Source organism: Myodes glareolus, chromosome 15 (assembly GCF_982192425.1).
Source record: "Myodes glareolus chromosome 15, mMyoGla1.1, whole genome shotgun sequence".
Classification (NCBI taxonomy): domain Eukaryota; kingdom Metazoa; phylum Chordata; class Mammalia; order Rodentia; family Cricetidae; genus Myodes; species Myodes glareolus.
Genome location: NC_142040.1, coordinates 51,199,519 through 51,343,697, shown reverse-complemented (window position 1 = coordinate 51,343,697; position 144,179 = coordinate 51,199,519). Strand labels below are relative to the sequence as shown.

Sequence of the window (144,179 nt, the reverse complement as noted above, 5' to 3'; positions counted from 1 at the left end):
GTTCATCTTACTATAAAGTTGTAATTATCAAGACTATGATAATGGCATAAAGATTGGGCACTAGCAGTAGAAAACGTGTCAGAAGCATACTTGTACAATTAATTAATCTCCAACGTATGTGTCAAAGCTTCAACATAAGACCAAAAAAGAAAACAACTTTTCTGCAAATGTACTGAAACAACCAACAATACGCACAAAAGAGAAAATGATCTTCAATTTCTAACTCATCATTCACAAAAAGCAATTTGACAGATTATAGACTTATCAATAAAAGTTAAACCCATAGAGCTACAAGGATCCTCTTGATCTGAATATGAAGTTCTAGAGTTGGTGATGCTAAAATAAAGTGGTTTAGAGGTCCCCAGATTCTTCCCTGGGCAGCAGAGGAAAGGGTGCCTGAACTGGCCTTGGCCCATAACCACACTGATGAATATTTTGCATATCACCATAGAACCTTCATCTGGCGATGGATGGAGATAGAGACAGAGACACATATTGGAACACTGGACTTAACTCCCTAGATCCAAATGAGAAGCAGAAGGAGGGAAAACGTGAGCAAGATAGGCAGGACCAGAGGGAACCTTCATCCGGCGACGGATGGCGATACAGACGGAGACCCACATTGGAGCACCGGACTGCGCCCCCCAAGGTACAAATAAGGAGCAGAAGGAGGGAGAACATGAAAAAGGAAATCAGGACTGCGAGGGGTGCGTTCACCCACTGATACAAGGGGACTGATCGAATGAGAGCTCACCAAGGCCAGCTGGACTGGGACTGAACGAGCATGTGATCAAACCGGATTCTCTGAATGTGGCTGACATGGGGGCTGACTGAGAAGCCATTGACAATGGCACTGGGTCTTGTTTGGGACCCTAGTCTGTTTGGACGCTCACCTTCCTAGGTCTGGAGGGAGGGGGGAGGAACTTGAACTTCCCACAGGGCAGGAAACCCTGACTGCTCTTAGGGATGGAGAGGGAGGAGGAGAGGGAGTGGGGGGGGAGGGAGTGGGGGGAATGGGAGGGTATGGGGAGGAGGGGAGGAAGTGGAAATTTTTATAAACAAACAAATAAAAAAAAGGGAAGAAAAGAAAAAATAAAAACATTATCCTTCTCAAAAAAAATAAAACAATCATAAAAGTGGCTGCCTTTGAGTTCGTAACTAGGAAAGAAATCTCCACAAGAGGTAGCAAGGAAACTTTCTATTTTCTCAAATATTTCTCACTAAAGAGTTTCACTATTGAAACCCCACCCAGCAGGGATTGCATGACACTATTATCCACCTGAGGACAACAAGCTTTAGACTTAAGGTCCAGATGAATCCGTTAACACAATAAATTCAAAGCTTGACTTTCACAGTGATAGAGCCAAGCAACGCCGAGGCTGTTTTCTATGTATTTAAGCATGGGCAGATTCGTGATTGAGAATGGAAGCCAGGTTTGTCCCTACAGGAGAAATAAGTTATGGGAATGGAAAGAGAAGACTAGGACTTGGAAGCCTAGGCAGGCATAAATTTATGTTGCAAGCATAGGCATAAATTTGAGTTTGTGTGTGTATATACATATATTTACATTCATATACAGAGAGAATTTGTGCATGCTCTAAGCATAGGCATAAATTTGAGTTTGTGTGTGTGTATACATATATTTATACACATATACATAGAGTGATTTTGCACGTGCTGTAAGCTTAGGCATAAACTTAAGTTTGTGTGTGTATACATATATTTACATACATACACATGGAGAGAGAATTTGCACATGTCCATGTTTGTGCACACATGTGTACACATTAGCACTACTACTGAGAGGGTCTATAAGCAGTGATGCATTTAAGAAAGCACATCTGTACCTAAATGTGGAGCTTTTTAATTTATTTTTATTTTTAAAATTTTTGTCAGGTTTATACATGCATAAGGTACAACGTGTTTATATCCATCCCCTGTGGTCCCTTAGCCCTCTCACTCCTGAGCACCTCCTGTTCTTGCCGTATAGTCTCTCTCCTACTTTCAAGTCTGTGTGTGTGTGTGTGTGTGTGTGTGTGTGTGTGTGTGTACACATGGAGGAAATCTAGATTTGTAAACACTGTTCTTCACTAAAAAGCCAAAGCTTCATGGGGAAAAGGCGAAAAGCTAATTCTTGAGTTGGAACAGGAAGAGTACATGCTCCTACATCAAAGAACTGCAGGAGAGACAATCAAAAGGATGAAGGGATGACACGAAGGAGATCATGATCTCACTGATCAAACTGATCGAGAGCGATTGAGAAGTCAGCTGATGTAAAATAGAAGTTTAATCGGTAGAAGTGCAATCTGTATTCATACGACTGTCAAGTAATCCTAATAAAATGTACCTTCTCCCGACAGGGGAAAGTCTAGGGGGTGCCACCGTCTCCCAGTGATCTACGTTAGTAACCCTGGAACCAGCTGCCATCCTGTGAGATGCATCTGGAAGGACAGATTCCTTGACTATAGCCAAGTTAAGAACCAGGTCACTAAACAAGGTTGTTCTCTCTTAAAATGCCAAGGTTAAGTAAGACAAAGAAAATCTGGGAAACAGCCTCAATTCAAAGAGACCAAACAATCCTCGACACATGCTAAGGGATCAGATCCTGAGCTATGGAAAAATGCATATTATTGGGGCTAGAAATGAAATTCAAATAGAGACTGTCAGCTATTTGAACTTACAAACTCAGAAAAAAACTGGTAAAATATTTTAAAACATAAAATGTGGGGGACTGAGGAGGTGACTCAGCAGATAAAGCAGTTCTGTGCAAGGCTGGAACTGGAGTTGAGATCCCAGTACCCATGTAAACTCTGAGTGAGCATGGTGGTTCCCTTGTAGGAGGGCACAGACAGAGGATCCCTGAAGCAAGTTGGCTAGTTAGTCTAGCCCACATCAACAAGTTCTGGGTTCAAATGAGGAAATCTACCTTAATGAATAAGGCGGGGAGTGACCAAGGAAAACCCCTAATATCAACCCTGGTCCTAGACACACACATACACACACACACACACACACAAACACACACACACACACACACACACGCACGCACACACACACACATGCCACACACCTGCACCTGCGCACACCTGCACCTGCACCCAAACACATGCAAACCCATGCCCAAGCATCACACACACACACATTATTTAAAAATAAAATAACTTAGTGTAGGAGGTCCTTCTGTATTTGCGTTGATTTCACTGGTTGAATAAAGAAGCTGCCTTTTGATAGGGCAGCCCTTAGGTGGGCAGAGTAGACAGAACAGAATGCTGGAAGAAGGAAAGTGTGACAGACGCCATGATTCTCCTGCCTGAGACAGAAGATGGTTAGACTCATGCCGGTAAGCCACAGTCAAGTGGCAATACACATTAATAGAAATGGATTAATTAAGATGTGAGAGTTAGCCAGTGAGAGGCTAGATATAATGGGCCAGGCAATGTTTAAATGAATACAGTTTCTGTGTAATGATTTTGGGGCTAAGCTAGCCAGGCGGTGGGACACGGCCCGCTCTCCTCTCATACAACAATAACTTTTCCAAGCAAATATTGAAGTATCGGACTATCTCATAATCATGTCAATTTTTTAAATTTTTAAATGATTTCTTTACAATTAAAATAATGTGTAGATATATTAGTACAATTTTTGTTTGTTTGTTTTGTTTTTGGAGACAGGATTTCTCTTCATAGCCATGGCTATCCTGGTACTGCTTTGTAGACCAGGCTGGCCTCAAACTCATGGAGATCCACTTTCCTCTGCCTCCCAAGTGCTGGGACTAAAGACATGCACCACCACTGCCTAGCATATTGGTATAACTTTTAAACTTACATTATTTATATAAATTTAAATATATAAATATCATAAAATATAAATTATCCCTGATATATGTGTGTGCTGAATCACTTCCTTAGCTATATCAATTTGTAATATCACATCACTTGCACTTTTTACTTTTTAATATAAAATCTTAAATTGCCCATAAAATTTGCTGTAGCTTTCTTTATGCTTGAATTTCTGATTAATAAGTTGAAATCCCTGACAGTTTTACTTGAACTGTATTTAATTTTGATCATATAAAAGTACTGAAGAAACTACTCTAGTTATAGGTGCTGAGTACTCTATTGGTCGGCCTAATAGACACCGTCTTTAAGTTTTAACTTTTTAAATTGAGATCTGTAATATTTGAGACTGATATGTAAAATTTTTCATATGTGATGTTTTGTCCTCATTCAGAGTACATTCTCCAACAGTCGTTTTGTTTTGTATTCAGGGTCTTACTACTTACTCCCAGCAGGCCTAGAACTCACCATGTCAATGACCTCAAACTTGGGACAATTCTCTACTTCTGGGAGCACCAGAATTGTACCCTGACTGGCCTGGTGTCTGTTCACTGGTTGGTGCTAGGGATCAGACCCAGGGCCTTGAACATGCCAGACAAGGGCAACAGTATTTTTTTTTATGAAATGGGACTCCTTTTAAAAGGTGTTCTTGAACTAGACGGTGGTGGTGCACACAATTAATTCCAGCACCCGGTAGGCAGAGACACATGGATCTCTGTGAACTGAAGGCCAGCCTAGTCTATAGAGCAAGTTCCAAGGCAGGCTCCAAAGCTACACAGAGAAACACTGTCTTGAAAATGCAAAACAACAAAACAAAACAAAAGGTGTTCTTGCTATGATCCTTCTAAGTATTTAATCAAATATAAACTTTGCAAAGTGATAGACCTTCTCAATTTCAGCCTATTCCACATAGAGTATATACTTTTCAAATTAAAAGTAAACTTTTTATCAAAAGTAAATGTTTTTTCCTACATGATGAGTTAATCTGAGCTTCCATCAATAAAAGGATGTGTTTCCTTCCTTGCTTTGATAAGGATAAATATTATTTTCCTTGTGTTTACGGGCTTTGCTTTTAATTATTGCAACCTGCAAGCCTTAAAAGTAAGAAAGTTGGTGAGTTTGGCTGTTCCTTTCATTGTCTAATTTGACTAAATGCTTTCAATTGATTTTAAACAAATTGCAACCAAAACAAAAGAGACTTCTTGAAAACAGTTGACATTTAGTGGATTGCCAAGTAATTTAAAAAGTTCAAACATTTACAAGCTATAATTAATGATGCATAGCAAAAAAAAAATGGACCCTGTCAGGCTGAAATTTTTGTTTGTGGTTTAACGTCAACTTTATTACCAAAAAACATCCGGTTACTCAGATACATACAAAAATATTTGTAACCAAAAGGCCTGAATTCAATCTCCACAACCACAAAGGAAGTTACTCAGTGTGTGTGTGTGTGTGTGTGTATACGCGCGCGCGCGTGCGCACACATGTGTGCGCATGTATGTGTGTATGTGTGTGATTTAATCACTAAAACACTCTTATTTTAATAAGAAGGCATGGCAGCAACTTAGAGACAATTGTGTGTGGGCCACAGTTAGTACCAGTACATGTCTAGTCCACAGATGCCATGATAGAACATAATTCTTTGTGTGCATGTGTATGTGATTCATCTGTATGTGTGAGTGCACCCGTATGCATGCATGCACATGCCTGTGAAAGCCAGAGCAAAAATCTCAGATGTCTTTCCTTCCTACCATTCACCCTTTCTTCTCATTGGTCCAGACCTGGTTAAGTAGGCAATGCTGATTGGCCAGAGTGCACCAGAGATCACCTGACTGTAGAATTGCGCATTTGCCATCACACCTGGCTTTTTCCAGAGGAGTTCTGAAGATCAAAGCCAGCTCACCATGCTTCTAAGATAAACACTTTCTCAACTGAGTTATCTCCCCAGCCATGGAACACGGTGCTATGTTCTATCAGAGTTTCTCTTCATAATGTTAGCAGACATGTTCATGATTTCATTCCCATATTGAGCTTTTAATTAAATTTACTGTGGTATTTACAGTTATATCAGATGTCTCTCCTTCAGCAAATAAACTTTGGAAGCTTAACTTCAGCTTTCATAAAGTGTCAGGTGGAACAAAGTTAAGCCATGAACTAGAATGAACTGGATTGACTTCCTAACTAAGGAATCAGACGCCCTTAATGTAAAACTGGAATTAGTTAACTGTTCACAGAATTCTTCAATGGCTCATGGAAGATTATTTTTACTATGAGTACTAAAAATGATTGAAACTGATGTAGGAAAATGGACATCTCCATGAAGTCACTTCAAAGTGTGATGTGTAAACAAACTTGTACAGCTGCACATGTCAAATTGTTTTCTTTGAGACAAATCCTCTTAAAAATAGTCTCTGGCTTTGAAGTAGGTGCTGGCGATCCTCTGGCATATGGATCTCTTCTGCTTTTTATGTTAGTGACATCACTAAAATCCCCAGACGGACGGCAAATGTCAACAAACACTTGGTGCAAATCCTTAATTTGCCTTTGTCTTCGCCGCTTTCCCTTGCGGTAACAAATAACGGTGATAAACAAATTCGCAAAGATGGAAAGGTTGACTTTGGCTCACTTGGCAGCTTCCACCCTGTGATTGATGGGTCCAATTGCCTCAGGCCGAGGGCAAGGCAGCACATCTTGGCTGGGAGCCTGGGGTAGAGAGAAGCAATCAGTAGGCAAAGCTGATTGGCCAGAATGCACCAGAGCTTAACCTATCCCGCAGTAGGATTGCAAGGGTCTGCCATCACAGTTGGCTTTTTCCACGGGAATTCTGAGGATCAAACCCAGCTCACCATGCTTGTGAGGCAAACACTTTACCATAACTTGTAGCAAGTAAATAAATTAGAGGAGAGATTAAGTATTGGGGTCCCACTGCTCCCTTTTAGGGAAGACTTCCAGTGACCTGAAGACCCCACTCTGTTGGGTCCTAAAGATTCGAAGACCCTCTCCTAGTGGCAAACTGATTATCAAACCTCAGGGCATCAGCCTTTGGGGAAACAGTCTAGATCCAAAATAGAATAATTACCTGCTATTTTGAGAAACCATATTTTACACCTAATTTTTCACTTTTAGGTTGTGGTTTGTTTTATTGTCATTATTTTTGGTTTGATTTTTGTTCTTTATATGGCTTATTGCTACTGAAATTATTACAAAACTTATGAGTTACCAAGTAAAAATAATTATAGCAAGAAAATGTGCAGCCCTTTCTAAGTACATCTCTTTTCCTACAGTTAGGTTCTTGGGTCCAGTAGTTACTTCACAGTCTAACACCTACCACGTTTCTCACTGGTGGATAATCTGAATCTTGAGGCTGGTATGCCTACCACACTCCATACGTGACATAAAAGTGGTATAAGTGACCAGAAAGAGAAAAGCTCACTTAAAGAAAAAAGTGAGCTGCAGGCGGCACATGTCTTTAATCCTAGCACATGGGAGGCAGAGACAGGCGGATCTCTGCGAGTTTGAGGTCAGCCTGGTCTACAGAGCGAGTTCCAGGACAGCCAGGGCAATCAATGCAGAGAAACGCTGTCTTGAAAGGAGAGAGAGGAAGAAGGAGTGAGGTGCAGTTATTTACTCAAGATGCAGGTCCTTCAAACAGCTAACTTCCTGCATGCTCTTCTTAAAAATGGAGAGTTACGTATACCACACTTAGAAAGAACTGGAAAGAGATTTGCATATATTATTTTTTTAAATAATACAGCCTCTTATAAACATGAATAGCTAGCATGTGTAGATATTTGATGATAAATGATTAATGATATGATTAATGATGATTAATGATAAAATGGAAAGGGATATTACCATTGGTCCTTTCCCATACTTAACTACATCAGAGTAGAAGTCCCGTCTGCGCTGCATGTGCACTTTACATGTGACAACAACAGACCCGAAAGAAAAGAACACAGGACTGCTAGATTAGTTCTCTGTGTATGAAACACACTTCCTTCATCTATAAAGAAAGGAATGATAACCTTAAATCTGCTCGGGATTTACAAGGACCGAAAGAGTCGATGCCTACAAACATGGCTGAGTCAAGGGAACTGTACCAGGATTACATATTTTACTAAACATCACTACTTGGGGTGGGGGGAGGCTGGCTACTGTAATATTTTCAACATGTTATCATTATTGAAATTGCCAGAAACCAGCATACCCCCCAACCCTCCACTGTGATCAGTATTCTCAAAATGTCCCATTTGCCACTGCCTGTGCCTCCACAGCTATGTTTCTGAAGGTAATAATTATATTGCTACACCTCCAGCAACTTACTCTTTGGGCAGCCTACTTAAATCCAAAAGAAAAAGAGAAGAAAATCTTGATGTGTTTTCTGTGAACTGTTTCTTAGTCCACATCGCATTCCCAAGTCAGTTGCGTTTCTAAAGGCACAGCCAGCCTTTCCCATCAACCCCTTTTCACCTGATCATATTAGCTTGAGCCCGTAACTCTATTTTTAAGACATTTTATTAATCATTCAAATTATTAGCTTTGGACAACATAAATCTAATTTCATTTCATCTGTCAGATCTGTCAGATGGAAATCATAATAAATATTTCACACCATAGGGTCTTGAGATGGTCAAATGTTGTAGCTGGTATCTTTTCGAACCCATCATTATATAAATAAAATATTACTGTAAAATGTTTATTTAGGCATAATATTTACTATACACAACATAGCACTCAATATTAACACAACATGTCAAATATTGCTGTTTATAATAATTGAAAATGTTATGGTCTTTATTTGTCATGATGAAAATGATCTCTTGGAACTTCAATAAAAATCTCTTTTGCTTTGATAGGGTTATAGCTCAACTGGACAGAGTGTGTATAACATGAATGAAAAAAGAAAAAAAAATGAGAGGGAAAGGTCTCTTTCTAGGTAGGCATGTGACAGCCTCAACAGCCATAAACCTATATGTAATTGATTTAAAACTCCACCTGCGTGAATGAAATTCCCTCATTAAAAGTCAGCACAATCTTACTTGACTCCTAACACCCAGATCTTTTTGGTGTGCGTTACTTTTGTGCCTTAATCCCATGTTATTCTTCAACCTCTTGTGTCTGCCTACATCAATGCGTCCACCTCAAAATTCAAACTCCTGAGCAGAAAGCATCCAGCCAACTGAGCACACTGAATAAACCCAAGGCACAGGACATAAGCCCATGGGGGTCAGGGAGCGTTTCCCGAAGACAGTCCTGGGAGAAACACCTTCTAAGTGTGGGTGTTTAATGACTACAGCCAACCTCCACTGAAGTTCGTACTGTGCCTGGCACTTCATGGTGTCAGCGGTCTTCTCAAGGTGTACGCCTATTTAACTCTATACCGATCCGTAGCTGACACTACTTTCATACTTACGAAGAGGAAACAGCCCAGGAATGGTATATATTAATAACCTGAGTGTCAGAGCTGGGTTATAAGCCCAGAGAGGGCAGCATTGTCATGTTTTCAGCTCTAGCCCTGCCTCTCAGCAAGCAGAAGAGCCTCGGGGCCATACATTTCTTCTGGCCAAGGCGCTACCCAAAGGGGCTCTCTGGGACAGAACTCGCTGCTGGGTACCTATTCCAAGATAGCAAACCCCAAGGGTTGTATGAATCCTGCTCCCTTTAAGAATGCCACCTGTTTCAGAACGACAGGCCAAGCAGCTTCCCACATGACTCCCACTGTCTGTCACAGCCCTGCTCTTGGGTCTCACTTCTCTTGGGTATCCCCGTGTGTAAGTATGTGATGGCCTCTATTTTCTCTCTCAAAACCAAATTTCTCCTTCTCTGCATTGTTATCAAAGCACACACACACACACACACACACACACACACACACACACACACACAAAGTGGATTCCCCCTCCTCTGCCTGGGAGGACTTTGGAAGCCTCAGGATGCCGGCGGTGTGGCGGACTAAGCTGCCCTACACTTTATGATTGGATACTGGACAAAAGGCAGCACTTAAGCCATTTCTCCCTCACCCCGCAAGCCAAGGCACCCACCCGAGATGTCCCATTCACAATTGTTCCGGAAAGCCGGCCTGGTTCATCTTTCCCTTTCTCTACTCGGTTTGTTTTTAAAGCTCTTTCATTGCAACTTTTCCCTCTGGAGCCTAAGGCAGAGGGACAAAGGTGAAGGAGTGAGAGCCTTGTCATTACGACGTTCTCCACAGTGCTAGATGGTCCGCCCATCTCGGATTGCCGCGCTGCTCCAGCCCTCTTCCCGCTGCCCCCGGGACCAGGTGTAACTGTTGAGTGGTTAGCTAACACTGCCCCCTCTACGCCTTTGTTCCAGTTCCCTTTGATCCAGTTCCCTTTCCTAAGCATTTTCACCGCAATCAGGTACTGTTCCAGAAACCGCTGCTGGACAGTACCCCTCGGCTGAGAGTCACAATCCATCATGGCTGCCAGGCTCTTCCTTTAAAAGCCTGCTGGGTGGTCAGTTCTTTAAGGGGCCAGCTCACATCTTTCCTCGTCCAGAACAACAACCACACTCTGGTGGTCACTAGACAACTCCATACACATTGCTTCATCTATAATCACTCAGGGAGAAATAATACATCATTGTTTCTTACAGTCTATAAGGCTGAAAGATGACTAGCTGGAGAAAAGACAACTTCCGTGTGGAGCGCTGGATACTCTGCAGGTCTGTAGGCATCACCTCAAAGTAAATCCTCCGGGACTGCTTATGGGTGCCATGAGTAGCAAGCACCTACCCTAGGACCTCAGACTCCAAAACTGTTACCTTTTCTGCCGCAGGACTCAGAACGTGAATTCCTAGATCCTTCGAGAGATACCATTGCTTCCTCCTTTGACCATCCACAGGATCTGATGTCCAGGATTTCTAGCCCTTTGAGAATTTAAGATAAAAAGGGAAGATTTTTTAAAAGTCTTTCAAAATGTCCCTCATTGTCCATTAACCCGGGACCATCGGAAAAGGATCCTCAAACCATTGCCCTCTACCTGATTCCTTATGGGAATTAGGAAAACTTTGAACTGAGATGGATGAGAACACTTAAATTGCACCAACGTTTCTTTCTCTCCTCTCAGGAGTTACTTCCACTTGGAGTGTACCTTCACCCAATAGATGTACAGTTTTCTTATGAAGGACTTTCACTGCTAGGTTCTTCAATGATGAAATATTTACCCAATATCAATTTCTAAACTCAGGAAGTCATTTAAGTAAATCATAGCATGACTGCCCAATGACATAGATTGCACAGAACAGCTATTCAACAGCTTATTGAAATTATATTTTGATAATAAAATAATGAAATCAAAAGTATTAACTAGGATGTAATGAATATTTACCACACCAACCACTATTTGGGGGCTTTTCTCGTCCTGATGGACATAGAAAAGGACATATACTACCATGGTCTCTATTACACAGGACTGCAGTGAGACCAAGAGAAACTGAGAAAGTCACCCCAGATAATATAATAAAGAGGGAATAAGAATTCTGGAGGAAATGTTTATATTACAAAGTTAGGTTTTAAAATAATTTATTAAGCAGCGTGTGATGATGCACACCTTTAATCCTAGTACTCAGAAAGTAGAGACAGACAGAGCTCTGTGAGTTTGAGGTCAACCTGGTCTACAAAGTGAGTTCCAACTCACAGAGAAACCCTGCCTCAAAAAAGCCAATTACTGTCCCAATTATCTGTCCTACCAAAAGGCAATACCAACTTAAGATATGTGTTCACAGATACTAGAAATAAGCATAGCTTTTGTTTCCTAAGAATACTCAATATTTTTCAAAATTCTATGACGGATACATATTTCTCTTATCTTACTTACTTGCCACACCTCCTAATGTCACCACTCTGTGGAACTCATAGAAGTGGCTCCTCTTCATCTTGACTTAGGGCTAGAGAGTTCAAGCTTGTTTTTTCTCCTTCAAGGTCAAACAACAAGGTGTTTGTTGACTCCCATGGGAAGCCTGCCCCTTTCTGAATGAAGATGAAAGAGGAGTGGATGGGAGGGGGGGGTAGAAGGGAGGTGGGAAGAGAGAACGGTAGGAGGGGAGGGAGGAGAAACTGTGTTTGGTATGTAAAATAAATGAAAAAAATTAATAATAATTTTTAAAAAGAATGAATCCCTTAAACTGTAAGTCAGAATGAATCTTCCTTAAATTTCTTCTTGTCTGGTGCTTCATTACAGCAATGAGAAAATAACTAAGACCAGGGAATATCTTAGGAAACTACACCGGAAAGTGAAGGAAACTGAACCATGAGCTTCCTATACTCTGTGCCCCCCCCCCAAACCCGGCCTAAGCCACCTCTCCAAGGCTTAGCAGGGGTTCCGCCTTTACCAGTAAGGAATTTCGTACTTTTTGACCCAAAGTAAAAGGGCCAGAACTGCTTGACTCACAGTACCACTGAGGAAAGTGCTAATCTCGACACCTCTCCAAGAATCTCCCCCAGAAAGCCTTGAGTGGGAATTCTAAACCCTCTGTGCAAAGCTGTAAATTCCCTCCGAAATGAAGAAACTTCCACCCAATCTCAGACCTCCAGACTCTGTGCTGGGGATTTCACATGATTGCACAGAGTTCTGTGGAAACGGCCAAGAAGGCCAGAGGTGAACGCAAGAGTTCCTTGCTCATTTCCTTCTTCTGGTCCACTCCATCTGGGGTTTTCCCGGAATGATCTGTAGTAGGAGAAGGAGTAGAAAATCAACGCTTTGAAGAGAATCCGGCTTCTACTTCACCCAGTTTGACGTCATCCACCATTCCATTCACTTGCTCGTTGCTTACTTTCTTTAGAAATAGCCCCTACTTCCCACGGTCATTTCCTCACAGGCGCATGCGCACATAGGCTCACAGGCACCTGCGCATCCTCAGTCTACTTCCCATAGCCATTTCCTCACAGGAGCATGTGCACATAGGCTCACAGTCCCCTACACACATTCACAGTGCAGGACATACCTAGACAAAATACTTGCATAAGAAGAAAGGGAGTTGGCAGGCAAGCTTCTACAAGACTACTTTCTTCCCCTGCTTCCCCGAACCCCGTATAGAAATGCCCAGGAACTCAGTCCTGTGCCTTATTTTTCCTCCAGCTACTCCCCTGCCCATGATGTCAGCCAGATAATAAACTCAGGGTCCCCAAATGTGCATTTCTAGCTCAGATTCTCCAACTAACTGTTACAAATCATCAATGTTTACAGGTAGCCCCTCCGTGGGACGCAAGATGAAGGCTATAAGTCACACAGGGAATTCAACACCCTCTTTATCTGGGGAAGCAAAGCTCTTGCCATCAAATCTTTTTAAACGAAAGATATTTTTTTAAAGGGGGAAGAAATGAAAATGTGCTTTGAAACACTTTACAAAGAAGTTTAAGGAAGCTTAAATTTGCTTAGCAGAAATGAGGGATTTTTTATTGTGAATAAGTATAATAAAAATAAAATATGTTTTGGTACTCTTCCAAATTTTTTTACATTGAGAATGGGGAGCACATTCAATGTGTGGAGGGCAGAAGGCAACTCGCATGACTTTGTTAGCTCTTTCTACCTTGTGGGTACCAGGGCTTGAACTCAGGTTGTCAGGTTTGGACATCCTGCTGACAAGTTTACTATTTTTTTTTGAGTAAATTCAAATTTGCTTCCCCTCCCAATATTCCTAACAACCTCATATAGCAAGCAAAGGAAACATCTTTATTTCTTTATCCAGGTTTATCCTGTAAAGAAACTGAAGTCCATGAAAAGGCTCAGCAAAATATCTTGCAAGTGTGTGTTGTAAGATATTTGATTACACTGTGTAAAGACATGTCACTGTGTTTGGTTTAATAAGAAGCTAAATGGCCAATAGCTAGACAGGGGGTACAGCTGGGACTTAAGGACAGAAAGAGTTCTGGGAGGAAGAAAGGTTGAATCCACCAGTCAGAAGCAGAGGGAGCAAGATATGCAGGAGGAGGTACAGAAAGGTTGTAAGTGACAAATGTTGGGGAGGGCTGTGGCAAAGCAGTGTCTCCTGGGTACAACAGGGCCACAGCACTCATAACCTCAGAGCAGTTGCATTTGTCTGCACAAGACTAGCGTAAGATCAAGCCATCAACACTCTAACATGGAGTGGTGCTGTATCTCACATCTGGGCGACAACATCAGCTGGGTCCCACCCAGATGAAGGCTTATTTGTTTGTGCTTAGAGAGAAGTGTGAAGATTAAGAAATGGAAAGTAGAAAAGATAGAGATGCAGGATGGAGTCAGAAGGGCAACCCAGTGAATATTGTTTCTTGTAGGCTTTATATACCCCAATTCAAAGAGGAAGGGTAAGACAAAAGACTTCTTTACCACCACACAAGGATCAAAGTAATCACTTTCTTGATGCCCAAAGTATCAAGTAACCACATCCCAGGTCAAAACAGTCAACTAGTAGCCACACCCTGGGTCAAACTTCTTGTCATAACATTGAGGAGCAAGAATAGGCCTGAACTTTCCAACTGTTGGTCAAGGTGAAACAAATTCATGGCCATGGGCTTCCACAGTATGATGATTCCCCAGCCCAAACTGAAGAGGTATTGACAGTTGATGATTTCTAGCAGGAGAGTCGTTTTCTTTAAGGATGCGGGCCCAGTAGATTTGCCATGTTCCAGTAGGTAGCCCTACATCTTTAAGTTTATGAGTAACATACATTAGTGTATTATTTTCTTTAAAAAGTGGGGAATTGATGAAGATGTGGAGGTGCAACTAGGAAGAATTGAGGGAGAAGAGGAAGGCGTGAAGATGATCATTATGCTTGGATATAACTTTCAAATAATTAATGAAATAAAATATTTTTAAACCTCATTGTATAACCAAACCAAGTTGCAAAGAAAGTTGAAAACATGGTCTTTGTTCTAACTGGCCAATCCCCTCCTAGGTTGTGCATTAATTATTTAGAAAGGATGAACAGTTATACAAGAAGGCATTTGTGTGTATGCCAAAGAACAACCACTGTATCATTCCTCAAAATTTCTCCATCATCTATATCTGTTTGTCTGTCTGTCTATCTATCTAATATTTTTCAGACCAAGTTTCTCACTGACCTCAATCCTGCCAAGTAGACTGGTCTAGCTAGCCTGCAAATCCTGAGGCACTGCCTGTCTCTGCTTCACCAGAAACAGGGTTACAATTACCTGTAACCATATCTGGCTTTTAAAATGTAGATTTTGAGGATCAAACACAGATCTTCAGATCTATAAGGTAAGCACTTAACCAACTGAGTTATGTCCCTATTTCCCCAGTGCATACATCTGAATATACCTTCTCCTTAATGACTCCAAGTTCTTTGTCCCTCTACCTAATGCTTTCCCTTTGTCCTTGTATCTAGGGGGTTTATTTCTATGACCTTCCAAACATGCATAGCAGTGACTGCCATCCTATAACATGCTGGCAACAATAACTAAGGCTGAGTTGACTATGACCCACCCTCCCACACAACAGAAATTAAGCATTTTAGCTAAGTACCTGGCCAGCTAAAGATAAGACCCACCCTTCTAATGTAGCTTTAACCCCATTGTGTCTCAGTTCTAGCAAATAGGTTATAACCAGAACTGGTATATGTTACTTTTAAGTCCATTAAGAGAACCAAGCATGTCCTCCTCTGGTTGATTCCTTTTCTTGGTATCTCAGGTGTGGTAAGGGCGGAAGAATGACCTTGGTTTGAGAGGTGAAAGCCACAGACTGCATATGAAAGTCTGTGTGGCTCCAAACCTCTTACATCTCCAAACACCATGGTACTTTCTACTGGTCTTTGAACACTCTTTAATACAGCAGCTTAGTTATACCTTAACTGAAAATAGTAGCCTTTATATTGAGGGTAACTATTGAACAGACACTGCACATCATATCATTCAGTAATATTAGACAGGAAGAAACAGACACAGATGGGCTTTGCAACTTGACCAAGGCCACAGAGCCAGTAAGTAAAGGAGTTACATTTTTTTTTGACTATGTCAAATGATTTAGAGATTTAAACTCTTTTTTCTTAAAGATTTACTTATTTATTTTGTTTACAATGTTCTGTCTGCATGTATGCCTGCAGGTCAGAAGAGGGCATCAGATTTCATTACGGATGGTTGTGAGCCACCATGCGGTTGCTGGGAATTGAACTCAGGACCTCTGGAAGAACAATCAATGCTCTTAGCCTCTGAGCCATCTCTCCAGCTCGAGATTTAAACTCTTAATGACTTCCCGTGTCACTGTTTCCACAGCCAAAATAGCCATATCATATTTAAGCTTGCAAAAAGTCTTCACAGACTCTGTGAGTTGTAGAACGCTTAATAACCACTTATAGAACGAGTGCTAGGTTGGTTTTGCATTAGAAAGATTGTTTTGTGGGGTTCAAGTTCTTAACTACAACGTGATGCAATTGCTTTCCTTGACCAGCAGCACTGTTTCACACAGAACACTCCCCTAGTTGCCTAATAACTGACAAGCTTCTCATCCAAGAACGCTATAGATGCAAGCTCTTACTGTCTATGTGTCCACCCGTCCTAAAACACCCGGCAGAGTCTACTTGCAGCAATTGGGGAACTATGTAACCTGTTGTAGCCATCTGTATTTATTTACACAGCTGCACTTTCCCTTGTTCAAGCAGAAGACTGGCCCAGAAACCAGAGATGGAAATAAAATTAGGGGGCTTTTTGATGACTGCTGTGTGGGATCCTGTAGCCTGGCTCTCAGCAGGGATGTGGGGTCCAGGGACTTTCAAAGTCTTCCTTTGTGTTAAGGGTACTGGTACAAAATGAATAGGGCTAAGGGCTTGGGTCCGCTGGAGAGGTTATTATAAAGTACCGATGTCCTGCGGTGAGGGTTGAATGTGTTCTCGCCCTTGGGGCTCTTATCTGGAGCCCTAAGATAGAATGGGGAGAGAGCAGTCTGCCCGAACTGTTTTAGGGTTGCCTTTAGCCTTCCTCTGGGAAAACCTAGCTACAAACACAAATCAAGAGGAAGCTGAAGAATTATTTTGTTCAGGGTCGCCAAACAGCCAGGCTTTCTTTTTTCAGTGGAGCCAACTTTCTTTCCAATTAAGTTCCACGGACCTCCCCAAATACAACACAGACGCGATGGTGAGCACTAGCAGGCTCTTCAGTGGGGAGCGCTTGGACTCAGCGGCCGTTGGAGAACGATTTTGGAAACTGAAAATTTTAAAACAAAACACACAGAGAAAGACCATAAAAAATGTGATGTAATTCTCCAAAAAGTTATGCAATAAAGCGTGACTCTTTTCTCATCCATAAAATCAAAATGAACCCATTCTTCTCATTCAACCCCATGCAAATACACAGTTAAGATCAATTCAAAAGTAAGTATTGTTTTGCCTCAGAACATATGAAGGGACAATGTCTAAGTTTCAGGACTCCACTGTGGCTCAGAATAAGGTACAGAGAGAGGATTGACCACCCAGACGGATGAGCGAGTGAGGAGGAACTACAGAGGAACTGGTCAGTTTGAGTGCAGCCAAATTCCACATGAGGAGTGCGGCCGGTGGACATCTTCCTGTTTCTTCCCCCTCAGATCTCAGGTTACAGGTGTTTGTGGGAAAGCTCCCCTTATGTTGGTTCTGGAATCTAAATTGTAATCTTCAAGATTGCAAATCAAATGCTCTTCATCACTGAGCCATATGTATACATTTAAAAAGTCTCTCCAGTCCATATGTATACATTAAAAAAAAAAGTAAGAATAGAAAAGACAGTTGTGAAGAACTCTAATAAAGCTATAATGATTAAAACTGTATTAGTATTCACACAGTGATTATGCAAACAGACCAGTGGGTTAGATTAGAATGTCCAAAAATATTTTGTCCATATATTGTAGAAATGTGTATCCAAACTACTGGAGAGATTTAAATTTAAATACAGGAATGGCAGACAGAAATCAGACCTACTACATTCTATAGATGTTCTGGGCTTAGGAAGCATGTGAGACTCTGTGGCATTTTAAGTTCTTTTATGGTCAAGATAATTGGCATTTAGACACCTCTTAGCTCCTTTCTTCATGACTTCACAGTCCTCTTCCTCTGCCCTCAAATCTTCTTTGTAGACCCAGGTGAGGACTCAACCCCTGATTATTTCTTCTCTGACTACAGTCTGTCACATCCCATTCAAGCACTGTGGATACTCTGATAAAAACCAAATCTAATCTCTAACCATGCCTCTCCCCTGAATTCTTTCTTCTGTATCTACAGTCTGCCCAACTTCCCTGTTTGATTGCCTTGTTTGTGTTTCCTGACCATGCTCTGCCTATTCCCCCAAATCAGTAAATTACAACTACATTCCTCTAGTTGCTCAGGCCAAACCTCCCTGATGTCATCCTTTTAGAGCCAATAAATGCTTAAGACAATTTGGCAACAATATGAAGCGGAATAACAGAGCCTGACAATTTATTACACCAGCTTTTGTAGTTTTCTAGTAAATTTGAAAGCACGGTGTTAAAATAGCTCCATTTCACTTCCCTTTTTTCCATCCCATTTATTTATGAATTGTCTCAAATGCCAGACATTCTCATGCTTTCTTGGCACATCTACTCGGAGCTTCAAATTCCTTGTGAGTGACAAGTCCCAAACGTGGAGTGCCAAGCCTCATCTCTCTAGAATGTCATGGCACCTGGACATCACCATCTGGAGATTGGAGAGGGCCCACAACATGGCCTAAGCCTTCTGATTCTGTTCACGTCACTTAAACCCAGGCCTAAAACCTCAGCTTTACCCTTCAAGAGTCCCCTTTATATCCACTGTTCACCACAGAGGCAATGAATTCTGTACCAGAATGCCAGGCCCTGAAGACTTAAGGATTTGTGACAGATTTTGTTTTGTTTTCTGTTCCTACAGACTAAACGAAATGCTTACGGCAGCCCCAGAACAGCAGGGTTAACTGGAAAAGCCCTCCTTTTGTAATTGTTTGTTTGGGGGTTTGTATACTTGTGGTTTTTGTTGTTGGTCTTGCCTTTTGCAGACCCCGTTGTCCTGAAACTTGTTAACACACCAGGCTAGCCTTGAACTTGTGGTGATCCCCTTGTCTCTGCCTTTCAAGGCCTGGCATCTTTGTGTTCCTCAGTAAATGGCTTCTTGGTTGAGCCAGTTCCAGAAGAACTGGAATTTGCCTGGAAAAAGACAAGTCACAGGAAGTTACCTTCTGCAAGCCTTTTTTTCATACACCATCCTGAATAAGTCAGCAAGAGCAAGCCCCAGGCTAGGATCTCACTGATACTGCATTTAATCTTTAAACTTCTCTAAAGAAGCAGGAGAAAGAGCCCTGGAGGAATCTGAAACCAGATAAAAGGAATAGCTCTAACTCCAGATTTTGGGAAAGATAGAAATCCCAGCAGCCTTCTATCTAAAGGGCAGATGGTGCTCACTGTATCTAGTTGTGAGGGGTAAGTTCATTTTAAATCAAATATCACAACTAAAACCATTGCAGATAGCAAAAACACTTCTCTAGGTAGCAAAGGCTCTTCACACAGTCTTTTCTGCCAGAGTGAAATGTTAGTGGTTATTATTCCTTAGCAAGTCTATCATTCTCATGAAGGGCTTCTTCTAAAGGAACAGAAGAAAAACCAAGGGTCTGACCAAAACCTGGCTAGAAAAGGGTGGTAGAAGGGAAGAGAGTCTGGTGGGAGTGGCTGAACAATTCCCATTTGCTGCCCTTCACTGGTCTCTGCTCACTTGTGCCTGATGGAGGCTGGACAGCTCTTGGACCATTGCTGCATGTTATGGTAAATGCTGGGGAAAACCCAAGCTTTCTACAGTGTGCAGCGATACAAACCTGCCCTCGGTCTTCTAAACGTTGTAATCATCTACTGGGGTATATTTGATATATTTGTTTCTTTCTTGTTACTTTCCATGTGTGCGCTCATAAATAGTATAGTGTTCTCCCCACCCCACCCCCATATATCACACACACCTTTTCTCTCTTCTTTTGATATGCAAACAGAGCACATTCTAGACCTTCTGCTGGGCCCTTCTCAACTCTATCTTTGCTCCTGACATTTCTCTGCTCCTCCCCCATCAGAAATGCCTTTCCTTAGCGTTCCTAACTCTGAGAACTGGGGGAAAAAACCTTCCACCTTTTGAGTTCCATCTGAAATGCTGTCTTTTCTACGAAACCTTTATTTCCCCCTCCATGACCCTTCTCCTACTTGCCTGGGGAATTTTAATGTAATAAACCACTTTATTAGTTACTTTATTAACTCATTTATGAAAATACAAATGTTGAATTGCTCAATAGGAGCCGTGCGATGTTTTTATAAAGTGAATGATGTTTAAATGGGTTAGATTATTTATTCCTCAGACATGGATTTGAAAGTGAAAACTTTCAAAACTCCTCTCTTCTGGGCTTGTGAAATGGGCAGTCCTATTGTCACCTGCGATGGCCCTCCTGTGAATGCGCCCCGGAGGGAATTTATCAGTCAATCTCTCCAATCAGGGCTTCCTCGGTCTTTATCTCCTCATCTGTTTTGCTGCTCTGTGCTAAGACCTTTGAGGACTGCAAATACATTGGCCCCCTCTACATCCCATCTTCCCTCCACTGCTTTGGAGAGCCAGGGGAGTTTTCGGACCCCTGAGGGTGGTATTTCCACTGAGAATTTTATCTCAATGAAGTAAAATTGTAGGGCACCATAGGCGCCTAAGCCTTGAGAGGCATGGGGTGGGTCCCGGCGCCACCGACGCTCCAGCAGCTTCTGGCCTAGGCAGTTGCTAATTCTAGGAATCCCCGGTCCTTCATTGATAAAGTGGGAAAAATGGAATTTCACTAACAATAAGATTGTTGTGACAAGCAAACGAGGCGAATATAAAGGACTGGGCACAGTGCCCCGCACAGAAGAAACTTAATGAGTGGTCGATATTTTTACGGTTATTACAGTGTTCTTAACATTAAACGTCTGTACAGAAACCAAAATATTCTTAGCACATGTTACTCTCTTTAAGTAAATTGGTCTGGAGAGGAAATTTTCGCTGGTCCTGCCAATTCCAACTTCTAACCCTGCTCTGAGGAGCAATCATTCGTCGGCGTGCTGCTGACCAGAAGGAGAACGTGGGTTGGGTGTGTAGCTTCAAATTTCTACTGGTTCGTTTAACAGGAGCAAAGGAAACAGGTGCGATTAACTTCAGCATGCACCCGTTTTCAATGAGAGTCGTGTTCAAGATCATCCTATCCCTGCATCACCTCAAGGATCTTTTCCTTTCCTGTTGGGCAAGTTCGGTTCTCCATGGCTTTTTCCTACCATTGTCCAGTTTTACCTGGTGACCGACACCTTGTCAGGTTGGATGTCCGCATGGACAGTTGGACCGGTTCCCTTTCCTGCTGTCATTTTTCTTTCTGTAAACCTGGCCTGCGTGGCTAGTCTGCTGACCTTTACCGTCCGCACGCAACCAGAGCTACGTTTTTTTCGACGGGTGTAGGTCGGACATTGTACTTTCATCCCAAGTCTTTGCAAAGAGAACAAGACATCAGCTTCCAGTTATTAATGGGGTGCTGGAATGCCTTGCAGGGCTCTTGCTTCAGCCAGGGGTTACCAGGGGATTGACTGACGTTTCTCTTCTGCAGTCAGTCCAGAACATCCTTTCTTCACCTTGGCAGCTGCTGCTCCAGTAATGGATGTAAAATGGAATGGTGACATGTTCTGTTTAACTTATTTTTTCTTTTTTTTTTTAGTTTTAAAATTTAAATAAAAATAACAGGTGTACACCACACCTGACTTTTTTTGAATATTTATTTATTTATTATGTATACAATATTCTTTATGCATGTATGCCTGCAGGCCAGAAGAGGGCACCAGACCTCATTACAGATGGTTGTGAGCCACCATATGGTTGCTGGGAATTGAACTCAGGACCTTTGGAAGAGCAGGCAATGCTCTTAACCACTGAGCCATCTCTCCAGCCCCATGTTCTGTTTAATCCACAAAATAAAATAGCATCATTATACTATAAAATCAACACAAATGGTTGTTAATGAGACATGGTGCATTTGGGTAGGACCGTGTTCTTTACATACAAAGGGAGTGTCTTAGTTACCAACTGAATTCAAATCCCAAGTGATGGCCTGTTATTGTACTGAGCACCATAACTTCATAGCATTACATGCAAATCTCCTGCCTCATAAAGGAATCCTGTGGTCCCAGTCATCTATACAAAGCAACTAGCATCACAGTATAATGTTTTTCTGGAAATGCTTAGCACTCAGCCATCAAACTTAGATTCTGTTCTTGGTGCTGCCATTCACCTAGTTGACTTCGGGCAAACTAATTTTTCTGTTACATTTCTCACCTTCATCCTGGGATTTAATGGGGTCCCAAGGCTATAAAGCATGTGATCACCCTCTCAAACTGCTCTGTTTTAATACAACCCTTTTTTCCTATTGTCCAAGCGACTGGTCACCCGCCTTAATTTGACTTCTGCAATTTATGATCTTCCTTTGGTGGGGAGGCAGCGGGATGGGGCTCGCCTGTGAATCCTCAATAACCCGGAAGTGAATTATCTCATGAAGGTCACATTTCCCTAATGCAGTCAGCCCAGAATATGCTTTCTTCCCTAATCTTTAGTTTATCGTCCATCTAGACTTGGTGGAAAGATGGGACTTTTGCTCAGGAACACAACATGAATCTTAAATGTAAGTTTTAACCCATGAACTAACTAACTTTTTTCCAACCTTCCCCGCCCCACCCCCGTCCCCATTGCTATAACAGCATCCGATGACCAAAACTCGGTTCAGCCACTGAGGTTGATTGGTGATTAAGACCCAGACAGTTTCTCCCATCCCCCCTGCTTTCTCAGCTCAAAGCTGTATTTTCTGTTGCTGAAAAATTTGCATATTTTCTCAGTGCCTGTTTCTGATTCACAATAAACAATGCTCAGACCTCCTGCCAAAAAAATGTCCAAATGCAAAATAGTTGCTATAATAGTCGTTTTTGTGATGGCAACTTTGAGCTGCGTGCTTTTAAATTATAATTACTTTTTTTTCCTTACAAAAGATGTGTATCTGCCTTGATTGCTGTAATTATGATTCTATACCCGCAGTTATAAAAGACTCATGTCATCGCCCTGCCTCCTGAAACCCTGGCCTTACAACAAGCTTTCGCTGCTGACTGTATTATGTTGTGTTCAATTTGCAGCCGAGCAACCTAATAAAAAGCTATTAATTATCGAGCATATACAAAAATGAATGTCCTTAACTGGGTAGTGGTAGCGCATGCCTTTAATCCCAGCACTCAGGAGGCAGAGGCAGACAGATCTTTGTGAGTTCAAGACCAGCCTGGTCTACAGAGTGAGTTCCAGGACAGACTTCAAAGCTACACAAAGAAACCCTGTCGTGAAAAACAAAAACTAAAACAACCAACCAAACCAAAAAAAAAAAACCAGAAAAGTAACTAAACAGACGAAAGAAAGGATGGCAAGCCCATTGTTAGCATAATGCGATTTAAAATTGTGAAAGGAACTTGAGACAAAGAATCTAGTTGTATCTAACTTTATAGATGGCACTCAAAATTAAAAGAGGGGACATGCAACTTTGTGATTAAAAACATAGCGGGACCAAGAGTCAAGGGACCTGTATTCTAAACCTCAACTTGACACAAGAATTATGGCAAAACTTGGCTTGACCTCCTTGTTCATCTGTTCCTAAACTGTGATGCGCAGAATCAACCCAGAGACTCGGGGAAAAAAAGAGAAGGAGCTAACAGAGGGAGGCTTGAAGGGAATACATCACTCTTCAGTTAGAGCAGCCTGCCTGTGTGTATTTTCTTCGGCAATGATCAAGAGAGGACCACTTGGCCTTTTTTCCCCACTTGAAGTTTGATGTTTACAGTTATGCTCTCCTCGGGGGTTAGAATCACGGGTGGACAGAGTGGGAATGAGTGGAAATGACTTTAGAAACGTATGTCCAAGGGTGGGGGGGGGGGAACAGCAACTCTGTTGGATTTGGGGAAAAGGTGGGGAAGGGAGGGGCTTAGAGTTGACTTTCTGGAATAAAAGACAGATGAAGAACCTTCATTTTTCTTTACTTCCTTTCCTACCTGTCCTTAATAAAAGCTACTAAAGACTTCTTTTGAAAGAAGAAGGAAATTGAAGTTCCAAGAACTTTTTAAGCAGAACCCCTCTTTCACTATAATAATCCTGGGGAAATTGCTTAATCTCTACAAATCTCTATTTCAACATCTGGGCCCACAGGACCAGTATTAACAGAATCTCAAAAGTATTATCATGAAGATCAAATTAGATGGTGTCTTAGTTAGGGTTATATTGCTGTGAAGAGACACCATGACCACAGCATCTCTCATAAAGGAAACTATTTAACTGGGACTGACTTACAGGTTCAGAGGTCTAGTTCATTATCATCATGGTGGGATATGTGGCAGCACCCAGGCAGGCATGGTGCCGGAGAAGTAGCTGAGAGTTCTATAACTCAATCAGCGCGCATCAGAAAGAGAGAGAAACTAGGCCTGACTTGAGCATCTGAAACCTCAAAGCCTACTCACAGTGACACATTTCTTTCAACAAGGACACACCTACTCCAACAAGGCCAATCCTCCTAATAGTGCCACTCTCTATGAGCCTATGGGGCCATTTTCTTTTTTTTCTTTTTTTATATGTTTATTTATTTATTATGTATAGAATATTCTGTCTGTGTGTAAGTCTGCAGGCCAGAGGAGGGCACCAGATCTCATTACAGATGGTTGTGAGCCACCATGTGGTTGCCGGGAATTGAACTTAGGACCTTTGGAAGAGCAGGCAATGCTCTTAACCACTGAGCCATCTCTCCAGCCCCCTATGGGGCCATTTTCATACACACAGAGATGGTGTGTATAAAATACTAATAAAAGGACAGAAGGAATGACTCAGTGGTTAAGAGCACTTGCTGTTCTGTAACATGAGGGGGCTGGCTTGTTGGGGTTTCTGTCCCACCCGGTACCCCACAACCAGCATACCCCAAGGAAAATCACACACAAGACTCCATAAGGTTATAAACTGATTGGCCCATTAGCTCAGGTTTCTTGTTAACTCTTATAGCTTATATTAACCCATTATTCTCATCTATGTTAGCCATATGGCTTGGTACCATTTTCAGCTGTCAGTTTACATCTTTCCTCTCTGGTGGTCTGGGCAGAACTGGCAGAGGGAGTTTCCTAGAATATTTCCAGTCTCTTTGCTCCACCTCTACTTCCTGTCTGGCTTTCCTGCCTATACTGCCTGCCTGGCCAATCAGTGTTTTATTAAGATAGGATTGACAGAATACAGACAATTCTCCCACACCATTTCCCTCTTTTTTTTTTTTAAACAAAGGAAAATACCCATAGTCCATTTGTTGGGAATGTGGGCGTAGTATTTCAGGCTACTTCCTGCTGGTTGGGGGTGCTGATGATCTTATGGGGACCTAAAGAAAATTTAGAGTTATAATCAAGTCCTGACTGGAGTATCCTGTGAGTCTTGATCATCTCAGGCAGCAGTCTTGAATCTGTTCTGGATGTAGAACTCTGTCATCTGGCATCTGGACCATCTGTTCCTATCGGAGATTTCTCAAGTGGTCTTCCTTTCTCGAACCTGATTTTTCTTAACTCAGAATGAATCCATAGCCTCTCATTTTCTGTGGAAACAAAAGCAAAATCTCTTCTCCAAAGTAACATACCTTTTGACTTCAGTTTTGAAGCCAAGGTATTTTCAAAATACCTATCTTGGGTTAGTTCAGCAGCATTTATAAACAAAAGTCTTTTAGCAGCTGTTGCTCCTTCCTCAGCATTCAAACAATTCAAAGAGAGCATAATAACATACAGTATCAAGATTCTCTGTGTATTTTCCATCTTTATTTTAACCTCTACTTCTTTTATTTTTACTTTTACTTTTTGAGACAGGTTCTCTGTATATCTTTCTCCTGGAATAACTCTGTAGACAGGCTGTCCTTGAACTCACAGAGAGTTCCTCTGTCTCTGCCTCCCCAGTGCTGGGCTCAAAGGTGTATGCAACCACACCTTGAACTCAGAGACCTGTCTGTCTCTGCTTCCCAAGTATTGGGTTTAAAGGTGTGTGCCACCACACCTTAAAGTCACATAGGTCAATCTACCTCTGCCCCTTGAAGTCACAGAGGTCAACATACCTCTGCCTCCCAGGCATTGGGATTAAAGGTGTGTACCACCACACCCAATTACTTTCTTTCTTCCCTTTTTACCAGAAGGACTTTAGCCTTTAGTCTGCATATATTTTTAACACATAGTAAACCATTTAGAGGTTTTCTTCAGTTTTGAATCTCTCTTTACTGTATATCTCTCTTTTTCTGACCACAGTTCTGCCCAGACCACCAGAGAGGAAAGATGTAAGCTGACGGCTGAAAAAGGTACCAAGCCATATGGCTAACATAGATGAGAATAATGGGTTAATATAAGCTATAAGAGTTAACAAGAAGCCTGAGCTAATGGGCCAATCAGTTTACAACCTTATGGAGTCTTGTGTGTGATTTTCCTTGGGGTATGCTGGTTGTGGGGTACCGGGTGGGACAGAAACCCCAACAAGCCAGCTCCCTCATGTTACACTGTACCTTCAGAGGACCGAAGTTGGTTTCCCAGTACTCACGTTAGGTGACACACAGCGGCCTGTAACTCTAATTCAAGGGGATCCGATGACCTCTGACCCTCATGGCACCCACATATGCATAAAACAAAATTAAAGAAACTCATTTTTCTTTCTAAACTACTAACAAAGCTGGAAAGCCCTACGGTTATCATTTGCTGCTTTATTCTTTCCCAGTAACTTTTTTAGTACCATCAACGTTTAGCTTGTGTTAAAGAACTGGAGAAAATATACTTTACAATATAAGTAATATTAATATCAATAGTGGAATCTGTACTACAAAGTAGACCCCTTTCAGCTTTCCTATGAAGTAAATCCATTGAGATTTCTTAAAGTCATGATTCTGTCCAACTCTTAACTATTTTTAATAAAAATGATTGACCTAACTTCTCACTATTAGGGTATCTATCTGTTTAAGGGGCACATCTTTTTAATTTCCTCCCTTATATAGGGGTCCTCTGGGCCTATACTTGGAACTCACCAAGTATACAGTCTGATCCTAAACTCTGGGCTATCACCCTGCCTCAGTCTCCCTAGTACCAGGACTACAGGCAGGGCACCTGGCTCAGTTTAAGGTCTTTAATGTGATGCTTTGAGCCATCCTTGCCTCTTCTCCAAAAGGAATCCCCATCCTACCCACAATGCTACACTTTATCTGCCCCTGCAGGAGTCCACATAACTTCCACACTCATCTCATTCTCAGTCTTATTAGCAAACTAACTGGCTCCCTGTGGAATTTCCATAATGCTCTCTGGTCTGCTGCATAATGTTTATGTATGTGTGGTTATGAAAGAAGCCAACATTTGGAGCACAGTGCTTGCTCCATATTGGCTGAATGAATACACAAATGTATGCATGACAAACTAACCTCTGCAGTTAGAATAGTGGCATTTTTCAGTCTTCATATGGTTTTTAAAACGGAATTTAGTCAGTTAAAACTAACAGCCTGGAGTTCACCACAGAGACTTCTGGGATATGTGTATATGTATGTGACAAAAATGGAAATCTACCTCCAGCCATGCATCTACTCCTGCTTGCTCAAGTTGATCTACAGTTAACGTTCTGGGGGCCGGTCAGGTTCTTCTCATTGTCTTAACAGTCCTGATTTCCAAACTGTGAGAACAGACACTGCGTAGGAGACAAAAATCCCTCCTGAAACTAAGTGATCGAGGAAGGAGATACTCAACAAAGCTTAAGTTTTCTTAATTAACTTCCTTCGGGGGGCGGGAGACAAAAACTGCAAACCACTTCACAGAGTTAGATGATGGACTCCCACAGCCCCGAAGGTGTCAAGAACAGCACTTCCGGTCACCTGCGAGCCAGGTAACAGGGTGCTTCCTCACAGACGCTCTGCCGTCACATTATCCTGTTTCCCGGGAGGAAGAATTCTCCTGAACCACAGGCTGCCGTCGCATGCTCACAAGAAAAAAAATGACCAATTTTCTCAAAGGAACAGGATTCGCTACCGTGTATGTTCGTCTAGGGGTTTTATTTGCCTTAGTCTGGAACTCCGGTGCTGATGCTTCCTGGGCTCTGTGTCCAGTCTCTAAGTAGCTTTAAATGTAATACAATGGGCAGACGTTTGTCCATAATGTCTTGATCTTTCATCTATCTGATGTGTCTATGAAAGGAGGAAACCATTTTAAAGTTCAACAGTCCTGCTTATAAAACGGAGGGTGCAGTGGAGAAATACGCAGACCAAAGCCAGGGACATTATTGTTACAGTTTTCCAAAAAAGTAGTGCCCAGAAGAAGTAATTTCCAATATTTGGCCTGAATCCAAACCTTGCAGTTCATATGAACTCTGGGTTGAGGCTCTTTGCATCTCATTTTCTCATTAGCTTTTATTACAACCAACAAAACTTTCAAGGGTGAATTAATTCCTTTCTCTATGGATGCCAGACTCCTATGCTGCTTGCACAAATCAGAATAATAAAATTGTTTTAGCCAAGCTTTAGGGATTTGGAAAGGATGAAAAAAGAAAAAAAGAAAAGAAAGAGAGAAAGAGAAGCTGGCCTTGGGAGGTGGGCAGTGTGAGCAGAAATGTTAGGGGTTTGAAACTCCACCTAAAATTGTCCCATTTCTCTTTAAAGTTCCCTTAAAATGCAAATCATGTACAGTTGTTTTTTTTTTTTAAAAAAAAGTTTAAAATAAAATAGTAGTTCCAAACGCACGACTCGGGAGAAAATGATAGTCTCTGTTCTTCTGGCCTACATTATGCATCCAAGCTACCAAGAGAAAAACAACTAGCTTTGGTTTACCACAGAAAGTGGTAAATCAGCGACATCATCTCTTAGATGATATCAACCATTCATAAGACTTGCTTAATGTTCCCTGTTCATCAGGCACAAGACAGGTTCTGACCCTCAAAGAACTTATCACTTGGTTGAGAAGCCCAGACTTGACATGATCTGAAAACCAAGGACACAGAGCAAGGCAAGGTCTAATTAAGTGTTAAGCAACAGGTGGGGATGTTAAGGCATCTGAGGGTTCAGAGGAGAGGAAAGATCACCAAGGGCTAAGACTGACAAGAGACTGTCTTTTCATTAAATTATTGAAGTGGTGTCAAATTAGGAAGTTGTTTAAACCGCTGCTAATTTGTCATATCGGGCACTCAGACTGTTCGCCATGGCTTCCAACCGGGAGCCGTTCCAAAGCACATACATGAACGACTAAAGGCTAGCAGAGAACATTTCTTCCCTAGCTCCCTGAATTTGCTAATGAGGAACAAAAATACATATTTTGGTGTTAGATGGCATACACAAAAACTGAGCAGACTTCGCTTGATGAACTTAGCAAACAAGTCAACAGAACGCGGCGGTGATTTGGGGTGTGTGTTTAGGTTTCTAATGAGCCTTTTTCTTCCACCAAAACCAGTTTTTAAGTTTAGGGGGGGAGGGGTAAGTCACTCTCAACGATTCATTTTTAATTAATAGGTTGTTTCTTTGTGCAGTCCACTTTTCATTTTGAGAAAAGTGGCCAAGCGAGGTGTAGTGACTCATGCTTTTAATTATAGTACCTGGGAGGCAGAGGCAGGTGGAGCTCTTAAATTTGAGGCCAGCCTGGTCTACTGAACAAGTTCCAGGACAGCCAGGGCTATACAGAGAAACTCAAAAAACAAACAAACAGAAAAACAAACAAACAAAAAAAGAAGGAGGAGGAGCAGAAGGAGAAGAGAGAGAAACAGAGACAAATGGCCAGGAATGCAGCAGCTGTAGTCTCAAAACCAGGAAAGATTGCTATCTCCTAAAAATGGGGAAGTGGACATTCAGCATCCTTTAGAAGGAAGCAGCTGAATAGCAACTTTATCTTTGGAAATCGTGAGTGCATTTGCATTCTTGCTCCTAAAACACCGTTTACTTTATAGTTTGGCAGTGATCCTGGTACTTCTGTGTTTCTTACCTTTCTGTCTGCAGAGCAGGCAGCCAGAGCTCAATTAGATTTGTCATATAGGAGCTTTAAACTACTAAAGCAGGGGCATGTCTCACCTTGTGTTTTGAGTAATTTTATACAAGTTGAGAGGGCGGCCGTAAGCATTCTCCTCTCTATACTTAATTGTATTCAGGATCCTTCCAAGAAACGTCAATTATGTCCCCAATGCTAAAGGTGGCAGGGGAGCACACAACAGTTGTATGAGCAGGCAAAAGAACACCCTCTGACGTCTCCCGAAGGGGAGGAAACCTGAAATAAAGTGAGGTAATTAAATACGGCCCTGGAGAAGTCTTCCTAACGTTCTAATCGGGACTTCCACTGTCCAAGTGTGTGTGCGCTTTAGTTTTCGATTCTTCCAGGTTCTGATTTTGCATTTCTAGTAGAAGTGAACTGACAGAGCGTGAAAGAGTTCTAAGGAGCAAAACAAAGCGAGCGAGCGAGCACGCTTCTGGTGTGCCAAGATTAATCAATATTCCGGAGAGCTCGGGCTCCCCCTCCTCCCCCTGCTGTTTTCATTTCCCCACTCCCCCTTTCCCCAGCCCAGGCTCCGCCCCTTTTCTTAAGTTGCCTGATAGTAAGTGGCGGTTTCCGAGCACATGCATGTTGTCAGGGCTAGCCTGCCCCGCCGCTCGCTCGCTCAGCTGTTACTCGGAGCTACCTGCTGGGAAATTCACCTTGACACTGCCTGGGTGTCTTCCACCCGTCGCAGAATCGGAAAAGGTAAGCGCAGCCTCCTATGTTCTGCGGGACTCAATTTCGGGTCCCATTTTTCTGTTCGCCGAGCGGCGGAGTAAAGCTAGCCATGTTGGTAGGTAAGGTCCTGTTAGGACTGAGTGCCGCCAGCGTGTGCTAATTAGCCGAGCCTAGTCCGCTCTTGATCTGAAATTCAGTCGTTCAAAGTGGACTCGGGGTAAAGTAGGTCCGAGATCTAGAAATGAAATCAAGATCGAGCTGGTGTGTTTTAAGGGGAACTGACGGGTTAAGGACATCAGAACTCATAGTTTAAAAAAAAAAAATCTGGACTCTCCTCTCTCCATTTCTTCCCCACTCTCTAAGCTTTTAATCTAGTGTAAAGTCTTAAACACATTGCAGGCCATACTATCAATGACCTCAACCTGCAATTTTATTTAAAAGTCAAACTGTTAAGCCTTTTTTTGCACCCTTGGATTTACCGAAAGCCTGCGAGCGCCTGGGTTGCAGCTGCCTCCCCCACAGGCGCACACGCTGGCTCTGGCTTTGCCAGATACACACGTCCACAGGCAAAACTGATCATCGCCAAAGACTAGGGATTAAGAATCTTGCACAGCATCGGGAGGAAGCAAGGAAAATGGTTTAGCCGTTTGTATTTGAATAACCTAAGAGCACTTTAAAGAAACCAGAAACCGCACGCTGTAATGTTTGGAATGAAAACTGGATTCTCTCATCTGCTGCAGAAATTCTAAATTTCAAAATATGGAGACAGCAGTGATGGTCTCCTCGGAAGACTCGTGTGACTTGTGGGTTTGCCATAAACACAGATGCGGCATTATGCTCTTATTTCTAATAATATGAAAATAGATTATGATTTCTGATAATATATATGTGTATATATATATATATGTATGTATGTATGTTTAGGGCAGTGTACTTATTTCATGGAAAAAGTTACCCTGTAAAAGCCTCAAAAGCATTTCTACTGTCCCCTGGGCACTTGTGTTCCTTTCATGACCGTATTTACAAGTTAATGTGTTCATATTTCTTTCTTAGTGAAATTAATAAGTAAAACCAAAGAGTCACTATGGATGTCAGTGACCACACGTCAATATCTCAAACATCTCAATTCTTCCTATTGACATAGTTATGTCTTCACCCACATACAAGACGGGAGTTATCAAGTGGAATTTTCTGTGTTCGGTTCAACTGGGCATTTATTGAGTGCGTGGATTGTGCAACACGCTTGGCTGGGCTCTGAGGAACACAGTGGAAATGTGGGTGCTTGGTCACATCCAACTCTGAAGAACCCCTTACTCATCGAGGGGAAAGAGCAAACTGGAAATCGGAATACAACTTTTTGTTCATCTATTCTAATTGTATGTCCATCTTGTACCTATAGTCTAATAAAATAAACACAGTCTAGCCTGATAGTGTAGCTCTAGCCTTCAATTTCTAGTTCCATTTACCCAGTGCCCATTTCAGCACGAGCCAACATTGATTTCTCAGCCTAGCAGGCTGTAACTCTTGTCTCCTTCTGTTCCGTTCTAGTTGTGTCCTCTAACACCGAAGAGGAGATTTCACTTTCTGGGGACAATTTCAGGACACTGCAGTACAAGGTCACGGTATTCCTAGAAAGATAAAACATGACCAAAAGCAATGGAGAAGAGCCCAGGACCGGGGGCAGGATGGAGAGATTCCAGCAAGGAGTCCGCAAACGCACACTTTTGGCCAAGAAGAAAGTGCAGAACATCACGAAGGAGGATGTGAAAAGTTACCTGTTCAGGAATGCTTTTGTGTTGCTCACTGTCACGGCCGTCATTGTGGGTGAGTCCTCCGACCAAAACCAAAATTACAAAAGCCTGTATCCTGTTTCTGCGGGACCTCTGACTGCCCGGGGGTATTATCAGATAGACTGATTTTAGGTATTCAAATCCATAGTTCAGGATCTCCTCTGCATTTGAAGAGGTTTCCTGCCCTCCTTTCCCCCCCACAAGAAAAAAAAACAGCAGTTGGTTGAGAGTCATATATGCTAATCAGAAAGAATTGTTGATAAGCGTTAAGTTCATCCATTGATTGTGTAAATAAGATAAATAAACGCTTTCCCAAGTCATGTGAGGATAAAAGCATGATTATTCAATCATTAGGCACAAGTAGTTAAATACTAACAAAAACAAACCTAAGCAAGATAGACGTGGTCAAAGAAATATAATTCTCATACAATGTCATTTTTTATACAATTTATACAATTAGTGTACCCAAGACAAATTGTGAACCTCAGGTAGTAATTATATCCTAGCTAGTGCCGACCTGAGGCTGAGTATCAGTGCTTAAAATTGGAAGTCAGGTCTGCCCTGTATTTGCATGCTCTCGTTCAGTGACTTGGGAAGGTAAATTGGGAAAGTGTTAACACAGGTCTCATTCATTCATTGCCTCATGGAGCCTGCCATAGCTGGCTACATCATTTTTTAAATATTTCAGTCCCTTACTAATTTAGCATTGGTTGACAGCAATCTGTATTAATAAAACTTCGGTTTACTTGGTTTAAAGCTATTTGAAGTTCTCGTTTATTGCTTATAGACAGCACAGTTCTTACCTTAAAATACAGACGAAAATAATAACTATCTGAAATTTTTAACGAAACCAGTTTAGGCATCCTTAGGCTGGAAACATAAACCAATTACTAAGTCCTCAAATAAATTTCTACCAATTTGCCACCAAAAGGCATTCATGTAAAATTTTAATTGCTGCTTGGTAATCGGCCAAGAAATCCTTAAATTTTAAAGAATGAATGACTTCATAAAAGTTAAGAAACTTGTATAACATATGGATATAACCTTGTCAAGAGAGTTGACTTTATGAGTGACAAAGAGAAATACTGCCGGCGAGAAAAGTTTGTCATAAACTTTAGATTTTGCCCATTTTAGCACCTTTGGCTCTTTTCAGTGATTGCTAATTAGTGAGTTTCCGGTTCATTATAGAAATACTCCAGGTGGCATGAGCTGGTTGAGCCAGAGAAATAATGGCTTTCCTCAGTAGGTTCCCGGCTCTGATTCCGGTCCAGGAAGAAGAGTTTTAACACGCACTGTGCCCTGGTCCTGGGAGTCAAGGCAAACTGCAATGTTCTTGCCTCTCTCAGTTTATGCTCTGAATCACAGTTGTTGTCAAGCCAAGAGACAGCCTAATACCCAGAGTGTTTACAGGAACTAGTCCGGCTACCTTCTGGCACGGTTCCATGTGCTCTCTCGGCTCTCGCTTGTGATGGCAGGTATGATACTACAGACATTCCTGGTTTAAGGATGCAAACTTGTCAGAGACCAGGCAGTTGTCCAAAGTCACGACACTAGAGAAGAGAAATGAAGTCAGCCTAGTGCCAGACACCGTCCTCAGGAGTAAAGACCCATCTTACCTTTGCTCTGCTGGCTAGGACTTGTATGAGAAATGCTGAGGGAAATGTCACGTGAAGTGGAGGCCCATGAGGTGATACTGTTGCTAATGCTAATGCAGCATTAGCACTCTACCATTCGATTGGTTCAGTTGAACTCAAGGGGAAAATGATCATTCTACAGTTAAGACTCACCCATCACACCCATTTCATAGATAATCACTTGCGTTGCATGCTGTAATATGGATGAAGCTCGGTGTGTTTGGAAAAAAGACAAAATGAGCTATTCAAAATGGCGTTCTCAACAACCAGAGTTCAGTCAGTGTGACGAAAACATTTCCATTAAAGAACAGAGGAATGGAAAGGAGTAGAGCGTGAGCATGGAAGTCGAAATAATAGAGAAGGAAGTTGCTAAACACAGAGAAATAGCCTCGCTCCTAACAAGAAAATGCCAGGAATTAAGGGTCTATTCTCTCTAGGGCTCTCGCTTCCTAGCCCAGTGGGGCCTTTCCTCAGCTTTGTGAGAACTGCAGTCCGACTTGGCGGAGCTGGAGTAGATGAGTTGGCTGGATGCCCTCATGGTTGGCTTTACTAGTGGAAACTGAGGGGTTAGAAGCAGTAAGGAGGCACTAACAAAGAAACACAAAAAGAGCTCATTGATAGTCAGAGGGACCACCAAGTTCACACCAAAGGTCCTGAATAGCAAACAGACAACTTATAAGCAAACAGAATTAGGAAAAAAGGAAGAAGCCGTTGGTTATTTTTTTGGTAGGTCTTCCTCGAGGGGCCCAGTTGAAACAAGGCCTCCACTTGTCATGGGAGCCCATGTCTATATTAACCTTAAGTAAGACAATGGGGAAGGAATATGTCTGGACATCAGTTCTTGTGGGGGAAGGAGTCAAGACAGATGCTAGCAAGTGAAAAGGAAGAAGTCATTTCCCCAACATCTGACTGAGAATCATGGGGTTTAGTTTCCAAATTCTTAGGCCTTGTCAGCTTCCAGGAATAGATGTTTAAAAGTTTATCAATTTTGTTTTATCTTTTTTTTCTAATAAGTTGAATATGCATTTAATCTGAAATTGAAAACTAGACAAAAATATTGTGTACTATGGATAGAGTCGTGTGAATCCATGACTTCGGGATAAAGCAGAGAGTTGTAGATACTTTATCATCATGTCCCCTGCAAGTATGAGCATGTGCAGTTGGGTGCCATTTCTAGGCAGGGGCAAGGTGTGAACCTGTTGTGCCATGACAGAGCCTCATAAAACCGGAGGAAATTGGCAGTGGGGAAGAAGACAGCAGCAAGCGCTGAGTCCCTTTGAAAGGGTTTGTGTGGAAAGCCTTAGACAGCATGTATTTTCCTGGGCCACTGCAGACGTTTGTTTGACAGTAAAGAACACACTAAAAAGGGTGGCTGTTTCCCTTCTAGAAAGCACTTTGTCCTTCCCAACTGCGGTTAATTATGTTAGAGCGACCTCGTATCTTTCTAGAAGAAAGGGAAAGTTCTTTGTCTTACGGAAGACACCGAATGTTACCATGTCAAGGGAATGGGCTTTCACAATAAAATAACCATGAGATCAACTCATTGCTGGTCTTGCTGTGGACATGCACACACACACAAAGTAAGCTGGCATCAGCACAGCCTTTACCTGAGTTTGAAAGAAAAGAAAATATATTGACTACATTTTTATAAGTCGTTTCCTTCCATTCTCTAACTTCTTTTGGCAATAAACTTAAGTAGACAAAAATTCAGTGTAATCCAATAACATCTCAAAACAATGGCCATTGTGGGTGCCTCTTGGGACAGGTGCCTTTTGGAATGGGTGTCTGGAGAGTTAGATGAAAGGTATATTACTTTTCTCTGACTAAGTGTATAGTTTGAATTTTGTATCTCTCTCTCTCTCTCTCTCTCTCTCTCACACACACACACACATATATATATATGCTATAGAAATACATATACTACCGACTACTGCCGTCTCTCTATTAAAACAATAAATTAAATTACTTATATAAAAATGCAATGCTATTCACCAATTTAACAGTCACTGAAGGTTGCATATTTGGTCCTGTGCCTTGCAGTGGGTTTCCCAGATCTTGGGTAGTTTTCGGAGAGAGATGGATGAAAAGCAAGATGAAAAACAAATACACAAGAGCCAAAGGCTGCAATACAGAAGTTTGTACTCTGAACCTTTAAAACAAGAGAGCATGCACATTTTGTTACAGTAGACGGCCTCTTTGTCTGCTGGCACCCTGGAGGCTCCGTTTTTCTCATCACACCGCCCTTGGGAACCCTAAAGGTACCATATTAGTAGTAACAGAGTTTGAGCTTTTGATAAGAAATGTATCTGGATTTCTACAGTAGTTGTTTAGTCTATACCGGTGTGATCCTAAACAAAGCATGCTGGTTGCCACACCTTCTTCTGGATTAATTTTGCTTAAACGTCACACCGGGGAGGGAAGCACCTTTACCCTCTTGTTTTATAGATGAAGAAACTAAAGCACAGATACTCTGAGGATTCTAGGCAGACAGTGACACGCACCTGTGGTCACAGCATTGGGGATGCTGGAGCCAAAGGATCATTGAATCCAATAATCGGAGAGCCCATCACATTCGTGTGCATACACGTACATTCTCTCTCTCTCTCTCTCTCTCTCTCTCTCTCTGTCCCCACTCTGGCTCCAGCTTCATCCTGGTACTCACACTGTTTTGTATGTCTGTGTGCTGGCCCCAGCTCTCAGGGATGGTTCTTCCTTGTTCTGGTGTCGGTTAGCTTAAGACCTGCGCTAAATTCTCCTCCGTGTGAGAAATGAGAAAGAGAAGCTGAGATCTCTAGAAAGGTCGTTCATGAGACTTGATGACTAATGAAAGAGGATGGTGGTGGCCTGGATGGTGGTGGCATTATTCCTCTATGACCAAGTGATAGAATACAAGGGTTAGAAAACAAGAGAAAGGTCCAAGAATCAGAGTGTGTTGCAATAACAAATTGGGCTCCCATTGAGTTGAAGGCTGGGACTAGGTCGTGGAAGGGGTTCACTTTTGGAGGACATTCCTATCACGTTGTGGAGGATAGAGATGGCTTTGGATGACAAACTAGTAATGAGTAGTGAGTGCATCGGGCCATCATCCCGCATAAGCGTGGTCCTTCGTGCCGGAAAAGCAGTCACCTTGCAGAAAGGCTGCTATGTATTCTGCTCCTCAGACACCTGCACTGTTCAAGTTGGCTGTGTGAGCCAAATAGATGAAGCCACATGAATACATTATGATTTACTACCAGCTAGAAGACTGGGGAAACTGCTGGTGAGACCACACTGGTGACCTGCTTGGAGTCATGGAATGGGCACAGCTTGATACTCGTGCTGATGTCACTCTGCTTCTTGAAGCCCCTGACAGTAGGCATCTCCACACAGGTCGAACAAGAATCCAAAGAATAGTAATCAGGTTTTAGGCTCCATGGTTTCTTCAACACTTCTGGAGAAAGCTGGGCGGGATGATAACCCTGGCAAGCCCTCCCTTGGAATTACCAGAGACACCTACGCTACCGTTTATCAGGGGCTGTTGAGGCTGAGGACTGGGGGGAAGGAAGCCATGGATTTACTATAGTCCTTGCTCTAGAGAAGTAACACAGAGATTGGGAGAAAGGACTGTGTCTGCACACACACACACACACACACACACACACACACACACTCAGAAGCAGAACTACAGAAAGATTATTGGGGTTAACAAGGTAGCGATCTGGCACGCGTGCCAAATGCACCCAGAACCTGTCGCTGTCTCCCACATTCTCCCAAAGCACTCTAGGACACCAGTTTTGCACTGATGGTCCTATGCAGAATAATGGCGGTCAGAGCTCTGACTTCTGGTGTCACACAACCTAGGTCTGTAGCCCAGTTTCTGGACCTGAGCCTCCATTTCTTCACATATCCAAACTCTCTGCCTAGTTCTATATCCGAGTTCAGCCTCGTGGAAGCCATGAAACTGTAGATAATTTTGCTATATGCTTGACCTAAGTGAATCCATAGGAAACACAAAACTTGTGTTCTGCTTGCTTGATGCCATGGCAGGGATCCATTTTATCCACTGGTCTGGTGCTTCTTGTGGGCTAGCAAAGCCAGACCCTAGGATTTAGGAGAACGAACATGGGGATGAGAAGAGACACTTAACCTGGTTTAGGCTGAAGGGATATGGTTCAGATTTCCTGGCTGGAGAAGAGAGACCAGAGAGCAGAAAGAGACTTGATATATGTAAAGGGCTTTGAGAGGCAGAAATGAAAGCCAGTGAGTGACACAGTCGTGATCTGAACCTTCCCACCATGCCTCTTGAGCAGATCCCAGAGAATTCCTGTGTAGCCATTATCAGAGCACAGATTACCCAATGGCGGGAGTACCTGACTGGAGGTGACTCTCAGGAGAGCCGATCATTGCTGGGTTTTTAATTGAGCGGCGTTTTTAATAAATGTGTCATACACAAGAGTTTTATTCATGTCATCTGAGGCCTGCGGGAGGACGAGCTCACACACTCCCCGCTCTTTCTTTTCTCCAGTATTTTCGTCTCTACTGCTCATCAGAGTTGGGGCTGGCAGGAGGAGCAGAGCTGGCCAGAGAAATGTTGCTGCTTCCCAAGAGAGTTGGTCAGGTTATTTTGAAGTGGAGGACGAAGACTTGATGTTCTTAGATTATCTCGGGGTTTTACTCTGCTATGTTTTTCTTGTTGTTAATTCAGATATAGAGAAAACGGAGCAAGCAATTTCTAATTTTCCTTCTGAGTGGGGGTGATCCGATTGTTCAGGACAATTACCTACAATAATAATGCCCTCCATTTTCAGCTGGTTACAATTTGTAAAGGGCGATTCTCTGTAGTAGTGTAAGCCACAGACAGCCCACCCACCATCTGGTTCCTTTCGGCAGATCTCTAGGAGACAGCTGAGAAGCCCTGAGAACCTTGAGGCCCTGGTTACAATCTGTGCTCTCCACACACATGCCTGATGATTGAATACCAAATCTCTTGGCCTCTTTTCTCCTCAACACTTAAATCTGAACCAACGCCTGCTTCCAACACTTATGTTACAATATTTGAAGCATGCTTTACCTTTCTCTAAATTATTAGGATGTATGGAAAAGTACTTATTTTCATGCCAGCATTGACCATGGCAGAACCCTTTTCCGAGACCTGATGATCTATTCCCTTGAGCTGGTTTTTCCAATGAAACAAGCCTTATCTCCTCTTGACTCCTGGATGGCCATCATGTGTCTGGCCACATGTCCAGCAATAGATGCTTCCTATCCAGGGTGTAAGGATGTAGGGGAAGCATATTGCAAAAGCCACTAGTGCTCATCCATCAGGGATCAGCGACGGAACACAGGGAGTCTTTGTTTGGGGACTCATGTAAACAAGATTGTAAAGAGGTCACGTTGTGTAGGGGAGGCAACCAGAGTTTAAACACCATCTTTTCCAAGTTGTGCATTCCAGGTGTGAGAGCACACTGTATTTATAGGGCTCAGGGATGCTATCATCCTTCAGGTATTCCTGGCAACGGCAATGCTGTATTATTGCCAGGAGATGAGGAAACGCACGAAGCATTTCAGGGCACCAAGTTTAGCCATTACACTCATTAAGTATAAGAACTATGAGTTTTACACCTAGGTTTAGGGCTATCAAAATTGTCCAGAACTTGTTTTCTAGGCCAGGAGTAGTCATATGTCTATGACCAATCAAAAGGCATGCTCTTCAAACTGAATAGCACAAGTCAAGGAAGTATATGGAGTCACTGAGGGGATTTATGCAGCAAAACTGCCTTCCTGTCCTATATGTAAACCATTTCAGACCAGAAAGCCACATATGGTAAAAACTGAATTTAGTTCTTGCAGTTCTGAAAAAGTTAAATATCCTAAAGAACTATTCGCGTACTAAGGAATAAAAGAGAGATACTGAAGTTGTGAAATAAACAATAAAAGGAGGATAAGAGCACCAAATAGGGAGGCTTAGATGAGAAAGAAAAACCAGAGATAGGTAGGGCAGAGAGGGGAAGGCACTCCCGTTTTCCATTGTTTCCCATATCAAAGACCCAAAAGGAAAATTAGAAGCAGCAGACTGAGGGAGAAGCACAATAAAGTTTTGAATTTCAAGGCTGAGTTCTTGTCTCCAGAGAAGCCATTACTTTCTTTCGCTCCCCAAGAGACTTCTTGGGTTCTCTGTCTAAGGCCTCCAGGACAGGGAGGGTCCAACTAAGGACAGGGCTTTGTTAGCGAGAGAACCTTGCAAGAGGAGATGCAATTACCCCTAATGAGGGTAGAGATGGGTAGCTCTCACCCTTCTCGCTCCAAAAGGGTGGCCTATGTTGTTTACATTTTGCATCCCTTAAACCCACCATTACGGCAAGAACAAACTTCAGGGATCCTGGGTTTGACAAGCTTGCTGGTGTTCCCAGCTTATTGATGAATGTGAACAGAAAAGCATCAAGACTGTCTGTTTGGAGACAGCCTGCAACCAGCACTGCCTTTGTTCTTGTTCATGAACGTGAAACTAAGGCATCAAGACAGAACATGAGTCTTTGAAGAGAGGCCTGTGGTCAAAGTTGCCATTTTTGTTTTGGTTTGTTTGTTTGTTTGTTTGTTTTTCTATTGTTGATTCGTCTTTGCTTTCTTAGATTTTCCTTTTAAGTTGAAGGAAAATGAGACAATACCAGAAAACTATGACTACCTTATTCAGTAAAGCTCCTACTGTCTTGTCAGTTCCACCCTATAGTGCTTTTCACAAGTCCGTGGGTGGTGGTAGAGCGCTCACCTTTGCTGGCTGAGGTATTGTCATGGAAGCAGGTGTGTGCGGTGCCTCTATGAGCAGGGCTAAGTGATTGAAGTAGCGCATGAGCCAACAGCAGCTAAGCTCAGAGTTGTTCTAGATTCAGTTCCTGATCTCTAGAAAAACAGAACTTGTTGGTCAGAGTGGCCCACTAACCAAGCATGAGCTAGAGGCTTCTCTCTGCTGTTCAAAGTAAGGAAAGTCTTCACTGGGAATCTAAAGCAGAACTCAGGAGAAACCAACTCAGGATGAAAGAGCGGCTTCTTAGGAGAAATAAAGAGGTAATGTAGAAACAAATTCAATAAGGGTTTTGATTTTTGGTTTTTTCATTGTTTGTTTTGTTTTTCTGTTTTGAGCCAAGGTTTCTCTGTGCAACAGTCCTAGCTGTACTGAAACTAGCTCTTGTAGACCAGGCTGGCCTTGAACTCACAGAGATCTGCCTGCCTCTGCCTCCCAGATGCTGAGATTAAAGGCGTGCGCCACCACTGCCTGACTTCACTAACTGTTTTTAAAGTTGAGAGTCTTTGTAGTTTAGCCATTTCTCATATGTCTTTAGAGTAATTTAGTAAATATAAAAATAAGGATATACCTAATCTTTTTTATAATTCTGAGGTGTTTTTTTTTCCTCTTATACAAACAATAGCATGGTATAAAATTTTGCTTTCTGCCTTTCCATTTTCCGCTGTATCTTGGATGTTATTTCTTACTGACACATAGAAGTTCCTTATTTTCTCTGAGCTACAGCTAATGTACCATAATTTCTTTAAGCACCTCTAGTTGATGGGACACTTGGATTGTTTTAACCTTTATATATCATTGTAAAAGCAATGGATAATATTGTATTGGATAATTATTGTATTATTATTTCATGGTGGTGAAATAGATCTGTGGACTGTATCCTTAGAAATAAACTTGCTGAGTCTGAAGGAGTTCTGATTAGTCTGTTGTTGCATGAGGAAGGAACGGCCCCTTGTTTGTCCCAGCCGCCTGGCTAGTTTACACCCGAAATAACCACACAGAAGCCATATTCATTAAAACACTGCTTGGCCCATTAGCTCTAATTTCTTATTGGCTAATTCTTACATCTTAATTTAATCCATTTCTATTCATCTGTGTATCACAACGTGACTGTGGCTTACCGGCAAGACTTTAACTAGTGTCCGTCTCAGGCAGGAGATTCATGGTGTCTCTCACTCTGCTCTTCTTCCCAGAATTCAGTTCTGTCTTCTCTGCCTACCTAAGTTCTGCCCTATCAGGCCCAAAGAAGTTTCTTTATTCATTTAACCAATGAAAGCAACACATGAGCAGAAGAACCTCCTACACCAGTCTGTATAATTTCTGTCCCATAAAGTTTATAGCAGTATGCTTCTTTGAACTGCAGGTTTGTTTTTATTTTGTTTTTAAGTTTCTTGCTGCTATCAAGAAAGATTTAAGAAAGGGTGAGCTTTAGATATGGGCCAGATGGCCAGACAAATTAAGGAAACTATAGAAACCTGTATAAAGACAATTTGGGTGCTACGATTAAACAAATTTAGGTATTCTCTTTCCTTTAAAACCTTGGGTTTACCTCAAACGAATTGCCCAAAACTTTTGTTTGTATGAGCCATCCAACTTCTAAAGCACTTTCTTATCCCAAACCACCTACAACCCTCACATCAAACCAAAATGCTTGAACCAAGACTTTAGTTTTTAATCTCTCTGCCTCAAATCTCTCCTTCAGTTTAGTAGAAGTTCAGTCGGTGACTTGTGTACCAACAAGGGCTTGAGAAGAGGTAGCTGGGATTCAGATGCTAAACAAACAAGAGCCTGGTTCTTAGAGGGGGCATCGGGCACGTGAACAAACTCCTAGAATCCTTGGGCCAGTCACCTGAGGATCTAGTATCAGAGAGTCTCAGTGGATGTCAGAGAAGAAGATAAAATCCAGAAATAGGAGTATGCTATAATTTCTGTTTTGCACAGAGACGTGTACACGAGTGGGTGAGGGCTCCGAAGGGAGAGAAGTGGGCAGAAAAGCTTCACTGACTATACGAGCCTAAGGCATGGATGCAAAAGGTTCAATGGGGAGCTGGACATTTTGCCTGTATCTCATTTTGAGCTTCCTTTCACTCATAATATCTTCTTCAAGGAAGGAAATCAACGGACTCTGATGATGCTGGTCGTGTTTTTTAGAGAAAAAATTAAGTTTTTGGTCTTTTAAGACAAGGCATGTAGAACACCCTTATAATTATTTGTGAATTAATTCTTTATTTCACACTGGATTTATTTGGGGGTGGGGCAGGGGTGATGATGGGACTTGAACCCAGAGTAGGCATATACTTCCATTCACAGACAGCTGCACCCCTAACGTTCTCACATAGTGACGTTAGTATGCTTTGAGGAAGAGATTTCCTGATTTTCCTCAGAACTGAAAGGTATTGTGACTTCTCTCGTTATGCCTAGATATGTGAAGTCCCCCCAAAACAACAAGGAGGCCAAGTCTCATATGTGAAAGCAAAGCCTTTATTTTATGCAAGTTGGCAAACTCTGTCTCTCTGCATGCCCATCATATTGAAATAGTCAGAGAGCCCTGAGCTCAGTTAGAGTTGGGTTTTTATAGTAATAAAGGTGGGGGTGAGGGGTTTCTAAGATTCAGGACTCCTGATTGGCTGACATTTGTCTAGGTGTATCCTGGTGAGTGTGTGCTGGCAGGCGATCCTATCTATAACGGTTGGATTGGAACGTTAGGCATTTCCTTTGGATAGGCTGTTCTTGGGTGGTGCTCAGGTAATCTCAGTTTGTGGTCCTTCCTGCAACCAGGTATTGCTTCAGGGTAAACTACTGAGACTCAGGCCTCCATTAAACTTATCGATGGTCGAGTCCTACTCTGGCAGGTGATAATGTTTGGAAGTAAAGAACTTCCTTTGGGTGGTCTGTTTCTATTTAGCTTATGATGGTTGGCTCCTACATTTCCTCCTTCCCAAGCACTAATCTTGGGTCCTGCTTGCCCATGGTTTTAAGGAGATATTATTGGGACCTAAGAACAACTTAAGTTAACAAATCTATTTATTGACAACTCTGGCCTATTTTCCTGGTATATCAACAAGCACTATAGGTAATTATCTTGTCCCCCATGCCAGGGAGTTCCCTCTTGTCTCAGCCTTTCAACCTATATTGGGCAGGGAGCATGGGACATGTTCCTTTCCTCAGCTACTCCAAGCAGACATTGGTGAATTGTTATCAGGACACAGACAGGTTGAAAGGCTAGCCAAAGGTAAGGAGGGAATTTAGGCAATGGGGCACTCATTGGACTCCATTGAAGGGACAGGGAGCGTTCATATTGGCGGGACTTCAGCTTTCAGGAAGTTTAGGGCTCGCCACCATTTAGAGCAGGTTGTAGTCAGCAACTGACGCTCAGATGTATTTGCCAGCCAAGTGGAAGCCTATTGAGATCAGTTTAAACTAGGAACAGAAGTTAAAATTTATGTACTTAAAGAAAAATAATACTTTATTGAACTCCATATTGTAGAAAAAGAGCAGATAACAGGTATCTGTAAACAGAAGGAACAGACTACCTTTTAGTCCTAGCAAAAACTACAGATTTTGCTTAGAAGCATGTATATTTTTCTGCTGTCCAGAGAACCATGTATGGTTTGGGCAGAGATGCCTTTGGCCTGATGAGAAATACCTTTTAGTTCATATTTAAATGGCAACTAAAATAAATATAAAATCTTGAGCTTGTGACCCAAATAGTAAGCAGTCATTGCTCTATCAACTTATTGGAACTACACTATAGAGGGTGGAAGAAATCATCTGTGCTTGTGAAGGAGAAAATGTAGGAGCCAACCAATTGTAGGCGCCAGCCGTGATAAGCTAAATAGAAACAGACCACCCAAAGGAAGTTCTTTACTTCCAACCATTATCACCTGCCAGAATAGTACTCAGCTATCGATAAGTTTAATGGAGGCCTGAGTCTCAGTAGTTTACCCTGAAGCAATACCTGGTTGCAGGAAGGACCACAAACTGAGATTACCTGAGCACCACCCAAAAACAGACCATCCAAAGGAAATGCCTAAAGTTCCAACCATTATAGATAGGATCACCTGCCAGCACACACTCACCAGGACACCCCAGACAAATGTCAGCCAATCAGGGGTTCTGAACCTTAGAAACCTTTCACACACACCCCCACCTTTACTACTATAAAAGCCCACTCTAGCTGAGCTTGGGGCTCTCTGACTATTCCAATACGTTGGACATGCAGAGAGACCAAGTTTGCCAACTTGCATAAAATAAAGGCTCTTTGCTTTTATATATGGGTCTTGGTCTCTTTGTTGGTTTCTGGGAAACTTTGCAGATCTGGGCATAACAGGTTCAGTTCCCAGCACTCACAAGGCAGTTCATAACTATCTGTACCTCCAGTTCCAGGAGATCTGAAGTTCTCTTCTGCCCTCCATGAGCACCCAACAGTCAAGTGGGACTTAAACACACAGGCAGGCAAAATACCTGTACATGTCAAATTAAAAAATAAAAGAAAGTGTAGTAGTAAATTGATGAAACCTATTTTTGCATGCATGCACTATAAAAGAGCTTAGAATTCACTAGAAGAAATAAACTGGGTTCAAGTAAAACATCTAACATTTATGTTTGGGTTTGCATGGTTTTTTTTTAAGCTCAGAACATTTAGCTGAGAATCTTAAAGAACAAAAGGATCTTAGGTACTACCTGTTCTAATAATCTACCCACTCCTCTCCCATTTTGCACAGTTAAAAAAAAACCCTCTGGTGAGATTGCATGATTTGAAGATTTCCAAAGAAACAGTTTGGAAACATATTTTGCAACTTTAGTTACTATAACACAAATGGAATATTCTTCCACATCCACTCTCCTCACCAGGGCAAAATGACAAACCCTGTAGATTTCATGGGGAGATTATCCTTAAAGGAAATACAGCCCTTAACCATCTGGGAACAGTGTATTGGAGAGAGAGGGTCACAGAGACTGTCAACAGCAGAAGGCACAATTTCCTCACTGTCACCAGTTGGAGCCTGTAAAGTTCACCTAATTTTGGATCACATCAACTCAGGTTAAATCTAAGATTCAGCCTTCAATAATCCTTTTGTACACTGTGAAGATGTGTCTTTGCCAAGGTACCTTCTGACTGGTTTAATAAAAGAGCTGACTGGCCAATAGCTGAGCAGGATAAGGTTGGGTGGGAATATCAGACTAAGGACACAGAGAAGAAGAAGGGCAGAGTTGGGGAGATGCCAGCAAGACATAGAGAGGAAGTTTCTAGTGAGATAGCTAGAAGACTGCAGGTTTATAACTTAGAAAGGGGAGAGCCTTAAGAAAATACAATTTAAAATGTAAGAGTTAGCTAGTAACAAGCCTGAGCAATTGGTTCAACATTTAAAATTAATATTGAGTCTCCATGTTGGTTATTTGGGAACTGGTAGGTGGGAAAGAAAAGTCTGCCTACAAGTCAGCCTGAAGCAGAGGTGGAGTTCATTTAAAATAGAAAACAAAGACAGGGTTGCCATTTCTGGAACAGGCAGTACAGAACCATTTGTAGTTAAGGTTGCAGGTGGGACATAGCCCAATCCTTGAGAAACAGAGGTTTAATCATAAAGCAGAATGAATCTAGTTTGTCTTCTCTAGAAGATGACTTTTAAGCCTAAAATGGAGGCAGGCTTGTTCGTTGCATGTTTTAGCATTAGCTATACATTTTGCTTTTGTGGCTTTCAAGTTATACCTCAAAGGATTACTAAGAACCTCTTCCTTTTCTCTGTTTGATGGGTGGGATCGTAGGGTGGCTCCAGAGGTGTCTTGGGTGGGATTATAATCTGAGAAAGCCAGGAGCCCCTAGATTTGTACAAGGGGTTCAGGATATGTCTCTGTGGAGTTTCTAGTGAGATAGCTAGAAGACTGTGGGTTTATAACCTAGGAAAGGGGAGGGCCTTAAGTAAGAAAATACAAATTATGCTGGAATTCTTGATTCTTAGCTTGATTCTTGGAAGCTTCAGCCAAACTCCAGGGTAAGGGAATCTTCACCCTTCCCACATTCCCATAATTTTCCTTCTTTCTAAACTTCTTCACAAAGAGCGTACGGTGGGATTAATCCAAAGTGATAAGAGGGCGAGGAAGGGTCAAAGGTAGGAGCAGAATCCAGGGAAGGTGGAGTAGTAGGAAGCTTCCTGGTTCTACAGAGCCATCAATCAACAGGATCTGATGACATCAGAGGGAAGTATCCACGACGACCTACGTTAGATGTTAAAGGGGTCCCTTTGGACATCAAGTAGGCTAAGTAGAAGCAGGAAAAACAGTTATGAGACTGCTTATTACTGCAATCCAGGCAAAGAGGAGTGTTCATAGTTGAAGCCTTCATTTAGATAGATGATAGGTAGATAGATAGATGATTGGATGGATATATATATATATATATATATATATATATATATATATATATGTATGTTTATATGTATGTATGCATGCATGTTTGTGAGTGCTCACACACACATACACACACACATATCATAATCAAAGAATAGGAGGCTAAGGGCATGACCAGGGTCATGGAGAAAGGTAAAGCCAGGGCTGGGCCTCATCCCAGCATCATCACTCACCATCAGTAGAGCATCATCATCTGTGAAGCATCCTCAGTGAGTGCTCCTACACACTAGAAGCAGTGCAGCGAGGAGCCTCATAGACTTCTGTAGGTTTGAGAGACCCTTACTTCCGTGTGTAACTGCCCGGGGCTTGAGACTTGTTTCTAAGCAACAGAGCACACCAAAGCAGAGTTCCTTTGTGCCTTTGAGCTCCACCTGTTCTCTCTAGCTTCTCGTCTTGGAGCATATTGCATTGTGAGGACTGAGTGACGCTAGAAGGCTTTAGTCTGCCAATGCATTCGATACAACAGTTTGTGGGCAAAAAAGACCTTTAGCAAAGTATTTCTATTCCAAACACCGACATTCACCCAAAGCTACACGGAATGATTTGACCCAAATCTCACTTCAACTGTGTCTCCTCCTCTCACTTATGTTTTTGTCATTTTCAAGTTTTCCATGATTTGGACAGCTGACCTATTAGCAAGTTCTTAACACTTTTAACATTGTTGTACATACTGAGCCTTAGAAAACAAGCCCACCTTGTCTTGGTTTAGAAAGTGAGAGGGTGTCAGGCTTCTGAAGGAAAGCTTGTGTGCCCTCTGCAGGGAAACACCAAACCCCTGCTGGAGTCTCTCCTTGAGCATTTCCTAAGTGAGAGCCCTCTTTAGACAGAAATGCACCAGTTTCCCCAGGATCCACACAGAATTTTCACCACCTTGAACATCTCAGTTAGGGCGCTGCCTAGATTCTAGGCTTCTTTTTAAATTACTTAAGCCAAGAATCCTGGAAGAGTGTGGACTAAGCGTGAGCAGCGTGGCATCCCTGTTCTTATGTCATCAAGGTACAAATTGGGCTAAGTATGTTTTGGTTCTAACAGAATTATTCTGATTTTAGGGGTCATTTGTGCAACAGAGATCTGTCTTTGTGTGTGTGTGTGTGCTGGCATTCTGGTGGCCACCTTAAGGCTTTGTGTTGGCTCTGGGCTCATCGGGCAGTGTCTAAAGTGTCCACTGATGGATCAGCTTCTCAGGGACTCAGCTGCCGGACCAAAGGGAAGCCAGCTTATTAGAGCTCATTCAAAGACCTCACCTCGCTGCCCTTCTCTGCTTGGAAGGACAGAGCAATGAGGTCTCTCAGAAGTCTGCAGCACACTGGGTTTCAGAGGAGTTTTTTGTGGGGTGGGTTTTTATTTGTTTGTTTGTTTTCATTGCTGGGGTAAAAGTAATGAGAAAATAAGAAAACAGAAAACCTTAACTGCTCAAAAAAAAGGGCAGTTTTCCCCTTCAGAGCATTTCATCTTAATTTGGCACTGGTTGCGAGCCAACCCGCCACTGGCTTAGGGCAGAAAACTGAAGGAAAATGTCTTCGCATCTGAGTGTAGCGTGAAAGCTTCCTTAGATAAATCTGACAGCACTTCCCTTCCACGTAAGCACCAGAATTAGTTAACCTAAGCAGCCTGTTTACTTGTAAGTCTTCTGCTTTGTAAGAGAACCCAAAAGGCAGGTCAAATATGATGTGATAACTTTGACTCCTTAAGTCAGCACTGTGACTTTGAGAGGCCAAGGGCAGTACAGACTGTGAGAGGGCGAAGTTGTACAGTGGACGGCCTGTGCCCCTGTGCCATGGCCCCTTCTGCTGGTCCCTGAGGACCTTTGGCAGTCTGCTCCACCCTCCCTAATCCCTCTGAAGCAGCACTGCTTACCAGCTGTGTGGTGCTGGGACTTGATCTGCCTTCTCAATGGCTCTTGTCCTTTGATATGTGTAGAATAATATAGTTTTGGCCTCAACAGGATTTGGGAAGTAACTTATTTGTGAGGCCTCCTCACCCACCATCACCCAGAGGTGATTTGCTTTTGTTAAGACTGTGAATTCTGAACAACGTCAGAGCCAGAGGGCATGGAGAACACCAGGAGAACACTGCCCTTTGGAACAACTAAGGGAGGCTCACAGGAGCTCACAGAGACTGAAGCAGCAGGCAGCAGGGTCTCTGTGCATTTACTATAGCTTTCAGCTTAGTGTTTTTATGGAGCTCCTGAGAGTCTAAATGAATGGGTCTTTGTTCTTGTATCTGCTTTTGGGGATCTTTTCCTTTTGGGTTGCTTTGTTTTATCTTATTATATTGTAGTGTTATTTTGGTTATCTCCTAGAAACCCGTTCTTTCCTTCCTTTCTTCCTTCCTTCTTTTTGGTTTTTGTTATTTTGAGACAGGGTTTCTCTGTGTAGCCCTGGCTGTCCTGGAACTCACTCTGTAGACCAGGCTGGCCTCGAACTCAGAGAGCTCCACTTGCCTCTGCCTCCCAACTGCTGGGACTAACAGTGTGCACCACCACCGCCCCTCTCCAGGGCTCCCGTGGCCTATGCTTTTCTAATGAGAGACAAAAAGGAAATGTATCTGGAGAGGAGGGGAGGTGGGGAGGAACTGAGAGGAGTGGAAAGAAGAGAAATTGTAACCAGGATATATGTATGAGAAAAAAGCCTATTTTCGACACAAGGGAGGAAATTGGAAAGAAAGAAACAAAGAAAAACACTGTAAACGCTGAAACATTTTATTCATTTAATGTCCCTCCCACCTTTGATGCTTCCCAGTGATTAAAAAGAGTACAATGGAGAGGGAAAAATAAAGACAGGCTATTGTATCTAATAAAATTATTTAGTTAACTAAACCATTCCTTAAGAGATTTGATAAGATCAACATGGTGGCACACGTCTGTGACACAGGGGGGTTGCAACTTCAGGCCAGCCTGGGCTACATAGTTCCAGACCAGCCTGAGCTACATAGCAATAATGGTCTTAAAAACAAAATGACACTAAAGCAGATGAAAAGATCTGCAGGGATTCCACAAAGGGACCAGGTGCCCCTGTGGCAACTCTGGGCAATCCAACATTACTGAAGACTGTGAGCAACTTAATACTTAGGAGCTAAGCTCACCCAGAAACTACCCTCTGGCCAAGGCGACAAAGCCCTGGCTTTCATTTGGAGACTTTCCATTCAGCTACTTACCAGCTTTTTAAAAATTATTATTATTATTATTATTATTATTATTCAAGACAGGGTTTCTCATCAGTAGCTATGGAGCCTGTCCTAGAACTCAAGTTTGTAGACCAGGCTGGCCTTGAACTCCCAGAGATCCACCTGCCTCGGGCCTCCTGAGTGCTGGGATTAAAGGCGTGCACCACTACCTCCCAGTCACTTATCAGGATTTTAAGTTTGAGCAAGCTATCTGACTTCTTAGCATCAGTGTATCAATTTTTAAAATGGACATGATAATATCACCCTAATAAAGTAATGATGAGAGCTAAACACTGCCATTGACACATAATAAGGGCTCAATAAATATCCCCTTCCCCAACATAAGCTTCTCTTTCCCAAGAGTACAAATGACTCACTTGGCAAAGACGGGATAGTAAACACACCAAAACATAATGCAGGACCAAACTGATCCCCAGTGTACCGATTATCTGCTTCAATCCTACACACCCTCGCTCTCCAGAGCTCTGGTCCTGAGCAAGCTACACCTTACAAATGAGGGTTGCTTCATCTCTGCCGTTCCCGCCACAGAGAAGCTCGTAGACACAAGGTGCAGGACTAGGGTTGCAGCCCACAGTGCATGCCTGAAGCACCATTTCAGTCTGCAACACTAGAGGAGGAGGGGTTTTTATATGAGATTTTAGAAAGACCTCACATCATAGACGTGATCGTACATCTATACTTACTGCTGAACCAGTCACAATAGCCAGGAATTGGAAACAGCCTCAGTCTCCATCAACCACAGACAAATAAAGAAAATGTAGTACAACGGGATTTTATTCATCGGCAAAGAGAAACAAAACCGTATTTTAAGGGGAAATGGAATGAGATGAAATTAAGTTAAGTGCAATAAGCCAGATTCAGAAAGACAAATTTCATGTTTTTCTTTTGCATATGAAACTTGAGGGGTGTGTGTGTGTTTCCAGTGTGGCTCTATAGGTCATGAAACTAGAGAAATGATCCGAAGAGGGAAGGAAGAGATTTCTTTGTTTGTGTTTGTCTTCAAGACAGGATTTCGCTGTTTAGATTTGGCTGTCCTAGAACTTGCTCTTGTAGGCCAGCATGGCCTCAAACTCACAGAGGTCCGCCCTGCCTCTCTCTCCCTAATGGTGAGATTGAAGAGGTGCACCATCATCACCCGACAAAGAGGTAGCTCTTAAGAGAGGGGAGGGAGGAGAAGAGGAAAATGGAATGCATACATAAGAAAGCAGGAGGTCGTGACACCTCTGGGAACCGGGAAACTGGCCAGAGCAGGGTTAGTGGTGCAGAGCAGGTAGTGAGGGAGATGATAATGTGCGTGAGAGTGCCAAACTGAACCAGTTGCTTTGTATGCTAACCCACAGAGAAACTGAGGCGCACGCTAGAGGAGCAGGTGCCCAGCAGGACCAGTGTGTTGACTGAATGGAGACTAACGGAATATTAGCACCCCCTGAGACGTTGCCTCCTTGATTGTCCTTGCTGTACACTGTTCAGTATCAATTTGGCAGTTAGAACGAAGGGATTTTGACAGTTGTACATTATCCATGTATGAAATTATATACTGGAACATTCTAGAAATAAACTCACTATGAACCACTAACTCTTTGCCAGGAGAGGAGGGAAGGGTTGGAGATGGGGGGAAAACGTGAGGTCTGAGTAGAAACAGCGTGGGCCTGAATCCTAGCTCTGCCACCAGAGTATATTTGACTTTGGACACATTTTACATTCACTGAGATCTGGTTTCCCCACCACTAAGTTGCTGAAATAGCATCTTCATCCTGGGGTTGTTGTGAGGATTAAATTGCTAACAGGAGTAAAAGTTCTGACAACAATGCTTGGCTTGTAGTAAGAACTGAGGGAGCATCAATGAGTTTCTTTTAAGTTGTCGTAAGAACTCAGGGAGTGTCAATGAGTTTCTTTTCATTTAAGTTGTAGTAAGAACTCAGGGAGCATCAATGAGTTTCTTTTTGTTTAAACTGTAGTAAGAGATCTGGGAGCATCAATGACTTCCTTCTTATTTAAGTTGTAAAGTCAATTCAAGTGCTTTTGCTCCCAGCTCTCTGCATTTCTAACTCTGTTTTTCTCCCTTGCCTGTTACTCCTACATTTCAGCAAACTGTTAAGTATTTTCCGGAAGTCCTGAGACCTGGATCAACTGGGTTTTCTAGTCCCACACATCGAGGTGCTTTTTATTTCGAGGTCACAGTCTGAAGTTGGAGAATGGGTAGTTGTGCTTGCTGAGACCCAAGAACTGAAATTGGAGTAGTGGTGGAGGTTGGAGTGAACTTTGTGTTCCATTTCACAAGGCAGAGAAGCCATTTCATAAGAAAATGGGAAAGTTTAGTTTCTGTAAAAACTTCTTACGTTCCTAGGAAAACGTTGGGTTCACCCCTCCCAATTCCTACCCCTGACCCTGGCTTCCAGTTACCTCAATATTGAGTATTTTCTTTTCTCTATAATTTACTCGATCTTTTTAAGATGTGAAATTGCAGTGCAAGGCAGATACTTGAAAAGTGTTTACAATATTGGAATGACTAAATTTTCTTGGGCAAAGAAAGTCAGTTGGAGAAAGAGAAGATGGAGTAAATGTGTTTGATAGTTGTATTAGCTTCTAAATGTTGGCAGGTGCCATGCATCATCTAGCTCATATATGCTTTTACTGTTCTGAAAGAATATTTTACAATTTTAAGACCAGAAGGAAAGCTAAGGAGGAAGCTACTGTCTTTTCTTTGTCCCCACCTCTCACTGAGTTTTCAACAGGAAATCTTAGAGAAAGTTTTTTTGTTCATTTTGAAAGTCTGCCCATGCCAGCAAATAGCAACTCTGTACAACATAGTTGCCAAGGCAATGTCAAGATGGTGTAGCGAGAGAGAGAAAATGTGGTGTGTGCAGACAGAGAGATGGGGAGACAGATTAACAGTGAGAGCGCCAGGGTTTTCTGCAGTTGGAAAGTTTAATTGTCTTGTCCAAGTGGTTATGCTTGCAGCTGCACCATCTGTCTTGGTGGAGCTGTCTCGTGAAGACTTTTCTTCCCATATCACCTTGCTTGGGACTGTTTGATTTGTCCCCCAATTATACCCTACTCTTCATCCCTACACCAAGCCGTGTCAAAAATGGGTTCCATGACAAAACGGGTTCCACCGCATTTGAGCTAGACGAAGACATTTTTCATTTGCTCAGTTCAGAAATGCTTTTTCTGCGAAAGCTACTTCAAGGCCTGGACTCAGCAAACCCTTCCCCATAATGATTGCGAAGACAGATACATCCCTTTGCTCTCAAAACTGTGTAAATATTTGCTACTTAAATAAAACAACTCTTGCCAGACGGGAGTAACTACCAGCTAGATATTTGCTTAGCGACTGTTGCCTTAGTTTTAAAAGACTCAGTTTTCCTTTCTCTCTTTCTTTCTCTTTCTCTCTCTCCAGGTACAATCCTTGGATTTGCCCTCCGGCCGTATAAAATGAGCTACAGGGAAGTCAAATACTTCTCCTTTCCTGGGGAGCTTCTGATGCGGATGTTACAGATGTTGGTCTTACCTCTCATCATCTCCAGCCTTGTCACAGGTACTTGGCAGCTACACTTTTTGCTGTGTGCCGTTTTTTTTGTTTTGTTTTGTTTTGTTTTTTTACCTGTGTTTATTGCAAAAGATCGCTTAGAAAAGCCAACGCCTTAGGTTTCTGCTGGATGCATGCTCTGTTCTAGAGAAAAAAATAAAACAATTCCCTTCAAAATGATGGAAAGGAGGGCTTTAGTAATGCATGAATGATTATGACTCTCGTATTTTTACCAATCACAAAAGGAGATGGATTTAAACAGCCAGGTAATCTGGTCTGCCTCCCTGTGAACGAGGTACCCTGCTAAACACCACACAACCCGCCTTCTCTGACCACAGTGATGTAGTTGACAAAAGCATACAACAGGTCTGTTTTCTCACCCTCTTATCCCACCCAGAGAACATCTGGTTGGACAGCCTATTAGCTATTGATGCAAGAATGCTTGTTCTCAGAGCCACCAGGACATGAGCGGGAGCCTTCTTGGAAGCCTCATCAAGAGGTAATGCCCACAACACACTCACCAACTTTGCTGCCACCAACACTTATCTTTTCCTGGTGTGCCTGCATGATTTCATTTCCTTCTTCCGTTTCCCCACCCACCCCCATTGCCTTTTATGCTGGTGGGAGAATGGGGAGGGGGTGGGAGATGTCCCCATTGGCTACGCTGTCCATGTAATTGCATGTACAGGAGCTCAGAGCGGAGGATAACCTGGCCACAAACCAGTCCTGTCACCCTTTAGGGCACCTGTTTATGAAACTGGACTGGTCAGTTGTTGACTAGGGGTAATTGTAGATATAAAAGCTATGATTCTTATCACAGAAGCCGTATTAAATATTGGCCTGGGGTACATTTTCATTTTGTTAGTCATTTTTCTCAAAAAAAAAAAAAGATCTTTGTAGAAATCACTTATAGGTCAGAGCCCATCTCCAACATTTTATTGAGTGTGGCAGTGAATCCCCCGCGTCATCCCTAGCAGCTAACTTCTAGGCTGAGAACCTGTTAGTTCCCTGGACACACGCTGATGTCTCCTGGATTCCTCTTACTGTCTCTTCTAGAGTGGAACCCATGTTTCTGCTTTCTCGCAATTAATTATGCAATTTTTATTTTGAGACACAGAAAACCCTTATACAACACAGTTAGAAAAAGCATTGCTTCCTCTTAGAAACAGTCCTCTCCCCTGAAGTGGAATTCCCTGGTGTTTGAAATACTAAATAATCAAGTTTATTACAGGAACAAGAGCTTTCGTTGAGTAAGTTTTCAGGAAAAAATAAGATTTACTCTGATCTAATCCCTTTTGGTGCTTGGAAAGAAAAGTTTGGTTAAACATTAGATAAATTAGCAACCCTTGTAATACGCTGTTAAAAAAAAACAGAACAGCAAATTGCAAACAACCAATATAAAATAAACTCATAATCTAGGTGCAAGTTGAGAATGCTGTCACATAAAGTCATTAAGAGTCTTATCTCTTATCCAGGGTTAGGCCAAGGAAAGGGGTCTGCGGCAGAGTTTAGTCAAAGATGTTTTTGTGGAGTTTAGCCAAAGATGATTTTACAGTGTTCTCTCCCAGGAGTGATCCCAAGCTACACAGTAATCTTGATACTTGTGATCAATTAAAATGAATGATTGATTCAATGAGACTTTCCTTTGTGGTTTTAAATACAAAACATTCTAAAAGCAGGGATCTAGAGGAGGAAATGTTTGCAAAGTACCAGGACTCCCTAGAGGATCCCCTGGGCTTTATTGGACGATGTTACTGGCGAAAAACGTTGCCCTGGGAGGTAACAAAGCCAGGCTCCATTATTCAAGAACGAAAAAGCAATCTCGAAAGCTCACAGCCGTCAAGTGGGTGACGTGTACATATGAAGATGCCCTTTCAGGCTGCTTCTTGTTTTCCTGCTTTGATAGTCATGGATACAGGGAAATATTTTCTCCAGCAGGAGAAAGAGCAGGGCTGAGGGAGGTGATTAAGTGTGGAGTGACCGCCCTGCAGAATAACATGGACAAAAGTAGGGCAAGGAGGTTGTTGAGACCCGAGAAATATAAGATCAATCGGCTCCAACCCGCTGCAACTATATGTCCACAAGAGCAAAATGTGACTTTCTCTTTTTCCAGGAGAATTTAGTTGCACAAGGTTTTAAGAGATCCTTCTAAGTTCTAGGGCTTGACACAGCTCACAAAACAGGACAGTACGGCCAAGCAAAGCATATCAGCTGGGTCAGTCAACCTTACTGATATCAAAACCCGCGTTTGCGTGTCGGTGCTACCGCGTGAGAAACATCCCACTATTTCCGGACCTCTATCGGGCTTTTACTGGCTTCCGAGTTACCTGACTCACCCGTGGGCAATCCTAAACTAAACAAAGCTTACCTCGTGTGGAATGAGCTGCGAAACACCACGCTCATTGCTGTGAGGAAACTGATCCGGAATGCTCTCCTCTCTGTCTTCTGAGTAGGGACGTATTGCGTCATAGCTGGTCTGCTTTGTGTCAGACGGGAACATCCTAGAAAGAAATCAGAGCTCGCACTGCCTTACAGGAAGTCTTCCTGTGAGAAAATACTTCGCTGCTTTTATGCTCTCTCAATCCAAAGCCTTGGGTCTGTGCTTGGGTCAGGAAAGGAACCTGACTAGATAAAATGATTATTGCAATAAGTTTCGGAAGGTTCTAGAGAATACACTCTAACAGTTAAAGCCACTATAGTCACATTTTATTTCTTAAAATTTTATTGTTTGTTTGTTTGTTTGTTTACGTGGTGCCAGGAAACAAAACTTGTGCCATGTCCATGCTAGGCAAGCCGTCTCCCACTCTGTTTACCACTAAGCTGCATTCCCAGATCAACTTAAAGAGCTTGCCAGCAGATTTTTGTAGTTGAAACACTACTGCTTGCGGGCTGAGGCATTAAAGCTCCGTAAGCCACAATCGTCCTGGAGTTGAAGTCCAGTCTTCCCAAACGTCCCTGGTGTGAATTCGCATTCCAGAAGCTCCAGGGAGAAGCTGGGAGGAAGCCCAATGGCTACGTGGTACTCAAGTACCTTTTTCTTCTTTTCTTTTTTTTTCTTGAACGAGAAGAATATGCCTGTGCCAACACATCACACAATAAAACAAGGATCTGGCGCCAGTTTCTATTGATTTGGTCAGGACAAGCAGCCAAACTAGCTCTTTCATGCCAGAAATATGAGTTGGTTTGGCTGGCTCAGCCTGATTTAACGCACAGGATAATAATTAAACGCCATGTCCAGTTATACCGAGTGGACGTAGCTAGCCTTACTTCTGCATCTTTTTCAAAAACTGGGGCTCTCTCGTGTTTTCATTCTCGGTGTGCACTTCTCTGCACTCACTCATCACACGGGAAAACTTTACTGTCGACCCCAGGTTTCTGGAAGGGAAAAGCGTTTGGCAGACGATCTCTTTGGAGTGGAACATGTTGTAAGAGAAAGAGGATTGAAGCCTATGTTGGGGCATACCGAACCTTAGGTCACAAAGCAGACAAAGGTCAACCATTCATTCATTCCCTTGCAGTTGTGTTCTGTGTCAGATGTTAGGTTAGGCGTTGCAGGTACCGAGATACAAAGTCCCGAAGTAGATGTGCATCGGGTAGGAAGAGAGAGGCTCTCCAAATTCCTCAACAGTCACAATATTTGTGAGTAAATTCCTGTTCCAATTTTATGACTTCTCTATATGCCCAAAAAGAAAGAGGCAGTTTGGTTGATTATTTTTAAAATTTTTTGGTAATTTCAAATATATATATACAACATAATTAGATCATATCCACCCTCACCTTCCTCTTGGCTCACTTTTTAGAACTTGATTCCAAACCTGACTTTCTACTGTTGTGGCGTCTCCTACCTGACATCAGCTACCCTGGAGTTTATCAGCATAGACATCATCCACATTCCCCCATAAACATTTCTTCAAGTTAACAGTTTTTACGCAGCTTCAAATCACTACTAATCATGGAAGCCTCCCATCCTTTGTCTTGTGAGGATGTAATGAATTATGGTGTTATGACATTCTGAACGGACACCACAACCTGATTTAAACTCCAGGGACCAAGTGCAATGGATTAAATAAAAATGCTAAGGATTGGCAGAAACGCTGCAGGTCCCCAAGCAGCGGCAGTGGGCAGCGGGTCCGAGAGCAGTCAGTCCTAGGTAGGGACTGGCGCAGTTCCCAGAGTGGCGGCAGCAGGCCACGAGGAGAGACAGACAGATGGGCATGCCATGCAGAGTGAAGTTGGATATTTATTTAGTGGGTTATGGAAGGGAAGGGGGAGAAGGAGAAGAGCAGAGAGAGGGGCACAGAGAGAGGAGGGAGAGAGAGAGAAAAAAGAGGGAGAGAGAGAGAGAGAAACAGAAGGGGGAAGGAGAGAAGTGGAGAGAGGCAGAAGCTGCCTCTTGAGACAGAAAAAGGAAGGAACTCAGGCTGGAAGCTGAAGATCAGCTTGCCTCAGTGGAGGGGAAGGGGGAGTGGGCATGGCTTGTCTCTTAAAGAGACAGGACAGACCATTACACCAAGACCCTCACTGTCATATCTTAAGAAGAAAAAGAGAATGTCAGGCTGTGGTGGTGCACACCTTTAATCCCAGCACTTGGGAGACAGAGGGAGGCAGACCTCTGTGAGTTCAAGGGCAGCCTGGTCTACAAGAGCAGGACAGCCAGAGATACACAGAGAAATCCTGTCTCAGGAAAAAAAAAAGACAAAAACAAAAACAGAAAAATAAAGGAAAAGAGAAACAATTAGCCAACATCTACAAGATATTAAGTATACTTTATCTCTGAGGGTTTTTTCTTTCCTCTAACCCAAAGAACAGAAAGGTAATAAAAAAAAAAGCACAGGTTTCTCATTTTCTGAGTGATTTCATATAAATGAAGCAATTGCTTCTCTCTCTCCAGAACTCTATATTTACCCCTGGTTGGGAAATACTGATCTTGTTCACCAGTGCCTACAGTTTCCTTTCCAAGTGACTGTCCAGCTTCTGCCCAGATATTTCCAGGAACAGAAGATCCTTGGAACTCACATATTCTTGTAAAATGAAGGGTTCTTTTTCTACCCAAAACAAAACAAACCAAAAAAAATTTTAAAGAAACAGGAGGAAAAAAAAATACCTGCTTGCCTGTAATTCCCTGTCCATGTGACAGGCTCTCTCGTGGCCAAATGTCACTTAGACATTTTCCTTTCAAATACATAGACCAGCGAATCCTTTGGGAGGTAAGACTTGATGATACACAAAGCCAAGAAACTAGAACTGCCAGCAAAGGATTCTTCTATCTGAGAAAATCATGAAAATAAAAGCAGAAAATGTGTCTCGGAGTGTGGCCCTTCGGCTACAGAAAAATGGCAGTTACAACAACAGCAAACTAAAATTTTGTCATTTAACCCAAGCGACCAAAACCAAAAACTTGAGATAGACAATTGATTGTTCGTGGGCTTTTGAAGCGTATGTTAAGTGCTTGCAAAAATGAGAGTCGGGGTCAGCTGAGGGAAATTTAATATTCTGAACTATTAGTTGCCAAGTGTCTAAAGTGTAGCTAAGGCCAGTTTGAATACTCTGGGCACTTATGGGCAAGATCTCGAGGCAGGCTTCTCATTCCTATTAGTGGGAATAAAAGGCAGCTCTCTCTAAAGAGACGAGTGTCTTTAGGCTTCTGTTGCATTTTCAGTGACAAGGTGGGACGTCTGCTCTAGGCTTGGTGTCAGGGTTCAGTGTCGCCCCTAGAATGTCCTCAAGTGCTGGTAGCCGTCGACAGGAAGCACAGCAGAGCTGCCCTCGCTTTGCACACATGAAAACTCAACAGTGAGAACAGAGAGCTTGAGTTTGTAGGCTTGCCGTTAAGACTGCTGCTTCCACAAGTCTCCTTTGTCTCTGATCCTTGTGTGACCATTTTCCTATTAAAGTAAATTAAAGAACCCATAAAGTTAATACGGAAAGAGCGTGAAGCCAAAGAGAATTCCTCCCTCACCACGAGAGGCCATTGGTTTCTGCCCTGCAGCGTGAGATCCAATTTCTTTGATCACAGCTGCCTAATTTTAAATTTTATCATTGGTTATACAACTTCCCAGACTTCCCTGAGAAACTCAGCCTGTGTAGGACACCCTGTCTTTCACTGGGAAGTGAACACCACCTCTAGAAGCAGAGTGTTGGGTCACCAGTCTTTGGGCAAACTCAGCATCTACCATAACATCCAAAGCCAACTCATGGGGACCTGGAAGGAGTTCATTTGAAGTCACAGACTGTTCCTATGTCAACTACTGGTCACAAAAATGTGGGAAAGAAGGCTGAGCAATGCCTACCTGGAAAAGGAAGACCTAGGATATAGGAAGAAAAGTCTATCCAAGGGGCAAGTCCAACTCCTGGCTTCTTGCATCCTGTATAAGAGAAATAAGGGCAATGTTTATGTCCGTGAGTTTGGGTAGAGGTAAGGTGTAGACAAAGTCATTGAAATCTGGTCATCACAGAAATGGCATTTTTTCCAGTATGACAGCTTCACTTAACGAGCAGTTATTGAGGCTTCGTATATGCCAAGTATTGTAGTACCTGGGCCTAAGGATTCTTAAATGAGGAAGACAAGGTCCCTGTCATCCAAAAAATTAGAAGTCTGGTTTGTGGAGGTTAATCCACAGTTGGGAACGGAGGGTGACGGTGACAGCAGAAGAACCCTGGTGGGGACGTTGTGAGGAGGCGTAGTGCTGCCTTCTCACTTTTCTCTCCAGCATTCAGACTTCCGTATGAGCCAATAATTCTGAGCAGGGGAAAGGTCTTGTTTGGGTGGTTATCTGAGTCATTCACTATTAAATGCAATGTGAGCCAGGGGCGGGGGCCCTGTGAGTCCTGAAAAACAAAGAATTTGGAGTCCCACCGAAAGTCACCACGGGAAATGTGACCTCACAGATAGAAAGTCAGGGAGGGAGAAGGGGTGCCTGATGAGGTTTCAGTGATAGAAACTGTCCCTTTCACAGGGGAGATAGCCGATGGGAGCCCCTGAGCGGAAAAGAAAGCAGAGGCAATGTTGTGTTATCAGAGAGGCATTTTGCCCACCCAGCGCATTGGAGGGAAGCTACACCTGGCTGTCTAATTGAAGCTATCTTTTTCTTTCTCCTTTTTTGTGTTTGTGTATGTGTGTGTGTGTGTATGTATCTGTGTGTGTGTGCGTGTGTGCGTGCATGCGTGTGTGTGTGTGTGTATGTATCTGTGTGTGTGTACGTGCGTGCATGCATGCGTGTGTGTGTATGTATGTATCTGTGTGTGTGTGCGTACGTGCGTGCGTGCGTGCATGCATGCGTGTGTGTGTATGTATCTGTGTGTGTGCATGCGTGCGTGCATGTGTGTGTGTGTGTGTGTGTGTGTGTGTGTGTGTGTGTGATTTTTCAAGACAGGGTTTCTCTGTAGCTTTGGTGCCCATCCTGGAACCAGCTCTGTAGACCAGACTGGCCTTGAACTCAGAGATGTCTGCCCATCTCTGCCTCCCAAGGGCTGGGATTAAAGGTGTGCACCGCCACCACCTGGCCCTGAAGCTTGCTTTCTTTCAGCGCTGCCTTGCTAGCCCTAATTGTGCCATGTGAAGAGCCGAGAGGATAGGGTTCACGTGGTGTCTCTTGGATACCCAAGCCCGCAAAAGGTGTCCCAGTGCTTCTGACGGGCCCGCTCCCCAAGTCCTTCACCATCCTGACCAGCTCCCACACCCAGCCATGTGACCAGGACTGACCCTGGAACTCCAGTTGCTGGGTGACAGCGATCTGGCCCAGCTATAACAGGCCAGTCAGTCCCACAGAACGGGATGTTGTGGAAAGATTTTTACGATGAAAGCGAAACGGTTCAGCATTTGAAAACCTAGAGGTCATAGGCTCACGGTTCAGGGTGGGATGCCGTGTGAGGCCAAGATTTTTATCTGTGAATTTCAGAAACTTCAAGTTAGCCTGTGCTTCAGATCATTTCTGGCTTAGAAAACATTGTTAAAAATATAAAAAGCCTCCTATTTTCCTCTAAGGAAAAGCAAATGTTTCTCACCTTAATTATCAATGGGATGGTCTCCTTGAGACCTGCAACCCACATAGGTCTCCGGGTGCCTTGGGAATGGACAACCCTGTGCACTTGATACTGCACAGTAAGATCGGGATGTTTCCTGTCATGAAGGTCTGTGCTGGGGTACTACAGGTGCCTTAAGGTGGGAGGGTGGTCCTAAAATGAGACATCATGTGTCAGTCAGGATTCTGTAGCAGAAACACCACTAGAATGAATATGCATTAAAACAGGATTTATTAGATTGGCTTATACAATAGGATCCAAGTAGTCCAAAGATGGCAATCTCATATTTGAGAGGCCAAGAAGTCAGCAGCTGGCCAGACCGTGAGGCTGGGTGTTCCAGTCATCCCAGTCTGCATATTCCTGCAGAGCCAGTGGTCTTGAGTGTATCTGAAAGCATGATGAAGCTGATTCCGATACCAAAGGAATCGGAAGTGTCGGTAATAGTGGGGTTGCACCGGGTCACAAAAATGGAGGAGAAGCAAGGAAAAAGCAAAAGGCCTTTTTTTCCATGCCTTTTTATCTGGGCAGTCACCAAGATTCCACCCACATTTAGGGTAGGTCTTCTTGTAACAATTGTGGCAGTCAAGACGATCCCTACAGATGTATCCACAAGACAACCTGTAGTACACGGTCCCTTGTTGAGGCGCTCTTACCAGATTACAACTCCAGGTTGCATCAAGTTGTTGATTTAAACTAACCATCATAACTGCCTTAGGTCCAGAGCTCACAGTCTGAGAAGAATCGCTGACCCGTTCAGACTCATCACACCATTTGGGGGCAGCACTCTAGCCCCAAATCACTCTAACCATAAGCAATCTTCAATTAACTGGTTCAAAATGGCGCCCGGAAATTGATGTCTTCTCAAGGTGGTTCTACTGTGGACTCAGGGTTGAGAGCCACCATGTTACAGTTTCTCTAGAATTGTCCTCTGGTTTCTAGTGCTAAGGTCCCCAGTGCTGCCATTTAGCCCCAGTCCTAATTAATTCAGCTGTTCCTTCTTTCAGAAAGCCATCCTGGCTTTCCCATACCTCTGCTGTAGCAGAGTTCCTAGCTCCTAGAGGCGTGGGTTTCTTTCTGTTTCGTAGTTGCTGGAACACCATCTGTTCCCTCACTGAGACCTCAAGAGAATGCTGTGTCTTTGCCTCATCTCTTCTTTGCATCGCCTGAAGCATGAGTTCTTGGCAAGGCAAGCAAGACCTTTGACAGAGTTCACGAGCCGCTGTGCCAGCTCTGTGCCCACTGCTTCCCTGACACAGTTTCCTCTTTCGATGTTTTAGTACCCTCAGCACTTCATCCTTCCTCCTGGTGTGTTTTGTCTCTTGACACAACTTCTTGCACAGCCCTCCTGAGGTTCTTTGACTCCTCCAAGAGCCAACTTAGCCATCAGACCTTGCATAAAGTTGTTCTTGTCGGCTCCAGTTGAAAGCAAGGATCTTCTTCCTGGAATAGCTACTGTGGTCACTTGCACATCACTAGCACATACTGTAGCCCTAGCCCCCCAACCGCATTAAGATCTCCCCCAGGACCGTGTCTTCTGTAATTTTGTAACTCTTTGCTCATCCTACTTGATAGCATGTTTTTTAATGGTTATCTTTAATGACAAAAGTCGTATGTGGAGAACATTAAAAATGACACCAATAAATATTGATGAGCAAAAAGGGAGGAGGGAAATGCCACTCTGTAGAAACAGACCCTGCACACAGTGCTCACAGTCGTCAGGGAAGCAGTGTGTGCTGAGGGCAGAATGAACGTAGAACCCAGAGGGAACTCTTCCCACCTCAGCGACCTTAGACACGCTACTTTGATCTCTCTGGGTGTTTGTTTCTTTAGCCACAAAATGGGGATGATGGAGACCTTCTTCACTGACTACTGTGAGGATTGAGGCTAATACCCACAAAGCTCTTGGATGTTACCTGAAAATAGTGCCTACTTTTACAGTGTTTTTGTTTTTCGAGACAGGGTTTCTCTGTAGCTTTAGAGACTATCATAGAACTAGCTCTTGTAGACCAGACTGTCCTTGAACTCACAGAGATCCACCTGCCTCTGCCTCCTGCATGCTAGGATTAAAGGTGGGTGCCTCCACCACCACCTGAGTATTCAAAAAAAAATTAGAAGGACAAAAGGGGTGAAGATAATTTTATAGTGAAAAAAAAAACTCTTAAGATTGAGACAATTTTATCTATTGCCTTTAATCTATTATTTTTCTCCTGAAGTGGGCACAGAGTATCATTGTTTTATTTTACCAGAAAGCATTTGCGTGTAGCTTAGAGACCACAGGTGTTCTGTAGGGACATGCATTGCAGTCACTATATCTGAACTTTAGGGAATGAGATCAGCCTCTTGGGAAGTGCTGTGTACATCCAGTGAGAATATTTTCCTTTGTGACAGATGTGATTGTATGGAGGTGTGTCACACCTTCTGCTTTAGCACATACTTTGTTGCCAAAGCTGTCACCTACATGGCTTCCCCCATTCCTTAAATGATAGAAACTTACTTCACAGTTGGAAAACAAGTTTATTTCTTGGTATTGGTAGGCTGAGTATTATTTTGATCACGCATATTTTTAGTAGGTTTGTTGAGAAACGAGTCACATTCAGATGCAGACAATTTATTTACACACACAGTGAACATCTACAACGTGGCGGCCTTAACTGTATTTACAAAGTTGCATACTCACAATCACAACCAATCTTAGAACAATTTCCATCACCTCAGAGAGAAATCAAATTGTTTGGCCATCATCTCCAAATCCCTCCATTCACCGCGGTGCTGGACACGCGTTAGTCAGCGTTCCTTCTTCCCACAGTTACACATCACTCGGCAGTCAAGACAGACTGAACACCCTGCAGTGCACGCTCCTGTGACTGACTGACTTCATTCTAGCATGGTTTCCAGAGCCATTTGTGTTTTTTCCACAAGCAATATTTTCTTCCTTTTTATTGCTGATTGATAACTGCATTGATGGACATATCACATTTATTTTTCAGTTCATCCATGGGACATTTCAATTGTCCTCCTTTTTGTCTTGCATGATTTTGTTTTTTAGCTGTTATAAAAATGGCTGCTATTGATACTTATAGGCCTATCTGGGTATGTACAAATAGAATTACTGGGCTTTTTGTTTTGTTTTGTTTTTTTGTTTTGTTTGTTTGTTTTGTTTTTCGAGACAGGGTTTCTCTGTAGCTTTGGAGCCTGTCCTGGAACTAGTTCTTGTAGACCAGGCTGGCCTCAAACACACAGAGATCTGACTGCTTCTGCCTCTCAAGTGCTGAGATTAAAGGCATGCGCCACCACTGCCCAGCAGAATTACTGGGCTTTATAGTAATTTTCTTTTGCCTTTAAAAATTCAGCGTATTTTTTTTTTTAATGACTGTACTATTTTATCCTCCAGCAGTAGGGCAGCTCTGCTTGTCACTTTCTTTCCAATACTTGCTGGGAACTGTCGTTTTGTTGACATGTGTGTATTTTGTCAAAGCCAGTACAAACCCCTATTTCTTCGTGACTTAATTTGGAGTTTTCAGACAGTAACACTGAGTATCTTTTCATGTGCTGTTGTCTGTTAGCTCTCCCTTGGAGGGATGGCTCTTTGGATCTTTCTTTTTAGTACTGAACTGTAATTGCTCCTTCTATATTAAAACTATTCTTTAAAACCCCTCCATACCCAAAGTAATAACAGCAATGACTATGTGTATAATTTGCCATACGATGGTCATGAGTATTCTTGAGAAGGATTCTTTAGTTAATGCTGTAGGGAAGCACTCGTAAACTCTGAATACAAAACATAATGCAAAGAAGAAAACACCAGTGAAAGTTAGTAGTTCTGGACTAATAAGCACTTCTGTAATAAAACATATCCCTTCCTTTAGAAAAGTAAGTGCTGATGCCTTTGTATAATACAGTGATATGTGATTTAAGCTATGTCTTATTTCTCTAATGCACAGGAAGACTCTTGCTTTTATGTGTATTGTGTTTTAGCTAAAACCTAGACACTCATGGGATAGCAGTCTTGGTACATGTACTCTTGACTGAATTCCTTTAAAGTATAGATTCTAAACTGGTCAACTGCATATTTTCTATGCAATAAAATAGAATGCAGTAAAGAAGTATTAACTTCTTTAGTTACAGTTAATGAAAATGAAGTTCATTAAAACATAGCAGTTTGAACACACTCACTCTGCTGAGCTAGCTCTATGCTTTAAAATGACTAAGGTGGATAATTGTGTTATATGACTTTATACAACTAAAATTTAAAAGCCCCAACCTCAGACAACTGTGGCCAATTAGAAAATGCTGAGAGAAAAAAAAATCCTTCCCCAGGGAAAAGCCCCCTAACTGGTTATTCAATATCAAGCGGTCGGCCCTGAAATCATACATATACAAGTAACATTATACAGACAGAGCAGTATGTGTTTATTTATCAAGAAGTCTCTCTCTCTCTCTCTCTCTCTCTCTCTCTCTCTCTCTCTCTTTCTGTGTGTGTGTGTGTGTGTGTGTGTGTGAACAAAGAAAAAGAGGCCATGAATTTGAGAGAAAACAAGGAGGTGCATGAGAGGGGTTAGAGAGAGGAAAGAGAAAATGGTGTGATTGTATTTTAATTTCAAAAATAAAAAATGTAAAGACTGATATAATATAAATATAAATTTCACTGGCATATATTTTTGTACATGGTGATGGGTTTCATAAGCACATTTTTATACAAATATATCATGTTCTTTGATCATACCTCCCTACCCTTCTCTTACTCCCTCCTGGCTATGTGCATTGTGTCCCAGTCTTCCTCCTACCCCCATGTCATATGTATACATATGTACATCTGTGTTGGCCTTTTTAAATCTTTATTGGAAGGATGTCTGTTCAGATTTCATATCCACTTTTAGTCATATTGTATTCCTATTATTGAACTCTAATCATTTCTATGTTAAAATTACTTTTTAAAAATGAAACACACACAACTACTAGCAATTGCTATGTTTACAGGTGTGTGTGTGTGTTGTGCAGCTATAGGCAACCTAGGATCCACAAATGAGAAAAAAAATAGTGTTTGTCTTTCTGAGTGTGGCTTGTTTCACTTAATTTGATGATCTTCATCCAGTTAATCTGTTTTTCAACAAACAGAATAAATTAATTCTTTTTCATTTCTTTTTTCCTTTCTCTTTCTTCTTTCTTAATGACAAGGTCTCACTATGTCATCCCAAGTGGCCTGGAACTCACTATGTGGATAAGGCTGGTCTCAATACTCACAGACAACAGCCTGCTTCTGCCTCCTAAATCCTGGGATTAAAGGCATGCATCATCATACTTGGCAATTTTATTTGTTTGTTTGTTTGTTTGTTTATTTCTGTGGCTGAGAAAATCTCCACAAACATTCCAAGTGTTTAATACTAGCCTATCAATATAACCTACTACAGTTAACTCTGTTACTGCTGTTTCTGTGTTCTGTTTAGTTTTCAGTTCTTCGAAAAAGCTTTCAAAGGTCAACACTTGATACTCTGTGTTAGATAGCCTTCCCCCTGTCTGGTTTTACTTTCTGAGATGAGTCATCCAAATATTGAGTTATTCAGAATAAGAAATGTTGGAGGCAGTGGTCAGCTATCTATCTCCTAGTTAAGACATTCTTCCGCTGCCCCTGTAAGTGACTTCAGGAGTTAGTTGGGGACCAGAGAAGGTGTCAGAAACTTCAGCATAAAACTTACTGGATTTTACAGGAGTTTCCACTAAGGACTGTGAATACCAAGACCAGAATGCTGATACAAATCTCATTGGTATGAAGTGGATTTTACAGGGTGCCTGATCCCCAGAACAGCTCGATTTACAGAATGGCTTTGCAGCTACAAGTTCTATTTGGGTCCATCATAAGATGGTATAGTGTTTGCATGTAACCTACATAATTCTCCCCCTTGTAGATTACTTTTAATACCTGTGATGGACTTTCTATTTAAGTACTATTAAGGCCTAAAGACTTTTTAAAAAGTTCTGCGTGTTCAGGAAATATGTGTTACTCAAGTATTTTCTGTGAGGTTGGTTGACTCCACAGGTATGACATTCATAGATATAGAAGCCTGATTGTAATGTATGTATAGAGTACAGGTCATTCCATTATATTCATTCCAGAAAACATCCCCAGAGAAATTCCTAGTATAACCAAAATGTGAGCTACTAAACAATCTTTAAGGAATCAGAGCTATGCCAGTAAGGGGAAACAAAAGATGGTTGAGTCTTTCAAAGCTGATGTGAAAGAGGACCACATTGTCACTCTTAAATACTCTGCTGGTGCAACTGTTGGAAACAGGATGGATTATTAGTCAGACCAAAGGCACACCAGAATGCTAAGCACACTGACTGTATCTTGCAAGCTGCCCTTGATGACAAGGGATGTCTGTTTTCCACTAACAATTGGTTTCCTCTGTTTATTTTGCTTCTGTAGATTATCTTTTCTGTGTTGAAATCTACACGGGGGCATAATAAAATATAAACCCTCAAAAAAAAAAGTAAACAAACTATCCCAAACTTCTCAGAAATCTGAATGTTAGGCATTGTTTCACACTGTCCGCTTGCTGCGGTTGAACAAAACCACACTCTGGTATGCTGTTTGGGCTTTAGTCTTCCGTTTGGGGCTCAGCACCAGTTGCCTCTCCAAGCGCTAGCTACATGAGGGCAGAGAAGTGGCTCCGCTCTGGGCTTTACAGGCAGCCTGGTCCTGCCACTTGCATCCCTGACTGGGCACTCTGCAAGCCTACACAAAGGTTCATGAGGGTGCGTCACCAGCCAAGTGAAAAGTGGAAACTCCTTCACAGTTTCATAATGCAGTTTCTACAGGAGGAAATTTCATGTTACCCCCTAAGTCTTTCCATTTTTTATTTCAACAGTGCCTAAAAGTAATATTGAAAGGGATATTTCTGAGGAAATGAATACCTTGCCCCCTGCCTCAATGGAGGACAGAGTGTGGTTGGTGACAAGAATTTAAAAGCACATTATACTCACTTATATTAATTGTGCTATTGGAGTATGAGGAGATAGATAGAAGGGGTTACACAGCATGTATCTGGTTGAAAAAAAAATCTTCATTCCCAAGCCCTCCTGCCTTCTATCTATATATTCTAATAAAATACAGGGGCTAGGGGATACTGTCTCTTGTGGAATATGGCTTTGTTTGTTTTTCTTTAATTACTCTATTGGAAATGTGCTCTCTCTCTCTCTCTCTCTCTCTCTCTCTCTCTCTCCTCTCATTTCAAATGAGTCAAATTTGATCATTTTCCTCTTGAAATACCCTCTGGGCCCAGCAAGTTTTCTGCAAACACTCCCTGTTGACCAGTTCCCATTTTCAGCCACATACCATTCACAATGAAACCTATTAAGATAAGTTAAATGAAATAAATTGCCTATTTTCTATTTACAAAGGGCAACATTATCTGCCATGAATTTCACTGGAACAAAGCATTCTTTATCCTTCCAAACAAATGTTTTCTCTTTTGACATTCCATCAAGATATACTCAGATTCAGATGGACTGTTCACTAAGCGGAGTATTTCCTTTGGCATTAAAGATCACCCCAAACATTGCCCAGAGGAAAGAAGGGGGCGGAGAACAAATGCATCCCTGAAAGGAAAATCTTCCTTGGCGAGCAATTTCTGCCTTTGTACCCTGGAAACTTAGGACAGAGCCTGGTGGCGTGGTGGTGGCCACGCCTATAATGCCAGTACTTGGGGGAGGAAGGCAAGAGGATCAGAAATTCAAGACCAGCTTGGAAGACACGAAGCTATCTTTAAAACAAACAAGCAAAATATAAAACAAACAAACAAACAAAATGAGAAAAAAAGTTGATCTTTCCAGTGACAGTGATTTTTGTTAGCTCCAGAAAAATGGAGATTTATATTCAACTGAAGAATGTTTCCTTTTTTTTTTTCCGAGACAGGGTTTCTCTATAGCTTTGGAGCCTGTCCTGGAACTAGATCTTGTAGACCAAACTGGCCTCGAACTCACAGAGATCCGCCTGCCTCTGCCTGTCGAGAGCTGGGATTAAAAGCCTGCGCCACCACCACCCGGTTCCTAAAATCAGTTTTTGAGAAAGGGAGCAGTTGCCACAATTATTATCATCTGAAGCAGTTTCTTTCATCTCAGTCTATCACAGTAACTCCATGGCTTTTTTTGTTTCTAGTTTTTCTTTCATCCCAACCTTGATTTAGAAAGGGCTACGGAGCCCTGTTATTTGGATCATCTATATTTCTCCACAGCCTTGGAGTTAGAATGCCCTGTGTGACCATTTAAATGTCTCATCTGGTGAAGGTGCCCACTGGCATTTATTGACCAATGAGAGCAGTACATATTTATATTGTACAAAATGTTTGTTCCACGGCACTCGCTGTCTCCTGGGGGCTGGGAAAGTAGCTCAGTGGTAGTGTGGCACTTGCATGGCGTGCCCAGAGCCCTGGATTCTATCCCCATCATAAAGCCAGGCATGTGGGATTATATGTCTATAACCCCAACACTGTGCAATAGAGGCATTTGGGATCAAAAAAAGAGGCATGTAGAGCCGGGCTGCAGCCTTTCTGTAATTTGTTAGCTGTTATAAAGAAAGGTATGTCTGTCTTCTTCAGGAGCCTCATTTCAACAGGTCTGTTCTAAAACAACTTCTAACTATGTTGAAAGAACAAGGTATAATCCACTTTAAGAAAATGCCCTAAAGAAAAGTCCAGATCAGTGCATCTCAAAAATGTGCCAGTCCCAACAGGATAGAACAAAATCACCCTCTCCCTTCTTAGTAATGGATAGTAATGTAGCCGCTTATTTTGTTTTTACTGTTGGCATGGAAGAAGCAAAGGGAAATATGCAAACTTAGGTTTGTGGAGATTTTGAAAGTTCCTCTCATATCCTGAGAACTCGCTCCCTCCCCTCGGCACTTGAGGAAATCTGCCTTGGCAATTGAAGATCTCGGTGTTAGTTCCTTGCAGATCACTGTAGTGTGCTCAGATTCAGGAGCATCCGTGTTCTAGCTCGAGGGATATATTGCTGAGCGACTGTGAAAGCTGAGCTTGGAGATGTCCGTCTGTTTTACAGTGGGAAAGTCAATGGCACCTCCTTGTATAGACCTGTGAGGAAACAGGAATCAATGAGGACATGCGCATGCTCATTGAGTCTGAGGAGGGGGCAATGCGCATGCGCATTGAGTCTGAGGAGGGGGCAATGCGCATGCGCATTGAGTCTGAGGAGGGGCAGAAGGCTTCTCTTCTGAGCATAGGTACTGCCAGAGTCTGGTGGCAAGATCACTTTCTACTGGAATTGTTTATCTGCCTCTAAAACTAGAGGATGTCTTCTTTTTTCCCCTTACAGGGTTTTACTCTGTAGTTTTTGAACCTGTCCTGGAACTAGATCTATAGACCAGGCTGGCCTCGAACTCACAGAGATCCACCCATCTCTGCCTCCTGAGTTAAATCATTTGTTTTAAGGAAGTTTTCTTTTTTTCTAAATGTAATTATAATATCCACATTGTTCTTTAAAATTACCAAGACGCCTTTATTATTGTCAGCCAGTCCACTTTCAAAAATCTTCATCACTAGGCCTGGCACACAATGAAATACACTGATAATCATCAGGAAGTGCTTGAGTTTGGGGCCAGCCTGGTCTACATTGTGAGTTTGAGGCTAGCTTGACCTATTTAGTGAAACCTGTAAAAACAAAAATATAGAAAGTAAGAACAAAATAACCCTCCATTTCCTTTTCTTTCTTTTTTTTAAAAAAAATTGTTTGATTAAACAAGCTCTCACTTTATAGTTCTGGTTGATCTGGCATTCACTATGTAGATCAGGCTGGCCTCGAACTCACAGAGGTATGCATGTCTACCTCTGCCTCCTGAGCGCCTGGATTAAAGGCGTGTGCCACCATACCCACTCATATTCATTCTCTCTCTCTCTCTCATGTGTGTGTGGGGAAGGGGGACGTAAAAGAACCTGAGTCTGGAGAAGTCACCTGTTTTAGATTTGGCAAGGAAAAGAGAGACCAGAAGTAATACAGAAGCTAAGGGTTGAGCCAGGAAGTAGGTCTATCCTTGGCTTGCTCCCCCATTCGGTCACGCTGGCTAACGGCCCCTCTTGCACCCTCTGAACAACACCATGTCAATCCTGGTCTGCGGTGAACTTACTTTGGTCTCCCTGGTTTTTCTCCCAATCCCTCTCTCCAGACTCTGACTCTTTCCTTGCTGACTGTCTCTGTATTATGAAGCCAGGACGATCTTTCCCAAGCTCAACTCTGAGCTTTTCCCACATGGCTGAATGAAGCCCCAACTTCTGAACACGTCTGATGTGGGTCCTGTCTGTCTTTCCACCTCAGTTCTCATCCCAGCCAGCCACTCCCTGCCCTGCCAATATGTCTACCTGAACTCTTTCCCCCTCTTTCTTCACGTGATATCCTGCCTCACTCTCAGGTCTTACCTGGCAAGTCGCTTGCTCCAGGAATCTCTTCCACCTTCACATTATAGTCCACTGCCTGACTTCACCTCCTTCATGACTGACCTGAATGCCATGACGGCTTTGTTCTACATTCCATCCCTAAGAACTGGCAGTTGTGGTTTTTGAGATTCCTGAGGGTCCTCAGTTATTTTATGCTGTTGCAAATGTCACCACTTTTACTTCTGTAAAACTCTATACAGAAGTTCTTTTGGGAGGAGGAGAAGGAATTAATGTTTCAAGATCTGCTTGAAACTGCATCCTTGAGCAGTGTTAGACTGGGAGGGGGGGAGGCAGAGAGAGAGAGAGAGAGAGAGAGAGAGAGAGAGAGAGAGAGATTGGCCTAAGATATTTTGTTGATCTAAGAGATATTTTGTTTCCTAATGCTAGTTTATGCTGTTGTATTTCCTTCCTTCCTTCCTTCCTCCCTCCCTTCCTCCTGCCTGCCTTCCTTCCCTTCTTTCTCCCTCCCTTCTTCCTTTCTCCCTCCCTCCCAGACAGACAGCTTGGTCATGCTTTTCCTGGAAAGATTCACTGACTCAGTCTTTTAGTTACTGTTGGTAGAATACCTGCTTAAAGCTGTGGCATGCAGTCCGCCCGAGGATGCGTGACTGTGTCAGCCTGCCGTGACAGCAGTAAGCATGACATGGGAGTTTTCTGCGTGCCAGCTAAGTCACTTCCCTGGCAGGCATTTCTGGGTGTGAAGAAAGATATGTTTTGGCATCCCAGCTCCAACTAGAGTGGGCATGTACACACACTACACACACACACACACACACACACACACACACACTCATACTCAGTACCCAGGACTACACATCATCAAAGTTCAGAAGTTGCATTTACACTACAACATAATAGCTGGCTCTCAGTAACTTTCAAGGGGAGAAAGGACATCTCTCCCTCTCCCAGAGCTCAGTACAATCGCGTAAAAATAGAACAGCGTGTGATTAGTGTGCTCTTTTCATACTCTGCATCAATAACAGGTGTACAGTTACTAACACAAAGCGCTAGATTCACGTCTTCGGCAGGCCTCCGGAGAATTCCCATTGTTACCCACAGAGCAAGAACTGGGCCAAAATGCCCTGTGAAAAATGGAAGTAACCCAACCTAGCTGCATGTTACCTACACTGCTCTATCACACGCGACTTCTTTCAGAGTCACTGTAGGATGGAGATGCAAAATGCAAGCGTTTACCAGGAACAACTCTTAGGAAATTTATACATACACAGGGTCTCTAGACCAAGAATAAAGTTACTACCTCCCAAAGTTGAACTGGGGAAATTAATAGGGTTGTCATAAATCCTGTGAAATGCTCTGGGTTAAAGTGCAGAAAACCACGATGCCACTGCTGGAGACCACAGGGGCGGCTTCAAAAAACTGTGTGAGAACTCGGATAGAAATCTCATTTGCTTCTTGATGCATTTTCTAAGATGGACTCCTGAAGGGTCCCCATACCTCCTAGAGACCTGGATCCTGACTGAACACGCATGTCCAGGAGCGGTGTCCCCTAACGCTCCCTCGCAGGTTTGCAGTAAGGAAGCAGCTTCCCCTAGCACACACTTCTCAGCAGCTGCGTTCCATTCCGCTGTGTTTCTCCCCAAGGAGATGGCTCATATTAGATGAGAACAGGTGCTGGGCATCATGAGAGATGCTAGCTCTCAAGACTTGGGGTATTTCTTGTCTCTATTTAGAATCTAAGCAGCATTTAACTTTTCCATGTGTTCCTATGTTCTCGTGTTCACAAAAACACGCAATTGTCGGTTCCATGTTTCTCCCCTCACCAGGTCTCGTAACTTCTTCATTGGTTCAGACAGATCCCTGCTAAATCCTTGGCTTCTGGTCAGATCTGGTAAACATGTATGAACAGATCCAACTGGGCAGTTAAATCACTCCTCCTCTTGAGATGAGCTTCTCTAGCCAACAGCAGGAGGTGTTGCCAGAACACCAACTTATGCATTATTAGTTCCCCATCCCCTTCTCTGGTCGTCTCTTTTCTTCTGCAGCATGCAGCCCCTTCTTTCCCAACTTCACATTCTGTGAGACAGATCTGGTCAGACACTGTGCTCCCCTGGGCGGTCAGGCTTTGAGAGCACAGGCTATGCAGCATTTCTGCCTGTTGCTCCTACAGCTAACACAGTCAGTGCTCGATGAGTGTATCCCAAATAAGATAGCCAAGGATGGTTAGACGAGAACATGGAAAATGTTAATGCCTTTTTCTTTGTCCACTTAACTTCAGAAGACTCAGAATCAGTCTTGGGGTGACTGTGAGGTCCCTCCAAGAGCTGTTGAGGAGTACACCCCAGATTTTGAAGCACCGAAAATGTAGTGTGTGTTGTCTGAGCCAGTGAAAATGTTCTTATGCTCCAAAACTTTGCTTCAAAACAAAACTTCAGGTTCATCTGCCTATCATATGTTCTGATTAACATCTGATTAATATTCTATTCATCTTTCTTTCTCTCACCTCCCAATTTAAAATAGTTTGAATGATACTCCCGAGTATCCAGGAGGTGTTTTACAAAGACAGTTGATATTCATCTCGGAGGCATCGACCACAGCATTTTCTTCATTTTCCCATCAAACCCTGTACAGCTCTGGGCTGTCACTGAGCGTGCTGGAAACAGTCCTGACAGCAAGTGCGACCATGCTGCATTCCTCTTTCCAGTCCTAGTTGCGTTTGTGCTCCGAGTTCTGTGCAGCAGCCTAGCTAAGGCTACGCATTCATCCCATACTGAACTCCTCTGGCAAAACACTGTTGAGGGAAAGCACGGAGCCGCTAACCTTGGCCTCTAGTCCGTTCATCTCTCTCCTCTGCAGCAAGATGTTTACATCTGGAAAGTTAAACTGGGGCCCAGTGAAAGGGACAGAGAATACTCAGGCTACCGCGGGCTTATTTCTGGTAATTCCTGCTTGGTTTTTAAGAAAATAAACTTAAGGGCTATCAGACTAGTTTCTATGCTACACTCAGCCCTGACTGGCTGTGAAAGCCGTCCTTATATTTGGAGTTCATCTGTGCCGTGGAAATCGTAGTAGCAGTGAGAATGACATAAAGACCCTTTGCACTGGGAGGTGGGCTCGGTGGGGACCTTGGCTGTACACCATCTAACCTGAGTCTGGGCTGGCACCAGTCATAATCACTGTTCTTAGATTCTGCTTCAGCATCATGAGCATGAACTTCAGAAGCCCTTTGGCCTTCCTTGGTGGAGAGGGTCAGGCATGAGGTCTCACATGCAGAGGCAGCCTAGAGAGCACTATTTCTTTAGCCGTGGCCCAGGTCCTCCTGGTATCCCCACTGGCCATTGCTGGCCAGTTCCAGAGAGGACAAGGAGTGTGTTTCTCACACTTTGAGCTGACACGCCTCCTGAGTCCTCCTCACTGCTGCTGTGGATGTTGCTCCCTGGAAAACTACTTGTGACACCCCTCCCCGCTCCCCCCACACCCCTCCCCCCATCCCACCCCCTCCCTCTCCACCCGCCCCCCCCCAAAGCTCCCCACCCCCCATAAGATAAGGAAAGAGAAAGAAAAAGGAGTTTGCCAAGAAAGCACGTGACTTTGCCAGCCTGGGAAGGTCTCAGGGTAGTTAGTGCACTGGTTTCACTTGAGCGACGTGTGCGAGAAAAGGCTTTGACACTGTCATTCAGTCCTGGCTGCACCCGCGGCAAACAGTGTCATTTTTGTACATCAGGGAGCCTTTTGGGGTCATTGGTACCGCTCGCCAAACCAGGAGAGCCCGGGCTCTAACTTAGCCTCAGGTTCAGATGGCTAATTTTGGCTTTCTGATGACAGACTTGGTTTCCAAGGCGGTTTGTGGATTCCCCGTGGATTTACGTTCTCTGTAACTCCATTCCCCTTGCATGGAAATGAGGGCAGGGGTGGGAATGTGGTTCTAGGGGAGGCTTGCTATGACTTGTTCTGGGCTCCGAGTTCAGCCCAGCAGCAAATAAATAAATAGATAAATGCATTTTAAGCAAGTTAAAAGCCATACTGTATGGTTTACTTAATCTGGAACCAGCCTGGACGTTGGTAGCGCTCAGTGATTCTGTGACACGCAGCTTGCAGCTGAAGCTGAAAATATTGAACCCTGCGTTATTGTCAATCTGATCACTTAACTGTCCACCTTACTCTGGTTAAACTATTTTCTGATTGATGGGTAGCATTATTGAGTCTGAATGGCATATCAGCTACCAAACGTAAATACTTAGCATATACACTGTGATACTTTTACAAAATTTATTTCCTAAAGTTACAAGCTCAGCCTTAACAGTCCCTCCCCCTGCATAAGATCTTGACTTCTTGGTTGTTAACTTTATGATAATCTTGGTGATAAGATTTGTTTCAGTTATTCTGGAAAGTGTAAACTCTCCCTAATATCCTCATCAGTAAGAGGGCTTGATAGAGGGCTTGATAGAAACAGTGAAGTGGCCAGATGTGGTGTAGGGCTTGATAGAAACAGTGAAGTGGCCAGATGTGGTGTAGGGCTTGATAGAAACAGTGAAGTGGCCAGATGTGGTGGCACACACACACACACACACACACACACACACACACACACACACGTAATCCCAGCACTCAGGATGTAGATGCAGAAAGATGGAGGCATTTTCCAAGGTCCGCCTAGGCTGCACAGTGAGTTCAGGACAGCCAGGGCTAGGCAGCGAGACCCTGTCTCCAACAACAAAGAAACAAGCAATCACAAAAGATGATGAGCAAGACTGTAATCCAGCTGGGCATTTGTATCTCGAGTATTTAAGGTTCCATGTTAGCCTGGGAAAATCCCACATAAAATACCCTGGTGTACTTTTCCCAGAAAAACCCAAACTGTTCTATATTTTATCAACAACTCAAAGGCATGGAAAGCACTTACTGGTGTTTTCAAGGCCCCTCTTGCCCCACCCCCACCCTGACCATCACCACCAAGAAGAAAAAAGAAAGAAAGAAAGAAAAACAAAAGATGGCTTTCGCTGCAAATGCCTGCACCCGCAATGAAAATGACTTCAGCAGGGCTGGACGGAACCCAACAAGATGAAGTGGAGTAAGCAAGAGATGTACACTTCTACTTTTAGATTCAAAAGGCAGTTGCGCAACGACAGGATGGGAGCGACTGAGCTTGGCAGCAGTTCCTGTGGCTAAAAGCTTAATATGAACCCACAGTAGGAAGTGATGGCTAAAAGAGAATGAATGTAGCTGTGTGCTTCCACAGTAGAAATATTAATAGTTCACTTTACTCTGCAGTGACCACACTGAGTTGGAAGTAATGCGCCGTGTTCCAAGCGCATTCAGGAGGAACTTTGACAAAGCAGAGTGGCCATTAAGAGGGTGTTGAATCCAGTCCAAGATACATTTATGAGGCTCCTGTTTCGAGCAGGCAGCGTGCAAACCGGTACCGGCAATAAAGCTAGGAAGAGGCATTGCTGGCCACTAGCGTAAAGGACTTGGCCGTGTAAATGGAGAGCCAGACAGGTAGACACATGACTGTAAAACAAAGCAGACCCGGAGAGCAAGAAGCACAAAGAATGTGCGGTGGGAATTTGGGGGTTGGGCTGGCTGTTGGATCTGTACAGGAAATGAGGAAAGCCTGAGAGCAAAGATGTAGAGACAGGAAAACTCCAGCATGGCTGAGGAATACTGAGCAGTGTAGGCTGGCTGGAAGAGCAGGGTGAGGCAGAGAGTAGGAAACCGGCCTGTAAAAAACTTGTGGATGGAGCGTGAGGACAGTGGTCAGGGTGGAAAAGACATTGCAGTTAATGAGCCTTGGGAAAAGATGACACAGGACAACCCTTGGAGTAGGGTATTGAGTAAGGGGAAGGATGACCAAATTGCCCTGGTGGTTGTGGGTCAGATTTGCTCTAGACACTTACTTCCAGAAGGAAAAAAAAAAAAAGGTGTCTCGGAGGATAACCATGTTCCTAAGCAGAGGTTTGATGCTAGTTTTATTTGTTGGTTTTGTTTTGAAATCGAAACTGCCCAGGTGATGTACCACTTCTCCTCTTGTGAGTACCACCGCCGGGTAGACTCGGGCCTCTAGCCTGAACATTGAGAAGAATCATCATCATGATTTAATCCACGAATGAATGAAAAAAAATTGTTTCAACAATAAATACCCTTTTAGGAAGAGCAGGATATTGTTAACACAACTTTGCCACTTCTCCAACCCTCTCATTGTAATGGGCCGGCCACAGCCCTGAATCATTCATTTAAAATCCATGCTTGAATCATGTTGCTCTCTACTTTACCTGTGAGCACCATATTTCTCTTTAGCAACATCCCCCGTGCATCGCCATTGGTTGCCTCCCCACTGACTATATCACCATTGGTTGCCTCCTCATTGACTGCATCGCCATTGGTTGCCTCCCCACTGACTATATCACCATTGGTTGCCTCCTCATTGACTGCATCGCTATTGGTTGTATCTCCATTGACTGCATAGCCATTGGTTGTATTCCCATTGACTGCATCGCCATTGGTTGTATCCCCATTGGCTGCATCGCCATTGGCTGCATTGGCATCCACCCTCTTCCTCAATTCTGAGTTAAATTAAATTATTCTCTACCAACCAGCCTCAGACATCATCACTATCAAGTCAACCAAAGGTCACCTCTGGGTCTTTTCTTTTCTTCATGCTTTTGGATCTTTGGACTTTGGGTAATGTAGTTTATTGAGGAGCATTTAAGGCCAGCCTTGGCTCCATACTGAGCTCAGGACAGACAGGGCTACAGAGCCATCCTAGACCACTCCTAGGATTCCTGGTCCACTGGTAATAAATGTAGTTTGATGTAAGGAACTGTCCAATTTTCTTGGGGGAATTTTTTAAAGGTTCCTAATCACCTGCTGAAAAACCTTTAAATAAGCAAAAGGTACGAATGCCTTTGAGCACTGCAGAGCTTAAACAGCAGCCAGAGATCTAACTCTTCTCTAGAAAGCCGCAAGTAGGGAAAGTGTTGCTTCTAGACCCTCTCAGGAAACATTCAATCCATTGTTGCCCCCGTGTCTGGGGCAACAACACAGCTTTTCCTGTTACGGGGGGAAACAGGTCACATACTGCGCAGAGGACAGAGATGGAAAAGGCTGACTGGCTCCAGACCTGGGGACTGTTTCACAGGGGCGCTGATATTGCTTTTATTGTTTGGCTCAGGTAGCCGCGAGAATATAATCTCTGACTCCCTGGGTGTGTCTATTCCTTTATAGATTAGATAAGAACAATCAATGAGTTTTTAAATGCTGAGAAAGCTAATCGTAGCCAAAAGGGAGTCAGGGACCACAGCCAAGAAATAGCTGCGAGATAAAGGCGCCTACTGAACTTTTCTCCTCCACGGACCTTGTTTCTCTTCTTTCCAGTTTTCCCATCTCTGTGTTTTGTCTTTTCTCTCTTCCTGTCAGTCAATCATCCCAGCCTTAATTCCATCCCCACAGACTGAATTTGGAACGCTCTAGCTGATCAGAAAGTAGACCTGAAATTGGCTTTTAAATATGTTCTTTTAAAGAGTAAATAAGACTCATATTTAATTTAGGATGTGGATGAGTAAGGTTTATTCTGATTGATTAAAAAGTTTTTTTTTAATTCCTAATTTCAGGCTTTGGCCTTGAACTTGAACCTCAATCCCATTCCAAATTAGGTTCTGGTTCCAGGATAGTGGCATGCCAAGGAATGAGGGTGGGGTGGGAGGTGAATGAATATAGGTTTGCATGGACGCTTGTGACTCTTTTGACCCCAGGAAGATGTACACTGGGCCTGAGCCATTGTCCTGCCTCAGCTGTTCTGCGAAGCTGGGCCAGATTGAATTGATTTTCAGTATCCATGCTGCTTTCAACTTCTATGGGGCTTTCATTCCAGTTCCTTCTCTTCTGTAAGGGCGCAAGCCTTGTGTGGGAAGAAAGAAAAAGCAATTATACCATCACCGCCCCTTGAAACCTGACATGTTCTGTACTCAACTACAGACATCCTCTGGTTAACTTTGTACAAGTGGTGCCCAGTTGTAGAATCCGCTATGGCCATTCAGTATTCTGGCAGCTAGGAGACAAACTGTCGCGGGCATCTTCATTTTTCAAAAGAGGTCTGCAGGAAGGTCTTCTCCACAGCGGGAAACACAGCCTAACCGTAAAAACACTTGGTTTGGAAATCCCATACGACTCCTCCAGTGGTTGGTTGCTAGTTGTGATCTGGGAGCGGGGAAAGGCAGAGGGGGTCCCTCAGCTGGGGCTCTGGCCCTCCAAAGACTTCCTTCCCCTCATTAACCCAGAGCCATTGACCGCCTCCGCAGGCTCATTCCGCTAGCGAATTCCCCCACTTTCCCACTATTAGGGCCCCTGGCCGGTGCCACTAGAGGCCGACCACGCAGAGGAAGGCACGTCTCCCCACTAGAAAACAGGGTACTCTCAAAGTCCGCCAGCTCTACAGGTACAAAGGTATGACCGAGCGCCTCTCATCACCCTGCTGTCCCCTCTACCCGGCTCACGCTTGTCTTTTTCCTGCTCCTTTCCGTGGTCCCGGGGTTTCTAAATCTTGGCAGGGAGACAGTGCTTCCTTTGTGCCGGACCTGTTACAATGAGGTAACCAAAGAAAGGGTCTTGGTCTGAGGCTGTCAGCTGTTACTAATCACTCTTCCCCTGCCTGTCGCGGGCCCGCTTGCCTCTCCCTCTTGCTCTGCTTAGCACACATAAAGAAGATGAATTACTCTCTGGTTCCTCTTCAAAAACAGCATATTGTGTGGCACATTCCAATATCGTGAGCAAAGGATGGGCTACTGTGAAGGGTAAATGGGTATCCAAACCACCTCACAGGGGGCCTCGCACCCACAGCTGGGAGCCTCTGAGACAAGAATTTCAGAGTTGCCCCCTGCGACCATTTCCGGTGACCTCGCTGAGAGTGACAGGAAGTCCCTGGGGTAGGGTCCAGAGTAAACAGCACCACCAGAATTCCAGGGCTGGATTAGGACCAGAATTGGAAGGGGGAAAGCGTGGGCACTCGGGGATCTCATTGCCTGAATGGCTAAGGGAGGGCGCGTCCAAGTTAAGGTTAAGCCAACAGATACTTCGGCTCTGATATTAGAGGCAGCCATATGGGCCTCAGTTTCCCCTCGCTGCCTTTTCTATGTAAAGCAAAAAAAAAAAAAATTACACCACAGCTATGGCCACAGAAAAAGAAAGAAGACTATCTGCTTAGTCCTTGCAATCTGAGGAGCAAAGTGGTTTATTTGGCTTTTTCTACCACTAATAATATCGTCTGCTCCACTGATTTCCCCCACACACACACACACACACTGGCCAATCTTTCAGAAACAGCGTTCCTTGTTTACCATTTTACACTTTATTTTTCTAGGGTGCACTGTAACTGAAAGATGTGTTAACCAACTTTAGAGGTCAAATTAAAAAAGCAGTTTTCCTGACAAATTATACGCCGCCCCAAGCAGCTAAGTGTTAGCGCCTGTTGCTTTCACGTGCTCACCCTTCCAAAGCTAAATGGCATTCCAGGATAACAAAACGACAGGTTCTCCGGTACGATCAGCCATCATTAGGACAGAAACTTTGGCTGCAGTGAAAAACAAAAACAAACACGTGAAAGTATTTGTAACTGAATTGGCAGAGAAAGCTGCAAAATCTCCGTCAGCCTTTGTGGAGATGATTGAACAACGCTCAGGACGGCTCATGCTTGCCATCTCAGGAGGCCGAGAGAGAAGCGTTGTCATGACTGCAGGGCTACATGGTGCTTTCTGGGTCAGCTATAGCTACATAGTGAGACCTGTCACAAAAGAAAAAAAAAGAGAAAAGAAAACTCTGGGGAAATGACTTACTAAGAAAGTTTGAGGTGCAAGTATGAGGCTAAGGACCCACGTTTGGACGCCCAGCACCCACTTCAAAAGCTGACTATGGTGTCTGTTGTGTGTTGGCCAACTATGAGCATGAGGCCTGTCCTGGACTGTGGTTGATATACCTAGTGGTAATCCACTTGACGAAACTGTTTTTCCCTGTCCCAGAGGTACCAATTGCAAATGGCTTCTTGGTTAAGCATGGGGTTGTATGTGTACTTCCTTTCTCAGTACTAAGATTTCTTCTGGGTTGAACCTATTCAGGTCTAGGGCATGCTGTCACTGTCTCTGTAAGCTCATAGGCGCAGCGGTCCTGTCCTGTCTGGAAGACATCGTTTCCTTGGGGTCATCTGTTCCCTCTGCTCTTCCGATCTTTCTGCCCTCTCTTTCACATCAGTCTCTGAGCCTTGGGAGGAAGTGCAGAGCGTTCCGAAGACTCTCCCTCCCTGCACACTGTCTAGTTATGGGTCTCTGTATGAATTACCATCCACTGCCAAAAGAAACTTCTGCTATGAGGGCTGAGAAAGGCACTGACTTATGACATATTCATTTATCCAAGTCATACAAAGGCACTGATTTATGGTTTAACAGTGTGCCATTAGAACTCATTTTATTGCTGTGCTCATCTAGCAGAATAATAGTAGTCGGGTTTCCCTTGCCCACAGCCTATCTAGCCTCAGGATCTCTGCCACTTTAATGTTGGTGGGTATGGATTCATTCTCATTGGAATGGACTTTAAATCCAATAGAAAAATGCCTAGTTGTTTTGTTGTGTTGTGTTGTATTATTGGTTTTGTGGGGTTTTTTGTTTTGTTTTGTTTTGTTTTTAGATAGTTTTGATTTGATTTTCAGGATTTTGCTTTTGCTGAGAAAGACAAAGTGAGAGACAGGAAGAATAAACATGAAGTTGGGTGGATGGAGAGGTGGTGGGAAGGATGTGGAGGAGTTGGGGAGGAGGAAGGAATAGGATCAAATATATTGTATGGAAATTAGATTTTGAATTAAAAGAACAAAGCTACTCTAGTTATATGCTCTTGTAATCTAAGTGCCATGGGGGTAAAGGACAAAGGCAAGAGGAGCTCTGGGTTTGCCGGGATCAGCCTTGTCCAGAAAACCTCACAAGCTCCGGGTTCAGTGAGAGAGCCTGTCTCCAGGGACTAAGGCAGCAAAAGAAGGCACTTGAACACCTCCTTTGCCTCCACACACTCAGACGCCCCTCACTCACACATGCATACATGCACACATACATGCACACATCACACACAGAGGAGACTACCTTCTTTGTAGACGATTCCATGAAGGGCAGTTTTTCCTTTATCGTAATGCCTGAAAGAACTGAGCAGATGAATTGAGCAGACACTGGAAATCAACACCCTGACTCCTTTGACCTGATCAAAAAAAGACGCTAGTTCTGAGGTCAGAGGAGTAGCCCAGAGTCATGGGTAACGATAGTGAAGAGAAGGGAAGACGGAGCCCCTACTGTCAGCTGAGTGGGGGTAGAGCCAGGGTTTATAAAGCTGAACTCAAAATGACAAATGCATCTTTCAGTGTGGCCTGGCACATTCATATCTGCAGGTCGGAAGCTGAAAAACATCTCCACCAAACACTGCTCATCTTTACTGTGTGTGATATCTTCTAGTATTTTCTGTACTGTTCTCTTCTGTTAACTGATTTTTAAAAAAAATACAGTCATGATCCACTAAATCACAACCTGAGAAAGCAAGCACTCACCGTTAGACCTCACCCTTTCCTGTCTGCTTTTCGTTTGCCGTCTGTTTGTTAGTTCACTCACTCTTCTGTCCAAGCATGGAAAGACAGAACAACAGCAGCTGCCCCCGTGTGCTCACCCAGAAGGATGACGTAGATCAGCCAGCAGAGAAGCTAAGACAGGAGGGTGCGAATCCTCTACCACAGAGCCGCAGCCCCGGCCCGCACCATTAGCAAGCCCAGGCTGACCCTGAACTTACAATCCTGAGCTCCCGAGTAGCTAGAGCTGACAGGTCTATACACCACCAGGCCCGATATGACACATCATTCTTTACCAACAGTTTGAAGCCTGACTTTTAAAGATTTATGCAAAGACGAATAGAATCACAGAACTTTCGTTTTCTTTACTGTTGAATCTATAAAGAGCCCAGAAGAAAATATTACAATACAAAAGATGTTTGCTAAGTTTTAGTCAGGGATTTAAGATGACTGGCTGGGTGCTCATGCCCTAACTCCACTGCCCCTTCCTCTGTGACCTTTTGACCCTCTGCTTCCAGCACCTTTGTAGGTGACTGTCCAATACTCAACAGCTGCTCAAGATACCGGGACTCATTTCTCTATCTACTATACAAGCATGAAATAAACAGTATTTTTAGAGTTTAATGTTCCTGTCTTTAAAAACCACATCACCTTGTATTCCCGTGAATACGGTACATGTTCATCCTGGAGTTCTTTGCTGTAAGTTTGCCCATCTTGAAATTCTAGGAGGACTGGAAACAGGCGGCTTTCATTAGATGCATGCTTGAGAGTGCATTGTGAAGAAGGAACGCATCTAAAAAGAACTCAAAACCGAAACAGAGCACTCTTCTTGAATCAGGAACTGCCACTGCCCTTTCTATCCCTCCTGGGCCTGGTCCAGGGGCCTTGGAAGAACAATGAAGTGTCATAAGGATACGTGGAAAGACAATTCAAAACAGAAGGCTGCTTTTGGATTTCTCGTTCCAAAACCAGAGACAGGAATCGTGAGGGAAGCAGACTGAAACATGTTCGTTTGTAAGGCATAGATTTTTTAGCAGATGGGAGAGTGGAATCCATGAAAATGACAGAACCTCGGGAGCCTGGCATTATTTATGTGCCCCTTTAAAACTTGGCTGAAGATATATTTCATTTATCCAAGTCATACAAAACATTGTATCAAAGGAAATTTAATTTACAATTCAGAGGTCCACATAGTATGCAGGAAATACGCCTCTCTTCCCCCTTCAAAATATCCCATGAATTTTTTTTGGTGCATATTTGTTGTGCTAAACTGATTACCCAAAGACTTTCTACATGGGTTAAAAAAAAAGCTATTCTATATTAACTTGCTTCTTATGGCACAAAGGTATGTGTAGCAATTTGTTAATCTTTAATAGTCTAGAAAGGACCCTGTTTAAGCTCTTTTCAGGGCTTAACTCCTTTGCAGATTGAAGGTTTTCAGGAATGGTTACTTGCACAATAATCGCTTATCGATGAGCAGATTTTTCAGAAGCAAAACCTTCTCACAATCAGAAAAATGAATGGCCCTCCTCCCTCCATTTCTACATGCCAGCCCCCCTCCTCCCTCTGTCCCCACATGCCAGCCCCCCTCTTCCCTCTGTCCCCACATGCCAGCCCCCCTCCTCCCTCCGTTCCCACATGCCAGCCCCCCCTCCTTCCCACATGCCAGCCTGCTCTGGATCACATTTCCAGGACAGGAGGGAAGGTTTGCCCTGCCAGGTCAGCTCTCCTTCCTATGACTAGGACTACTCAGCTTGGCCCTTGGGCAGATCTAAGACATGCAGAGGAATTCCATCGGAGGCTTTCCATAATTACATCCCTATAATAATAGTGTCCTCCTCAAACCAAGTAGCTTGTCTCAACTCAACACAGGAAAGCTAGGGAAAGTCAACAAGGGCAACAAGAAGTGTTATGTGGGTCACCCCTGAAAGGAGGAAAACAGCAAGGTGGTCTTTCAGCAGCGTGGTTTGGATCCGGCTCCCGCGGTTATTAGCTGTGATACCCTGGGGAGTCATTCACCTTTCTGGGCTCTTATTTCTTTACCCACAAAACAGTACCAATGACATCTGCATTTTGCCACGTCCTGGAGTTAAATGAATATACAGCATCAGGACTTTATGATCAAGCCTGCGGATGAACACAGTAGTTAATACGAAGCATAGAAACAGTAAGGCATATGGTCGTACCTGGGAGAGCCATTGTGGTACTTTAAAAGAACACAATATAGGATTTCTTTCAGAGTCCAGGATGCTGGTGGCAGTCTTTGCCCTCCTACAGATGTTGAGGGGAGCTGTCAAATGAGCAAAAAGAGACCGGTGATGCCTCACCCCGGAATGTGATCTCAGCCATGTTAGATGACTACACGGCTGTCGTAACCCACTCCCATACCCAAGTGACTTCGCATCTCCCGTCGCCTCAGTGCCCTTTCCTCCCCTATATTTTAAACTAAATGACAAGAATCTACACAAACTTTCCCTCTCTAAACATTTGGGACGTTCCTGCCAAAGTTCCCTTTTCTACGAAAGTGATTTAGTACTCTAACCTTGCCCCAGCCTCTCTCCGCGTGTGTGTGTTTAGTCTCTGCTGTAGCACTTGGTCTCTCATATTTCATCATGTGGGGGAGGAGGATGGTTACAGAGTTCAGGTGCGGGAGAGGAAGAACAATGTCCTGCTTGCTTGAGGTTTGTCTTCCAAAATTCTCCCATCATTTCCCTGGCCCCACTAGTTCCGAGGCCGTTGTGTGAGGAACAAATTGCACACATCTGCCATGCTGTTTCCCTGATAACAATATATGGCCTTGTTCTTAGTAGTGTCTTTAGTTTTAGAAGCTGAAGTATTCCAGGAGCAGGAGGGAGCAAGTTGTCCTGTGTGGGACACCAGGTTCCCTTTAGGAGAAGGACTTTCGTGGAGACTTGGTTAGTGACGGGATCCTCTTTGGCTGAAATAGCAGTTTATTTTCTCTCATAACTAAAAGGCCAATATGCAGAAGTGGGCAAGACCTCTTCTTTGACTAATCATTTCATTTCTTAGCTTTTTGCTAAGAAAATGCCTTCTGATGGTTGTCTTTATCATTTCAGAATTAGTAAGTATGAAAGATACTTGGTTGTCTTTCAAAGCATTAAAAAAAAACCTATAAACCATTTTCTAAAGGTACTGTCCCTATAGCCATGGGTACTATGTTCACGTTCCCATGCCTCTCGGCAGGGGGAGGGGGAGGGGGAGAGGTATAGAAGCCTCCTCCTCTGTCTCCGCTTTGGACGCAATGCTGTCTTGACCACCAGTGTTCTCTCTAACTAGCCTGTAGGTTGGCAGTCATGGGCAGGAGCATCAGAGAAGACGTCTGAGAAGGAGTGTAAGACAGGGGGCAGAGGAAAAGAAAGCCTCCGTTGAGAGGAAGAGAACACTGTCACCTGGTACCTCCTGGCAGAGATATCAGCCCTTGCACTCTCTGAGTAGACAGGGAAAGAGCCGGAAGGATGGGGTAGTAAAGTGGTGTCCAGTCGGGCCGTCCTGCAAGAGGGTGGCCCCTTTGTGGAAATAGCATTACAATGACAGCAAAGTACAGATATTTTGGCACGTGAATCAGTCCTGAGAATGAAAATGGGGCGGGGGGGGGGGTGAACATGTCTACTGAGAACACACTAGCCCAGTTACAATGCAGCTGAAGCACTGAGTGGTAACCATCTCAGCAAACGGACACTTAGCCCTGGGTTTCCAGGATAAGAGGTCAAGGCCGTTCACTAAAGCCACTCAGCCTCCTCGACTGTGAGAGATGAGACTGATGGTCTCAGGGGCAACACATTCACAAAAGTGAGTCACATAAGATCTAAGTTTGTCTAAGTTTGAGTTCTCAGTGCATTCTCCTTGCTATTCACTAGAACCTCAGTCTTTAGGTGTTTATTAAGTAAATGCTTATGAAAATTATAAACGATACAATACAATTCAAATATGATTGGAATTGAAATGGAAAGTTGTAACTTCTATCCCTCCTTCAGTCCCTTTGTGTCAATATTTTAAGGCAAATTTAACCAGTTACTTAACAATCATGAAAACCTTTTTTTGTTGTTTTTGTTGTTTGCTTGTTTGTTTGTTTTTGTTTTTTGAGACAGGGTTTCTCTGTATCTTTGGAACCTGCCCTGAACTAGCTCTTGTAACCAGGCTGGTCTCGAACCCACGAAGATCCGCCTGCCTCTGCCTCCCGAGTGCTGGAATTAAAGGCATGCACCACCACCACCCAGCTATGAAAACCTTTTTTAAGTGCTTACCCTAAATATGTTTGTATAAATGTGGGCACTGATATATATCATTGAATTACGCTAAAGGGTCTGGAGAGATGGTACACGAGTTAGGAGCCATGGCTGGCCTTCCGAAGGACCCAGGTTCAATTCCCAGCACCCACAGGACAGCTCACAACTGTGTAACTCCAGCTCTGGGGGATTCAACACCCTCACACAGACACACAAAACGCCAAGACACACAAAATAAAAGTAAACAAATCATTAAAAGAAAAAGAAACATATTATTATTATCTTTTAATACATTTATGAAAGCACAACTTAAATAGTAAATAATGGGGCTGGACAGATGGATCAGTGCTTTCTGGTTTTCCAGAGGACCTGAGTTCAGTTCCCACACTGGGCAACTTACAACTGCCTGTAACTCCAACTCCTGGGAATCTAATGCCCTCTTCCGGCCTCTGTGAGCATTCACTTTCTCTCTCTCTCTCTCTCTCTCTCTCTCTATTTCTCTCTCTCTCTCTCTCTCACACACACACACACACACACACACAAATCTTAAAAAAAATCTTTAAAAAACCAGTAAAGTATTCTGATAAGCTATAATTAGATTACACAATAATTAGACTTCAGTATGTGATAGTGTTGGAAAGGATGAAGAAAGGAAGTGGAGAGAGTGCTAAGGAAACCGGAGTCCCTGTGTTAGGATAGCTAAGTTAGTCTTTGGAGGGTTGATTTTTCCGTTGTTTTCCAGCCCAGCAGGTCCTGGGATGTGTCCCATTAGCTTGCACCGCAGGGAGCCCTTAAAAACCATACACCTTTTTTCACCTGGACTAACACTGGACTTCCCCTTCAGTAAACATTGAGTATGTCTTGAAATCGAGGAGAAGGGGTATTTTTAACATGTCATGAGGTGTCCTGTGGGGCAAGGAAGAGGGAGACAGGGTACAAGAACAAGGTGAACTCCACAAAATTAAATTTTTCAACTTCATTAAATGAGATGGCATAAAGCAGCAGAGATGTGATGAGAGAACTTTAGCTTTTAGAACCCAGTGTTTGCCTGGATACAAACTGAAGATAGATTGGCAAGTACTTGTAATAAAAATAAGTGTTACATAAAAGATACCTGAGAGACTCCATAACACGCATATAAAATAGTAGCTTCAAAAGAATTCAGTGGCAGCTTGTGTACGTGACTCAACACAGTGCTTGGACTTTAGTAAATGCCCACTACCCTGATGGAAATCTCTTCAAATAATTCTATACACATACTCACATACGCAAACACACACTACTCACACATGTCGGTTCCCCAACTAATAATAACCGAGGCAAGAAATGAACTGCACTTTATTTCGAGCGTTTAGGAAGCTGGTGTTCCTTGGCCCTCATGACATCAATCTGGGGTAGAGCATGGGTGATCACATGATCACTGGCAAGTTCTCACAGCAGGTATTTCTGGGAGGGGTGAGGGAAAGCGGGTATAGAAGGAAATGCTGTTCCCCTTGTCTTCCACTGGAGAATCCCTTGGATTGACTTCCTGAAAACCTTCTGTTTGCCTTCCCCAGGAATGGCGGCCCTAGATAGTAAGGCGTCAGGGAAGATGGGCATGCGAGCTGTAGTCTATTACATGACTACCACCATCATTGCTGTGGTGATTGGCATAATTATTGTCATCATCATCCATCCCGGAAAGGGCACCAAGGAAAACATGTACAGAGAAGGTAAAATCGTCCAAGTGACTGCTGCCGATGCCTTCCTGGATTTAATCAGGTATGTCCTTGTGGCCCTTCCCTGGGGTGTACACTGACCACTCAAACCCTCATATTTTGGGAAGCCAACCAAACGCTCAAAGAGGTATCTGACAGAACCAGCCCTGTCAGGCTTAACATGGAAGTCACATCTCTTCTTTCCTCTAACGGAAGTTGATATTGAGAGTCTAGCTTCCAATTTTACAGAGAAGATGTGAGATGAGCAAGAAGTGGTTGAGCCCTGCTGGTGTTGAGACCCTAAGGTGTCTCCTCTGTGCAGTTTACTCTGGACCAACTGGGTGATTATTCATGCGCTTTCCCCCAAGTCTTGCTCTGAAAGGTAGTTTTTAGCAGCGTATGACATGCTTCTCAGATTTCCGATTTAAGATGAGTGGTCTGCATCATCGTCCACGGTAAACACCAGCGTGGCACAGCCGGGACTTCTGTGTTCCTCTGACCATTCCTGACTAGAAATCCTTCTTTTATACTATTTGCAAAGAAAGGATTTGGCAGATGAGTAATGAAAAGTCAGAGGTGTTTTGTAAGCCAACTAGATGCTGATTACAATTTAGTCTTATCAGCTGAAGCAAAGTGGATAATCATCAAAGCAAGCCCAAGTTTGAGCCTGGCATTTTCCTTCTTTCTCTCTACATACCTGTCCTTGGATCAGTCAGATCCGAGCACCAAGCACACTAAATATTCCGAAGGAACTCTGAAAGTCAGCCCTGGGTGACTTTGGTAGGAGAATCAGGAGGTCGAGGCCTGCCTCACCTGGGCTACACAGCAGGACCCTGGCTCTAAACAAGCTCTGGGAGGCCCCAAAGTATAATGAGATAAGATATTTTGCCACCACCCTTGACCGTAAGGAACACAGGAAAGGAACTGTTGGCAGAGCCCAGGAAGGACTGCCGCTGTAGGAAATAGGCCTCAGCGTAGGAACTCTAATAGAAGGAGATGGAGGAGGCTTCAATCAAACTGAACAAGGCAAGGGGCCGATGGGATATGTACACGGACCTTTTTTCTCTTATTACTCCGTAAGCTGTCAGCAAACACCACTAATCAAAACCAAGAGGAGTCAGAAAAGAAGCAAATCCGTATCCTAATCCATACAGGTTAGGTCCTACGCCTCAGCACAGACTGCAGGGTGGATCCCCGGGACAAATGGAGGATGTCCTAACCCAGGCCTTTCTAGATTCCTGTCTGCTTTCTCCCAGTATGGGGCGTCAGTCTTTCTGGTCGAAGCCTAACTTTTTCTTCCTCTTTCCATCTTACCTGCAAAGATCCAAAGCTTCCTGTGTTAGACAGCCACTCCCAAGGGTTCCCCATTGCTCGTCTGAAAGAAGCTTCCCCAAGGGACTGATTCCAAACGTCATTTCACGAGCCAGTCAAGAGACGTTTGGAGAAGAGGGTCTTCTTTATTTGTCCCCCCCCCAGGGATAAACTTGTGTCACCCAGATGTTAGCCTCACCCAACCACAATGAGACCTTTTCTTGAAAGCCTCCTCATAGAGGAGATCCCAGGGCACTAAGGGTAACAGCTTCCTGATATTTCCTGCCCAGTGAGAGCAATAAGAAAGGGACATGTTCAGGGGGGAGTTAGAGAGAGAAAAGGGAAGGGGGAAATGATAGAACTGTATTATAATTTCAAAAAATAAAAAAGTAGGATGAAGATCCCTGCAGATTAGTAACTGATAGCTATGCTTTTATTAAGTTCATGGAACTATTAAAAAAACATTTACTATGTTTAGCTTGGGTTAGGAATATTATGTTGTCTCTCTTTGTAATTTTTACCTTTGAATGCTGAGGTCTTGTCATCCCCAGCCTGTTTGGCCCATCAGAGCACTGTAAGTTTCTATATCTTTTGTCCCAGTAAAAAGTGTGTGGCTGTCCTGCCCCTCCCTTAGCTTGGGCATTTATCTTAGAAGCTCTTTGAATGTACACTTGCATCATAGTGGGAACAAAAACCCCCACAGAGCACAGACTGGAAGAAAAACAAAACAGGAGGGTCCCGACAGCAGCAAGAAAGAAACAAGCAAATATAGCCTTAAAGTATGAGTTCAATAGCATACAGTCTCCAGAATCTCAAGTTCATGAGTCATGTCTTTCTCCCAGTCTTCCGTCCTAGCATCCCACCGACAGTTTAATCCACTCCCCTCCTTAACAGATGAATCATCTGAGACATCAGTGGTGGCCACTGACTTGGCCAGTGCCACATTCCTGAGCAGGACTGTTTCATCCTCCTCAACCACCACTCTGACTCAGTCTTGGAGGAAGTGACAAACCTTGCCACAGAGGCCTCAAGTTCAAATATTGGGTCCAGCTCGCCACTGACTCCCAAAGAGCCTCAGACTCTCCAGGATGCTGTCTCTAACTCCCTGAAAGCCTGCAGAGAAAAGCGGCTTTTCTTTGTGCTATTGTACCCATAGCACAATAGCAGCATAACCACTTTGGGGTATGCCCAGAGGCAGCCACCCTGCTGATGGGGAAAGCATCTCCGTGCTCACTGATTCTTCCAAGCAGTAAGGTTTTAATATTCTAACGGCTGAAGAATCTCATGAGCTGAGAAGAGGATGTGTGCCCTGAATTCGGGGCTTCCCTGAAAGATGTGGATTGCATGGGCCATACCTGGAGCAACCATGTACCCAGTTTCGAGTCACAGTATCTCGGTTTCTCCATTTGCTACTTGATTCAATGCAGGCTTTACCTTAGACACATTGAAGCAGTATTTAAGGGACAGAGTTACTGTTGAGGAAGTTTTGCAAATGACTGCTGTTTTCTTCGCAGGAACATGTTCCCTCCCAACCTGGTGGAAGCCTGCTTTAAACAGGTAAATGCTCTCCAGCTACCAAGTCACCTTTTAAATTCTTCTTGGGGGACTGGAAAGATGGCTCAATGGTTATGAGCACTGACTGCTCTTCCAGGGGACCTAAGTTCTGTTCCCAGCACCTATGTTCTGTGGCTCACCATCACCAGTAACTTCAGTTCCAGTAGATCCAACACTTCTCCAGGTACCTGAATTCACATGTACACACACACACACACACACACACACACACACAGACACACACACAATTAAAATAATAAAAATTAAATTCCTTTTGTACATATCAAGCCAGTAGGACCCCCTTCTCTTGCTTTTTCATTCTCTAAGGTAAGAAATACCTCTCTGGCTAGCCATATGGAAGGCACCAGGATTAATGGGAAACTTAGGTGACAATGGTCCTTCACTCGTATTAAAGGTGGCCTAGTTGCAAGGCACACACATATTGCACACAAACAGAACATTTAGTTTATGTTAATTTTGAGGATTAATTGGAAGACCCTCTCTTTTCTTCCCCTCCTTGGGCTCCCATGCAAACACTCAGCAAAGCAAGCAAATTCAATTATAAATAGATGCACTGACAACTTGCCTTATTGTTAGACAGATTATTCTAGTTTCTGGGTTTGATTTAAAAGTCCCTGGCCTACTTATTATGAAGAGCCTTAGGTAGTCTAGAGAGAGGAGCCGTATAGGAAAGGAATGGCGTCATCGCTTACGGAATGCCTGCTGTGTGCCAAGCACCAGTGTTATCCTTAGTCTTCACATGAACATGACGAGTAGCTCTGTCTTCACTTCACCCATGAGGCCGCTCATTTATGAGGATGGGAATTGTGTAATAAGCACAAGCTCTCGCAAGTCATAAACGGCAGACCCAGAATTCGGATCCATGCCTTCTCTCCTCTCCTTACTGCTCCTGTTGCTTCCTAGAAAGCAACCCAGAGATTCCACCTGGAGGCCAAGGTGAGGTCCAGCCCTCTCTTCCTCTTAGCTTAGCAGTTCTTGGCTCTCTACTTGGTGGATACAAATATCTCCCAGTATTGGGAAATGCTAACCTCACTTGATTAGAAACACTCTACTGGCCAAGCTACACAAGGGGAAATAGATAGTAGATTAAATGCTGCTTCCCAAACACTCTCCTATGTGGTGTCAATTCACCTAGCCATTCTGCTTGGGACATACAAAATAAAAATCAAACCCTTACCTCCTAGAGAACTTTACATATGTTTACATGTGTAAGACACCATCTTTCCCCCTTTCTTAATGCACAAGCAGATTGCAAGATCAAAACATATTCCCTTCTTAAAAAAAAAAAAAAGGAAGGAAGGGAGAAAGCAAGCAAGCAGTAGAATGTAGGAGGATCACAAACACAAGGCTATCTTAGGCTCCAGAGTGAGTTCAAGCCTACCCTGGATGATTTAATGAGGCATTGTCTCAAAGCATAAAACAAAGGGCAGGCAAGATGGTTTAAAGCTGGTCAAGGCATTGTCACCAAGTCTGATAACTTGAAGTCAATCCCTGGGAGCACATCCTGGAAGGAGAGAAATGACTCTCCCAGATTGTTCTCTGACCTCCATATGTGCACCATGGCGTGTGTCCCTAACCCCACTAGATAAACAATTGCAACCAAATTTTAATTGAATGTATATGTACATGTATATAACAGAAAGAATGATGTGGGTACAGTCTAGGTGTAGAGAGTTTATAGAGCACATTTAAGACCCTGAGTTTAGTTCCCAGGACCACAAAAGTAAGAAAATGTTCAGGCAGCCAAAAATCTAACCTCCTTTATTCAAGAACTGCAGTCACAATAAAGACTAAATCTCTTTCAATCCAACAAGCCCACCCAGCATGGTGAGTCTCTCTGTCTGAGCTGGCAATGGATGACATCAAAAATGCTGATTTCTAGATCCGTTAGATGGGGGAAGTGATGACCTTTACAGGCTTGTGTTTAGTTCGGGTGCATTTGCAGGGCTGTGAGGGGAAGCAAATGTGTCACCCTAAGGTCTATTTACCTTAGACTAGAATGCAAATAAGGTTTCTGAGGAGGCTCTAAACTGTGTCCAAAGGTGAAGAGTAGAAGGCTTAAGACAGGATGACCAGGCTGAAAATGTACCCTGGAGAATCCACAGAATTTGCAAATGCTGGAAGGAAGAGACTGAGAGTTGTCGGTAAAAGGACTATATGTGTTTTGAAAGTGACCAGCAATCCCCAGCATTAACAGCTCCTTGTTTGGAGATAGTGGTTTTCCAATAGACTAGAAAGTCCCCTTCTCATTCTTGATACAAAAGCAGCCAAGCACTTCATGTGCAACCATGCCTTCCTTCCTGGATTCGAAACCCAGTCGCCACTCACATGCCGTTGCTTTATTTAATACCAACGCTATCAAGGCCAGGGTAGCAATTTCATTTTTCTGGAGATCACAGGGGAACAGGCTTCACTGTGGCCATCCACAGCAATGTTCTCAGCACTTGCTGACTGGAACTTCTCTGCAGGAAATTTCCTGTAGGGAAAGAGCATGGCTTGGCTTAGGAGAGATGGAACAAGAAGGTTATCATCTCCAATTACCAAGCAAGGAGCTCTTAAGAATAGGGACTTATCGAGCAGGAAAGTCTTGACGACCAGGTGTTTAAGGACTTTTCTTTCCCGTTCTCTGAACTTTCTAATCCTGAAGGGCATTGTCACTGGACAGCCTTAGTCGACAGTAATGTCGTACGTTACGTTTACAAATTGGTGTCCCTTGTGGTGCTTAATTTGGTCATTGCCACAAGCCTGTGAGGTGAAAATCAGTGGTTCTCCTGTTTCACAGCTGTGGGATATGAAATGAAGGACGGTAAGTTATTTGTGCATGGTCTCCAAAGAAGACAAAAGGACTTGCGACTATTTGAGCCTGTGATGCTTTGAAAATCTCATAGTCATTTACTAAGATTTCGGAAGAAAGTAAAGGTCCGTGTGTATGTCAATTCTGACATCTTCAGCTGGTATTCCCTCCTTACCACAACTTGTTACATATTTGAGTGTATATGTGTGCGTTATGATTCATATGTATTTCAGTGTGCTTGTCTGTGTTGAGAAACAGTGATTTGCCACAAATGAAATAGGTGATACATAGGTAGGTATATATAACATGGTCCTTTAAATACAAAATAAGATATATCATGATAGGAAATTTGGACAACTGGGAAGTATAAAAAGACTAATAAATATCAGTTGATTCCTGCTGTGCTTCTTATTTTAAGTTCAAAACCAGCTATGAGAAGAGGAGCTTTAAAGTGCCCCTCCAGGCCAACGAAACACTCCTGGGCGCCGTGATCAGCAACGTGTCGGAGGCCATGGAGACCCTGACCCGGATCCGGGAGGAGATGGTGCCCGTTCCCGGGTCTGTGAACGGAGTCAATGCCCTGGGCCTCGTTGTCTTCTCCATGTGTTTCGGTTTCGTGATTGGAAACATGAAGGAGCAGGGGCAAGCGCTGAGAGATTTCTTTGATTCTCTGAACGAAGCCATCATGAGGCTGGTGGCGGTGATAATGTGGTACGTATTCCTGTGTGCCTCCTAGCTGTGTACGAGATGCTTATTGCGATGGCTGTGTCTTCTGTTCTGAGGAAGATGCCACCGAGCCAGACGGATGGTTGCAGGGATCCTTTTCTGGAAACCACAGGAGAGTTGGTGTTTTTCTGGCACTGCAGAGGCCCTGTACTTCCTTGTTTTGAAAAGGTTCGGCTTCCTTACCCCTTCCACCCACTTTACACGTGCTTAGTTATTGAGTTTGTACTCCTCGATAAGAAGAGGGACCAAGCATACCAGCCTCAGCAACAGAGAGCGGACGAAGGTTCACTGGATGGATTCACACACTTTTGGTTTTTCAAGATAGGTTTTCCCATTACCTATAGAGCTAGTGCTGGAACTCACTCTGTAGACCAGGCTGGGCTCAAACTCACAGAGATCTGCCAGCCTCCCCAGTGCAGGGATTAAAGGTGGGCACCACCACTGCCCGGCTAGCATGTCAGACACTTTTAAGGAAGACAAACAATGATCAAGCACATAAATATCATATTCCTGAGTCATAGGTGCGGTGAAAGAAGCAAAGGGTGAGAAGGCGTGCCATTTGCTTGGGTGGTACAGAAAGGCCCAGGGTGGCTTTTTTTTTTTTTTTTTTTTTTTTTTTTTTTTGCTCAGATCAGAATGACTAGGCACATCCAGTTGTACAAAAAGAGCATTCCCAGTAGGAGAAAAAGCAATCGCGGGCCCTGGATCCTTGGGGAAGGACGCGATGAGTTTCCCCTTCTATTTGAACCCTAAGAAAGAAATGTGTGTGGCATAGCTGTAGCAGTGTATCACAAATAATAAAAACCCAGAGAGATATATTCTTATTCATGCTATGTAGCAGCCTACAGAAGAGCTCACAGGAAGTATTATGGGCTGCTAAGGCACAATTTATAACAGAACTACCTTTCATAAAATTCAGAGCAGAAGACAAAAGAAAGGCTAAGTCCAAAGGGGAGAACATTGACTTTGGAAAGTAAACTATCCCAGCAGGGACAGAGCCCCTTGCTGGCCTAGGCCTTGTGTGGGAGTTGTTTTTCATTCATCCTTTATTTTTAATAACTAGGGTCCTTCTTGGCACCTGGGGCAGGAAGGCATCCATCGCTATGAAAAGCATTCACTCAACCAACATGATTAAAAATATCCTTTGTCTCCAATGCCCCCAAAGCCCATAGAAATCCACTTCTTAGGAGTTTGCAGAAGATGAATATGAACTTGGCACAAAGACAGGTCAGAATGTGGTCCCCAGAGGAGCCTTCACTTGGAAGGCCCCTTTGAAATCCTGGCCGGGCTGAAAGTGGACATTTATCTTCATATTATTAAAATGCCTCCACCTTTCACCCCCTTCCATGAAAGGAGCCCATTCAAGGCCACTGAACGAACCTCACATGGAGCCTTTCTAGTTCCACGTTCGCCTACACGCTCCGCATTGAATTATTGCGTTTCTGAGAACAGGTACTTCTGTGATTTCCTGGCCTTTGAAAGGAGCGTTGTATTTCTTGGGTTGTAGCAAGTCCTCCGCAGTTCCCAGCAGACCCGTCTCCTTCAGGGTGATTGGCTTCTGTCTTTGGCAGTGTGTTTCATTTTAGCTTAGTGCACGCATCACACAAAGGGAGTCGAAAGTAGACCTTTGAAGAAGTAGGGTTAGTCCAGCATATAGGTGTCGCTGGCGGGTCATTTGCCCATTCTTGCAAGGGAGTGTGAGTAACAGCCTGTGGATAATTACTTAATTTGAATGCCTATAGCCTGACCGCAGTCCGTACATCCACACACTTTATTAATTTTAATAGCTCAGGCTTTATTTTATGGTCTTCTATTTATGGTAAGTGGTACTAGAATTTAGTTTGCATAGTAACATAAAATTTCCTGTGGAAGGAAATTGACTTAAGTATAAAAGGTGACTTGAAGAAAATCCACTAAGTAATATTTTAAGTGGGATGTAACTACGGAAGAAAGCAATAAAATGGCCCTAGAGCAGAGGTTTTTCAACCTTCCTAATACTATGACCCTTTAATACAGTTCCTCATGGTGTGGTGACCTCCAACCAGAAAATTATTTTCATTGCTACTTCATAACTCTGTTTCGCTACTGTTATGAATTGTCATGTGAATATCTGTGTTTTCTGATGGTCTTAGGTGACCTCTGTGAAGGGTTGTTTGACCCCCTAAGGGGGTCGTGACCCATAGATTGAGAAACACCGCCCTTGAGTAAGAAAGCTGACTACATGACCACTGGCACATGCATGGCTTAGCATACCTCCTGCTTTAGCTTGGGAAGCAGGCTGTGGTATGGAAAGTGTTCTGAAAAGTATGGGTATTAGTGTAGTGGTTTGTTTCAGGTGCCTGGCAGGAGTCAAGAGGGAAAGGGAATTGCAGGCATCTGAAGATCCAAGCAGGGACTCAATTGTGTCTAGGAAAACGGAGATGAGGACCAAAAATTCTTCTCCTTCCTAGGGTCTAAGGCCAGTGGGAATGGGGTGGGGTGTCCTAGAGTGATTTAGAAATAGCAGAGGAATTATGTGTTTTAAGCAGACAAGAATGAGAGCTGTAGTCTCTGCAGGGCTCAGTTTGGAAATTCCCTGTCTTTCCCTCTTTGGCTTTTTTTTTTTCCTCCCCTGCTGGGTAATTGACAAGCAATAACCTATAGGGATCAAACTTCCAATGGATCCTGTGCTGCTTCCCACAGGTATGCACCTCTGGGCATCCTCTTCCTGATCGCAGGGAAAATTGTTGAGATGGAGGACATGGGTGTGATTGGGGGGCAGCTGGCCATGTACACAGTGACAGTCATTGTTGGCCTCCTCATTCACGCCGTCATTGTCCTGCCCCTCCTCTACTTCCTGGTCACCCGGAAGAACCCCTGGGTGTTCATTGGAGGGTTGCTGCAAGCGCTCATCACAGCTCTGGGGACCTCCTCAAGGTATGTGTGTGTGTGTGTGTGTGTGTGTGTGTGTGTGTGTGTGTGTGTGTGGCTTGCTCCTCTAAGAAAGAGTGTCTAGCCGGGCAGTGGTGATTCAGGCCTTTAATCCCAGTGATTGGGAGGCAGAGTTAGAGGCAGGCGGATCTCCGGGAGTTCAAGGCCAGCCTGGTCTACAAGAGTTAGTTCCAGGATAGGCTCCAAAGCGACAGAGAAACCTTGTGTTGAAAAACAAAAGCAAACAAAAAAAGAAAGAGAAAGAGAGAGAGAGAGAGAGAGAGAGAGAGAGAGAGAGAGAGAGAGAGAAGGAAGGAAGGAAGGAAGGAAGGAAGGAAGGAAGGAAGGAAGAAAGAAAGAAAGAAAGAAAGAAAGAAAGAAAGAAAGAAAGAAAGAAAGAAAGAAAGAAAAAGCGTCTAAACCTTTACCTTAGACCTGAGCCTTGAGCCTCATGGTTGGGGGTAAGTAGAGGCATTTTATTCTGGGTTTTAAATTTCAGGAACTTTGAATTGACTTTTTTCACCTCTGATACCTCCTTGGGATCCAAGGAAGGGCTATCTGTAAATCCTTTGAGTGGTGAAGGGGAAGGAAGAGCCCTTGCCTGTCCACTACCTTCCTGTCTTCTGTTGACATCTGCCTGAGAGAAATGGTAGAAAATACTGTGGCCCCGGATCCATGGCATGGGAATAATCACAAGTAACTCCTCAGAGGAACCCAGGCACAGAAGAGTAGCCAAGTGAGCCTGTGAGGACGCCACACTGCTCCTCACCCCCTGGTTAGACAAATGCTGACTGAGTCAGGACACGAGAGAGGAAGGAACCATCTGTGCAAAAGACCAAAGACGAGACACGCAGCTGACATGTCCTGTTTCGTTGTCCTCAGCTCTGCCACCCTCCCCATCACTTTCAAATGTCTCGAAGAGAACAATGGCGTGGACAAACGCATCACCAGATTCGTGCTCCCCGTGGGGGCCACCATCAACATGGATGGGACCGCCCTCTATGAGGCTTTGGCTGCCATTTTCATCGCTCAAGTTAACAACTTTGACCTGAACTTTGGACAGATTATTACAATAAGGTACAAGGGGAGATTTCTCTCCGACATTCTCTTCAGAATGCTTTTAACAGATGAGAGAATGAGCGAGGTGGGAGGGACTCACACAAGAACAGGAGATTGCAGTTGGAGGGAGCGGGCTTGGGTGTAGATGAATATATTTTTCAGCTTTTTAACTTCAGGTGAGGATATTCATTCAAATAATACAGAAGTGTATCACATGCAAAGTATCACTTACCTGTTACCATATTAAATCTTTCTGTTAGATACCATCATCCATGACTGATTCCCAAAGACCTTTTCCAATACAAGGACACAGACACACTTCTTTTTAGTAATTATACCACATATACTATGTACTCCTTAATTGGTTTGTTTGTCAATATAGAATTTACAGGTATACCTCGCTCATTTACTTATTTATTTTTATTTATTTTATACACAGTGTTCTGTCTGCATGTATTCCTGCACACCAGAAGAGGGCATCAGATCTCATTATAGATAGTTGTGGGCCACCATGTAGTTACTGGGAATTAAACTCAGGACCTCTGGAAGAGCAGTCAGTGCTCTTAATCTCTGAGGCATCTCTCCAGCCCTACCTAGCTCATTTTTTAATATCTATAAAATATATAATATGAATAATTCTGTTTTAAAAATATTAAGTTAGTCTCCCACTTTAAAACATTAAACTATGTCTATAGGCGATATTGAAAAATGAAAACACACTTGAAAACTGGATTAGTTGATTTTTCTTTGGTTAGTTGCTTGGCACTACAAGGTAAATGACAGACCATACAAGGAAGGCAGAGAACCCTATCTTACAGAGACTCATTTAACCCATACCCAAGATGTCCAGGGAAAAGTAATTTCCACCTGCTGCTTTTCTCGGACCTCTTGGTTTCCTTCTGCAGAAGCAGCTACCATTCCTCGCCGTTTTCCTTGTACCTGCCAGAGAAGGTCCAAGTGTCCCGGCAGATTTAACCCTTAGCCAGGAGTCAGAAAGACTAAGGGCAGCAGGTGGCTTTAAGATTCCAAGTTCAGATCAACTGTGCCCTTCATTGCTGTGGGCTTGAATTTAGCAAATAGTAACAGTGTTAGAAATCGGATTTTGGTTTTCACAGTTTCTTATTAGTAAAGTTCCCTGTATATAGGAAAGCTAAAGCAGTACTACAGTATCCTCTGCCTAGACCTAGAAATTAACACTTTGCGGTGCCTGTGCTTTCTCCCCCGCCCTCACTGCCTTCTCCCCCTCTGTATTCCTGTCATGATACATCCCTTCTACACCACCCAGCATTCATCTCCTAAGAATAAGGATATTCTACATACTCACAATAATATAATCTCAGAAGTACTTCCAAAATACCATCCTATCTTGATTTCCCCAGATGCCCCCCCCTACCAAATGTCCTTTGCAACTTTTTTTTCCTCTCAGATCAAATCTCAGTTTTATGTCTTAAAATATGTTTTGGATCTCTTTTCATCTCTATCACTCACCCCCCATTTTTCTCAGGTGTATTTAGAAGTGTGTTATATTCTGCACGCGTGTGCATGTAGCTAGGAAGGGGTAATAGCTGTGGCATACTTTAGTATGAAATGATGAGGTGAGGTTTCTATGACCTGGGATCATAGGCTGACCAGGGATCAGGAGGTTCAGGCTAACCACACCGGAGGCTGGAGGTCAGTGTCTTGCTGCACTATATAACCTCTTCCCAGACACATTTTGGCATATTGACTGTAGAGCCCTGAGCTAAGACAAAGGTTCAGCTGCGTGTGAATTAATAATGAAAATGGTACCAGTGACCTAAACAGGATACAAATACAGTTCTCTGTAAGGTGTGCCCCACCAAGCCTTCAAGGCTGGGCGGTGTTTCACAATGGGAGGAATGACGGCTGCAGTTTCAGTTTCTAGGTGACCCCCTCACCCAGGTGCTCCATGACAACTTCTCAGCATTTACCAATTTTGCCAGTGGGAAGAGGGGGAGACAAAGGTTGGCCAGTCACTTCCATCTGTGTTTCGTGAGTTAGAATTTAGGAGGCTGGCAAGTGTCAATTTCATTCTAGGTGGCCTTACCACCTAGGCATTCTAGTACCAGCAGGGAAGGAGGTGGGGGAAATCATAAGCAGTTTAGATCTTGGCAATGCTCTCACGTCACCCTGTCAAGTAAATCTTAGACACTTGACACACATGCACCTGGGTCCATACTGACCACACACACACACACATACACACACGCACACACACGAGAGCACGTGCACACACACACAAACACACACATGCACTTCACATTCACCTGTGAGTTCCTTGGCAGTGCTGGGCAAATGCTCTACCAAGTCACCCTCTTCTGCTTCCTTTCAGACCTTACAAAATGATTGTAAGAACATAGAAAAAGTTTCCATCCACCAGTTTCTTTACTTAAACATGGTCACAGTAACAAAGCCCACTTCACAAGGGTCGCCGTGACGATCAAATGAGGCAAACCACGCTCAGCTTATCAGCTGACACATAATAAAAAGTGCATGGTTGATTTTAGTTAGTTTGACTCTTAGTTCGGTGAATTGCTTTTACTTATTTATTTCCGTTTTTATAAAGCGGGTCCTCAAGCCTGGAGACCCAAGTTTTGCGAGGTGCTCCTTGATAAACCTTTCTGTTTGGGTTCTTTTGTCAACAGCATCACGGCCACGGCTGCAAGCATTGGGGCAGCTGGGATTCCTCAGGCTGGCCTGGTCACCATGGTCATTGTGCTGACATCTGTGGGCCTGCCCACGGATGACATCACACTCATCATCGCGGTGGACTGGTTTCTGTGAGTATTCGGGGACCCCGTTCTGACTCACACTGTAGCTCCCACCCACAAGCCTATCCCCTGTTGGCACCCCCACAATTCTATAATAGCAAACAATCTAATGGGCTCGCAGAAGAACAGAGCAAAAGACACACTGGTTTGTAATTAAATCTTCCTCATCACCTGGTCCCCTGTCCTTATGGAGTCCCAGCCTCACAGGCCATGCAGACTCCTTCCTCTCTCAGCCTGTAGGGCGCATCTGGTCGCTCTCCCTCCCACTCCATAAAGTCACTCGGAGTTGGGAAACCTAGTGTCTGCAAAGCTGACATAAGTCAGCCAGTCTCTCTCTGGGTTGCACAACACATCCCCTCAGCAGCTGGAACTACAGACCCCAAATGGCAGCTCAGGCCCTTCCTCCTTGTGCTTCCCATTATAGAGGGGTAATTCAGGGCAGATGGTGTGCCTGAGACCCATGAGTTGAGGGATAGCCATGCAGACAGAGCTCATCTCATCAAGTGGAATTGATCTGACGCTCTGAGGAAAATCCCGAGAAATGTACCCACTGCATCCTTAGACCCCACCATGTAGGGCCTGCCTTCAGGCCTTCTTCCCTGCCAGGGACATTATCTGTTCCTAGTCTCTCATAAATTCCATCTACTGGGGAAAACATTGTTTAAGGGTGCCCAAAGGGAATACTTAGGAGGGCACATTGGATGCTGGAGTCCAATGGGATGACTTCACTAGAGTTAGGAAGAGTCCAACAGTGTGTGCCAAGGCCAGGGGATATAACATGAGTTCCCGGGTTACTTGGCTCGTCACCTCAGGCCCGATGACAGTGTCACCTACCTGAGCACCTCACTAGTTTCCACCTCCCTAGACGTGTAGATACCCACATCCTCTGCCTCCTGTTGACACTCGAGGGCTGAAATTCAGTGACAGGTAAGAAAGAATTTAGTACACGGCCTGGCTCTGAGGCATCTATTGACACCAATGCTTTGGGACTGGGCTGGGGCTGGAGCTCGGCTGGTAGAGGGTTTTCCTAATGGGCATGAGGCTCTGTGTTCAATTCCAATCCCACGTACTCTGGGAGGGAAGGGGGACGATTGTGCAAACCTGTCATCTCAGCGTGTGCTAAATGAAGTCAAGAGGATCAAAAGGTAGAGGTTTTCCTCTGAGGCCACGTGACTTCAAAGGCAGCCTGGGCCAAGTGAAAACTTGTACAACTAAAACCAAAAGGATTCTGGTAGAATACAAGCTTCTACTCTGAAGATTTTTTTTTCTTTTTGTCTTCATGCGTAAAACTGATTGAACTGGGCCACATACTAAAGCTATATAGTTTACACAATTACCATAGCATAAAAACTCACACTGCTTTTAAAAGTTAGAATAAGAATTCATTATGTGTTGACACAAATAACAATTTTTTGTGAAAAATAACCACTTCTAGACAAAAAAAAAGGTTGTTGAAAAGAATGGCACAGAGTTAGGTTTCGTAACTCCCCTACACATCCTGCTTAACGTCAGACAGCTTCCACTCTCCCAACTGCCTCTGCATCCAGTGTGCTATGAGGTTACACATCATGTCGTCTAAGCAAATTTACCACAAATTCCTGAGAAAATAAGAGTAAAGGGAACAAACGAGAACATAGTATTACAAAAGAAAAAAAAAAAAGGTTTTTTAGCCTACCACACCTCCCCAAGGAGTCTCTGTACCACGCTTTAGGAACCATTGGTACAGCGGTAGGTGAAGAGAGAAAGAAAAAGGTTAAATAAAAACAGAAAAGGGGACTGGGGAAACGGCTGAGTTGGAACAAGAGCTTGCTGTGAGTTCCATCCTCATACGGTACCCGTTCAAAAGAAGCAGGGCATAATGGCACCACTCACGCCAGTACTGGCGCTGCAACGGCAGAGACAGGAGGGCTTTGGCAAGGGCTGGCAAGCCAGTCTTGCTAAGTTGGTGAACAGCTCCAGGTTCAACAAGAGACCCTATCTAAAAAATAAGGTGGAAAATAATGAAAGACCACACTCTGGGCCTCCACACACACTTGTACACAGACGAGTTCTCTCTCTCTCTCTCTCTCTCTCTCTCTCTCTCTCTCACACACACACACACACACACACACACACACACGTATGGGGGGGGGGGGGTCAGCTCTCACTGTTCACCTTCTGTTTATAGCCAGACTAATTACTGAAAACTAATCACTTACTTGCCCTTGTAGCTTTTGACAGTGACTTGTAGATGTGTGTCAAGGATGAAATCATCCCATTGGAGGGGTACACACTACAGAGTTCAAAGATGTTTCCAAAGCCCAATGGAATCTGGGATCTGGTGGTACTCACAGGACCCTCTCTTTTTCCTCTCTTCCTGCCCCGCCTGCAGGGACCGCCTCCGCACCACCACCAATGTGCTGGGTGACTCCCTGGGAGCAGGAATCGTTGAGCACTTGTCTCGACACGAACTAAAGAACCGAGACGTCGAAATGGGGAACTCCGTGATCGAGGAGAATGAAATGAAGAAGCCCTATCAGCTGATTGCCCAGGACAATGAGCCCGAGAAACCCGTGGCTGACAGTGAAACCAAGATGTAGACTAAGCCGGAGGGCTTCTCTTGAGCACCCGGTGTTGGAAGGCTCTTCCGCAGTGTGTCTCACTGAGCTCGCTCACACAGTGAGCCCCTTCTCTTTTCCCTCCCTACTCTGATAGGATTGGAGAATGTCCAAAAACAGGGGAGGGCTTGGCAGCAGCCAAAACATGTAGGTTTCAGACCATATTTGAAGTTTTTAATTCATTTCATGTTATTCTTACCAAGTAAGTTACTGGGATCAAACATAGTTTTGATATCACCAATTTAGATGGCGAACAATCCTGTGCGATTGTTTTATAAGGAAAAGCATTAAACAAGGGACAGGTTAAAAACCTTTCTAAACCAACTCTCAAAATCCAAACGTCCTTCAGAACACAATTGAGTGTTAGTCTGAAAAACGTAACTCGATGAGCAATTATGTCACCTTTGCGGAAGCAGAGATGTTCCCCCATTTCTTCTGACTTCTGTCCTGACTTTATCAGTTCCAGGGCAATGCCCACATGCATACAGCACAGCCGTGGGGAGGAGGAGCAGAAGGCGTGGTCTCGAGGGAGACTCATCTCATGCCTTGGCCTCTGTGTTCTCATCCTGATGATAAGAGACTCTAGATACTCTGGGCCTCCCTAGCCGAGATTTCTGCAACATCAGGAAAGACCCTGCCCTGTATCACATGGAGATCTCAGAAAGGACACTTCATGGGGATGGATGTTTCTCACTAGGGGCAGGCTGTGTGTGGCTCACTAGGTACTGGGTCCAAAATGTTGGTTATAGAAGTAGAAATGCGGACGGCCATTCCAGGAGTGGGATTATTTGTGGGGCCCCTTTGCCTGCGTTTTTGTTTTTGTTTGTTTTGTTTTGTTTACCAATACTAGAAGCACTCCCTTCTTGGGTATTCTTCCAGAACCCAAGGGATGGCTCTAAGAAAGCCTCCCACCTTCAACTGACACGTAGATGTTCAGGAAATCAACAGAAAGCTAGCAACTAGCTCATGGTCTTACTATGAACCGCTAAAGAGCAGAGAAAGAAGAGGGTTTGGCCAACATTACAAGGGGAGGGTTCTTTATGAAGATCAAGAATAGACGGTCTTCTTTAAAGATAAGCAAAAGGGGGAGCTACATCTCAGTCCTTTCTGTTAACCTGAACACTTAGTCTTTTGTTCCCAATCAGTCCCCAGAGAAATGACATATAATGCCACTCCTTCCATACTTCAAAGTCAAGCAAATGAAATTCCTGGGACAGATCTGTGTGCTAGGTGGATGATCTCATCTCCAAAAATGTTTTTTGTTTTTGGGGGGTTTTGTTTTGGTTTGTTTAGCAATTTAAACAGACTTTCTTAGAATGAAAGAAACAAGATACTTCTCTGTAGAAAAATGCCACTTGGCAAATCATTCAAAATTTTCATCTCGAGTGGGGTTTGCTTTAGTTTTGTTTGTGGCTCTACCAAAAAAAAAAATGGTAGATGAGTCAGCATGAAAATAAACATCAATGAGGGTGGAAGAAAAGACAGCAGGGGCATTGCTTTCAGGCAAGGCAGCTCCCGGGTTTAAAAGAGATTATTTTTACCCCCCTGGGAATATTCAGTCAAAGACATTCAATAAGAGCCATCCGATAGTGCCAGCTGCGTTAGTTTCTGAACAAAAATGACAAATGCTCACGGTGACGCTAACAAACTGAGTATCGAGAAATGTGTCTCCCAATTTATAATTAGAGGTATCTTATAGAGATCTTGAGCATGACATGCATATAAAGGTTAACACTAGGCTATGGTGGAGTAATCATTGAATAATGGCACGCTGTATTTGGGAAGCACACTACAGAAGTTAATGTATGTGGCAGCCGTTTTATAACACTAGTAGAACAAAACTTAACCATGTCAGATTAATGCTGTTACCCAGTGTGGGGTTTTGTTTTTGTACTAACCATTTCTTATGAAAACAGGTCCTCTGAGGTGGTCCCTTTGCCAGTGCATCAGAGGCTCTGCATATGTGTGTACCCACTGAGTACTGGAAAACATTACTTTGTAGATGTATTTTCAATAAAGAAAAAATAGTTTTACATTAATGGATTTGCGTGTTGTTATTATTGTTTTTCCCACTTATGGAAATGCTGTACTGAACTCAAGGCGTGCTAAAGAAAGATGCCATTCTGGACTGTAAAGTCTTGGCAGAACCAGCGGTTGGGGAGTTAGCCATGACGCAGTACGTAATGACGTCCTGTGGCTCGGCTCCTAAAACGGGAGCCTGCAAAGAGGAAGGAGGGGGATGCGTGGTGCTGGACAGCGCGCACTTAGTTGCTCAGGTCGGATTCCGATTTCTCAGGTAAAGGAAGTTATTTCTGCGTGGGAATAGGAAAAGCGAACGCTACCATGGGATGCTTTCAAACCGTGATTTCCTGTCTGACCTTCAGATTAAGTAGATTTATCTCTGTGATTACCGCTGCCATTTAGGGAAAGAGTAGAGTTAGATCCCAAAAGGTATTTCAAAAGCAGCCCTAGTTACTAATAACCGCTTATGGAGGACTATTTTCCCTTTAGCTTCTTAATAAAGAAAGAATTGGTGGACAGACAATGTCATGAAATCTCCAGCCTGAAGTTCTAAATGTAGGTCCTTTAATCTCCGCGGTTACCAGCAGGGGGCAGTCACTCGCAGAAAAGTTTGCTACATGGAGCGCCCAGGAGCCTAGGCCATCTTGGGAAGGATTTAGCATGATTACAGCTCTTGAAATTTTAAAGTTTTGCCCATTTGTATTTTTTTTAATTTGCACCGGTTTCTCTATAGGATTTTTTTTTTTTTTTTTTTTTTTTTTTTTTTTTTTTTTTTTTTTACAAAACACTGTATTTGAACCTCTTTTTCAAGGCATGGATGTTGGCCACTTAGCCCATTTGGGAATAGAAAGAAGATTGCTTACATCCAAGAGAACAAAACCTGGTCACCCCGAGCGATTATCTGAAAATCTGTGGAATATTCTGGACACTGGATTGTGTTCTGGGAAGCATCACCGCAGATCAACCCACTGCTAGAAAGAACTCCGTCTTTAACCAATTTCTCTTCGCTCTTCAACCTCAAGTGTAGTCTGTGCCGCCACACAGAGCCGTTTTAAGCTCATCTGGGCATTGAGGCCGACAATAGGGCGCTGCCGTCCAGTTTAACCAGAATGAGAAGGAAAGAGCGAGAGACACCCCCCACACGTGGGAGGTCATAAGTCTGCTCACAAACAGAACTATTAAAAAAAAAAAAAAAAAACAGGCTAGCTTTTTTTCACTGTTTCTAAGTAAATATATTTAGTGTTTTGTTTGGTTGACTTTTTCCCCCCTAACATTTTTTAAAATTTCTAAGTCTTCAGAAGATAGGGTCCATCTCTTGCTTTTTCTGTATTCAACCTGTCATTCCCACTGCCCAAAGCAAAAGGAGTCCTTCCTTCTAAGGGGTTGGGGATGGAGGATTCTGCGCCGCTGTTTGAGTGAGTCTGAAGGGAGCTTGGAGGAAGGGTTTGTTTCCCCGCTGGAGGGAAGCTTTGTGGGCAAGACCCCGCTGGGGTCCGGAACACAGGGCCCCTTTCCGGGCAGCCCGCTGGGCACTTGACCCGAAGCTGCTGTCAGTCGTCAAGCCTCTGTGTTAGTGGGTTGTGTCTCCTCTGCTCCCACCCGGGTGGTCCCAGATCTGGATCAACAATGCCTAGCTCTGTGTGGCCGCCTCTCCAGGCCAGGGCAGCTGAGAGGTGTCACGACTAGGGCACATTCTGAATAAATGAGCCGGTAGGGGGGTGGCGAAGAGAAATCCGGGGAGCATCCCCTAGCTATCACGGAAGCCCATCCAGGACCACCACGGAGGAGGCTCTGGCCTGATGCTTGAGAAGCCACCTGAGTAACAAACGCCTAATTGTAAAGTCTGCAGTAACAAGCAGATTTTAATTTGCAAAAAGCCATCAAGTGCCTTAAAATTCCAAAAGGTCTCCATTTCTTGGTTCCCTCTGCCACCCTACCTATGCAAAAATCTCTCCAAGAGGCCCCCTTTTCCTAAACATCCTTGAGTTTTCCTTGAGTTGGTGGTGACTTCAGGAGCTGCTACATCGGTGGTTCTCAACCTGTGGGTCGCAACCCTTCCATGGGGTTGCCTAAGACTGTCAGAAACTCAAGATATTTACATTACGATGCATAACAGTAGCAAGATTACAGTTATGAAGTAGCAATGAAACAATCTTATGGTTGGGGTCAACACAACATGAGGAACTGTACTAAAGGGTTGCAGCCTTAGGAAGTTTGAGAAGCCCTGCTCTGGAGTCCAGAGGACTCTGATTCTGCCATGCCTTCTCAGCCAGACCAGCACACTCTGGAGGCAGCTTGGCAACATCTCCCACCACAGGGCAGTCGTCCTGTCCGCAACACTGCTTTGAGTTTTAAGATATTCATATTTCACTAACTTCTACCCGTGTAAGTAGCGTTGTCAGATAAAACACCACACACCCCATTAAACTTGAACTCCAGATAAACAACAAATATTGTTTAGTGTAAGTATTAAATAATATATGGAGTAAGGAAAATATGGCACTGGATAGTCCATATTATTTGATAACTTGAGAGGCCCGCATACAAGTAAAATGGAAATTAGAGAATAATTTCTGTTTGCCTCAGTACAGTGGAAGTAGCTTGTGAAAGAGTCTGTGTGTTGGGAGAGGTGTCTTCAGTGTCCCCATTTCAATTTTTAATTGCTCGTTGAAAGGAAAAACACTCTTTAAAACTTCCACTTCTAGAATTCCCTACCGTTTGTTTCTCTTGGCAACATTAACACTGATTATGTCTTGTAAATCTTGTGGCCGCCATTTAAAAGCCTGACGGATTGCCTTTGGGGCTCTGCACAACCGTTTTAAATAGCTTATCCATGCTTGAAGTCTTTGAAGGATCACATTGGCTTTGTGTTGTTTTCCTCTCATTTTTCTGACTCCCTTCTCCCCCTCATCCCTCTCTGTCCTAACTCCAACACAGAGTATTTTCTGAAATCCATTAAAATACAGAAATGTCACTAACATTGCTTTCATGAGATGGGCATTTTTCTTTTTACTTGGGGGTGACTTTTTGAGAAGTACCCGTGTGCCTGTCACATTGTCCTACTCAAACCTATTTTTCCAGAGGTCATATAGAGGGAAATGGGTGAAATCTTTTTCCAGACTATGTGAATGGCAGTTACACTGTCAAATCCCTACATTAGGCCAGGGCTCATGGCCAGGACAAGCACAGATCGCCTGGGACTGCAGAAGGAACAAACAGAATCACATTCTCCCTAGTGATAGCAGGCACACGGCCACTTTCAAGACGACAGTGACCTTACTGAGAAATAGCATCAGGTGGCAACTTAGGAGTCCTTTTCTCTAACTCTGTAGGTTCAGGAAGTCATAAAAATATCCCAAAAGTGCCCAGCCAGGAGTTTTGAGACACAGCCATTGGAAGAGAACATAAAGATCATTGGGGAATCAGCTCGGCTCAAAGTGAGCCAATCACACGGCCTGTGTTGGGGAGAATGTGGGCAGCCAAGATTTGACACCAATACTTAACTGAAAAATTGTCACCCAGATCCACTGCATTGAAACACAGGAGCCCAAAGAGCCAATCTTGCCTTTAAATCCTAAAGAAGTATGAACCAAACAAATAGAAAACAGCTATCCCAAGGAAAACATCACGTCAAGCATGCTAGCTTATGACTCCTGTAACCTCAGTACTTGGGAGGATGGGACCAAAACATCACAAGATGGAGACCGGTCTGGACTACTCAATGTGAGATCATGTCTCAACCAGAGAGAAAATGGGATGGAGAGAAAAAAAAAGAAAACTTCATGTCTTCTAAAATTTAAAGGCCTTTAGCTTCAGAGAGGTTGTTTAAACCAAATCTGCACACAACGATGGGTCAACCTCCATCATAATACCTGAATTCTCAATCGGCAATGGGCTGGTCAAAGGCCCTGGACCTCAGTGATCTCATCCGTACATGTGGGGGGTCAGATAAAGGCCACCATCTCCAAATCAGCTTTCACACAGGTAACCATACATTGGAAGGGATGTTCATAACATGAACCTTAGTTAAATGGTTACCTAAGATTGGCACATTATAGTTTAATGTTCCGCATCCTCATCTTAAACGAATATAATAATTCCTTCTGCAAGTGTGGCAGTAAAAAATAAATGGAATACATGTCCATCATTTATATGCTTGTGTGTATTTAAGAAATTTTCAGCTCAGTTCTTGGCGCTCCCCACGATTCTTAAAATGTTTATAACAAAATGGACCAGTAAAGGCAGAAGAGGCCTCAGGGTGACATGGAAGGCGGGCAGGGGTAGGGATTGTGGGGGGTGGGGCTCTGTCTGAGTCCACCATGGGCTGGAAGGAACTTAAGGGGAAGGCTGTAAACTGGTGTCTTCTGGGAGGGAGGTTATGGGAGGAGTCCTGTCACCCCTGGAAACCATCATCTCCAGAATTTGCCAGTGCTCTTCAGGAGGGGTCCAGGCGCTGCACGGGGTGGGGAGGGGGGCTGGGTGGCAGACCAACATTCCCTGCCAGGGTCTGCGAAGCTTTTTGTCAGATCTGGTTCTCTCAGCAGCCTGGCGCTGCATGGTTGTTTTGTGAAGCGCATAATTCGGCACTCTGAAGAGACCACCCAGCTTCCTGTCCCAGAGTCTCCCAGAAAACAAAACTGTCCCTCTGTGTGCCGGTGACCTCTCACGCTGCCGGCCCCCTCCCACTGCCGTCCTGGCCTCACAGCCAAGTGGAAACGGAAAAGCCAGTCAAGCCTCCCCTTGGTGGGAACCAGGGGAAGCGAGGCTAAAACTGCCCGGAGAGGAAAGCCACTCCGAGCCTGGAACACTGCTGCCACCACGTGGCAAGGGCCTCCCGGTCCAGAGCAGCTCACCCCGTATACGAAGACCGAGTTTTCTCTAGAAACCCATTATGGGTGGGCTCAAAGAGGGCTGTGAGTTGAGAAATAGCTCAGAAGTCCGAATGAAAACTGAACTTGAAGAAGTCTGTGCCTGCAGCGTGATTCCCAAAGTGCATGGATATTAACGGGATGGATATTAACATCCCTGGGGAACTTACTGGAAATGTTAGTTCTCAGGCGCCTTCCTAGACCTGGTGGAACCCAGCAGTCCGCTTTCACAAGAACTGCTGCACACCAAGGCTTTAGAATCTCTGATCCTGAGTCTGAGAAGACACTGGGAAACTGAGCGCCAGATATGCTTGAAAAAAGGATCTCGCAAGGGGCTTACTATACTAAACTAGCAAATTTGCTCATAAGAGAAAATTCAGGTCCTTCATTTATTTAATAGGTGTTTATGGAGTGTCAATCATGTGCCAGGCACAGTAATGGGCACTATAGATAAAACTCCTCCCTTTGCGCAGCTCTGTTCTATTCAGGCGTAAAATAGGTCACTGAGGCTAAACTGCATCTCGCCTCCAGAGTTTGCATATTGAAACTCAATCCCGTGGACAAGCAGGCTCAGAGCAAAGGCCACACATCTCAAGCATCTGAAGCATCTGAAAGTCAGGAGAGGATTGCTCACCAGAAGCCAATCACGCTCTCACTCCAGGGACTTTCGGTGGTGTTTCATTGCGGCAGTCTAAGCAGACTAAGACGAGAGATGAGTATAGTCACTGTTATGTAGGACAACAGTCCAGGGTGAGGTCTGGCTGGAGACTGGAGAAATGTAAGTACAGGGTGGTCAAGGAGGCTTCCTGGGAAGTCTTGTGTAAAAGATCTTAATGAGGGAAGGCACGGGCTTTGGACTCGGAGGGAAAAGAAAGCTGGCAGCCATGCACCTTGGGTGTGCAGTGCGGGCTGCCTAGGAAGCAAAGTACTGTGAGAAGCCAGTGTGGCTGGATGGAGGGGGCGGAGCCAGCCAACGACCAAAGCTCCATCTGAGAAGGTCTGACAAACCACACGGAGGAGGAGGACTTTAGTCTACATAGGATGGGACGCCTCTGGGAGTGAAGAGCTGAGACCCTTTACTTAGATGTGAATGTGATGCCTCCAAACTTTACTTACCAATAGCATGGTGCAGCACGCCTTGGGCCTTGAAGATGTGAGTAGACCAAGGGCGCTTCTCCTTCATGAATGGTGACTAGGATAGTAAAGGCCCTTGTAAAAGGGGGCCCTGAAGCCTTGCTCACATTATAAAAGGGGTCCCCTACAGCCTTGCTCACATTATAAAAGGGGTCCCCTACAGCCTTGCTCACATTATAAAAGGGGGCCCCTACAGCCTTGTTCACATATAAAAGGGTACCCCTACAGCCTTGCTCACATTCTAGCCCTCCACCTGGGAGGACATTATTCTTAACTTCCAAAGGATGAGATCCTCGCCAGACAACTGAACCTTTATCCTCGGTTCTCTAGCCTCTAGCATCGCAGGAAGGTAAACCCTTGCTCTGCATAAATTCCCCAGTGCTGGGTATTTGATTCTAGCAATGGAGCTGAGATAATACGTAACTTCTCTGTTTGTCCTCCAGTTTGATGACACCAGTTTTTGCCCAAATCTTCGGTGTAAGTCAGCCACTTTCTTTCTTTTCTTCTCCTTTCTTTCTTTCTTTTTTTTCTTTTATTTTTTTAACAAATTTTCAAGACAGGATTTCTCTGTATAACACTCCTCACTGCCTAACTGTCCTTAACTATGGACCAGGCTTGTTATTCCTTTGGGTCTGGTCCCTTTAAGAGCTAACCACGCCCACTCCCAGCCACTTCTGACCTCCCTCGCCGCCATCTTAACTCTCTCTCTTATGTCCCCCGTCTCTTGGCGTGTGCACACATGTCTCTGTCTCTCCCTATGTTTCTCTTTATGTCTCTCTGTTTCCCTCTTCTTTAAGTAATAAATGTCTCCCTCTTCTTTAAGTAATACTATGTCCTGTGAGCCTTTTATCCGCTGTACCCGCCTGCGTGACTCACCTGCCGCATGGCGGGACCAGCCTGCCACCCTGGAGATCTTGCAGGGACCCACAGCCATCCTTGTCGGACTAGCGGCTGCTCTGCGAGCCGCCAGGGAACACACTCGCCTTTTAAAGAACAATAAGGCTGACCTTGAACTCACAGAGGTCCACCTTCCTCTGCCTCCCGAGTGCTGGGATTAAAGGCGTGTGCCACTGCAGCCCAGCAGTCAGCCTCTCTCTATTGAGATGGCTGGCATCCTTCACTGCCGCCTCCTGTTTCTCCTGTTCCCTCTTCATTCTTCAATCATCCCTGGCTGGCTTATCAAGACAGCACCCCATGGGATCCCCTGTTTCTCAGCCTGTCACCCCCATTTCATAGGTATTAGGAAACCTCAGATATGGGAGTCCCACTATGTTGGCCAGGGTACAAAACACAGCATCCTCCTCAGAAACCTCCCGGGTGGCATCCTTAATTTTCCAGTCGTGCCCACAGCTGAAAGGGCTGGCTTTGCATTGCCTGCTCCTCCTCTGGCATAAGAACCCTGCGGTCTGGCTTGCGATGAGGAAGGTGGGAAATGAGGGAATTTAGCAAATGGGATCCTTCCCTAATACCTGCTCTCAAGCCTGTTGCCTTGAAACAAGATCCTATTTTCAGAACCGAAACTCAGTACTGTCGATTTCCCTCGACTGTAATTATTCCAATTTCTTCAGGCAAATGAGTGGCCTTGGCCGGCTTGGTAGAAAGTATATTCTGAGAAGTAAAAGAGAAAATTACATCAACTCTTCCTCAAATATTATGTCATTGCTATGGAGGTGGGGAAAAGGCCTGGCAGAAGAGAATTCTCCTGCTCTTCCTGCCTTTTCATATAAGTTTTTCAAACCCTCATCTCCTGCCTCCTAGGTCTCCCTTGGAGATTTATTCACTTCTGAAACTCAAACCAGTTGGGGCCTTTTATGTCAGGCTGCGTTTTCCCTCTGTAATTTATTCCACACATCCTTCCCTTGAAATTGCAGGTCGCTTCAGGTCAGGCCACAAGGTCACATTGAACTTCCTGTACTTTGGAGGTCCCATGAGATAAAGGACTGGGAGCCCTCCCCTGAAGGAGGAGATGGCACATCCTGGACTGGCGTCAGATGCTGAAGGAACTTGGCCCCAACTTCTTGCCCTGGCACACATTGCGTCTGGATCCTCTCTGGGTCTTTCCTTAGAAAAGAGCCCTAAGAAGGAGAGGCAGCTTCACATAAAGTTAACAGGCATCTTCTCCAAGCCTTCCCAAAAAAGGATGGAGGAAAACTTTGGTATAGAAAAGAAGACAGTAGCCACTGGCTTCTTGTCCCCACAGGAAACAGCGATGGGACAGCGGCAGCTCCGCTCCAACCCAATTCCCGTTGTGCAGAAGGAAATCAACGACCCATCCTATCGGAATAAAAAAACTCCCTCCTCCATTGCCTTCTCTCGTGTTGTCCCACTCCACCCAGTGCTTGCTCTGAGCTCCTGAGACTGGGAGTCTCTCCTGGTTAAGTTCTAGGTAACATCAGAACCTTTATTATTATTATTATTATTATCATTATCATTATTATTATCATTATCATTATTATTATTTATTTGTTTGTTTCTTCATTATTGGAAAAACATGTGTGGAGGTCAGAGGACAACCTGTGGGAGTCAGTTCTCTCCTCCCACTGTTAGCTTGCAGGGTTTCAACTCAAGTCATCAGGCTTGGCAGCAAATATCTTAACCCACGGAGCCAGCCCTCTCTCCAGCCCCAGTCTCCTCTTCTGACACAGTTCACTGCCTGAACTAGTAACTTCACATCTCTGTACCCAGTACTGCCCCCTCGTCTTGGGAAGCAACATTAGCATCAAAGAAGTTTATGGAGATTTCATCAAGAACTCCTGGCTCATGTCTAGCACCTACGGTACTCAAAACTTTGCATCTTTATTATGGCTGAAATTAAGCAGACCATCAGGGCTCCACTCTGGCTGCAAGGGCTCTGTGTGGTCACACCACTTCTAAAAAAATCAGCAGCCCCCCCCCCCCCCACACACACACACACTGTTGTCAATACCACTAAGCGCCGCTTGCCTGCATCTAGTCTCCTGTGTCGGAGTCCGCACAGGGAACCATGCTGCCACAGGATGGCAGCAAATCGCCACCATTGTGCTTCCCAGCTCTAAAGTCTATTAGTCGCTCAAGTGAATTATTTAGCTGGAATAAGACAGGTTCAGGGATCAGTGCTCCAGTGAGGAGGGCTAGGTATCAACACATCACAAGGAAACAGTAACGCAGATTAAGGAGCTGGAATACAACAAAATCCCTTGCTTCCTGGGGGAACTACAAAACTCTCAAAATGAAAAGGGGGTGGCAAAAATACCCCAACAACTTACAGAAACTCCTATAAAACACATCCTAGGTCCCTAGTATCAGTCTTCCAGATCTTCCCCGCCACCCAAGCCTCCCTCATTAGAATCCTCTGAGAAAGTCATCTGGTCTACCTGTTCCAGGCTCATGATAATTATGCATTAATTCATCTATTTGTGGAGTGCCTACTATTTTCTAGATGTAATGGTATTTCATTCGTATTTTAATAAATACCTGAAGATCAGAGACTAAACAGCCCCATGGGTCAGCCTTACAGATCAGGCAGTGGTAACACACACCTTTAATCCCAGTAGCCACACTAGTTGCCATAGAAATCGGGCAGTGCTTGCCTTTAATCCAAGCCTTAGAGAGGGCTATAAAATGGGAGAAGACAGCTCTCAGACACAGTCTCATTCTGAGATTCCTGGAGGCAGGATCGCCATTTCAGACTGAGGTAGAGGTAAGAGCCAGTGGCTGGCTGCTTTGCTTTTCTGACCTTCAGGTTGAACCCCAGTTTCTATCTCTGAGTTTTATTAATCATACATCAGCAGGACAAGCACAGGCCCTACCAAGGAAAAGAGACAAGCAATGGTATTCATGCGACGAGAACAAGAAGAGGGTGAAACAGGATGTCCCAGGGAACAACCCTACAAACCAGGCCCATCTTTGACCTTCCAAATCTCAATGTTAGCCAAGTGTTCGGTCCCAAGCACTGTGACACATGGACTACAGGGGGACAAGTCCATGTCCACTCGTTTAAGTAGTCAATTTCCCTCGCACATCAGAAATGCTCCTATTTCATTACAGTGTCTCTTGTGACGTATAGTATAAAAATCTTCACTTACAGAAGTGGGAAGAATGTGCTAAAAGCCCACTACATGTCAACACCTCACAACAACTCTGTAAATAGGCCTTAATTTATTTACTTGACTATAAGAAAGTGGAAGCTCTGAGGATGTGTATTTTATTTAATGCAAAGTTGCAACTTAAATCATATCTACATCCAAAGCAGGTATTCCCCTGCCGTTGTCTGCTCTAACCCTGGAAGTTAACTCCAGGTAAGCACTGACCATCCAGGACTTCATCTAAAACATTCTGTAGGTTTTGAGGTTAGTGGACCCAGAGAGCATTTCTAAATGAAAAAAATACAGTCATACATATGAAAACCCTGTTTTGAGAAATTTTCAGTTACTTACATGTATAGACTTCTATTCTAATTTACATTTCATGAATCAAAAGCTTAAAACTTTAGTTCTAAGCTTTTGCTGATCAATAACTAATAGCTGATCAATAATATTTCATGTTATGAACTACGAGAGTTTGAGGACCTTTTAGTTTCTAGAACTCACGGCTTTCAAAGATTCATCTTGAAAGACCCCCAATTTGGGGAGACTCTCACCCGAGCCTCGGGAAGACGCGAACCCCCCCAGTAACTCACGAGAGACCATCCTTGCTGCAATCACACGAGGTTTAATGACAAGACGACAAGACGGGAACCAGTGCACTGGGGCCAAGACTCATAACCCACTGCAGGGGAAGAGTTCGACCCTGAGTGACCGGGAGAAGTAGTTTTTATAGGAAAAAACCACGCAGCCCAGTATTCCGAAAGGGGGGCAGAGAGGGTGTCACAGAAAATTCCAGTGATGATTACAAGGGGGCAACTCCCTGCCTCTTAAGAACATTCTCAAGGTCATAATCAGCTAGTTCCTATACCAATGATAATTACTAGGGGGAATCTCCTTGTTTCTCAAGATTACTCTCAAGATTACAATCTACCTTTATCTTCAGCTAGTTCCTGAAACCCTGAAATTGGCTAATCCTAGATTTCTGATTCTTCTCTCCCTGCTAGATTTTTGGCTCTGTTTTCCTGCTAGGGGGATCTGGATTTATCCAGGTCTTTCAATCTTTTAGAGACAGGTTCTACTTTAGGGAGTAATGTTGTGACTTTTAAAAAGGCAAATGCTTTCCTTCCACTTCAAATTCCACTTGCAAATTCACTTCTGAGTTCTGTTGGTGGGGTCCTCTGTGAGCAGAAAACTCTCAGCTCAGGAACCCCAAGGCCAAGTTCTCCGCACAAAGGAGATTTATTCGCCCCAGAAGGACAGGGGGGCAGGGAATAAGATACAAAGACAAGAGACAGAAGAAGAGGGAGAGGGGAAAGGGAACAAGGAAAGGGGGCGGGGTATCTGTCCCAGAGGACAAAGGACTGTGGAGAGACAGACAGGCAGATAAGACAAATGGCAGTTGATAAACGTACAAGGGGAAAACCCGTGTTAGGATGAGATGCTTAATTTTAACTCGGTGCGTCATTAGGTGAGTCAAAGGGGACTTTTGATTGCTGGACTTCAACATTTTGGTAGCTGGACCTTGTTAGTCAGCTCCAGGAAGAGGGATTGGGAAAATAAGGGAATAAACCTTGGTGGCTAGCTTCAGAAATGTAATCTAACAGTTTTCAGCAAGGCAGAGGAACTGGGGAGAAGGACAAAGCTTACCAGAGCCACATGCTCGAGTGGGCGAGTGCCCCTTCACTCTGGTCCACTTCCCTGAAAGCAGCCCACAGCCCAGTAAATTTGAAGATGGTCACCAGCAGGAGGTTTGTATTATCTGCTCAATGAAGACCCCAGTACACTCCGGAACTAACTCTTTTTTAAAAAATTTATTTATTTATTAAAAATTTCCACTTCCTCCCATTCTCCCATTTCCCTCCCACTCCCCCTTTTTCCCCTCCCCTTCCCTCACCAGTCCTAAGAGAAGTCAGGGTACCCTGACCTGTGGGAAGTCCAAAGCCCTTCCCCCTCCATCCAGGTTTAGGAAGGTGTGCATCAAAACAGACTAGGCTCCCAAAAAGCCAGTACATGCAGTAGAATCAAAACCCAGTGTCATTATCATTGGCTTCTCAATCAGCCCTCATTGTCAGACACATTCAGAGAGTCCGGTTTGATCACATGCTCCATCAGTCCCAGTCCAGCTGGCCTTGGTGAGCTCCCATTAGATCAGTCCCACCGTCTCCGTGGGTGGACGCACCCCTCGCGGTCTTGACTTCCTTACTCATGTTCTTCCTCCTTCTGCTCCTCATTTGGACCTTGGGAGCTCAGTCCAGTGCTCCAGTGTGGGTCTCTGTCTCTATCTCCATCCATCGCCTGATGAAGGTTCTATGGTGATATACAAGATAATCATCAGTGTGACTATGGGAGAAGGCCAGTTCAGGCATTCTCTCCTCTGCTGCCCAAGGACCTAGCTGGGGATATCCCCTTGGACATCTTGACTCTAGAGCCAAGTCTCTTGCCAACCCTAAAATGGCTCCCTTAATTAAGGTATCTTCTTCCCTACTCCCATATCCACCCCTCCTCCATCTCAACCATCCCATTCCCCCAAGCTCTCCCCAATCCTCCCTTTCTCCCTTCTCTCTCCCCATTTCCCCTTCCCCTCACCCCACCCCACCCTCATGCTCCCAACTTTCGCCCGGGGATCTTGTCTACTTCCAATATCCAGGAGAATAAATATGTTTTTCTTTGGGTTCACCTTTTTATTTAGCTTTTCTAGGATCACGAATTATAGGCTCAATGTCCTTTGCTTATGGCTAGAATCCACTTATGAGTGAGTACATACTATATTCATCTTTTGGGGTCTGGGTTATCTCACTCAGTAAAGTGTTTTCTATTTCCATCCATTTGCATGCAAAATTCAAGATGTCATTGTTTTTTTTTTTACCGCGGAGTAGAACTCTAAAGTATATATGGCCACACCTTCTTTATCCATTCTTCTATTGAGGGGCACTTAGGTTGTTTCTAGGTTCTGGCTATTATAAATAATGCTGCTATGAACATAGTTGAACAAATGCTTTTGTAGTCTGATTAGGCATCTCTTGGTATATTCCCAAGAGTGTAATTGCTGGGTCTTAAGGTAGGTTGACTCCCAGTTTCCTGAGAAACCGCCACACTGATTTCCACAGTGGCTGCACAAGTTTGCATTCCCACCAACAATGGATGAGTGTTCCCCTTACTTCACATCCTCTCCAGCAAAGGCTATCATTGGTGTTTTTGATTTTAGCCATTCTGACAGTTATAAGATGGTATCTCAAAGTTGTTTTAATTTGCATTTCCCTGATCGCTAAGGAGGTTGAGCATGACCTTTAGTGTCTTTTGACCATTTGAACTTCTTCTGTTGAGAATTCTCTGTTTGGTTCAGTACCCTATTTTATAATTGGGTTAATTAGAGTTTTAATGTCTAGTTTCTTGAGTTCTTTTTTATATTTTGGAGATCAGACCTTTGTCTGATACAGGGTTGGTAAAGTTCTTCTCCCATTCAATAGTTTGCCTTTTTGTCTTAATGGCAGTGTCCTTTGCATTACAGAAGTTTCTCAGTTTCAGGAGGTCCCACTTATTCATTGTTGCTCTTATTGTCTGTGCTACTGGGGTTATACGTAGGAAGTGGTCTCCTGTGCCCATGTGTTGCAGACTACTTCCCACTTTCTCTTCTATCAGGTTCAGTGTGGTCAGATTTATAATGAGATCTTTAACCATTTGGACTTGAGTTTTGTGTATGGTGATAGATATGGATCTTTTTTCTTCTACAGGTTGACATCCAGTTATGCCAGCACCATTTGTTAAAGATGCTTTCTTTCTTCCATTGTATAATTTTAGCTCCTTTGTCGAAAATCAGGTGTTCATAGGTTTGTGGATTAATATACAGGTATTCTATTTGATTCCATTGGTCAACATCTCTGTTTTCATGCCAATACCAAGCTGTTTTCATTACTGTAGCTCTGTAATAGAGTTTGAAGTCAGGGATGGTAATGTCTCTGGAAGTACTTTTATTGTATAGGATTGTTTTGGCTATCCTGGGTTTTTTGTTTTTCCATATAAAGTTGATTACTGTTCTCTCAAGGTCTGTGAAGAATTTTGTTGGGATTTTGATGGGGATTGCATTGAATCGATAGATTTTGGTAGAATTGCCATTTTTACTATGTTGATCCTCCCAATCCAAGAGCATGGGAGATCCTTCCATTTTCTGGTATCCTCTTCAATTTCTTTCTTCAAAGACTTAAAGTTCTTGTCAAATAGATCTTTCACTTCCTTGGTTAGAGTTACCCCAAGATATTTTATGCTATTTGTGGCTCTCGTGAAAGGTGATGTTTCTCTGATTTCCCTCTCTGCTTCTTTGTTCCTTGTGTATAGGAGGGCAGGCAGAACCCGAGAGCAACCCTTCCTCAGCACTGACATCTGGTGGCTGTAGAGAGGCCAGCATGCCAGTGCCCGGCACAGATTCAGGGAAAAGGTACCAACCCCAACTCCAGCAGAATTTCCCTTCTTCTCCTAGTCCACCTTGCTTCTCCATGCAACTGAAATCCACAGGTCACTTATAGTTATACAGGGTCACTTCCTGTCATGTGTTTCTGAGTACCCTGCTCAAATTGAGTCCTTGTGACATCTTTAGAAGAAAGTCATCTACAGGGAGAATCAGTATCTTATTACGTTTACCTCCAATAGCCCCTCCAATGCCAAGCTCCATCTGTCTTTCAACACTTCTAGAGGACTTACTAAGCATTGTGCTCCTTGCTTGTATTTTCCTGTGCAATCTTTATGAAACCCTCGGAGATGGTTCTATTACGGCTCCTCTCATCTACAGATGAGAAAGCTGATGCTAACTGGTTTGCTGTCTCCGTTGAAGAGTAAACAGATGGTGAATTTGGAACTCCAACCAGAAAAGTCTGATGTTACGGTCTTTGACCTTAGCTACTCTTCTCCCCTAGCCTTTCCTGTGATTTCCTCCCAGTTGTGATGAGGAAAACTGAGCAGTCTGTCCACAGAAAGTCCTTCCTCCCCTGGCAGTTGGTGACATTGACTGTGACAAGGCCAGCCTGGCAAGGGAGGTCATCAGACCTTATGGACACACCATAACCCTACATTAAGGAGTAATAAACAAAGAAGGGCCTTGTTCCAGGTGACACTCATCTTATTTCCTGCCCAGTAGTTAAACACGGAGGCAATACTGATTTTAGTCGAGTTCTAAGTACTGTGGCATTGTTGCTGACACAGGCTTCTGTCACCATTGACTTAAAGCCTACACTGGCTTCTCCCAGCTTCAGATAAAGCCCACATTCCTATAGAGTTTTGTGGCCTTCATTCTGGACCTGTCCCTCTTCATCCTTATCTCCAACCCTTGCCCTTGACAGAGTAAAAGGGGGTAACATGAGGAACTTAGTATCCCATCCCAGTGGTACTGGGCTCTCTGAATCCCAGGCCTCTGTCTTACCCACATCACCTCCCACTCCAATTAACCCTCCCACTCCCAAACACTCCTTACACCCCTCTTCCTTATCTTCCACTCAACAGGGACAGCAAGTCCCTCAAAAAGGCTTTCAAAATTGTCCCTTTTCATGCCTTGGCCTCCCAGACTACTACTATTGTAGTAAAATGCTTCATCCTCACCCCCAGCTGAGCTTTTTCTTTGGGGGCCAGAAAGAATTTCATTTCATATTATACTCTAATGTATAGCATGAAATTTAGATAGATGGATAGATAGATGATAGAAAGATAGATGATAGGTAGAAAGATTAGATAGATAGATAGATAGATAGATAGATACATACATACATACATACATACTACATGCAACAAATGACCAGTGTTAGTACCTATTTTGGTAAGTCCTTCTTCTTCCAGTGTAAGCATAGATATTGTTAGAATTTGGGGTGATGTAACTCATTAGAATTTTGAGTGAAGCTGTCCTTCTGAGAAGAAGATCCCCCCCCCCCCCCGCCCCAGGTCAAGAACCATGATAACTAAAAGCTGGCTCCAGTTGTGATAGAATTTACTTTCTTTGGAGTCAGGCACACTCAAGCTGTTTTGTTTTGTTTTTAATACCATCCCTCTAAGACTATTGCCTTCTCAGTCATGCCTCATCTGGAGCCTCTCTTGGATGTCAATGAGCTTGAAGTGCAATCATAGCCTTGTCATTAAAAGTCTGTACAGCACAGGGACAGCGTGGGATCATAGGAGAACTCTACACAGGCATGTTGGGCAGATTGCCAGAGCAGGGAGGACATACCCTGTCCCTCCTAACCAACCTTTGAAAACAGCAAAAATCTTTTTTCTAAGATTTTTCCATTCTCTACTGTGAGCATTAGACACACAAGCTATAGACATCAGGTTTGGGTTGGAAGTAAGAGGCTAGCCTGAAGCGCTGCTTATATGCTGGGATTTGATAGCTTAGAAGTTAGGACAAATATTCAACATTACTGACACACAGTCACGGTGAGAAAGTAAAAAACCTTGAATTGTGGTTGGTCCCAGCATCCTTCTTTGCAAATGGAGGCTTTTATTTAATACCTGTTTTCCAACTGAGTTGAGGAAATTTCTGTAACGAGTGTATCATTCAGCTTCCCACTTTGAAGGACCTTTACGTATGCATGGTCGTGTGTCATCCTTATCCATGCCAGCACATGAAAGGGTTAACTGTCAAAGAAAAGATATAAAATTGTGTCTTTATGCCGTGTATACTCACTGGCCCTGGTCACTATTAATATAAAAACACATATCACTTAGAACAATTAGCTTCGGCAGCCCACATATAAGCAGAACATTATGTTGTAAATGTGTTCACTTTCTTCTCCACTATGCGTGCAAGATAATAGAGCCGAGAAAAGTCGGTAGAAGATGGCTCTAAGTAATTTCGAGGCATTATTACCAAGTGAGGCTGCCGAGGTTTTTGTCTTTTTGACAAATTGAAGGAAGGCAGCAGAACAAATCTTGTTTCCGGAGAGCGCCCTCACTTAGCTGCCCTGTAAGTGGAGACACCTCACTCCTAGAAAGAAAAATCAAAGTTCTCCAACCACCGGAGATAAAAATGACAAATTTGGCTTCCAGCAATACATTCTTGACAGCTACTACAGTTTCAGAAAAAGAAAGTAGGGAAATTAAATTTGACAGAAGTGAAAGGAAAGAAAAGGAGAAGGAATTTTTTTCAGTTAGCATCTCAATGTCTTTGGAGAGATTTTAGGGCAATTGGGTAACAGCCCACTTCAGGGTCTCCCCACATTCCCTTCTAGATGTGAATGTCATTTTAATAGCGCAAGAGACAGTGCCTACATGTTAGTCCCCAGATTTATTGAATGATGTCTTGCTCAAAACAATTTGAGAGCAAGCCCCGAACCACTGCTCGCCTAGAGATGGATTGCACACCTTTCTATCAGACACAGTTCATAAAAACTCAACAATGCACTTCTGTGGGATTGCCACAAGCATCTGGCTTCATACTGGAAGACTAGCTTGTCCCCTGTTTAGGTAACTGCACTGCCTGATAGGCAGTGGCTATTTGAACAATTGGTGTTATTTCAAAGAAAATTAAATTTAAAGCTGATTCTTTTTATCCTTCTTTTTTGTCCCCTTTAGAAAAGAGGAAGAGAGAAAGATCCCAGGCTGACCTTGAACTCCCTGTACAACTGAGGGTGGTCTTAAGTGCTGAAGTCATAGAGATGCACCACCATTCCCAAAACTCCATGCATGATGAGCAAACACTTTATGAACGATATCCCCAGTCTTCTTCTTCTTTTTTTCTCTTTTCCTTCTTTTTTGGATTTTAGAGACAGGGTTCCTCTGGGTAACAGCTGTGGCTGCCCTGAAACTCACTCGGTAGACCAGGTTGGCCTTGAACTCATAGAGATCCACCTGCCTCTGCCTCCCAATTGCTGGTATTAAAGACGTGCACCATCCCAGTCTTCTCAAATCTGATTCTTAATTCTGAATCAATCCCCACCATCAATAAAGCAAGTTGATTCTTCAATTGCCCACGCATGGCCAGTGGCTACAACGCTGGAGAAGGCAAATACTAGCTAGGATGCAGCCATCACATCAGAAAGTCTTATTTGTCGAGTTCTCTCTGAACGTGTGGATAGAGGAGAGCTGGGATTTGGTGGTGAAATTCTACAAAAGAAATATGGCTGTAGAAGAGACGTTGCAGCGGACAGTGGACATTAGAGAGCAGCCAGGAGGGAACCCAAGTGGAGAAATCCCTGCAGACAATCTGCTCTGTGAACCCAGGGAAAGAAAGATGAAGAGTGATAAAGTTAGAATATGATGGGAGAAACAGAGACTCTCTTTACAAACCAGAAACACACGTGACACTTGACTACACATGCCAGAGGGAGAAGCGACCTGTCAGGAGAAAGCTATGAAAGAGTTCATGGCATTATTAATGGGAACTAAAGAGGTCACTGAGTAGCTGAAGGTTGGGAGGAGAAGGTCAGTGGTTAGAATGAACCCCAGGGGAGACATGGCAGGGATTGGAGGAATCTATGAGAAGAGAAATACTGACAACGTGGGCCCAATAGGGAGCAAGGCAGGCGAGGGTATAGAGTTTCAAGACCACCATTTCACTGTGTCTTCCTTTTTTAAAAAAAAAATATTTATTTATTATGTATACAATATTCTGTCTGCATGTTTGCCTGCAGGCCAGAAGAGGGCACCAGACCTCATTACAGATGGTTGTGAGCCACCGTGTGGTTGCTGGGAATTGAACTCAGGACCTTTGGAAGAGCAGGCAGTGCTCTTAACCTCTGAGCCATCTCTCCAGCCCACTGTGTCTTCCTTTTAATTATTTCCTAGCACTATACTGTGAGATTCATTTATCTTTATTTCCAGAAATTATAAAATTTGATAAATTTAGGAGTCAGGATTGGGGTCTGAGTCCTGGTTTCATGGTCATGCACCAGTTGTGCGTCTTGCCTAACTTCCCTAAGCGTCCAAGTTCATCCTCAGCCACGGGACCGCAGGATGTAATAGCTGCTTTGGAGTCCTGACATGAGGACCGAGTGAAGTGATTTTAACTGTGCCTGGCAGCGGGGAATAGATACTCCACAGGTGTTGGGTCTCTCCCTTTCCCATAGGCAATGGAGCCATCTGCTTGGTTTAGCTCCCATTCAGCTCCAACTGTCGCTGGCAAGGTGCGGATGCATGCATATGTGGGATTCTCCGGTGACAGAGGAGCGTGGATATGTCACAGCTCGAGCTGAGCATAGGAGTGTTGCAGCTGGAGTGAAAACCACAGTCGTTTGGGAGGCCGCCATTCCCACTTCTTAGGCAGAGGATAAACATTTGCCAGTTGATTTTACAGCAACGGTTTGGAAACGGTAGGCAGCAACCACTCAGGACCCTTGCAGGGAGGAGTAATGGCGGATCTTTTCTGTTTACACTCGCTGGTCAGCCGTGTAAACTGCATCCGTAGGAGGCCTCGCTTCCTGCGCTTGACACCTTCACAATTTAATCACATATGTGTTAGGTTTATGGAGTTATCTTCCTGTAACACATCATCTGTTGCCTTTTCATTCCTCTTAGCTCCCAAGCCAATGTATAATTTTCTTGAAAGCAAGAGGTGGGTAAGTGTCTATATACTCACACGGTATTAAGAAAAGTCTTATGCTAGTTGCAAGAGGAGAAAAGAATTTGTTTCTGTGTATCGGAAATCTAAAGTTTACCCAGAAAAAGGGTCAGATCAGGTAAGACGCAAAGTCCCTTACAGTCTACCGTTTGGTGTCAGATGGTGATGTTACAACATTTAGTCCTGCTGTAGAAGAGTCTGGCCTTCCTTTGCATGGGTCTCAATCAAGACTGCACCCTGGGGCTGGCGAGAAGGTTCAGTCGGTAACATGCTTGCCTTGCAAGCACAGAATCTGAGTTTGCTTCCCAGAACCCACATAAAGCACTGGGCACGAAGGTGCACACATGCTATGCTAGTGGTGGGGAACTGGAGGCAGGCTAATCCCTAGTCCTTACGGCCTGCCAGCCCAGGCAAATCAGTGCATTTCCAGGCCAGAGAGAAACTTACACTCAATGAAGAAAGGAATGGCAACCAAGGCCAGCTTTTCACCTTTATTTTCATTCACACCTGAATGTATGAGAACATCCACATGGGTATGTACACACACATACACGTGCATACACATAATACTGCCTCCTGGAAACATGCTAGAAAAAATCCCTTAAGATTCTGCAGCTATTACCTGTTGTAGACTATCTTAAAGGGATACAGTAAAGAGTGTGTCTTATATTTTTTTCAGTAGTTCATTAATTTTCCTTTTGTAAAGAATCGGATGTTTGGAAGACATACAGAGTAGATCACAGAAGTATCTTCCCTGGGTAACTTGATTGTCCAGCCTACACAAGAGGTCTATTAACTATCTACTATTTTCTCTGAGGTGATTACACTCATCAGGTTCAAGTTATTTAAATGATTAATTTCTTGCGGCTGCTGTAACAAATCAAACTTAATGGCTGAAGACAACAGAAATTTATTCTCTCGCTGTAACAGAGGACAGAAGTTCAAAATCAGTGTCACTGGACTCTAGTCAAGGCGGGAGCAGGACCTTGGTCCTTCTAAAAGCCCCACTGGAGAATTTGTTGCTTGCCTGTCCCAGCTTCTGGTGGTTGCAGCATTCCTTGGCTTGTGGCCACAACATTCCAATATTTGCTTCTGGGGTCTCATGGCCTTTATTTTTGTGTTTACCAAATCTCACTCTTTTCTTCTAACAGGAATCACATTGTTGACTACAGCTGGTCCCACTAGGGAAGGTAGGATGGTGTCTGATGTGGGATGCCCTTCTGCGGTCTGCAAATGTGTGTTGCTTTTATTGGTTGACGAATAAAGCTACTTTGGCCTATGGCAGGGCAGAATACAGTTAGACAGGAAAGCCAAATTTAATACAAGGAAAAAAAAGGTGGAGTCAGGGAGACGCAAGCAGCATCTAGAGAAGCAAGATGTGAGGTAACAAGTCACGAGCCTCATGGTAAAATATAAAATAACAGAAATGGGTTAATTTAAAAGTAAGAGCTAGTTAGTAATAAGCCTGAGCTAATAGGCCAAACAGTTTGTAATTAATATTAAGCCTCAGAATGGTTATTCTGGAGCTGGCAGGTGGGAGATAAACATCCAGTTACAGGTGTCTCCATCTCAAGGTACTTAATTTAACCACATCTGCAAAGATGCTTTTCCAGCTGGGAATGAGGACTCCCAGAAAGAGGCTACAACTGGGCTTCTAGAAGGCTGATTAGCAAGGTAAATGTCAATGACTGTGGGAGGCTAGAATGTTGCAGGTTTAGAGCCTAGTTATATTTTATTATGGGCTCTCATTAGCCCCTTAGGTGGCATTCCTTGCCCACCTGTGTTTCAGACTGAATACTCGTGACTAATGGATTAAAAACCTTTTGTAGCATATTAATTTAACCAAACCTTGGTTTCTACCCACTTCAAGGCCATTAGTTAGCATCTGAGACCCAAAACTGAAATTTCTCTGCCTTGCTATAACTGCCAATATACCTGAAAATATTTTTTAAAGGTTCATTGATTAATGATTATTTTATTACTATAAAAACTTCATGAAACTGCTTCCATACTGGAGCAAGGAATTATGGGTAACCTAAATTTGGTCCATGGTCGCTCATATTTGACTCCAGACTAAACTTTCTCAGACCCATCTAAATTGGAGGTTGTGATTTTGCATCAACACAACAAATGACATTTACAGTTTCCAAGGTTTAAAACTTGGTGTCCTAGAGAGCTATAATTCAGCCCACTACAGCAAGTTTCAAAAAACACAGAAGCTTTTCATTTTACAATTATCAGATACACACACACACACACACACACACACACACACACACACACACACACTAGCAATGACAGAAGTGCTGACCACACTTTATTTATGATGACAAAACTAAGAGGGAAGAATTCTGACAACTCTCTGTTTTCTAAAAGCCCCTAACAGCTTTCCTCCAAGAGACTTTATCTGGTTCTCTTTAAGGTCGTCTTGGAGGATGTGAGATGCTCTCAGGTATATGAACTGGCTGGTTAAATCCTGTGCCTCAAGATACTGTTTCTCATTTTCCCATGGGCGAGGGTCGCCTGAGTCCCAGTCTGCCTGCCCGTTCTGTCCTGTTGCATCAGGGATTCCAAGCTCCTTAGCAGGGCACCTGACGAAAGCCTCACAAGGGCTGATGCAACGCCAGGCTCCCGGGGCTTCCGTGCCTGAGCAAGTTGGCTCCGTGTCCCCGTGTGACAACTGGGCTGCCTGGCTGGAACATTCGTCAGTCCCCAGAGCCCTGGCTTTGCATGCAGCCATCAGAGCTTTACCAGTGAAGCAGAGCTCTGGAGAATCCTATGTATAAAGCACTGGGAAAAACCAAGGTGAGAGGCAGACCAGGAGGGAGAAAAAGACACCATTCCCAAACTTTGTTGGTGGCATCTTCTCCAGATTCATTTGTCTCCAACCAAAGGCTGGATCTGCCAAACACAGCCTGGAGGGTCTCCTCTGGGGAATTCAGAGCAGAGCCGTAGTAGTTTTGCTTTCTAGGTGACCGGGCATTGAAAAGGATGACTAATACCAAACCTACCAGGAGAAGTGGAGTTCACAGCTCAGCGCCTCCTCGCCTCCCTCGTTCTTACTCACCGGTATCTGTTTTACTGCAGGGAAGGAACTGGCTACATTTCAATGTGAAACCACTGCTTCCAGAACGTTAATTTGCCACCAGCAATTGTCACTCAAGGACAAACAATTCAAAACAATACTGAAACATAACCCCAATTCCCCGTAGCCTGCTACTTTTAATTTTCCCAGTGGTCAACATCCTGTTTACCAATATATTTTAAGTCAAGCTTGAAAACATTAGGAAGACCAATAATTTTATTACTTGCAGTGCTGACAAAAGACATAATGGGGCAATTAGACACCACGCCAGATTGGTCTTATTACACAAATAAGGCCATACCCCAGGAAGGCTGACGGAGTCAGGGTGTCCACGAAGCACCTGGCAAGCAGGACTGTCTTGATAAATAGTAGCTGGTGCTATTATTAGCGCAGCAGCAGGGCCCACATGGAAACTCCATGCAGAATTAGGAAAAGGAGAATAAGAAAGAAACAGACATGCACAACGGGGGGGGGGGGGAGAAGAGAGGTGGCAGGAAAAGAGACCAACAGGGGGGGTTGCCCAAGCTTCCCCAGTACGCACATACACCCAGGATGCACCATCCAGAATACACACTTTTATCTGACTTTTCGATGCCACCAATCGAGGGCAAGATTGCCATACTTTTCATTCGTGTCAGTCTTCGGCTGGAAATGCAATTAGCCCTGTTTATTCTCCTCTCTTAATAAAAACGAAAGCCCCAGGTGGCAATTTTCTTTCACGTACTCGCCCCTGAGATTCAATCCTGGGACTGTGGTTTCGTGGGTCATTTACCTATCTTTAATATTTGGAAAGTGAGGTTGATCAGGTAAAGCGTCTCCCTTCTCACCAGGCAACCAAGGGCCTCTTGATCTCCGTACTGAAATGGGTGACATTTAAGACAACCCCGCTCTGGCCTGTTGGTGTGCTGGAGTGAGAAAGTAGCTGGTGTTCCTCTCCACTTCTTCTCTGGGGGTGGGGCTGGGCATTAACCGTTGATGTCCTGGAACTCATTAAGGCATGTGTGGGTCCAGGAAGGATTTGAAGAGTTTCTCAGCCAAAGTATATGCCGTATTATAATAGCATATAGGTTGTGATAAAGAACTACAACATATAAAAATAGAAAGTCAAGACTGAAGAAAACCCATGCGCCGCAACAGTGCTTCGATCTAAGCAGAGAACGACATGTCTAGACAGCCAGGATGCCAAGCCAGGAACTGAACCTGAGAGACCCACCTCAGACCGGAGAGCAAGGGACAGCAAGAGCCACCAGCATCGCCAGAATGTAGCAAGTATGCCCACACACCAGGACCAGGATGGAAGGCCTGGAATCTGTATCAGGATAACGAGTGTGGCGTAGGGCTAGTCTGCTCCTGTCCTTGCAGAATAACCCATCCTCCTGCCATGCGGCTCCGGATACATCTTGGGGACTAATCTGTAACAATTTAGTGTGCGGATAGAGATGCTGGTGGACGATGGGCCCGGATGCTTTTGACATCAGGTGAGCAAAAGAACAAAACGAACCACTGTAGGCGACCTGTGTGCAAAGCCAGGGATTTGCTGGAGAAGCACTCAGCTTCTGACATGTCAGCAATGAAGGGCGAGCTTCCTGGCGTCCTTATCAGGGGTCGTAACTCTAACACTCCTACCACAGAAAATGCTCAATCATGTGTTCCCAGTCACGCATCAAGGTAAAGAGCCAAACCAAAAAGTCTCGGAAATGCCCTCCTGAGTAATAGCTTCCCAGGGAAGCTGTCTGGGTGGATTAGCTGTGCAACAGTGCCCAGGAGAGCTAGGTGAGCTAGCCTGCGGCAGACAGCAGCTAGCTGTGAAGTTAGGAGTTTGGGAGGACAGCTGCCGAAACTGTTAATGAAAACTGTCATTTTCAAATGGTTAACCTAGGTGTGGGGGTGCAAAGCTGTTGTCCTAGTACTGGAGGCTGGGGCAGATGGAAGAGCGAGTTCAAGGTCAGCCTGGGTGACCTGTTGAAACCGTACCTGCACTGGAGGTGTTAATACTAAATGGCTCATTTTTTGTTTTGCTTTTTTTTAAGTGTGGAAAAGGGATCCCCAGTGTCTGTTCCCCATACCCTTGTCCCTTATTTCCTCACAGTAAGTAAAACAGTGTCACAGCCTAGTCCCCGGAACCTAAAATACACTAGACTAAGTGGCTAAGAGAAATTCTTGGGCTGTTTGGACCAATTAAACAAAAAACCCCGACGCTACAGCTCAGGCCTGAGTGTTTTGAAGCCTGCCGGAGGATTCCAAGGCACAGGCCCTCTTCTGAGTGCAAGGAACACATGGTTAGTGTGTGTCCATGAGGATAATCTTCCCATCACAACATACGGATGAAGAACGCTATTCCACTTCAACCTTAATTCCACTTTGCCACATGACATCCTAGAGCAAGTACCTTAGTCACTGCTCTAGAGCTGTGGAGAGACACTGTGACGAGGACAACTCTTAGAAAAGAAAGCATTTAACTGGGGCTGGCTTACCATTTCAGAGGTCTAGTCCATTATCATGATGGAGGGGAGAAGGCGGCGTGCATGACGCTGGAGCAGGAGCTGAGAGCTACATCCTGATCTGCAGGCTGAGAGAGAGCTGGACCTGACATGGACTGCTGAAACCTCACAGCCCACCCCCAGTGACACACTTCCTCCAGCAAGGCCACACTTCCAAAGTGTTCCACTCCTTGGTGAATCATTCAACATATGAGCCTATGGGGCCGTTCTCATTCAAACCACCACAGACTCCCATAAACTTTACTGAAGTGATAAGCCCCTTACAGTTTTATGATTAAAAATCATGGACCAAGAGCACATGAGATTTTGTTCATTCAGTCCTGCCATCAGTACAGTGGGCAGGCCTGTTGTTCTGTGTCAGATCTTAAGTTTTCTCCATCTGCGACCTCTGCTCACCCAAGAAATCCTTTCATGTATGTCAGCTTGAAAAGTAGATGTATAAGTCAAACACCTACGAACAATAAATCCTAAAGAAATTTATTTTGAAAACAATTCTTTGATGTACAAACAACTTATTAAAGATAAAGGCAAATTTGACCACTAGTGAGTGGGTGTGCTGTGTTTTTATGTAGAAATCACGGCTTAATATTTTACTCTGCAGTATGTAGAATATCTTTTTTTTTCTTCAGAGTTGGTTGATATTTTTATTTCCTGATCATCTCTCACCGCTCTAGATTTACAGTGAATCCTGGGAGATTGGGACCAATGAAAGAGGCAGCCTAGAGCCCTGGGCAGTAGCCAGCTTTATTCGGAGCATCAGACAGTTCATACTCGGAGGGTTAAGGAGAATCACATGAGTAAAGCATACAATCACAGGGACTAGCTGCACATGGCAAAACGTGCGTTTTCAAAGAGGCATATAAAGGATAGTTTAAACATTTAATTGAGTAGCATCAGCAAGAGATAATAAAAAATCTGAAGTAAACTCAGTTCTGTTTGCTACACTTGGGAGAAGCACGAAACACATTGCAAGAACAATTCCGTGTTTTGACAAACCGAGGTCACAAGACCCTTGTCTGTTTTTTTGGAGTTTTCACACACGCTCTCAGAATTCTCCTCACACAACTCTGTCCTTGGCCACGTTCTGACGAACTCCAAGGCTGAGAACATTGCTTTGCAGAAATATAGTATAAAATGGAAGAGGTATGGCTAGGACTATTTCAAAAAATGTTGAAAAAAATCTGTCCCATTCCAAGCCAAAATTCAGTTGATGATTTGTTATGAAACACAAGCCAGCCACTCAGACAACAAATGTTAAGGTCAAACCCTCTGACACAATATAATGTTAAGGTCAAACCCTCACACAAGTAGAGGAATAGTTTTTGCTTGTTTGCTTTTCATAATCTAACCATTATGTCTCTCCGAGTACAGAGAAGTCTGTTAAGTACAGTTAAAAACACTGCGGTTCATAGTGTGTGACAGTCTCGGACCACAGTGCTGCAGGCATATTCTTGGGCATCCTGTGTCTTGACAGCATGCACAGTGCAAAGTACTCATGTTGTACACTCAGAACCAAGGCTACCATGAAGGCACATGAGCACCACGGACCAAGGACTGCCAGAAACGGCTAGGATGCATGCTTGGTTTTGAACTGGTATTTGTTCATGGTAAAAAGAAATGTTTTACTATTGCCCAGTTGCCTGCAACTCCTCCTTTAGTTCCAGGACCTCATTAAGCAGTATTCCTCAACCTTCCTAATGTTGAGACCCTTTAATACAGTTCCTCATGTTGTGGTGATCCCAGCCATAAAATTATTTTTGTTGCTACTTCATAAGTGTAATTTTGCTACTGTTATGAATTGTAATGTAAATGTCTGTGTTTTCCAATGGTTTTGGCAACCCCTATGAAAGGGCCATTCAACCCCCAGAGGGATTGCTACCCACAGGTTGAGAACAATGGTCCCCGAGGGATGGCAGCCCACAATCCAGAAAGTTGTACTCTGTGGCACAATGTGATGGTGATGTCCCTTCAAGCTGAAAATCAGACTGATTGGTCTCGGCATCCGCCATCAAGTCCAGCAGCCTAAACTGGATTCCCTGGGCTCTACATAGTAGAAGCAAAGAACCACGCTCACATAGTAGTATGTGGCCCCCATCAGTCAATCATAATAAGTCAATAAGTAAAATAAAATCGCCCTGATAACCTGATGGTTAGCACAGCCCTGAGATGATGAGATTAACTGCTGTCTCTGTGAGGTGAAAAACAACCAATTCTACCATTCTGTACCAACTGACAAGGGAAAGAAAAAAAGTACAGTAGTTTGAAAGAAAATGGCCCCCAAAGGGACTTGCACTATTAGGAGGTGTGGCCTTGTTGCCATAGGTGTGGAATTGTTGAAGAAAATGTATCACTGTGGAGGTGGGCTTTGAGGTCTAATACATGCTCAAGTCATGCCCAGAGAGACAGACAATTTCCTGTTGCCTACAAGACATAGGACTCTCAGCTACTTCTCCAGTACCATGTCTGCCTGCATACCGCTGTGCCCCACCATGATGATAATGGACTGAACCTCTGAACTGTAAGCCGCCACTTCAATTAAATGTTCTCCTTGATAATAGCTACTGTGCTCACAGGGTCTCTTCACAGCAACAGAAACCCTAAGAGGAAGAGTGTTTTCCAGTTTAACAGCTGCCTATTAGGAACAGAGCCCACACTAATCTGACATGGGGAACAGTGAGGATGACTGTGCTCACCACCTGATGACACCTGAAGGGATTCACTGTCAGTCTCTAAGACCCCTAGCTTTCCTGTAAAGCCCAACTAGATGAGCTAAAGACAAACTTGAAACGACTAACCCCTTCACCTTTTAAAAGCCTTCCGTGAGGCACTGATCTCTGATTTCCTTGGGTTGTAGTATTTTATTTTTTGCTATTTTCCTATCGCGACAGGTGACGGTGGTTCTAGCGCCACTGTCCCTTAATCATTAAGTCTACGCCACAAAGCCAGTATGCCCATACTCCTGCTGCTGATACGTCTGCTCTAAAGATATATTCAAGAAGTTGAGAAAAGATGGCGTCACAAGATGGCATCACTAACATACAGAGATGCATTGTCACCCACATCTCATTTGCCACTTCTAGAGAACCTCGGTAGTAGTGTGTGTTATTCTTTTGGTCTGGACCCTTTAAGGGGCAAGCCACGCCCACTCCCAGCCACTTCTGATCTCTGGTCACCATCTTGACTCTTTCCTTCTGTTCCCTCTCTCGGCGTGTGCACACGTGTTTTTCCCCCCTCTCTTTTTCTATTTCTGCCTTTCTTTCTCTCCCTCTTCTTTAAGTAATAAATGTTTACCTTTATGTTTAGCCTTACGTCTATTTACTATGTCCTGTAAGTCTTTTATCTGCCACGTAATCACCCACTCGCCTGCTCTCCGGGCCACATGGCAGTACCAGCCTGTCCGGGATGCATTCCTGCCAGCTCTGCCACTGCGCACCCCTCTAGCCATCTCTGCCTGGACTAGCGGCTGTGGTCACCCCAATATTATTTTTTAAAGAACAAAAGTGTGGATCTTCAGATAGTGATATACCAAAATACCCTCCCAAGTCTTGATTTCTCCCTCTCCACAGGGTGGAGATCAGTTATCAAATAGCTTTGACTTTATTTGAGAAAGTTACCTGAGCTCCTCTCATGAGAGCCTCAAGACCCTGACTTCCCCTGCATTCCGTGGCTCTAGTCTTATAAACTTCTTAGGTCTGAAAATTAAAGCCTTTTCGATTTCATCCATGCAATTCACCTTGTGACAATGGTCTCCAGATCTATGGTATTTTTTAAATCATTTATGTATATATACACACACACACACGTACATGCATGCATATATATTTAAATATATGAACTTCAAGTATGCCCTCCCTGTAACCTGGATATCTATTAATTTCTAAAGCTTCAATAATCAATTAACTACCAACAACGATAAAACGACAATCCTCCCTGCCGCCACAGCCTTCTGCCTCACTCTAAATAAGACCCACCGGGGTTATGCTTAGAAGGAAATTGAAGTGTCAGAAAAGCCATCACCCAGAGAGTAGAATTCAATTTCCTAAATGCTTTCTTCTGGCATTGAGGAGCTCCTGTTTTCCTCCTTGCTCCGGTGCCTCAACAGACCTGCTCTCAGTAGCAGCTCCTACCACATAGTGCTCTACTACCACGCTGCCCCCAATGAGCTTCTCACCACCGCATTCACAAGGCTTTGGTGAAAGGACCATTTTTGTGGGTTACTGCTTCACGAGTGCCATGCATGTAATGCTCTTAAGTTTGGAATCCCCCCGTATAGCATAATTTCCTTTCAAGTATGCCATCATTTGGTTCTATGTCCAGTCAGGAAGACAGGCTCATTCACAATCATTTTTTGAGGTGTGCCAACTAGAAAAATGAATTTAGAGGTTTTTTTTAATGCCTTCACATCAGTGAATCAAATTAGATAAAAAGTTTTATATCTTTCTCTATAGCTTATATTTTTATAATCTAGGCTCTTGGTAGTTTGCTGATATAAATGGGCAAAATCTTGTAGTTCCTTGGGTAGGTAAACCTGTGCCTAAAGCTCTCTGTACTTTCCTTCTGGGGCCTGTTAGGATCTTACTCTAGCTACAAAGTCTAGAGTGATAAGAGTCTCCAAGCAACTGATTGAGCAGGCTCATCAGACAAAGAAGACACTTCTACTGGCAAGGGGGAGTCGATGGGCTTTTGTTGATTTAAGAACTCAAGTTTGACCGAACCCATGCTAAGGACCATGCTGCAGCCCTCTGCGTCCTGCTCTTTCCCAATCAATGCCTAAACTTCTGTATGGTAGGCCTAGAGACACTGTGACTCCCATTGTCTTTCAGTCATCAACCCACAGAATCAAGCTGCATTTGGTGTTGATCTTACAGAGACACCAAAGGAATGATTCGTCTGGGGAGTTACAAAACTGCCCTGCTCTCTCCGTTCTCCTAATTATTCTCAAAACAGTAAATTTACAATCCTTAGCACATTTATTCATAAGTTCTCTCAATGTAGGGATAAACCGAACTTCAACGCCACAGTCTTTGGATACCTCATTCTTACGGCCAGGTACTCGGCCCACCAGAGCTTTGCCTTCTCTGGAAACTTCATTCCAAGTGACCATGAATGATAACAATTTTGCTCTGGTCTACCAGGCACCACCAGTGTTTGATGCTTTCACACTAACCTAATCAATGTTTCCTTCATACCAAACTGCATCAGAAAAAAAAAATGGAGTTCTAATTTCTTTAGTCTATGCCCCCAACTGTCAAGGTACAAACAAAGGGGAGCATAATCCTGGCTCCACTGAAGAGGACACGAGCTATTCTAGCGAGTTTGAGAGTGAAGGGGTTTGCTATAGGACATTAAAAAGCTCACTTAACAATTGGAAGAGCCGAGTAAATGCGCTAAGGTCGAGAGTCCAGAAATAATTCCCACAGCTACGCAGTAGAAGTGGGTCACCAAGGGAGGTCTAAGCTCTCCCAAGACTAGAAATCTGCCACCTCTTAAGCCACAACCTCACTGTCAAAGTCAGAAAGTCACACAGAGTGGACGCTCTCATGGACAGGAAGTTGGACACCAGGCCGGGCATGCTTTTATCCTCACAGGCAAAATGTGATCTCTGTGGCCTGCTTCTTAACATCCATAATGCAAACACCTCTATGATTGATTTTTTTTTAAGTAAAAGAATATTAGAGGGGCTGGAGAGATGGCTCAGAGGTCAAGAGCACTGATTGTTCTTCCAGAGGTCCTGAGTTCAATTCCCAGCAACCACATGGTAGCTCACAGCCATCTATAAATGAGATCTGATGCTCTCTTCTGGCCTGCAGGCACACATGCAGACAGAACACTGTAAACAAAATAAATAAATAAATCTTAAAAAAAAAAAAGAATATTAGAAGCAGCAAAAGTGTGGCCTACTTCAGTCTGTCGCATTCATCATCATGGTTAGATGTCAACTCAGTCCAGAACCCCTGAGGGCAAGGAGCCTGGGAACTGTGGCATGACCACTCCAGGCTCTTCGGTGCAGAGAGGCATGCTGGACGGCAGGTGAGGTGGACACTGGGGGCAGATCGACTAAACTCATCACTAATCCCAAATACTGCCTTCTTACCTGGCGCAATGACAAAAGCTCCAGTGTAAGGTGACAATTGGAAAACCCTTCTTTCCACTCCCCGCCTGTCTAGTGTGATCCTTTGACAGCTGTGGGTCAGGGAAAGGTATTGGTTTGTTTCTGCTTGCTTGATGTCATTGAGAAATGGCTCCTTCACCCTGCTGCAGCAGAGAACATTTTCGGTTTATCTTGAGATTTCCCCAAGGAGCTTCTAAACCAGTCAGGTACCAGTAAGGGATATTTGGTAGCATTGTAGTTGGAAACACATCGTACAATTTACTCACTTCTGAAAGCTGATACAGGGAGCAGAAACACCCCCTTTTCCATTCACTTCCAAAAACAGAGCGTTTACTGTCTTGAAGAAAAGCACTTTCATGGCCTCTTGCCTTGAAGTCAATAACGTGCCATACAGAAGAGTCCCGGCGGGGATGACCAGTCTACCTTTGTCAAGATATCCTCTTTCTTGTCTTCCATTCAGTTGTCTCAAAACTCCCGAGGTCTCTGGAGTAATCCCTCTGCCTGAAACAGAGAAGATCTTTGTGAGTGTCTCTCAGAGGAACAGCAGTCCCCTCCTTCAAAGTCTACGCTCAACCCCAAGACCTATTTGGAGTACAGACATATTCATTTTACACGGGGCACCGAGTGTTGGGCAGAACCTTCCCACTGCATCCCCCACCCAGCCACCTGTCCACTTAGAATATGGATGGTGGGGTCATCCTATTCGCCTCTCTGCCTTCAGCCGAGACTGTAAAATCACTCTTCATGGCGCAGAAACTGATGGTGAATTGCAATGACACGAGACACTAAATAGCCATTTTCTTCTCAATTCAGTCCCACCCCCGCTGCCTATCAAGACTCTGGTTGACAGGGAAAGGCAGCCAAGAAGGGTGAAAGGGATCAGATTCAGGAACACGATCTCTCCAAGGTTTACACAGACCCAGAAAAATATTTACTCAAAAAGTTCTCTCTCTCTCTCTCTCTCTCTCTCTCTCTCTCTCTCTCTCTCTCCTTCCCCTCCCTCCTCTCTCTTTCTCTGAAAAAGGAAAGAAAGTGGAGATAATTATCCCAGTAATTCAATAGTTCCCTCTCCACCTGAGTTATTGGAATAATTGCCTCTCGCTGGTGGAGACTGGATTACAGGTTTTGTGGCTGTTCTGGGCTTGGATCCTAAGAGTCATCACAGTACAGTTAACTTCTCTTTCAACATTCCTGCTGTGAACTCCATGCTCCCCCACAGTATGTGTAGACTCCCCCCTTCCTTATGTCTTTAAATGCACTCTGATCCCAGCTTCCCTGTCTAATCCTAAATCCGCTACTTGTCTATCAAATAGAGGCAGGCCCCAGCTGGTACTAGCTGGTGTGACTCCAAAAAAAGGTATTGAATGTGAAAAGAAAAGATCAGACCATTGATAATTATATGTCATTCCTACTGCTTTTTAAGAAGTCAAGGAAGGAATAAGAGGACACACACACAATGTACGTGTGCATGCATGCGTGCACACACACACACACACACACACCAGGGATTTCTTTTTGGAATGCTGCCTAGTTTGCTGCTTAAGGGCGTCTTTCAACTCCCTCCCCCAATACACTCCAGTGGAGGATTTCTGAACATTCTTGCCTTTCTGACCTAATTTCTGTCTTGTATTCTCCCTCTTAACATTCTCTCTCTCTCTCTCTCTCTCTCTCTCTCTCTCTCTCTCTCTCACACACACACACACACACACACACACACACACCACATACACACTCACACTGTATTTCTAGCATGACCCAGCAGTCATAATTCACAGCAGTTTATTTCTAAGGCTCCTTACCTATGTGACTTCCGGTCATAGCGTCATCTATGAACTAACTACAAAGCAAGTTCTAGCCCCCAGCTAGTTAACCTGTAAAATGAGAATAGTAAAACACTTACAGCAGATCACTGTTTTGAAGGGTTAAATGCTAATGAAGTGCTTAGAAAAGAATGTCTGAAGTGAGGTATGGTCCATCTACATCAGCCCTTACTGTTCTGGACATGCCTCCAGGTGGTGTATCATGTTATTAAATCTTAATACTAAGTGCTAGCCTTGTTCATGGCCCCAATGTGGGTCACTCTTCATCACTACCGCAAACCATCAAGAGGAAACACTTGGGAGGAAAGATTACTTCTGGCTCATAGGTTCAGAGTTTTTTCAGTCCGTGGTCAGTCAGTCAACACGGGTGCTTTTGGGGCCATGTCAAGGCAGAAACATCACAGCCCAAAGACGTGGCAAAGGAACACTACTTGCCTCGTGGCAGCTAAGGAGCAAAGAGACATAGAGAAAATCAGAGGGTAGGCATAGGACACACCCTTGAAAGACTTGCCCTCAATGACCTGCTTCCTCCAACCAGGCCTCACCTAATAATCCATTCAGCCATGAAATCACCTATAGCTTAATCCATTGGTGATGTAGAGCCCTCATGGGCCACTCACCTTTGAAAAGCCCACTACCTTGCAACCAAGCCTTTAGGGGAAAAATTTGGATTCAAATCATAACACATCTCTTCAGAAGAAGAGAGATTCTTTCTTTATTAAAAGACCAGAGCTGAGTTGGGCAGAGGTGGCGCACGCCTTTAATCCCAGCACTTGGGAGGCAGAGGCAGGTGGATCTCTGTGAGTTCGAGGCCAGTCTGGTCTACAAGAGCTAGTTTGAATTTGGATCCCAAGAATCTACCCAACAAACTGAATGAGGTAGCGCATGCTGGTCATCCTAGCGCTCCTGTGGTTAGAGAAACTGTGGGGACAGGAAAGTACCCAGAGCTCATGTGCGAGTAGCCCTCCAGTGTATGCAGCAGGAAACAAGAGGCTTTTCTCAAACAAGGTATAAGGTTAAAACAACACCCAAGGTTGTCCATTGATGTGTACATGCACGCCATGGCACACATTGCCCCCCCACACACACACACAAGACACATGACAGACAGAGATACCAGAGTCAGTTAGTCCTTTTCTTGAATATCCCTTAATTGTAACTAGAGATAGCCTAGAGTCGTCTGAGGAGAGTCGCTTCCATCAAGGAATTGACTAGATCGGAATGGCCCATAGAGATTGTGGGGAATTGTCTTGATGACTCGCTGATATAGAAGGGCCCAGCCCATAGTAAACAGTGCCATCCCTGGGAAGGTGGTTCTGAGCTGTATAAGAAAGCTGCTGTGTAAGTCGCTGGGTATGTACCTTTGAGTGAGCCCACAAAGTAAGGCAGCAAACAGCATTCTTCTGTGGTTCCTGCTTTCAGGTTCCTGCCCTGGTTTCCCTCACTGATGGATTACATCTTGGAAGCAGAAGACAATAAACCCTTTCCTTTTTGCATTGTTTTCGACTATAGTATTTGCCACAGGTAAAGAAGGAAGCTAGAACATTCATTGCACCAATGATGAGTACCCTAGACAAAGGCGGATGCATCTAAGGAAGCTTGGAACATGAATATTGCCAAGGAAAGAACATGCTTGAGATACTACCCAGTTAAAGAGAGGAAGAGAGACCTGCTTAGAAGAACGGATCACCAATGAGGAAATGTATTCTGATTGGCAATAACTCACAGTCATCCATGAAGCCAGGAAATAGAAGATCTATGTATCGCATCGACACTAATGGTGTGGGAGAATTATCTGCATTCTGTCAATCATGTATTTTAATAAAACGCTGATTGGCCAGGCAGGAAGTATAGGTGGGTCAACCAGACAGGAAGTAGAGGCGGGAGAATGAGAACAGGAGAAGGCTAGGAAGGAGGAAGCCCATTTCTCCACTCCTGCCCAGATCACCAAAGAAGCAACATGTGAGCTGACAGCTGAAAAAGGTACTGAGCCACATGGCTAACACAGACAAGAATTATGGGTTACTGTAAGATGTAAGAATTAGTTAATAAGAAGACTGAGCTAATGGGCCAATCAGTTTTAAAATCTTATGGAGTCCTGTGTGTGATTTTCTTTGGGATTTGCTGGTTATGGGGTACCTGGTGGGACAGATACCACAACAAGCCGGCCCTCATGTTACACACTAAAATGAGTTCCCTCATTTCTTTCTTTCTGGTATAGTTTTCCCTTAAAATTAATCTCCTAGCAGTGATTTACAAACTTTAGCAATTAAAGGAACATGAGAAATTGTTAAAATGCAGCACTTCCTCTTTAGAGATTCTGACTTAGAACGGGGTGAACCTTCATTCATTGCATATATATTTTTTTTTACTACAATGTGAATGTTTCTTGATAGTCGTATAATGTACAAGCTGCCTACCTTGATATGGCACCATGAGGAAGTCTCACGTAGGTGGCTCTAGATTCATACGGAAGTTAAGTTGGGAAGCTTGCCATCTGAGAAGGAATCCAGCTAGCAGTCCCCTACTGAACCATTCCACCCTAGCCACTGCTCACAGCAGTATCTACTGCAGGCAGAGGCTGCGCTAGAGAGGGAGAAAGCTAGGCAGAGAAAATCCCAGAACATTTGTGTTTCATTATATACAGAAAGCTTTAATAAAAGGCTGGATGCTTATTCTAAATATATGTCCCTTCTGAGTGCTACTGGCTGTGAAGTGATCCAAATGCAACCGAATACAAAGAGTGCAGAATGAATTGCTGACGGAAAAGTTACAGCACCCCAAGGCACTGGCATTGTGCTCCCAGCTCCCTGACCCTCATTAAAAATGTGACTTTCCAAGCTCCGTTAATTGGGAGGTCTCAATATAGTTAGAGAGTCGAGGAAGACTCCACAGGCCTCTGAAAGCAATCCAGCCTATAGAGGAAGGATTTATCATCCTCCAGGCAAGCTCAATTCAACAAGTTTTCGCTGAGCACAGTTAAGTACAAAAGGGGCATAAAGGAAGTAGAAGATACCATCAAAAGCTGCCATAGAGAGTGGTGTCTGTCATGGCCAAAGGAGGCACAATCAGGACGTAGGCATTAAAGGACAGGGAAGGAAGGGGGTGTCGTCAAGGGCTACATTGCTGAAGCTGAGTGTGCAATCAGAGCGCAGAAATCCACACAGAAGCAATCAAGGGACAGCTTGGGGCCACTTCTGCACAAAGATTCGAAAGGAGAAGCACATGTCTATTTTTCTGCCCATTGAGTCTTATATTTGACTTGACTTTTGTCATCTTCAAAAGTCTCCAAACCTGGCATGGTACTCCATTTTTCCCAGAGGGCATTTCATTGCCAGAGATGAGGAGGGTTTTTGAGATAATTGGTGGTTTGGATCTATTGATGAATTCTATTTTTTAATAGACTATTAGGAGGTGGTGAAACTATGGAAGGTGGAGCCCGGTTGAAAGCAGTAAATCTTTGGGAA

At 43.8% G+C, this 144,179-nt stretch overlaps 1 protein-coding gene and 1 long non-coding RNA gene across 2 annotated transcripts; one reads left to right on the top strand and one right to left on the bottom strand.

The window, feature by feature from the left end:
• The first annotated feature begins 30,402 nt into the window (after window positions 1-30,402).
• On the top strand, window positions 30,403-107,613 carry Slc1a3 (solute carrier family 1 member 3). The gene is made up of 10 exons (XM_048429027.3): window positions 30,403-30,562; window positions 32,084-32,359; window positions 53,732-53,869; window positions 89,673-89,877; window positions 92,639-92,681; window positions 95,912-96,204; window positions 98,902-99,135; window positions 100,012-100,206; window positions 102,852-102,986; window positions 105,349-107,613. Exons 2-10 carry the CDS (start codon window positions 32,179-32,181, stop codon window positions 105,554-105,556), a joined length of 1,632 nt encoding a protein of 543 aa, XP_048284984.1. The 5' UTR covers window positions 30,403-30,562; window positions 32,084-32,178; the 3' UTR covers window positions 105,557-107,613.
• Window positions 79,832-84,780, bottom strand: LOC125396940 (uncharacterized). Its single transcript, XR_015735009.1, has 4 exons — window positions 84,521-84,780; window positions 81,764-81,847; window positions 80,775-80,855; window positions 79,832-80,179 (listed from the first exon to the last, which is right to left on the bottom strand). It is a non-coding gene; the product is annotated as an uncharacterized LOC125396940 (long non-coding RNA).
• Window positions 107,614-144,179: the final 36,566 nt, after the last annotated feature.

What these genes read in the sequence shown, in the direction of transcription:
- Slc1a3 (XM_048429027.3), top strand. Translation starts at nt 32,179, where the DNA reads ATGACCAAAAGCAATGGAGAAGAGCCCAGGACCGGGGGCAGGATGGAG. An exon ending in CATCTCCAGCCTTGTCACAG is followed by an intron (nt 53,870 to 89,672) that starts GTACTTGGCAGC and finishes TGCCTTCCCCAG; the next exon opens with GAATGGCGGCCCTAGATAGT. An exon ending in CTGGTGGCGGTGATAATGTG is followed by an intron (nt 96,205 to 98,901) that starts GTACGTATTCCT and finishes TGCTTCCCACAG; the next exon opens with GTATGCACCTCTGGGCATCC.